Here is a 144,179-nt window from a genome sequence, read left to right on the forward strand (position 1 = left end):
AAATGTGGTTCTATAAAAAAAAGAAAAAAAAATGAGCATTGACTGCAATGAAGTTGGTGGGAAAATAAAACAAAGAGAAAAAAACACCAATTGGAGTTAAAAAAACCTCCCATTGCCTCCAATGCATTTCGTACTAGAAAAACAATTAGAAAGAAACTACAATGAAATTTCTAATTTTCTGCAATTTTTTTTGCTAAAGTGAAACAGGGCAGTTCTCTATCACTATACAACAGTAATCTTGTTTTCCAAGTTCTCTTTCTACTCTTGACAAATAGTTCACTGCACATCTTAATTTTAAAGCAAACTGCCACTTTTCATTTTGTGAATTATCATTCAGTTAAACATTTACATTCCCCTATTCATTTCCATTCCTGTCGGCACGTTGCGGTGCATTGGCTGAAATCCCTGTGCAGACATAAAATCATATGTGCATACATTAACAAAACCAGATGATTCGCTACAGTGATAATTTCTCGCTAACGCCTAATTTATTGAAACAAATTAAAGCGATACAGCCTCCGTGTGACCAAATAGAAAGCCCAGTAAAGTAACCATAGAAGAGCACTCAGACTCATGACTTGCGTGAGCTTATGCTTTATAGGAACGGGCCTCTAAATGATTTATTGGAAACATTCAAATTTACATGCTCATCCATAAAAGTAGTGGATGCAAAAACCATACTTTAAATTATTGATGGATTGAAATACTGAATTGCAGGCGCTGTGCAGCGGTATTACTAATGCTAGGTAAATGAGAAAAAATATTATTCCCCTGCAGATCTGGAGGCTATTTATAAAACGCAGGCCATATTATGTGTGCTTTAAATACTAACAGCATATGTTGGTTGAAAAAGAGATGTAAAAAGTCCTTTGCATTTGCTCTTTTTAGTTAGGAAATAAGGATATCCAGCAGTCTCAGCTAAACTACCTACAGATGGAGCAAACTTTGTTTTGCAATCACATTGTGCATGGCGTAGAATTAATGTGTGTGAATGATGTCTAATAATGATATAGTGGGACATGATAAGCCACTTGAGTCAAATATCTACAGTTGATTGTTTGCTCCAACTGTACTTTTACGGGCATTAACTCATGTGCATCTCTATATAATGGACAGCAAATTCTTTACTAGGTTCCTAAAAACTAGGAATCAATATTATACGTTATTTTGGTTTAGACACATATTTTTCATTTGAAATATTGATGTGTTCTTTACTATGATTGCAGGGCCTAATTCTAGGCCTCACAGGCTTGGAGCTACAAATGGAGGTCTTTGGAGGACTTGCAGAAGCATTTTGCAGGGTACCATAATGCACTGATACACCTCAGCACATTGATTTAAAGATGGGAATAAATTACAGAAGTAAAATAATTACATAACAGTAGTGATGGACTCGCCCATAGGCTTTCTTGCATGAGGCTTCAGGTTCTTAATGATTGACCTATTTTTCCATCTCCATATGCCCAACTGTTAATGCTGCCCTGTATGAAGGGACTAACATCTAAAATAAAAAAAATTAAAGGATAAGTATTAAGATTACCAGAGGTGGTTCTAGAGTAGGGCAGAGGGGGCATTTGCCTTAGGCTTAGTGGTGCCCCTTGGGTTTAAAAAATAGATTAAAAGGACCTGCTTCTGGTTTCTGCCTCTCTTCTCCACTCATCATCTCCTCTCTTTCCTGTAAGACTTCCATCAAGCTTCTGTCTCACTCTAGGATTCATTGCCATATATATATATATATATATATATATATATATATATATATATATATATATATATATATATATATATATATATATATATATATATATATATAGATAGATAGATAGATAGATAGATAGATAGATATATTCAGACCCTTTTCTTCCCTCAAAATCTTCAAATAAGATTAGTTAAAAACCATGGTTTGTTATATTAAAGAGATACTGTCATGGAAAAATTTTTTTTTCCAAATGAACCAGTTAATAGTGCTGTTCCAGCAGAATTCTGCTCTGAAATCCATTTCTCAAAAGAGCAAACAGATTTTTTTATATTTAATTTTAAAATCTGACATGGGGCTAGACATTTTGTCAATTTCCCAGCTGACCCAAGTCATGTGACATGTGCCTGCACTTTAGGAGAGAAATGCTTTCTGGCAGGCTGCTGTTTTTCCTTCTCAATGTAACTGAATGTGTCTCAGTGAGACATGGGTTTTTACTATTCAGTGTTGTTCTTAGATCTACCAGGCAGCTGTTATCTTGTGTTAGGGAGCTGTTATCTGGTTACCTTCCCATTGTTCTTTTGTTTGGCTGCTGGGGGGAAAAAGGGAGGGGGGTGATATCACTCTAACTTGCAGTACAGCAGTAAAGAGTGATTGAAGTTTATCAGAGCACAAGTCACATGACTTGGGGCAGCTGGGAAATTGACAATATGTCTAGCCCCATGTCAGATTTCAAAATTGAATATAAAAAAATCTGTTTGCTCTTTTGAGAAATGGATTTCAGTGCAGAATTATCCTGGAGCAGCACTATTAACTGATTAATCTTGAAAAAAAAATTTTTTCCCATGACAGTATCCCTTTAATGATGATGATGATGTAAGATCTGTTCATGATTAGCTTGATAAAAGGCCACATGGCCTGAAATGCCCTAAGAGTGAAATAAAGGCATTTTAATTTTAAAAATGTGGTGCTGTTCCAACCTGTCTCTAAGTTGATGTAAGAAACATGATATTATATAACAATGCTTAGACATGTTAGCAAATATATTAAGAACATTCATCCTATTCTAATTGTGCTCAATATTTCCCAGCACACTGGAACGTTTTTGGCCGTTAAAATTTTTTTTGGTTTTACACGCATAGGGGGTTAATTACTAAACTCCGAAAGCAAAAATCACGAATTTTTCAGAATTTATTAAACCCCTGAAGATGGAAAAGTCCGAATCTGAAAATCCGGCATCTCAGACCTGTCGAGGTTGCATATAAGTCAATGGGAGAAGTCCCAATGATTTTTTGATGTGCGCTGGGTTTTGGGCAATACCCCGAAGTTTTCAGGGGAAAATTATGAGAAAATCGTGAAAAGTTTGAAAAATTTGTGAAAATCTGATTTTCTCCCGCAAAGCAAATTTTCGGGAAAACGTAATAATAAATAAGCATAAAAAACACGATCGGATTTGATGGGAGTTTCTAGCAGAAAAAAATTAGATAAATTCAGACTTTGATAAATAACCTCCTTAATCTCTGGAATGTTTTTGCCACTGTACCAAAAGTATCACTTCTGGAATTCAACTCTGGTGTTTACAGGCTGTTAGGTCCAATAAGACTCTGGCGTTGTAGCAGACTTTGCTTTGGTGGTACTAAAGACATTGGGAAACGACTAGGATTTAAGTGAAGTCCACTTTTATAAATAAGCCCCATGGTGTGCTCTTAGAGAATTAGGGTTGGTGTGAATTTGTGTGAGGGATCAATTGATTCCTCCATTTCTTACTACTTAGTGGTTTATCTTCTTCTTCATCTTTTACTCTTTTGTTATTTGTTTTATAGTTGACTTCATAGTGGACTCTCTGTTGCACCCCAAACAGCATGGTGCCAGCCATACATTAAGAATCTATGCTTTAAGAGCTTAGAACATCTTTAAAAGAGCTATTTATCTCCGGTTACTTTGGCAGGTGGCTTCTGTGTAATATGCAACTGTTTTTCTGGCTTGTCTTGAATGTAAAATGTTATGGACACCAGGGGAGTGTTGTGGGTTCCATGTAGGTGACTAAGCAGAAAGTTATGCACACCAAGGGGGTTTTTTATCAAAATTGGAAAAGTTCTCACGATTTTCTGAAAACTACTCTGACCAAAACTTCCCCCCCTATTTATAAATTAGGGATGCACCGAGTCCAGGATTTAGTTCGGGATTCGGCTAGAATTCGGCCTTTATCAGCAGGATTTGGCCGAATCCATCTGCCCGGCTGAACCTAATCCTAATTTGCATATGCAAATTGAGGGCGAGGAGGGAAATTGAGTGACTTTTTGTCACAAAACACGGAAGTAAAAATGTGTTCCCCTTCCCACTACAAATTTGCATATGCAAATTAGGATCGGATTCGGTTCGTAATTTGGGCAAATCTTTCACGAAGGATTTGGGGGTTTGGCCAAATCCAAAATAGTGGATTCTGTGTATCCCTATTATCAATACATATTTAAATACATTTTTTGTGCGGGAAAGAATCAATAAAATCAGTTAAAAAAATCTGAATCGTATGAATATTTTGGATTTGTCGCCAAACACTGACTTTTTTGGATTTGATGCCTGAAATCTGCATCTTTTTCTGATTTGACACCAGAAAACCTTTGGATTATTAACAAAACCCAGCGCAGATCAGGATATCAACGGGGCAACTGCCATTGACTTCTACATGAATTCGACAGGTCTCGGTTGGAGTACTTTTTCATTCTGACTTTTAACACCATCACGGTTTAATAAATCCTATGAAAAAATGTGTTGAAAAAATCAGACTTGAATAAATAACTCCCTAAAAGTTGCCACCACCTAAAAAAGGTTTAAGGCCATAGCGTGTAATCTTTCTGGGGGTAGGTGGTTCTTCACAGTCAGGACAGTGAGGTTGTGGAATGCACTGCCGGGTGATGTTGTGATGCTGATTCAGTTAATGACTATAAGAATGGCTTGGATGATTTTTTGGACAGACAGAATATCAAAGGCTATTGTGATACTAAGCTCTATAGTTAGTATAGGTATGGGTATATAGAATTTAATTAAAATTAGAGAGGGGTGTATGTATGGATGCTGGGTTTTCATGTGGAGGGGTTGAACTTGATGGACTTTGTCTTTTTTCAACCCAATTTAACTATGTAACTATGGGTTTCTGAACCTGCAATTGCCCTTACAATGATGCTGTTATACATATGCTAGAGTGCTGTGTTAATGTTTCACTGTTTCTGCCCCCGCAATGTAATTGTGCCTTAACCCTGTGTATTTTCTTATTCAACCAAAGTGCATTATTTATGACTTAACCAACCTAAAGATGTGAACATATTTTTGTCCTAAATATTACCATAAAGTTATTATTTTACCCCAGTCAGCCCATTTTTATTTTTCTCTTAAAACTGCAGTTCTGCGCATTTACTGATTTTAATGATGAAAATATGAGCACTCATGCACATGCACAGATGTTAAGGATATTTGAGCTACAAGAGCCAACATTTGTTGGTTGAGCATCAGACTAGTCTGCCAGCATCTACCTGCCGTATTTTGTTTCAAGAATGTTTTTAGGGTTATTAGTGCTGAAGATGAAAGAAAAGATATTTAGACAGTAATGTATCCTTGTTCACTTAAACAAAAGATTCATCACTGAAACAGCCCCTGGTACTCCTAGCTACTGCATTCTCAGCTCCATGGTCCTACTGACAGAATACAGATTGATCCTTAATGAAGTGAAACTTCTGTAAATATTTCCACATATCAGGATCTAAAACAGAATGATATTACAGGCAGCATTTAATGGAATACTATCATCTCAATGCTGTATCATTATGTGCATGTGTGGGGGAAATGGTCCTACATACAACACATGTGCATAATGAGTGAGCAGGGGCAACTTACATATGTCCCAACATGGTTGTCCACAACAGGAGCTCACGAGAGAGGGGGTTTCTTGAAAAAATATTCCAGAGCACCATTAGTGCTGGAAACAATTTGATGGGTGCTATAAGCGTAAAAGAATTTTACTATAAATACTGTATTTTATATACTGAAGTTACTAGGGAGCTACTAAGGGCATCTTCGGAGGCAAAGATCTTCACTGCTAAAGGTGGTGGTGATTGGCAGAAAACATCAAGACGTAGGAGCGGTCATTTACAAAGACTCTGGGTAGTACAAGAGCGCTATGCTCTCCTGCCTTGTTTTGATTCTTTTTGTGTATTTAAAATATCCTTGCCCTGTTTCTCCTGCCTTTGGCTACATTTTTGTCTAACCCCAGTCTTTACTTAGTCTGATCTGAAAAGTGAGTAGGTTGCCTGTTGGCAGAACTGCAGAAAGTTTTAGGGCCCCAAAAGGGCATTTTTAAGACTGGTGCCAAGAGCCAGCTGTCCACGCAGGTTCTAGTCCTACAGCATTTTTCACTTACATATGCAAACGGGGTCATTTACAGATGCATCATCAATGACAGGTAGTTAAGGGCGAATAAATTCGTCAGGCGCGAATCCGCAGCGAATTACTGAGTTTTGCCGCTGGAGAACAAATTCGCAAAACTGACGCAAAAAAAACTGACGCAGACGTCAAAATTCACAAATTTTTCACATTTCACAAATTTCTAATGACAGGTGCTTTCAATTATAGTCATTGTATTTCAGTATGGGTGCATCTTGTTTTCTGAAGAATGGTACCCACATGCTGACTGACGCTTGGGAACACTGGAGCTACCACAACTCTGGGCCTGGTGGATTACTTCAGGGTTCCTACAGTGGGTCATGACAATAGCCATACCACATCTGTGCCCAACAAATCTTGCAAATGACATTTTGATCCTGTATTCTAGAAGTAACTCAACCTCTGGAAATGCTAGATGCTACAGGCACCTGATATGTGTCACAAGTGCAATTAATTAACTCCTACCCAATGAATCTTTTTAAAGACGAACATCACCATCTTCTTAAAATTTCCTACATAAACTATAAAGTGCTGGGCTTTCAAGTATAGAATACGGACTTAGTTAAAGGGGAAGTAAGGGCTAAAATGGAATAAGGCTAGAAATGCTGTATTTTGTATACTAAACATAAACATGAACTTACTGCACCACAAGCCTAATCAAACAAATAATTTATGCTTTCAAAGTTGGCCACAGGGGGTCACCATCTTGTAACTTTGTTAAACATCTTTGCAAGACCAAGACTGTGCACATGCTCAGTGTGGTCTGGGCTTAGGGATCGTCATAAATTCTCAAAACAGCACAAGTTAAATAATATCTGCCAGAACTCAATACAGCAAGACTGAATAATAATCAGAATATACAGACTGCACTGGGTCCTGTGTTGTCATGAAATCTAATGTGGATTTTATAGTTTTTGAATTGTTTAATACAAACTTTCTCCAACTCTGCAGAACCAGTAGCTGCAGCAAAATAATCCTCCAAATAGAATCCCAGTTGATCTGGCTTCATGATCTTTGTCCCTGCAGCTGGAGTTGGAAACAGTAAAGGGGATGTAAAGGCAATAATAAAATCCAATACAAATCTCTACACAGTTGCCGATTGCGGAAACAAACAAAGCTGCTTGAGTTCTGCATGGCTGGGAAGTAAGGGCTCCCCCTGCTGTTTATAAGTATGATTGTAACTGCAGAGCAGTTAGGGACCGTCTGACAATTCCTATCTGCAGCAGTAAATGAAGGGAGAATTTCCCTGCATACAGTCAGTTTTCTTTTAAAAATTGTACACATTTTTTAATTAAAGTATATTGGAGATAGGTTTCTTTTTCATTAAAGAAAGTAAACATTTTACTTAATTTTTTGCCTTTACATGCCCTTTAATACCATCAGGGGCGTTTAGTTTAATCCTTGCTCCCCTGAGGCGACCTTTTTGATGTCGCCCCACCTCCCACCCGCACCTTACACCCACAATTGCGCTCTCTGCACTAGCAGGGTTGAAATGCACTTTTTTCTGCCTCTGAATTCTGTGTAACATTTACAACATGTTTAATAATACAAAATGTTATCAATGGCACTTTTATGGGGAGTTTTTCTCTAATATTGCATTCTAAATGAATAGTTGCGTATAATAATCGTCTGCCTGGTGTAGCAGTGATTCACTTAAGATAAATAATGGCTTCCAGTAGTTTCCTGTTCAAACTACTCATTGTCAGCTTGTCAGGAGAGAGGTTTTGTTTTGTTAACACTGAACTTCCATCACAGAAATCTAAAGTGCTCCATAATCCCTCTTTAAATTATTCCAATTAGTTTCTGACAATCTTGAGACGCCGTATCTCCTGCTGCCTTCATCTACCTTCATCTATTGAGATGGGTGCACCAAAGCAACGGGAAAGTTCTTAGGTATCAGCATGCTAACGACACATGAATGAAAATATTAGGAATTCAGTTCACCTTCCATTTCAGCAAATACATCTCTCATTGCTGTGCTCATAAACTGACAGTCAAAAAAAAAACACTCCATCTTAGCCTGATCTCATGCTGCATTCAAATGCTAGCGGAGCTTAAGAAATTCACATCACTTTAAACAGGATCAATCAGTAACAGTAAGCGCTAGTCCCATTCTATGGCTCAGGAACCAAAGCAGCTGAAACTGAGATAAACAGCAGTGTGATTAATGTTACTGTTCACAGTCCAAAAGCCTTCTAATATTTTAGCATTCAGAATCAATGAATATTTCCTGTTAGAAATTGGAATTTATATTTGTTTTTCTCTATATATAGGGGCAGATTTATCAAGGGTCGAAGTGGAAATTAGAATTAAATAAATTCGAATTTTGAGCTATTTTTTGTGTACTTCAACTTCAACTAAATTTGAATATAGAAATTTATCATGTACTGTCTCTTTAAAAATTCAACTTTGACCATTCCACCATCTAAAACCTGCCAAATTGCTGTTTTAGCCTATGGGGGACCTCCTAGAACCTATTTGGAGTCAATTGGTGGACTTTGAAAAATCAAAGTTTTTTTTTAGAAAAAACTTTTAATCAAATTCGATCTAATTTGAACGAAAATGGCCCATTCACCGGAAAAAAAAAAAAAGAATAATAAATTTCGGTTGATCTTTTTTTATTCTGATTTTGAAGTTATGGGAGTTCAAAAAAACTCCCATTGCTTCGAAATTCGACCCCTGATAAATCTGCCCCATAATGAGTATGTGCAGTATATGTATAAAGCACTATTAGGATACACAGCACTGTATAGAAAAGTACACAGAGGGAAAACATTCTAATAAATATTATAAAACATTATAGTAAACATTATTATAAAAAATTATAATAAATAAAAATAATAAATACGTATAACTATATACAGAGATTATTCCTTGTCATGCAGTAAAAGACACATTTGGAAAGAATCCTAGAGCTTACAATCTAAGTGCATACCTCCTAACATTTAAAAAATATAAAGATGGACAAAAACATCAGGCTCGCATAGCATAGCAACATTTTTTGACCAAGCCCATTTTATGGCCACACCCCCTAATAACATGGCCATTTTACTATATTTGGCAGGTTATGAAAGTCACTCATTTCTAAAAGATTAAGGGCAATGTTTAATGTGGTATAACTAGTGATGATCAAATTTTTTCACCAGGCATGGATCTGAGGCGAATTTCTGCATTTTGCTATCTGTAAATTTTTTTCGTGAAACTTTTGTAAAAATTCACTGTGAAAAATTTCAACTTAATAAAAAAAAAGTCAGCACGAAAAAATTGTTGCAGAGAATAAAAAGTCACTATAAAAATAAACTCCCATTGACATTAATGCATTTGGAGAGAGAAAAAATTGTCACTTGTGTAAAAAATGTTCACGCCTATTGACGTCACTGCGTTTTGCATTTTTTTTTACCATTTTGTGAACTTTTTGTGCAGTTTCACAAATCAATAGTTACAGTTCACAGTTTTGTTAATGAAACTGAAAATGCCCTTTAAGCTCTGAGTCAAAGTTTCCCCAAGAGACCTACTTATATTAAATAGTTACAGTTGTTTCTTTGCTTATCTTAAATTACAAATGACTAATGACTAAATGTTCTGGGCCAAAAAGCCTCTTATTTTAATTAAATTTCAGAAACGTTTTATCTTTTTCTGGCGTGAGTGCAGGAGATCAAAGAAAAAATCGGGACATTTTAATAAGTAACCCAGGACTGCAGGCTGAGCTGTCAAAATCAGGACTGTCCTGCACAAAATGGGCCAGTTGGGAGGATTGTAACATACGGGCAGAAATAAGAAGGAACAGCGCACAAGGGTTTGGGCATTGGCCCTTAAGTTTCAAGACTAGCCAGGTAGTGCTCCAAAAGGTAGGACCTAAGTTTATTTTTAAAGGGGTTCAGAAAGTGGAAACATTCAAGGATAGAATTCCAGAAGTAATGAGCAGCAAGAATGAAAGGTAAGACAAGAGATAACAGTGGGTGTGAATAGTGCGAAAGACGATGGCTTGAGAGTAGTGTAGACACATGGATTCGCAGTGAAAATGTTTTATTTTCTTCAATGCATCTGGAGGGAGAAAAAGGCTTATTGCCTTTAATGCATTAATTGAGGAATGTAATATGTTTTGTTAGCGCAATAAAACGTTTGCAAACACCTTTGTGACAGTGATGGGCGAATTTCTCCCGTTTCGATTTTCGTGCAAAGTTCGCAAACTGTGAAAAATTCACAAACAAATGGTGAAAATCGAACTTGAAGTTGCTTGTGTCAATTTTGATGCTGGCGCTAAAGTCAATGGGCGTCCGAATAGTGTTGACGTATGGCGATTATGACGGCATCGACTTTTCAGACGCGTGTCCAAAATTTTTTCACCGGCGGCGAAATGCGGAATTTATTCACCCATCACTACTGCAGATGTTAGTGACCATGTTTGCTTCCTTTTTGACAGATTACAGACCACAACGACTTCCTCTCAATGTTTGCAAACAAATGGCTTTTCTGAACATGTGCAGCATATGTAATAAAATTTCGCAATCACAAAGCTTTTTTTTTTTTGCAACAAAATAATTAATGAAACTCCACAGCAGGTGTTAACCTTTGTTTGGCGCTAACACACAGGGGCACATTTACTAAGCTCGAGTGAAGGATTCGAATGAAAAAAAACTTTGAATTACGAAGTATTTTTTTGGGTACTTCGACCATCGAATAGGCTACCACGACCTTCGACTTCGACTTCGATTCGAACGATTCAAACTGAAAATCGTTCGACTATTCGACCATTCGATAGTCGAAGTACTGTCTCTTTAAAAAATACTTTGACTACATACTTTGGCAGTTTAAACCTACCGAGGTACAATGTTAGCCTATGGGGACCTTCCCCAGCACTTTTCTAACCTTTTTTTGATCGTACAAAAATCCTTCGATCGATCGCTTAAAATCGTTCGAATCATTTTTTTTACTTTGATTTTTACTTTGATCGATCGTTTGAAAGATTTGCGCTAAATCCTTCCAATTCGATATTCGAAGGAATTAAATTTGAGGGTCGAATTTGAGGGTTTATTAACCCTTGATATTCGACCCTTGATAAATGTGCCCCACAATGTATTATTCGCCAGCGAAATATTTTAATTTGCGAGCAGCGCTAATCATTTGCAAAAAAGCAATTTTAAATAAGGTTTGCGATTTTAAATTACATTCCCCCTTTAGAGTGAGAAAAAACACCCATTGCTGTGACAAAATTTGTCCATAGACTTTTTTATTTTCTAATATTATTCTACCAAATATAATAATGTAATATAATTGCTAATTAATAATATATTATGTAATTATATCATTGTTAAATATTTAGAATTTTTATAATGAAACAATTGTTAAATACTATGATATATACCTGGGGGATATGAGACCTGGGGCTTTCTGAATTACGGTTCTTTCCAGATAAGCAATCTTTCCGTAATTTAGATTTTCATACCCTAAGGGGTTTATTTACTAAATTCCGAATGCAAAAATCACAAATAATTTGTGATTTTTTTTATAAAATCTGACTTTTAAAAAAATAAAAAAAATTTGGAATTTATTAAACCCAGAGGATGGAAAAGTCAGAATCCGAAAATCTGACATCTCAGACCTGTTGAGGTTGCATATAAGCCAATGGGAGAAGTCCCAATGATTTTTTGTTGTGTTGGGTTTTTGGCAATACCCAAAGTTTTCGGGTAAAAATTCCGAAAAAATCTTGAAAATTGGATGAAAAAATAATGAAAATCTGATTTTTCCCCGAAAGCAAATTTTTGGGAAAATGTAATAATAAATAAGCATAAAAAACCTGAGCAGATTTGATCAGAGTTTGTAGCAGAAAATATTGAGATAAATTCTGACTTTGATAAATAACCCCCTAAGTCTGTTAAAAAATCATGTAAACAGTAAATAAACTGGTTTTAGGATTCATTTTATCTTAGTTTGAATCATGTACAAGCTACTGTTTTATTATTACAGAGAAAAAGAAAATAATTTTTAAAACTGCAAAATATTTGATTAAATATTGGAGATAGTCTTTCTCTAATTTCGGAGCTTTCTGAATAACGAATTTCCTATAAAAGATCCAATACCTGTACTATATATAATTTATTATATTCCCTAATACTGTATATATGAATGTCAAATAAACAATATGCAAAATAAGCAATACATAACTTAATAACATAAAAAAATCGTAATTTTTGTTAAATATAATACTATAATATATTTGCTAATCAATAATACATTATGTAATTGTTAAATATTAACAATTATTAATAATACATAATATTGCTAAATAATATAATATCACAGTATACATTTTAAATAAATAAATAAAAAGATAAATAGATAAACTAATTCAAATGAATAACTAAATAATATTATAGTTGAATATAACAGTTTTTTGCTAAATATAATGTAATGCAATATACTTATATATTATTATATTATTATATTATTATATATAATTATATAGTTCATTATTGAAAGGGATTGTCTAATTTATATACAGGGCAATTTACATTAAACCAAAATATCTGCTTTCTGTAGGTGATGTCATAATGGTGAGTTTATTGTTTGGCATAGTAAATTAAGGTTTGTATCCATTTATTACATATAAAACACATCACAGAGCTGGATTAACTTTTCTCTAAAATGTTAAAGAGAATGCTCAAACTTCCATCAACGATTTGAAATTATAATTATTGTAATTGCATTGAAGCAAAGTTTTCTTATCCTCTCAGATACTGTTGTGATTTGTTCTTTTCTTCTGCAACGTAACATGATGAATTGTTTCAACAGACACAAGTGATTTATTGTTGGTTTAGGGAACTTTAGATCTGCAAGAAATGTATAAAGACTAAAGTGTTTGTTTCCCCAGATACACAGTTTTATTGAAATGGCTTCACGGTGCAGTGAATTAAAATAAAGCTCTTAGACAAAATAATTTGTATTCATTTGGGGTTATGGCATGAGATTCTTTCACCTTCTTGTTGATGAAATTTGTATGTTTTAAACAAAACTAAACATTGTGTCAGCCGCAAATTCATTGCTCAAAGATTTCACTGAGGCATTAACCAAAACAGAGAAAAATCGTAAGCGCTTGGTCTAATCCACACTGTAGCATTGAACAATTGCTACCTTTTATAGTGCTCGGACTACCCTATATTCTGGGGTTGACCAACTGCTACAAACAATATACAGACAAAAGAAGGAAAAAAAGAGAGAAAAAGCAATCCAGATACTGTTCCGATAGAGAAGTGAACGCAACATTACTGTTGTGGAGGAAGAAAAATGTTAAAGAACCTTTAGGGGGTTGTCCAAATTTCTCTCATGTAAAGTCCAACCAAACTAGAATCCACGATTTACCTTTAACATTAACAAACCACGAAAAAATCAGTTTGACAAAAACCTTAAAGTTTTCGGATTGTCACACAAAACCTTGACTTTTCCGATTTGTCGCGTGAGAAACCAGAATTTTTCAGATTTGACACCTGGAAACTCCAAATTATTTGTGAAATCGGTGAAAACCCAGCGCAGATCATAATATCTTCAAATTGCAATTAGGACCTCTGCCATTGACTTCTACAGAGCCTCGAGAGGTTGAAGAAATCCGAGGTTTTTTTCCACTAAAAATTGGAATTTTATGGTAAAGAAACTCAATTTTTTTGGAGTTTTAGGCAATCAGACATAACCCCTAGATTGTAAGAATATTTCTAATTGGGTTTAATGATTTGGCCCTTAATGAAACACCTATTCTTATGTCTAAAAACAAAGTGTAGGATTATATAAAGTAGTGTTGTTCAAGTGCAAAAATATTCTTAAAAATATTTATAAACAAAATATAAATTGATGATGTAGCAAAAGCCACTGAAATTGGTAAAATTTTAATTTTCATTATATGATGATTTATTGCAGTGCAAATTTTTCATCTCCAAAAATGTTCTTACCATTTCTATTTCAGCTTTTACTTTAATAAGACTTCAGCCCCCTGATATTCTATCATCACCTCCTCTTTTATATTAGCTTTAAAATCCCGCCTAACAAACATACATATTCCTCCTACTTTTCTATTGCCTTTGTCACTCAAACAAAGTATAGTTACTGATTTCTAACTGCCCAGTAGTGATGGGCGAATTTATTCACCAGGCATGAATTTGGGGCAAATTTCCATATTTCGCCACCTGCGAATTGTTTCATGAAACTGCTGCACAAATTAACAGGTGAAAAAATTTGCTGCAACAAAAAAGTTGCTTGTGTATAAATTGTACTGTGTCAAATTCATTTTAACACCCATTGACTTTAATGCATTTGAACAAAAAAAGTTGCACATCTAAAAATTGTGCTTGTGTAAAAATTGTTCGTCAAAATAATTTTCATGCCATTGACTTTAATGCATTTTGCGGGTTTTTTTTTTTTTTTTGCTGTTTTGTGACTTTTTCGGAGTTTCATGAATTTTTTGGCGAAATGGGACAGATTCGCCCATCACTACTGTCCAGTCATGCAACTCATTCAGCCATATTTCAGCCACACCAATCACATTATATTTTCCATCCTGCGCCAGCACCTCCAGCTCAATTTTACCAGTCAAACACCTTGCATTTGAAAACATACATGTTATGCTGATACTCATATATGTGGTTCTCCCTGTTCTTAACAGTACCCCCAACCAAATCTCCTCCCCCATTTTACCATTACTATGCCCTCTACCTCATCTAACCTGCCTTCCGCAGAATCCTTTACTGCACCTACCCCCGCGCCAAGTTTAGAATCTCCTCCACCCTCTAGACATCTTCTCCCCAAAGCAGCTGCCTGTAGCTGATTGAGAAATTGGCCTAGTTATCCAGAAACCCAAAGCCCTCCTCCCTACACCAATCTCATTGTCATTGGTACCTATGAGGGTGCTCTGAGAGTCAGCCTGCTCCATGCATGCCAGTTCAGAGCTGTCCTCCCCAGCATCTTCAGCCAAAATGGCAAATCTATTGCTTTGGAGTAGCTGTGGACCAGCTCCCCCTAAACTTCCATCCTCTACTTCCCCTCTTGACTGTCACAAACTTTCTCTCTCATTAGTTTCCACTGGAGTAATTCTCATGGCAATGTTTATATATATCTTGAGTATAGAGGGACTCATTTATCATTATGTACATGAAAGTCAGAATCACTGACATTCTACTATTTGTGTGGTTAATTGGAACAAAAAAGTATAACTTCATAAAAATAGTTTCCCTCAAAAGAACATTTAAAAAAAGAGCTTAAGAGCACAAAGCCCATTAATGCATTCCTTTTTGAATTTCTTGGTTGGTTATACACATTTTGACAAATATTCTTTGATGGCTTTTCAGATACAACTGTATTTTCTCAAGCCATTGGAACAGAGCTGAGTGAAGTGGGGGAGAAGCAGATATTCCATTTGTGTATTTGTGTGCCACTTTTTCCCATTCAACAACTTCCGAGTTGTTGCTCCAATGCCACAATTGTATCCAAATCACTAAAAGGCACAGTGACTTGGTATTTATTACAACATGTTCCACCTATTTGTCACAGAAGACAATTACTGTCACTTCCTTTATAAAACAAATTATGCCGGACTTCCTGTCCACTCCTGTGCCATTTTGCTTGTGCTTCCTACCTCCTGCTAGCCCATATTAAGCTCTAAATGATGGATGATAGAAAGTGTGGCGGGCAGGTGACTGGGGTGGTATTGTTGGTTCATTAAAATGATGCTATACGAGGGGGCCTCTGAAAATGGCGCTGTCCCTCATAGCTTTTTGATCTTTGCCAACCCTCTTCTCTATGTTATAGACCCTGAATGTTGTGCCCTTTGACAGTGGGTAGGATTCAGGGAGTCACGTCTCAGCTGGAACAGCTGGAAGTGTGCAGGTTGGACATCTCTGAAGTATAGACTGAAAACATGTAACTATTGCTATACAACCAAATATGCCTTGTTTACTTGTATATATATCCTCCAAGGAGCTTCTCTGGTGCTATTGTCAAATCCATTATGTACCTAGAACCCCCAAAAAGTTGTCTTTTTGAAGCATTTGTTATCCTTAAATAAAAGAACTCCAAAAAAACTATACAGAGAACAAGAAAAGAAAGAAGTGAGTTAATAAAAGAAAGAAGTGAATTTGTTTCCAGAGCAAGGTGATTACAGCAGCCTCTCTATGTTCCTACGCCGGCTGATAACACTGCATATCAAAAAGACTTTTCAAAATTCAAATAAAGAACCTTCTTAAAGACCTCAGGAATAAATTTGAATAACTTTCTTGTGATTAAATGAATTGAACATCTTAAAAAAGACAGCTTGAAAACTAAACAGGAATTGTACAACGGCTTATTGAACATTAAAAAAGGAATGAAGTCCGTCAGCCACATCATTGTGGTTTATTTTTATAACAATCTTTCATTACTATCACAAACAAGTCTTTATTTGGAAGGGATGTGTTCTAAGAGGGCTTGTTAGTATATATTAGAGTTTATTGCACAAAACCCAGTGATTGCCCATTGGCAACAGTAATAAAGGGTGAACATTTCACCCACATTTTTTTTTATTATTTGTTGTTTTTATATTAATTAGCTTTTTATTCAGCAGTTATCCAGTTTGGTCATTTGGTTGTTAGGGTCCAAATTACTCATCCAACAATGCATTGAATGTAATATGAATAGGAGAGGCCTGAATAGAAAGTTGAGTAATAAAATGTTGCACTAACAATAAGGGGCCAATTCATTAACTTCGAGTGAAGGAATAGAAGAAAAAAAACTTTGAATTTCGAAGTGGTTTTTTGGCTACTTCGACCATCGAATGGGCTACTTCGAACTTCGACTACGACTTCGACTTCGAATTGAAGGATTCAAACTAAAAATCGTTTAGATTCGATAGTCGAAGTACTGTCTCTTTGAGAAAAAACTTCGACCCCCTAATTCGCCACCTAAAAGCTACCGAACCCAATGTTAGCCTATGGGGAAGGTCCCCATAGACTTGGCTAAGTTTTTTTGGTTGAAGGATAATCCTTCGATCGTTGGATTAAAATCCTTCGAATCGTTCGATTCGAAGGATTTAATCGTTCGATCGAACGATTACTCCTTCCATCGTTTGCGCAAAATCCTTCGACTTCGATATTCGAAGTTGAAGGAATTTCATTCCCAGTCGAATATCGAGGGTTAATTAACCCTCAATATTCGACCCTTGATGAATTTGCCCCTTATAAGTGTGTAGCCTTACAAAGAATCTGATTTTAGATGGGGACATTGACTCTCATTTGAATGCTGGAAAGAGTTAGAAGAAGACAAATAATTAAAAAAAACTATAAAAAATAAATAATAAAAACCAATTGAAAATGTGCTTAGAATTTGCCATTCTATAACATACTAAAAGTAAAAGGGGTGAAGCGCCCCTTTAAGATATAGCATACAATGAAACACAAACCTGAGCAGAGCTGACTATTGGCTAAGTATTTAGTTCACCTTAAAGGACCCCATCTTTTCAAGATCACAATAAATGATTGGTCACCCATTTCCCTCCTAGATTACTAGATTTATATTCATAAATACTGCTTATCAAGGTAGTCAAGAAACATCCAATGCTTGCTTTGGTGGCGGCAGCCATCTTTATGGAGTCGACACCATCAGGATGGACAACTTTCACAAGCTGCACATGTGCAACATCCCTTCTCACTCACTCTGCATATAACAGTTTCTCGTGCACTGTCAAAGATCCCGAGCAGCACCAGTGCAAGAGCAGCAGAGCTACTTTACCCATAGAGGTCACTGTGCACTTTGGAGCAGCTGAGACCAAGAAAGAATGGTGCATGCATCTATTTTGGCTCACTGCACACTGCACATGTGTTTGGGCCTGGTCTTGCTGATACAGCATAGTGTAGTGGGTTTTTTTTCTAAGCTCTTTTGTGAAGACTACAGATTTGGATCGAGTAAAGGGCATAGATAGCGAAATAGAAGCACTATTAAGTTGTTAAAATTAAAGTGGTCCCCCAGAAATATTTGTTCACACCACAGGAACCTAGAATATAGGAAATCTGCTTTATAACAAACCTTGTGACGCTCATTTATTTTCTAGATTCTATTTGCTCGTAACGCATCTGGATCTCGAAACACGACCATCTCCCCAGAAGAACATCTTCCATCTTTGACATGTTATGTCTTGAATGTGCTGGCCTTTATTAGTGGGCACTAAAACATCAGAAGCCTAGCCCAGATGGCACAGATTGAATGCTTCCAAAATTAATTGGGGAGTCTTATGGGATAGTGGAACACTGATACACAACACTAGTGCCCACTAGTGCCATAGTCCTAAGTCTAACCAAAATATGGTGGACCAAATTATGAAAATTCCTCTTATCTGGAGAACCACCAGGGGGTTATATGGTGATATGGCAAAAAAGTTGGCAAACGCATTGAAATCAATAGGCGTCAAACTGATTTTTTCAAACCATGCAACTTTTAAAAAATGTGCAACATTTTTTTTCACTACAGAAAACTGTACATATGTATCATTGTTTATATACTACAAAAGAAGGAGGAAAGGCTCATGGATAATAATGATATCCTGGACTGTTGTATAGATGTGATACAGAAATAATGTCATTGTCTTAATCTGAAAGACTCTCAAATGGAAGCATATTACCCATTTCATCTTGATTATATGAATTAATAGGATTTATAAGATTTATAGGAATTAACAAATCTAATGGAAAAAATACCATGTTTTTAACAATATTTAAATGAAATATTTGCAGAGTTAGGCAACTGAAACATGACCAGAACCTGTTATTTTGACCTGCTGTTTAGCTAGAGTTATGTTTAGAGTGAATGCCTATTAATTTTCCTAGATATTGCTGGAAAATCAACCAAAAGGTCAAGCAGAGTGAATGAACACCCAACATTTTTTCCAACCATAGCCAAATAATATCTGTATTTTTGTTTATGCAATTTACATGATTTCTCTTTCTGTCTTTTAAAAATCTACCTTTATGTATTTTTGTAATAACAGAAAGAAAGCAGGTGACAGCCCCGGGATTTTTAAAGTGATTTGATGCTTTGATCCTGTAGCATCACTCCTTTCTTAACAACCAAAATGTTAGTTTTTACTGGTAATTATAGCTGAAAATCATCCATGTGTATAATTCTAGTGTACCTTACTGTCCCACTGTGAATGAACACCACAAAACGTTTCTCTGACCACCTATAAGCTAAGGGTGTTATTTATTAAAGTCCATTTTTTTCTGGTCAGACTTTTTTTTTTAAAAGATAATTTTTTTGTAGAAAACAAAGCCCTTGAAATATTCGAGATTTATTAAACCCTGATGGTGTTAAAAGTCCAAATAATTAAGTACTCCAACTCAGACCTGCCGAGTTCATGTAGAAGTCAATTGCAGATGCCCCGTTGACATTTTGAAGACAATCCAAAGATTTCATGGTTTCAGGCAGATACTAGTTTTGGACGTTTAATCTGAAATAATCTCACAATTCTCATTTTTTCACAATTTTCCCAAAAAGAAATTTTTGTGAAAATTTATTGATAAATAGGGGGCAAAAGTTTGAGTGAATTAGGTGTTTTTAAGAAAATAATGAGAGCATTTTGGTTTTGATACATAGCCTGCTTAATGTTAAAATGAGTGGCACATTACTGCTATCCATTTCTTTGCTAAAACATTCTTTGGGAGATGAAAAATACCTTTTATTCTGAATAACCCGTGTGATTAATTCCCCAACATCCTTTGGTGTAAATGTTGAAATGAGCAAAATGTAACTTTGAATAAACATTACTGACATGGAGTATATATTCCTTAAAAAAAAAACATTTTACTGGAAGTTGCAAAATAAAAGTTATAGTTTATGTTCCCGGATGAGTGGGATAATAAAATTATTTATTTGAATGATTTTATACTACAAGGGTAAATTTATTCCATAGCCATAAGCATAGATGTATGCAAGCTAATTAGGAACCAAAAAGATTTATTTTTTGTTCATGTGCTTTAATTTCTTTTTAAAGTAGACATCATTTACATAGGTACAGATGTAACATTCATCACTGGTCACACTATTGCATCAGTAAATTGTCTCAAGGTTGGAAAGAAATACAAAACGGACACAATAACCAAAATTATAATAATAATAGTAATAAACTTTATGTCTGAAAATGTATTGTAGTGTCAATTAAAGAAGAGAGAGAGCAGTTTTGCAAAAAAAAATGAATATGTGAATTTAAAAAAAAATGCCATATTCAATTTTATTTTTGCATAGAAGTTTTTTTTTTCCACTAGTCTTCATGAAAACTGGAGTTCCAACTTAAGGCCTTTTTACAACATGCAAACTGATTAAAACATGCACAAATAATGTTAATTTCCCCATTGGTGCACTGTAAGGTTTGTGCTCCTAGTGTTGCACCATTAATGTTAGGGGACCTAGATTTTTTTGGATAACTGATCTTTCCATAATTTGAATCTTCATACCATAAGTCTACTAGAAAATCATGTAAACATTAAATAAACCTAATAGGCTGGTTCTGCTTCCAATAAGGATTAATTATATCTTAGTTTGGATCAAGTACAAGCTACTGTTTTATTATAACAGTGAAAAAGGAAATCATTTGGATTCCATACCCGTAGAACATTGCCTGGATTTGGATCTAGAATCCTCTGAATTACCCTCTAGCTGATGCATAATTTAGATGTGCAGACTAGGGAGCATAATGTGCAGGAAAACCCTCTACTCATGGAAGACCTGCCTTGTGGTCTGCCTCGCGCCTGACATTCTACACCTTGCACTGAATTTTAATCTGCCATAAAGTGAATAGTGCAGACATTTCCCTGTATGTAAGATCTAAGTTTATGAACAATAAGGGGTGCAATTTTGGCCCCTTAGTGCTCTTGCACTTTCATCTGGAGCAATAGAGTCCCAGCATTTTAAACCAATGTTCCAGATTTTTTTTTTATAAAGAATCATAAATCAGTCAAATGTCAGGTCAACCAAGGAATCAAGGTTAAGGAACCTTAAAGGAACAGTAACACCAAAAAATGAAAGCGTTTTAAAGGAATGACAATATAATATCTAATATAGTGTTGCCCTGCACTGGTACAACAAGTGCGTTTGCTTCAGAAACTATAATAGTTTATATAAACAAGCTGCTGTGTAGCCATGGAGGCAACCATTCAAAGATGACAAGGGAGAAAAGGCACAGGATTTACAGCAGATAACAGATAAGCTTTGTAGTACACAATGGGATTCTTCAGAACTTATCTGTTTCTACTGTATATCCTGTGCTTGAATGGCTGCCCCCTTGGCTACACAGCTGCTGGTTTACATAAACTATAGTTGTTTTTCTGAAGCAAAAACACCCTTTTTATCAGTGCAGGGCAACAAAACTTTGTACAGTCATTCCTTCAAACCACTTTAATTTTTTGGTGTTACTGTTCCTTTAATTTGGAGGACATAGTGATAATGTAGTTAAGCGTATATCACATAGGGCGCCTTGATTGCCATGAAATGTCACAGTGACAAAAGATAAAGATCTGGCATACAATAGATCACCAACTTGAAAATATCTTGTCTTCTTGGGTTGTGGGCCATGGGGTCTTTCTATAAATTAAAATGAAGACGATGTTAAATGAACACCAAAAAATGAAAATATTGAAAATTTAACTATTGTACTGCACTGTTGGTGTGCATCAGAAACTCTACTATGGTTTATATAAAGAAGCAGATAACAGATAAACTCTTAAATATACAATGGGATTATTCAGAACTTATCTGTTATCTACTGGTGTCTTGTGCTAGAATGGCTGCCCCCATGGCTGCACAACAGCTTGTTTATATAAACTATTGTAGATTCTGAAGCAAACACACTGGTTGTACCAGTGCAGGGCAACACTATATTAGATTTAATTTTTTGGCATTACAGTTCCTTTAAATCCCAAGGAAACTGCCAGTGATCAAACTACCCTGTGTGAGGTTACCTTTCGGCTACTGTACAACAAGGAACAAGAAGGTCCATAGTGAGTTAAGGACCTGCACAGTCACATGACAATGTTTCACTAAAGAAGTGAGAATGAAATCACAGTACTTGTTAAAATATATGCAAAGTGGATCACAAAAGTTAACATGTATTTTTAATCTCATTTAAAAAAATAAATACACATTTGCAGATAGGGTTCATCTCTATGGTTTGATTATGGCTTCTCAGAAAATATCAGTCTTTTTTTTATCAATTTCTTTAGCTCTTTTGATGGCTACTTTCTAAATAAATCCAACATGGAGGCACCTCTGCTTTATAGTGTTGGATCTCTCTATCTATTTATTTGCACAAATAAATCTGAATTATCATTTCCAGACACCAAAATGTCAAATAAGTGCAATCAATGACTGTTTTAATAAAATATAGAAAGATCATACATTTATGCTCTAACATTAATCTAATTTTTATTCTTGAATTTTACCCCTCTTTAATTAAAAAAACAAACAAAAAAAGAATTTCCTGAAGTTAAAAATATAATATTCCTTGGAAAGAAAAAGTTACCTCTATTCATAGTAAAAATACTGATCACTATTTTATTCTGTAAATATACTGTTACCGTAATGTACATTATAGTAAAGAAATTGTTGAAATCTGTATTTATGAATCCTATAAATTAAATTAATCTGAACTGTATTTAGAGACGTTCTTTGTCATTTTATTGTGACTTCCATGCTAATTATAGTAAATATTAAAAATACAATTTTTTTCTACTACTATTATTATCTTGGATTAGGATTTTTTGATAAGGCCGAACAGGAGATAACCTAGAACCAATGACCGTTAACTATAAAGGAATCCACTCCGTTATTAATGGATTGTTTTTTTTATATTTTCAAAGTGAAAATATTTGTTAATGCATTTCTTTATTTATTTCCAGGAATTTTTCAAACTGAAAAATGAGAAATCAATTTTATAGCTGGATAAGAGAACAAGTTTAAAAACAAAACATGTTTATAAGCAAAACAAAATATTTTGGTAAAAAAAGTATTGGACACAATGCTTATTTAGTCCTTTGTGTTTTAAGCAAGAACTCCATCAAAGTCCACCACCGAAGGTAGATTTGTTTTGTTTGTATGGGCTAAACTCTTGAGTACTGTACTTAAACAAACAAAGGGAAGACAATCATAATACCTAAATATGCTAATTGCACAGAATATGTCGGAATGAAAATATGATTTGTTTTTTTTGAACAGCTTGGCCTTGGTGCAGTCTAACTCAGTTGGTTGAACTTAGACTTGGACTTTTGTAAGAATTTAGACCAATGGTTACTGAAAAACGCTGAGTTAAGGAAAATCAAGCTGGCTTAAAAATAAAATGATTTTGATAATATATTTTATATACATAATATACATTTTTTATATTGGAAACTTTTTACAACAAATCAGTGCTGCACATTAACCAGGAATGTCAAATCCACTGCCTGTCTGGTTTTCTGATTTACAACTTTGACCATACTCATAGGCTGCTTATGGGTTCTGGGGTTGTAAGTAGTGATGGGCGAATAAATTCACCTGGCAGGAATTGCGGCGCATTTCCACATTTCACCGCCGGCAAATACATTTGCAAATCTCCTACGAAAATTAGCAGGTGAAAATTCGAATTTTTTCGTGAAAAAGTTTGAATTTCTCGATTTTTTGTCAAATGTTCGAATTGCTAGATTTTCTCATGAAAACGTTCGAATTGCTAGATTTTTTTGTGAAAACATTCGAATTGCTCGATTTTTTTGTGAAAACTTTCAAATTGCTTGATTTTAGTGAAAACGTTCGAATTGCTCAATTTTTCTGTGAAAACGTTTGAATTGCTTGATTTTTTTGTGAGAACGTTCGAATTGCTAGATTTTTTCGTGAAAACATTCGAATTGCACGAAAACGTTTGAATTTCATGATTTTTTCGTGAAAATGTTCTTATTTCACAATGTTTGCGTGAACTTTCTGATTTCACTATTTTTCAAAGTTTCGCGAATTTTGCGGGAAATTCGCAAATTTTCTGCCGAAGCAAAATGGGAGAAATTCGCCCATCACTAGTAAGTCATAGCACTGGGAATGAGCTTGACATACCTGATGTAAATTTACAAACTGCACAATCAACACACATACAAGAAGCATAAATTAAAAGAAGAAGACAAGTTTAAAACATGTTAAATACTGAGAACATTGTACAATAGGTACTTGTGTTAAATACAAAAAAAATAAATAAAAACATGATAGTTTCACATACAAGTTGTACAAACAATAAATTATTCTTTTCTTCAGTGCTGTATTGCATTATATGTCTCAATCATATAATTTCCCCCACAGTATTGTATATTGCTTTCCCTAGTAAAACAAAAGAAAAGGGATGTTTCCACACAGAAGCTTTAACCTCTTTGTTTACATTAATTATCATCTGGGATTAAAGGTTCAGTTTTCACTTTAAAATTAAGGTTTTAGTTGATATGCTGGAATATGTTTAATATTTCTGTCTCAATAAAAATGCCAACAAAGACAAAGTATTAAAATAGATCTGCATGTGTCTTAAAATATGAGTAACTTAATTCTTATGTTTAAGAACCACACGGTTCATTTCCTTGTCATTGTTCAGTGACAGCATTGAGTCAATTTTTTTTAAAAACATTGACACCATCATTGGTAATTGTCCCTAATTCTATTTGATCCCTGTCTCTGCATCTCTGCTACTTTCTCTTGAAATTGCCTGAGAATGACAGCTTTTAAAACTGAGTTCTTTACACATAAAAAAGTGGCTAATTTAATAGTTAAATGCGCTCAGGTAAAAAAAATATTGCCCTGCATTTTATGCTTCGGGAACCCAGATTAAAAACTCATAGGGGCCGATTCACTAAGCTCGAGTGAAGGATTCGAATGAAAAAAATTTGAATTTCGAAGTATTTTTTGGGTACTTCGACCATCGAATTGGTTAAATTCGTTCGAATTCGAACGAAATCGAACGAATCGAACGAAAAATCGTTCGACTATTCGACCATTCGATAGTCGAAGTACTTTCCCTTTAAAAAAAACTTAGACCCCCTACTTCGGCAGATAAAACCTACCGAAGTCAATGTTAGCCTATGGGGAAGGTCCCCATAGGCTTGCTAACCTTTTTTTGATCGAAGGATTTTCCTTCGATCGTTGGATTAAAATCCTTCGAATCGTTCGATCGATCAAACGAACGTTTAGCGCTAAATCCTTCGACTTCGATATTCGAAGTCGAAGGATTTCAATTCGAGGGTCGAATTTCGAAGTATTTTTAACTTCGAAATTCGACCCTTAGTGAATCTGCCCCATAATATAATCTTTTGTTCACCACCATATTACTCTAGTCTAAAGGGCAGATTTATCAAAGGATGAATTTTGACTCTAATAAATTCAAATATACTCACAACTCGAATGGGAGGTTATTTATGAAAAAATGTGATCCGTAAATTCAAATCAAATTAAAATCGAGTTTTCCTCTGAAAAGAAACTCGAATGTCAGGAAGGCAATTTACATCTTCAAAAGGTTCAACAAACCTCTGCCATTGACTTCTAAATTAACTTGACAGGTTTTAGGTGGCGAATAGTTGAATTTGAACTGTTTCCAGGATCGAGGTGTGATAAATCTCACATTCTAATTCGAGTTGGTGGTTTTAAATTCGAATTTGTGAGTATTGACCCAAAAAAAAAAAGGTGAAAATTTTAATTCTAATTTAGCATTTGAACCTTAATACATTTGCCCCTAACAGTAGCTAATATGTGGTGCATTTATTAAAAAAATGGATAATGATTATATAAAAATAATACATTTCTTTTTGTGCATTGATTTGCTTTAGAGTCATCTTTTAAAAGAATGTTAACATCTGAATTTTATACTTCTTTATAGAAATAAATTCACTGATGTATGGAAAAATAATGAAACAGTTATGGTACTATCCATCGTTAAAACTAAAATGAAAAAGCTAATTCTAACTAAATATTCACTTTTTTTCAGATTTTACAAAAATTATTAAATTAAAAAAAATATAGCTTCTGTACCTGTATTTTCTGTAATTATATTTATATAAAGGTTGGGGAAAATAAATGCTTTTATATTATAATAAACCCGGGAAAACATTTCTTGTTAAAGAGATTTTAAGAGCCCTGATTTACATATTTCTTTAGATAAATGAATTCACTCATGTATAAAAAATAACAAAACTGATAACTGATACTTGACTGTCCATCAGTAGAACAAAAATGAAAAAGATAATGCTCATTAAAATATTCACGTTTTCATCTTTTTCCATTTAAAAATAAAATATATCTGTTATCCAAAAATAAAATATATCTGTAATCCCATTTTCTTTCCTTAGAATTATTTCCAAACATTATTTTACTTGGTAAACTAGTTGTGTCATTATAAAAACAAAAGGTTTAATTTTTTTTAAATATCCTTATATTTAAAATAGCAAGTTTTAAAATATTTAAGGATATTAGGTACAAGTTGTTTGAAAGACTATGCTTTAAAAATGACGTATTTTCCTCTGATGACTTTTTGGTGATGCCAGGAAACTTTAGACTGTGCTTGACTGTACTTGGTAAACTGTTAAAATTCTCTCTGTTTGTAGTAAATGTGGCCAAGAATGACCTGTACAACAACTGGTCTAATTTGTTCTTTTACATTTTTTTTACATTATGTGATTTATTTTGAAAATAATCCAAGGCCAAATCAACTAAAAGATTGACTGACTGCTTTCTAAAGTAACAAAATATGATGCAGACTTCTTGGAGCAAAATACTTTTGGAATTCCAATAGTAAAGTTGAAATGATGCTGCATTGATTTATTTACTATCAATAGCATAATTATTGATCTCTTCAGAATACTTCAGTTTGTAGGTTCCAGTCTTGTTATGCCATTTTTCCAGGTGCATTGTGCCACAGCTGCTTTACTCATTCTTTACATCTTCTCTCTAGGGGGGTTATTTATCAAAGTCAGAATTTATCTCAATATTTTCTGAAAAAAACTCAGACAAAATCCGCACGGGTTTTTTGGGCTTATTTATTAATACACTTTTCCGAAAATTTTGTTTGCAGGAAAAAAATCCAAAAGAATCGTGAAAAATCAGATTTTCACGTTTTTTTTGGATCTTTCATCCGATTTTCAAATTTTTTTGGATTTTTCACCCGAAAAACTCAGAATTTAGCCCCTAAAAACTTCAGGGTATTGCCAAAAACCAAGCGCACATCAAAAAATCATTGGGACTTCTCCCATTGACTTATATGCAACCTCGACAGGTCTAAGATGACGGATTTTCAGATTCGGACTTTCCCCATCCTTGGGGTTTAATAAATTCTGAAAAATGTATGATTTTTTTTAAATTCAGACTTTTTAAAAAAAAAATCACAAATTTTTCGTGATTTTTGCGATCGGAGTTTAGTAAATAACCCCCCCTGGGGTTATTTATCAAACTCTAAAATTTTCTCACTTTTGTCTGAAAACTACTCTGAGCAAATCCACACAGATCTCCCCCCCGCTATTTATTTATAGATTTTCATGAATTTTTATTGTGTTGTAAAATCATAAAAAAAAATCTGAATCTGATTGTTTTAGATTTTGTGCTCAAAACCTTAGATTTTTTCGTAAAATCGCCTGAAAGCCTTGATTTTTTCAGAAACCCAGTGCAGCTTCCAATTGTTAACAGGACATTTGCCAATGTCTTATACAAGTTCTCAGCAGGTTTGAGTTGGAGTACTTTCTTCATCGGACAATGAATAAAAAAAATTTCTCCAAAAAAACAGTATTTTCCCCTTTAAAAGTACAACTATAAAAATTTGGAGCTTAATAAATAACCCCCTTCATTTTTTGATAACTGGTCTACTACAATCTGCAAAATATTTTTTTTCTGGAAATAGCTGCTCTCTGTGTGGAAACAGTCTTGGATACATGTGGTTTGCCTTTTAGGGGTACAGAGTATAAAGCAGAAATAGCAGTCACAGTTTGCAACCCATAATTTATACTTATGTGCCTTCAGCCACAGTCAAGGTACTGCAGATCACACTACAGCATTGTCTACTAGAAGAAACACACCGCAAAGCTCCAGAAAGCCACTCATAGTTCACTTTACAATGTAGCCAATTTATAGCCCATTAGGAACTTGGTAAATTAACATTTAAATGGGGTAAAGTAACAAGTGTTCCTATTCTAACCTTATAGTAACCAATCAGCAGATAGGATTTACCAGCCTGCTATTTGAAGCAAACATCTGATTTATTGCGTCTGGTTATTAGACCCAGGGCACCTGTTCCTAGATTACCATCTAGTAATCAAGTTGGTTTTTTTTTAAATCTGATATTTATTTAACTTTTAATATTACTTTCTCTGTTTTCTAGACCTCTAGAAACAATATTTAATATAGTGATTTATAAAGAATGTCAGATGTTTACAGCAATGTCAGATGTTTACTCCAATTACTTTTGGTTTTAAAAAAAAAAAAAACATCTTTCCACAGAAGCAGATGTGTACTTTTAACAAGGATCGTAACATTTTTTTTATCAAGTGCCCTGTAGGGAAGGCATCACATTTTCTAAAATGAAAATCTGCTGTCATAAATGTTTGGGGTGGGGGTGGGGATAAGGAACCCACGAACGAACAGCAACAAAGCTGTTTTCCAGTAAATCTTTCCAGCAGCCCCTGAAAGAAATGGAATGGTCAGAGCAGCTGCAGAAATACTTTGGTCAATCTTGTTCTTAAATCAAGAAGCGAGCGATATAACGTGGCACACAATATGACACACACAGTATTTACAATCACCACAAGTATAACCTACTGCATGCCATCCACAAGTACAAATTAACTGATGTTCCTCAAGGTTTTTTCATTCCAGAGGTAGGTGGCAAAATATGGAGACCGTTCTCCTTGGAATCTCCATTACTATATGTCACGTTCTACCTTTCTTGATTTTGAGGTTGTGTTGCCATTTTATGGTACATTATCACCTTGATGTTTTATTTAGGTAGAGACTCAACAGAAGCCTTGGCCTACATCTGTGTAGATAGAGATGCTGTAGAATTACAGTAAAATCAGAGCAAATGTAAGTCCTTTGGTTAACACTTCTTCAGCAAACACTGTTTAAATGCTGATGGTCTCTGAGATAGTAGGCACCCTTTGGCTAATTTTCCATGCCCATCTTGACACTGGACAGTCCTGGTGTGCCAGCCAGTGTCACATGTTCTGGAACAGGAAAGCCAAGGTCCTGTAACCCACTGTGGCTGGGAAATCTTTGGGACGACATTGTTAATGCTATTTATACTATTTGTATTAGAATCCTGTTTTGAAGGTACATAAAAACTGTAACGTACATCGATAGGTTTGCTTTGATCTGTGGCGAGGATCTGGACTATTAACACTTCTTGAGTTGATGAATGTCCCATGGAATGAAGCATATCTTCTGCATGACTCCAGCCACTGTAGTTCATAACGAAGCCGTTCATTTCGATGATTGTTTCTGATGTAGATATCATATACTTCCCATTGATGATATATTCCCCGGATTTCTTTTTTAATGCCAAATAAGCTGTAAATCTTGTCTGGTCTTTGGCCTTGTACTGTCGAACTTTTATGTGGGTTGCACCTTCCGGAATCTTAACGATATCAGTGTAGCCTTTGCTGTAATAAAAGAATGGATTTTAGTAAAAAGAATAAAATGTTAATAAACAGTATAGACAGCTGGATGCCGGCAGGTTGACAGTACCTGGGTGCAGATAGCCAGAAAATTAATCCTTCTCTCTACTTACTCTCTCACAGTCTCCCTGTCTTTACTCTATCTTGGAGACCTCCCTGTATATTTACAATAAATCCGATTATTGTTACTGACCCTGACAAGTTTACAGATACAGATTTTTCAAAAAGTAAAGATTTGTACCTTCTAGAGATAGTATGGCCTTAAAAAGACTAATTTGAACCTGTTGCCTGGGTATCACATGCTAACAAAGCCTTTGACCACTGTAATTGACACATTCCAGTAACTACTGCCCCAAATGCGTCATCTATTGGCCACACTGGTGTCCCACATACATATCCCATTCCCAGTCTAATACGCTTTGCGTCTCAGCACGGGAAAGACTTTGCTCCCCTTGGTGCTTTGAACGTTGCAGGCCTTCAACAGGTAATGGAATACTGTTAGTGACTGTACTAGTAGTGCTTCTCACTTACCTAATATGTGCCTCCTTATAATTAGTTCCGATAAAAAAGTGGCTACCTACCCGACCCTGATGCACATACCTATTGGTTATACCTTCCCACTCACGCCATGCCTCCGCTTTCTGGATCTCCTTAGTGTTTCCATTGTTTAAATATGTAGAAAGTAATCACGTGCACACCTGGGCCCTTCGGATTAAATTCGGCCTGCTGCACAGACCATAAGGAAGACGGCATTCCCAAATCCAAGTAGCAAGAAATTAGGACTGGCACACAAGGCGATTCAAACAGGGGACAAGCCCTTTGTGTGTTTATTGCATCACAACGTTTCAAGGGCGGTCCCCCTTCGTCAGGTGATACCTGACGAAGGGAGAACGCCCCCGAAACGTTGTGACGCAATTACCGCACAAGGGTCTTGTCCCCTGTTTGAATCAACTTGTGTGCCGGTCCATTGTTTAAATATACACTGCTCCTGCTTTTTCAATTATAAATTTCCTACTCGATAGGGCTTTCGGATCACCGGACTTGGAAACTACTGATAGAAAGTCAGATCAGATTGCGGTTGTAAAACTAAGGAATACTTTGTGTTGTGATACTTTTTTTGTAACAAATTGTAACATCGACGTATTCTTGTATCAACTCTGTCTATGTGTTCACTATGATGTTGATGACTTTGTTTTTGAGTTTGGTTATGGATTTAGACACTGATTCATTGTATTCTGTTCCTCATCAGTGATGTGTAATGACATCACCACATTCCCTTTCCTGCCACTGGTGCTTTAAATGTTTAGTTAGTTTGATTAAGATTAAAACGTTTGTTAGCATGTTCATGGTCCAGCTATGACTTTGGAGTTTTGAGACCAGGACACACATCCACAGTTTTAGTTGTAGAGAAAGTTATTCCTTTAATTCGTTATTTATATTGTGGTTGATGATGGGGCACATCAATGTTTTGATCTACACGAAGCAGTAAAGCTCTACTGAAATATTTTTAAATCTGTATAATCTTTATTTTCCGGCATTCTCTTTCTCTACGTGAATACTGTAGAAATGTTATGTGTTCATCCTTTATAATATAATTTATTGAAATGCTTTTAAATTACAAGGATATATATCTACAACACTGCCTTGCAAATTAAAATGACAGATTTGTATGTACCCAAGCAATAAGTACAAAAGGAATGCTTTTAGTTGTAATCTTTGAATTTACGAGAGGGTCACTTTTTAAATTAAAAAAAATAAAATAAAAAGCTAAAAGAAGCTTGAGGCGTTTTCTTCTAGAATTTGTTTATTTCCCTGAATTCTAGAAACACAATGATAAACATTTAGAACACATGTTGAGAATCCCTTGAAACTGTGCAAATCTCACACAGGGTATTTTTCCTGTGGCAACTAAACCGGAAAGACGGTGATGAAAATGTGGCGTATATCCTGTTATAAAACATGATTGCAAGCAGCGTCAGCATTAAGGTCAAAGGAGAACTGAACCCCCTAATGTGAAAAGCCCCATTCACTACCCTCTATAGTGCCTGCTCCCTGCTTCCTCCCTGCATAGTGAATTAGTGAAAAATGTGTCCCTATTTGTGAATCACATGTATCCTTCCAGAGTAATGCAGCGGAGCTCAAGGGCACCATTTTCTGCATCTTTGTTTTTCTTTTCAGGAAGGGACATCCAACACTGAGCTATTTGGCACATGCGCAGTTGGAGCCAGTACGGTGTTCACACCAACTGCGCATGTACCAGAAAGCTCCATAAATGGTCCAAGGGAAGGAAGAAAAAACCAAAGATGCTGAAGAAGGTGCTCTCTGCTGTGCTACTCTGAACGGATATGCAAGATTCACAGTTAGGGACGCATTTTTCACTAATGCACTTTGCACGGGGGAAGGGAAGCAGGGAGGTGGCATTATGTAGGGAAGTGGATGAGGCTTTTAACTTTATGGGGCAGTTTAGTTCTACTTTAATAGTGCTGTAGGCAAAACAGACCTTTTACTCTAGTCAAAAAAAGTTCACCTATAGAGAATTTGAAATGTAGAGTACAATGTATAAAATATTGAAGTTTTCCAAATGTGCCCTGTGCAAGGCTAAACATGCAAAACACTGGCCATGGTTGTAAGTGAACCAAATGAATGTGTTGCAGTAACATTTGCCAGCAGAAATCAGATGTGGCCTAACTGACTTGACCTTCACCCAACTTTCTTGCCTAAATCTTGGCCTATGATCCCATTGTTACCTGCTAGGACCTTTACCCAACCCATAACATGACACACTAACCATCACCTGCCCTGAAACAGGTGGAGGAAAAAATAACAGCAAAATGCTTTATCAGACCTAAGCCAATCTGCAAGGCTATTAAGACCTTCTTCCTAAACCCATCCATGTTTAACCTATTTCGTTTATACTACAGTTTTCTCCCAAAGCCCCTATTGCAGGCACCCATCATGGTGCAGAACTTGATAATTTTTGAAAAGATACTGGTAGTTGAATCTGCTTTATGAATAGCCCAGAAGTTGACATTCACACACACAAAGTAATTGGTTGCTTGTGATTTATTCTAGACAAAGTCCTGGTAAAATCTTGTTTCACTTTGCTTTCATTAGATACATTCTACTTGACAAATTATTTATAATCTCTGGTCTTGCTCCAGATTTGGAATTCAAAATATTTGCATGTGATTGTTAATGACCCTCTATAACAGTGATCCCCAACCAGTAGCTTGTGAGCAATATGCTGCTCTCCGACCCCTTGGATGTTGCTCCCAGTGGCCTCAAAACAAGAGCTTATTTTTTAATTTCAGGCTTGTAGGCAAGTTTTGGTTGCATAAAAACCAGGTCCACTACCAAACAGAGCCTCAATGTATGTTGACACATCTGAAAATGAAGGGGAATTCACACAACACCTAAAATTTGAATTCTTCAATCCTGTCTGTTGTTCTGCCTGAGTCACAGTGAACAGATGAGATAAAGACTAAGGTCAGACAGTTGCTCAGTCTGACAAAAAGATTGCAGCAGAGTAGACAGGATGAGTGACAAGACCCCAAACTGATGCACATTAGGATTATTGTTCTACTGACATCATAGCAGGCAGCCTTAACTGTAAAAGTCTATAAAAGTCACACTCTATTATTAGATGATTAGGTGGTTGTCAAAGTTGTTTAAAAACTTCTAAAATATTTACTTTTCAAACTCAAACTTCTACCACTAGTTATAGTCAATATTTAACTTGTTCATGCAGAGCACACCATGCGATGAGAATTCTCTATTATCTTCCCCTCATACCCTTTGAAAGAACCATCAGTGATGTGACACTGCGCCATTGTTTGAGTTGCACATTTGAAAGCACAGCACTTCTACGGAAGAGATCCTTTCCTTATTTGTATGGACAGCAGAAGGAACCTGGAAAGAAGTTTCATGGAATATCATATAGGCAAATGAGCCCCAATAAGGGTGAAACTGGTTTGTAGTTGGGATCTGAAGGCTGCTAATAATTCTAGCTACCTGTAATAAAGAGGTCAGCATGCTGTCATTTCAAGGCTCAATTCTCCACCTTATAATTTGCTCCTCCCCTAAGGGTTCACATTGGTCACTTTAGCCCCAGCCCAACCGTTAAATATTCCATCATTGTGCCCCTATCACCGGCTACCCCAAGGAGAGTCCCATCCACCACTCTAACAGTAACCATTAACTGATAATCCCCTTCCCACCCATTGGGGAGGATGGCAGAATATCATTGTGCTTCTGTTTGCATTACATATATTGCACTACATTTTGCATGGGCAATAAAAGGTCTGACATTCAATTTCCCCACTAATTGTGCCATGATACCCATGGCATGTAATAATCTGTCAGTATTGTCTTGTGCAATGTGCAATGTGCAATTCTGAACTCACTAGGAGATTCCACTTCTTGGTGTCATTCTATATATACAGTACACAGGCCTCATCACAGAAGGAGATAGGCTTTCTCAGTGTGGAAGGGAACTGTTGGGTAAAAAGAGGGATGTGAGGGGATTGCAGAGGATTTAGACATCTCAATATGAAACAGACTAGAAGTAAGGGCTATAAGGGATCTTAACAAACAGCTACAACTCTGCCCCCTCCATACACAAACATGTTTTAGCAATTCTCTCTCATCTCCTAGTGTAGATATTCCCAGCAGATACGTGCATGCATTGAACTTCCTCCATGCACCTAAAGTACATTTACTTGGCTTGCAAATTATTGCATCTCCATCAATACAGCCAGAAAGTGTTTTTAGCCATTAAACTGATAATTATTGTCTGTTTCATGCCTTGTACCTCCTAAATGGCCAATTTTTTGTAGTTATCATTTATTGTTTTACGTCGATGTGTAGTCAGTATCTCAAAGTGCTTTCTCAACGTTGTTCTGATATTGAAGGATAAGAAATAGCAGAGCATGCAGTTCTTCTGTATCTGAGATTACATCACCAGATAAATATTGCAGGGCGAAAGGAAACATCTGCTGACCAGAGCAAGCATTTATTACTGAATTAATGGGCTTGATTTACTAGAACTTAAATGACTTGCTTTTATTTAGGGAGGAAAAGACAACTTTGCTGGGATATTGGCAGCATAGGATTATATATATAGGGTTGCCAGACAATTTCCCATCTGTAGTCAATCTTCTCTTTTTCCCCTTATATAAAACCCACATCTTGTTCTGCCCGGGTCCTTCTCTCCAGTTTCATACGTGATTGTGGTTATTAGATAGCTACAGATGATTTACACCAAAACTGTAGGGCTTCCTCCATGGTGAGGCCATGAGCAGTAGCAAAGGGTGCTCAAATATAGGAAGAATGTCCATGTGCTTTTCTAGATACACCTAAAACGTCAGCTTGAAAGTCAGTGAATTTGTAATTTGGGACGAAAATGTATTTAGTATCTTGGATATTTTTTTATAAAAATGACTCCATGCAGGGGCATTTCATGAGCCGTTGCGGGAGCAGGTCAAAGGAGGTTAGCAAGGATAGTGCTGGAGCGCTCTCTGCACTAGTGGAGCTGAATTTACGGGTAAAAACCCTGAAATTCGGCTCTTAAAGTTACAAGAGGTGGCTTTTTTCCATCACTTGTAACTGTCCTCTCTCTTCTGCCTCAGGCACGGTTCTTACCTTGCCTCATAGACAGAGCGGCCCTGATTGCATGTTTGATACACCAGTGCCTTCTGTATATGTAACCTTGTTATGAAAGGACAGGGGTACCTTGACCAGGTTAGACCTCCAAGGGGGGCTTGAGAGAATAAAAATGAGTCTGACAACTATGAGTTTTTAGACAATGCATGATATACTGTATGTCAATTAAACAGGGGGAATCCACTGACTAAATCCCAGGCTACAGAGAACTGAAATACATGGAAAACTGCACAGCCATACAACCTAGTGGTACAAGTATCCACAACACCTTTTGGTTTGGGTTACAATTACCCTTTAAAAGAACTAATATATTTCTCTACTCTACTAAATACAGCATTTATATCTTAATCAGCATGTGGAGAAACTAATAAGTCTTAAAATAAATCACCATTTCTCTATGCTGTCCTTAACCAAAAAAAGGTATCACTTTAAAGAAATATCTTTTTTTTTTTTAATATTGAGTGAATGCTCTGTGACTATTGCTAGTCTCATCAAAGGAGAATGAATGTCTGATAAGAACCCCAGACCCCAAAACACAACCAGGAACTCTCTCTCTCTCCCCTACAGGAACATGTCTGGTTGAAGCCGAACTACATCTTGCTTCAACTTAGCATGCTCCATGTTGGTAATAACAGTAGAGAGAATCCAAGTGGAACCAGGTGGCACTTGTCACACCTCACTGTGCATTTTCCAACAAGGAAAGTCTATAGCTGTTGTATGGTGAGTCCCGATAGTGCAGTTTGGTAGGGAAGGAAGACTGTATAGGGGACTGGTTTTCTTCTTCTTTAAAGGAGAATGAAAGGCTTTGGACACTTGGGGGTGCCAAATGTTAGGCACCACCATTGATTGTATTGACTTACCTGAAACCCCGGGCCGGTGATCCTATCAGCAGAAAACTGAGGTTATTCCGGTGAGCACCATGAAGCGATCCTCTTCCAGCGTCTTCTTTCTTCAAATTTACCGGGGGCAACCGCATGCGCAGTTGAACAAAATAACTCTTTTGTTAAAGTACGGCTTTTTGTTCTACTGCGCATGTGCAGCCACCTTGGTGCAGTTTTCTGCTGTTGGAGCACCGGCCCGGGGTTTCAGGTAAGTCGATACAATCACTTGGGGGTTCCTGACATTTGGCACCCCAAAGTGTCCGAAGCCTTTCCTTCATCTTTAAGTTAAGTTCACTAAAACCCAGTGCAATCTTGATTAAAACAGTGTGTTCTAAATGTGGCATGTGATTAAAAGACAAGATCAAAGTATTCTATGGTCTATCCACAGTAGTATTAAGAGAACTTAATACAGTAAAGTACTGCATATCCTTGGGAGAGAAAAGAAACCAAGCCTCAAAATAAACAATTCTGTATAAATTGTAAGGAAAACCCAAAGTATTTAAGTTTCATTTTCTTTGGGTTGAGTTTTAGTATCACACTCCCAGTTCTGTCAAGTTGAGTCAATTTCAGCAAAAGCTTGCATTTATTTGTTCATAATATATGAACCAAATGTAATAATCCACGGCCATCGATTCCTTTCATTGCTAATCCTGTCATGGTTTATACGAGAGGTCATCTTGGAGAGGAAATATTCCAGGGCTGCTAACCATCTGCATTCTTTGTTTAGATAAGACCTTGAGCTGGAGAACGAGCCTGTGTATTTAAGTTGACTGCAGCATTCACTACACTACACTGCATTCATAACAGCAAAAGGTACACAACATGAAATTCTGTCCCAGCCAGACATAACAAGTGAAGTAAGGGAAGGAGTTAGTGTCTCCAGGGATCGAAACACATTTTCATAAAAACATGCCAAGGGAGCACCCTGTATGTTCTCTGCATAAGGATGGGCAGCGGTGTTGCATAAATAAGACAGATTAAACTTTTTGACGGTTGCAACACAATCTATAAAAGTAATGTGCATTTAAATGATGCCACAGGTAATTCTTGAGAGCATTGTAGGAAGTGATTATGGAAGTCATCAGAAAAGGCTAAAGGATGACAGAAGAGGAGGAGATCATGGCCAAAAAAAAGGCAAGCTGGCAGGGGCACGCTTAGAGGAAATCTTAGAAATCAATTAGGCCCTCGACATTACATTATCACCAGGATTGCAAACTGCTAGAATCATCAATGGCTTTTATCCACTCCAAGAACCTTCTGCAGTGTGAAAGCTCTTTTATACGAGGGTGCATTGTGTCTGTGGATGGAATAACTCAGTGTATGTCTGTTTGATATCCCCTGATGAAGAGTGACATGTGATCATTTGCAGAAAGTAAGGCTGAGTTAACACAAGCCACAATGTGCTACAGAGAAGTGACAGAACCATCATTACCAGAAGACTTCTTAGGCATCTGCATAAAGTTAAAGAACCAAGTCTAAAAAGCTAAACTTAATGTAAACTGTATTTATATTCATTTATCTTGATTTCAGTTACCAGTAGTTTAATTTAAGGCCATCCAGTCTTTCATCAGGTTCATGCTAAACATTATATACACAGAGTAGCCAAAAGCTTCAGCAAAATTCACAATATATGAGTCGCATACTACTGACTTCAAACAGTTCCCCAGGGAGAAAATGATCAAATCAGGTTCATGTGTGGCCACATTGAGCAGAGGCCCACTCAGCTGCAACATATCCACATGAGCAGATCATTAAGCATATAGCCAGCTTTAAAAATATTTTGAGTGTCTCACCTGACTATAACCCCTTAAGCACGACCAAGGACTGACTGTTCCATTGCACCAGCCTATTCTCCCCTTACATAGTGCCAGACCGAAAAACTATTTTTTTTTTTTGTTGAGTCCATGGAAGAGAGGGGAGGGCAGTAGGGCCTTGGTAGTTTCTAGGTCTCTTCTACAGCCACTTGACTGGCAAGATACTTGACAAGCCCTTCTTGGAAAACCTGGTTACTGATTGGTTGCCAATATTATTTGTTTGACAAGGTGCCTCTTTAAATACATTTCAAGCACATTGGTTTTTTTCCACCACAAAACAAACATGCATCATCCTTCATTTGTTACTTCTGTGGCCTCTCCAACTTGGAATGCACACAATCCAACATGGCACCTGCTGCATGCACTTTAACATAAACACTAAAATGTAGCTAATAACAGTGTTCCAACCGGGGATGCAAGCTCACTAATAGATAAGATTCTTTATTTGTCACATGCATAGTTAAACAGGTACAACATGCAGTGAAATGCATCCTGGTCCACTTTTTTGGATGGTGCCAAATTAGGGCAGAGACAGACGAGAAGATTCGGAGAGATTTAGTCGCCCGGCGACAAATCGTCTATTTTCCAGGCGACTAATCTCCCCATACTGCCTCCCTGCCTTCTGAAAACGAAGTGCTCCGAGTGCCATTTTGCTGGCAATTTAGATTCTAGCCAGCGGGAAGGCAGTTCAGTGAGATTAGTTGCCCGAATCTTCTCGTCTGTCTCTGCTCTTAAAACATACTATTAAAATACTATGGGGGTTATTTAATAAACTCCAAATGCAAAATTCCTGAAAAATTTGTGATTTTTTTTTAATAAAATCAGACTTTTAAAAAAAATCTAAAATTTTTTGCAGAATTCATTAAACCCCGAGGATGGAAAAGTCCGAATTAGAAAATCTGGCATCTTAGACCTGTCGAGGTAGCATATAAGTCAATGGGAGAAGACTCGTTGTTTTTTTGATGTGCGCTGGGTTTTGTGCAATACCCCAAAGTTTTCAAGCAAAAAAGCATAAGAAAGCTGAGTTTTTGGGTGAAAAATCTGAAAAAAATAGTGAAAATAGTGAAAATCTGAATTTTCAGGAGAATATAATAATAAATAAGCATAAAAAGCCAGAGTGGAGTTTGTAGCAAAAAATGTTGAGATAACATCGTACTTTGATAAATAACCCCCTACAACTAAGTACAAAAGGATTACCATAAAAATGTATATTAAGTATAGCAGCAGAGCAGATGTAATGCAGGATGAACCATGTTATAATGTTAATTAGCTCACATTAAAGAAACTAAGAATTGTTCTATTAGGACTGCATCACATCAAACCAATAATCTGTATGAATATCGCCCTTATTTGAGATGGGCAATCATATTGAAAAGACGCAGCATGCTGGGCTTACCAATGGCTGGGCTTTGCCAATCCACAAAAGATGGTCATTTTTGGAGGTACAATATATATAGATAAAATATATTATTTGTAAAAAAAATCCATCCATGCTACCGTTTCCTACAAGATTACATAATCTGCGATAATTCAGAATGTACACTTTAAAATGTTTGAATTTTAAAAATCACCAGTTGAATAACTGGATTACATTGCTAGCATTACTCTAAATATGGTTGTTTCTTATTACAGATCTAGCAAACATATGAAGCAGCAGATCTAAATTTGGTGACAGTTACCAGAGACACTTTATAAGGAACCCCCTGATCCAAAACATCCCTCAGTTCAAAGAATGTCTTCAAAGGTTCACTGGGCCCAAGGATCCCTCTTGTCAACATGAAGCAATAATTCAATTAAACATGGACCATCCAGGATAAATAAAAATCCAAGCTATTGCTTTAATTCTGTTATATCCACTAAATAAAGTAATATAGCTGTTATTAATAAAATTGTCAGACTGAATTAAATATAAAAAAAAGGAAAAACATCAACTTTCAGTTCTGGGCCTTCTGCCTATAAATGCATTTATTGTGGAGTGAGCCAAGATAAGGAAAGAAAATTCTATGTGTTATAAAAATATCCTTATAATTATCCAAGTACTGCAGCCCAAGTTCCATCAGACATATTGAAATGATAAATGCAGTGGCATAGTTAGGCTTGCCCATTCCTTCCTTCTTCCCTCTGTGGTGTGCAAGTTGTCCCAGGACCTGATACCCCTAATCAATGACAAGTGTATCACACATACAGGGTCACAAGGTGAAATGATCCAGATCATTTTCAACAAACTAATAACATGCTATGAACAGTGTAGGTAACGCAAGGCAAACCCCACTGAGATAGCTACCTATATATTCTACCACTGTGACCCCATAAATATCATGGACCCCATAAAATGCAATCAAATCAATTTCCTGGTCCAGTCTACTAATGAATTTTAAGAATACAAAAGAAACGTAAATATCAATTTATGTCGGAAATGCATCCAATCTAGCTTTAAAGGGGTGGTTCACGTTCAGAACGTTCAGAATAGCCCCAATCAGAAGGAACATTTTTGTAATCTATCTTTATTATTTTAAATGGATAGTTTTGAAGCTACAGACCATATAAGCTATGGATCGCTGCTGCTAAAAGCCTCTCTTCTCTGCTGTCTGCTGCCTCTCAGCTAGGGATCACCGTCACAGCTCTAGGGATCACGGACACGGCTCTAGGGATCACCGACACGGCTCTAGAGATTACCTTCACAACTCTAGGGATCACCTATACGGCTCTAGGGATTACCTACACTCTAGGGATCGTCGACACAGCTCTAGGGATCACTGACACAGCTCTAGGGATTACATACACGGCTCTAATGATCACTGACACAGCTCTAGGGATCACCGACACGGCTCTAGGGATCACCAACATGACTCTAGGGATCACCGGCACGGCTCGAGCGATTACCTACACAGCTCTAGGGATCACTGACACAGCTCTAGTGATCACAGACACGGCTCTAGGGATCATGGACACAGCTCTATGGATGACTGACATGGCTCTAGGGATGACCAACACAGCTCTAATGATCATCAACACAGCTCTAGGGATCACTGCCACGGCTCTAGAGATTACCTACACGGCTCTAGGGATCACCAACACAGCTCTAGAGATCACCGATACGGCTCTAGGGATCACCGAAAAGGCTCTAGGATCACCAACACAGCTTTCCATTCTGCCCAAACAGGAAGTGGACACTGATCTGCGCATTACTCCCCTCTCCTGCTTCATTTGCATTTCACTTATACTATTGGCTAAATCTTGCCTACCAATCCCATCAAAGATATGCAAATGAAACAGGAGAAGGAAGCATGCGTAGAGCCAGATTAGTTTTTTTTGTTTGTTTGGCTACCTGCCTGCCATCTAGTGATAAGCGATATTTTTTGCCAAATTTCCCCGTGAAAATGATGCCCATAGACTTCATTAGGAGTGCGCCAAAAAAAATTTGCCACCCAAAGATGAATTTTGCCGAATTTGCCCATTTCACCAAAAACACTCTCTCTCTCTGAAACCACTCTCTGTATATACTTCTTGTACGCAGACACATGAGCCTCTTGTTATCTAGGTGTTGGCCTATTAAGGAATTTAATTTATGCATAAGTCACATCAATCTTTCTACTGAAAGACTGTGTTAGTCAGTAGTGATGGGCGAATTTATTCGCCAGGCGCGAATTCGCGGCGAATTTGCGCGATTCGCGCCGAGCGAATAAATTCGCGAAACGCCCGCGAAAATTCGCGCTAAAAATTCGCCGACGTCGAAAATTCGCCGGCCGTTTCGCAAATTTTTCGCCGTTTCGCGAATTTCGCGCGAAATTCGCAAATTTTTCGGCGAAGCGAAACGGCGCAAATTCGCCTATCACTATTAGTCAGTGATACTCAGCATTGCTTTTTAGTACAGAAACTTTATAAAGGTGACTACTACAGAATAACAATGTTAGAGCCTTCACAAAGTCTTCATAATATCCAAAGACTGTTTTTTTAAAGCTGATATTGAGCATGTTCTACTCCTACATATTGCCAGAGCAAATAGAAAGATAAGATCTGATAAACAACAAGGCTTATTTTGATCAGAAAATGTTTTCATCCTTCCACTCCATTTCATTAGGGGGTGAGTTGTAGCAGAACTGTTGATTTCAATCAGTTTATGTTTGTAACAGATGTCAAACACAGTTCACATACCACTGGCTCAAAATTTGTGGTTTTTCTATGGAAACTCTTGTTAAAGATCTGGTTAAACATATGTCAAAGCTTTTTCCTATCTGGATAAAGCTGAATGATCATACTGCTGAGGTTGGGGGGTGCCTACTTGGAAGTTAGGCTGAATATATTACACATTTATATAAAGCAGGGTGCATAGCTACAAGCCTCTGGGGGAGATATGTTGAAAGATGGCAATATATGGTTTGATTTCAGCTCCTTCAGTCCAAGTTGACAGCTTATCTGCCAGTGAATAGGGCACACCGACAGGCCTACCCAACTGAGAATCAACCAGATATCAATCAAATAGGTCTAAAATTTTAGTCAGGGCTATGGCCACAGTGCATCTTTGATTCAGCCCTGTATACCCATCGTTGTGATCCAATTGTTTGGCCCTCAAAGTGGAAATATCCACTTTTTTGGTGACCTTGTCAAATCAGTAGATCTTTCAATGTATGGACAGTAGTGATGGGTGAATTTGTCCCGCTTCGCCACGAAATTCGCCAGTGTCAAAATGGGCGCTGGCGTCATTAGAGTCAATGGGCTTCCGTTAATCGTCTATTCCGTTGCTGGCATCTAAAAAAGTCACCGGTGGCAAAACTCAGAAATTTGCCGCAGATTTGCGTATGGCAAATAAATTCGCCCATCACTAATGGACAGCTTTAGTCATCCAACTGGAGGACCATGGGCTGGAGATATCCAAGAGAAATATATTTCCCCTAAACTGATCTCTTTGATCAACATCATCATTCTACTGTATGATTGTTACAGGTTGGTTGTAACCCTTTATACTTCAAAGCTGGTTATTCACAGAGAAGCAGAGCAGAAAAACTTTGTTGTTTTCTATACAGGTATGGCATCTGTTATCTGACAAGCTGTTATCCAGAAAGCTCAAAATTGGGGGAAGCCATCTACAGTAGAGTCCATTTTAATCAAGTAACGCACATTTTAAAAAATTATTTCCTTTTTTTCTGTAATAATTAAACAGTAGCTTGTACTTGATCTTGATCTCAACTAAGATATAATTAATCCTTATTGGACTCAGAACAATCCTCTTGGGTTTATTGAATACTCAATGATGCTTTAGTAGACTTTGCAATCCAAATAATGGATCCATTATACAGAAAATCACAGGTCCCAAGCATTCTGGATAAAAAGTTCCATACCTGTATATACAAATAGAGAAGGGCTATGCTGGACTTGGCAGAAGAAAATTACCACGTCAGATGTAGATTACTAGTCGTGGATGAAGCTACAGTATTTGTGTAGCAGCAGAGGAAGAATAAAGAGGCAAGAGGCTGGGACATAACTAGAGATATTATACAGCTTTACAATGTTATTGTCACATACGGCTCCCTAAAATCAGAACAAGTGCTAGGCTCCCTGGTCACGGCTCAATCTTCCGCCTGTAGCAGCCGCCTTTGGCCTCGGGAGGAGCCCTCAGCTACTCAGATGCTGCCAGGTCTTAAGAGAGGAACAAAGCAAGTGTTTTGAGCAAGCAAAGGTGCATGTTCGTTTCCAAGGTTTTGGATGGAAGGCAACAGTTCAAGGAGTAGACTAAAAGCATGGTTAGGCAGTCGGTACAGGTAGATTTCAAGCAAGGTCAGACAGGCCGGAGTCGGTACAGGCAGAGTTCAAAGAGTAGTCAGGGAGACAAGTGTCAGAATTGGCAGAGTTCAGAATAGTCAGGCAGGCAAGGATCAAAACCGGAATCAAACAAGACAGAAACCGCACCCAGATACTAACAAGTTAGACCTAACAACGGGCAATGATTATTGGCCCAAAGCCCCTTTAGTTACATTCAAATTTTGAGCCACAGCGTAATGAAATCACATGCCACCGTATTAAACCTGGAAGTGACTGGCCGCGCGCGGTAGAGGAACAGACGCCAAAACGAGGACTAGGGTGGTGGTGCATCCTCACCGTGCCCTAGTCCCCACTGGACCACCAGGGTATGTTACAGTTTTAAGGTTGAACAGTATGTAGTCGGGACTCTAAACTGCAGATTTTTCCCCCATGCTGAGCCCCGGAGGGGGAATTGTGGCCTGATATCAAGCTAAAACATGTTTATTCATTGCCTCCTGTTGCTGCAGCTAAGTGTGTCAACCTTGACAGAAAAACGTACAGTACACATACAACTGCAAGAGGTATTTTTTTCACTGGACCACCAGGGTATGTTACAGTTTTAAGGTTGAACAGTATGTAGTCGGGACTCTAAACTGCAGATTTTTCCAGTGTCACTAGAAAAAAATACCTCTTGCAGTTGTATGTGTACTGTACGTTTTTCTGTCAAGGTTGACACACTTAGCTGCAGCAACAGGAGGCAATGAATAAACATGTTTTAGCTTGATATCAGGCCACAATTCCCCCTCCGGGGCTCAGCATGAAGAATAAGGTTATTACCACTACATTCCCAAGTTTACATTGATATTGATATTGTGTGAGAAGGCACTGATATTTGTTATTTTCAAGAAATGGGGAAGTTGCTCAGCTTCAAATACTGAGAAATTTCCTGGAACAAGAATTCTCAAAGACACATTTTTAAATCAATTTTTCCAATTACTTTTAAATTTGGAACAGCTGGCAACTTTGTTGGTGCTCCAAAGAGCGGACAACATAATGGTGTGGGGGTTATTGTTTAGATTGAACGGTTTTAGGTAGAGAAAGAGCAAGTCTGGTTGATCATGGCTATAGGGAGTGTGAATTAAATTACCAAATTTATACATCTGTAATCCTGGGAAGCATTCCACTATTTTATATAACTGGCAGTTACATATAATCAAGTTAAAGAGGAACAAAAGCCTACTGACTGTCCCCTCCCAAATTGCACCATTGCAATGCCCTTGATAGCAAATTCCCATTATTCCACATCTCATGCTAACCAGGCCCCAATCAATTGTAATTCTCTCTCTTAGGAGAACCAACCCTGTATTTTATTACCCAGTGCTCTAAACGGCCAAAACTGCTATAAGGCACCTATAAAAAAAAAACGAAACATCGTCCATCATACATATCATACTTGAGATCTAGCTGACCTATATTTTTAAACAAATTTTAAAAAGACAATTTCAACCACCACTTTTACAGCAACAGGACACAGGGTGATTTGGGGCATGTCTCCTGCCAAGTTAGTTCCTCTTGTTTTTTCAACTGGGCCCCACATGCCAATGACCTAAAAATATTTTCCCTTTTTATTTGTAAGATATAGAATATTTAGTAGATATAACCAGTAACAGAGTTACTGGTTATATAAGAGTTTTTTTGTCTAAAAATCCCAGTGACATTGGGATGTGTGCAACCATGGATTATTGTGCAGGATTTCAACCAAAGCAAAGCTCTGTAACACCCGAGAACCTTCTATTTTAAGTGATTGGTTTAAAGACCTTAATTGGTTTAAATTGCCTTAATTTAAACTTCCGGTGCTTTTACTAACCCATGCAATGGAAGGCACTTGGCTCTAAATAACATTTTGTCAGGAGTGCCCGATGGTGTTCCCGTCTCCAGCTCCATCTTGGACACGGTGCCCATTACGCACATGGATGTGTGCGCAATGACATCACGTGCTTGGTGCGAAAGTTTGAAAAAAGAGAATGCAGAGGTCACGAGTTCAAGGCCCAATTATAGGAATTGCTGCTTCTATTCCTGGGTGTTCCTAAATTGATTCTTATTGTATTCCTGGACTTTTGCCTAAACCTTTTACCACGATCCTTTGCTGCTTGCCACTTGAACTTTTGCCTATTATCCTGTTTCCACTACTTCCTGATCCCTTTGGTTACCTTGAACTTGGACTTAACCCTAGAGTTTCTTTTTTTTCATGGAGAGGTCCTTGGTCCGGACTTCTCCATGATTGGAGCCGCAAGGCTTTTCTGATAAAAGTTACATTTAAGTTACATTCACTTAAAAATTGTACATCTGTATTAGAGCACTCAATCTTCCATCAAATTTCAGATAAATTTACTGCAAGTGAAGAGCCAAGGGAGTAATGCACAAATCAGATGTTACAAAGGAAAGAAATGCCCTTTTTGGTTTGAAGTGAATATAGGAATTTTAGTAATTAACTTGACTGTTTTTTTGTCAAGCAATTTGAAAATATTGTAGCTATGAAATGATCTGCTCATCACTGAGCATTTTACATTTCCTCAGAAATGTTTCATTTCAATAAAACAATCATTTGAAAATATTTTAGATATGGAATGATCTGTTCACAGCTGCCCTAGCGGTAAATATCTATTTTACAATTCAATAGAAACATTTAAAATGTATTGAAATAAAATAATTTGTAATATTTTTTATTTAAATGAATTATTTGTAATAAAAAAACATAAACTTAAAAGAAAAATGTATCTTTTTTTTTTAAATCAAATATGTGAAACATCTTTGTTCCCGTTAATGATTACAAAAGTGAGGTATTTGTGCCTGATCATGTTTTTTTTCAATTGGCCAATTTGAGTTCAAGCTGGGACATCATTAAATCTGAGCCTTCTATCTGCCTTTGGGGCCTGTAGCTGTACTTTTCTTTCAAGCCAATGTTTATTTGTCTATTTTGCTTCAGGACACAATGAATGTCATAGAGGTGTTTATATGGCTACTTTATGTTATGTTTATTTGGCTACTGTGGATCTTGTTTAAAAGAATCATCATGAGGCAGAGACAAAAGTAATTCTGTATGTGAGGATGACTTTTTAAGTATGCAATGTACCGCTTCAGGATTTATTTTATTTTAATATACAGGTATGGGATCTGTTATACGGAAACCCATTATCCAGAAAGCTCAGAATTACAGAAAGGTCATCTCCCATAGACTCCATTTTATTCAAATAATCCACATTTTTAAAAATGATTCCTTTTTCTCTGTAATAAGAAAACAGTATTTTGTACTTGATCCCAACTAAGATATAATTAATCCTTATTGGAAGCAAAACCAGCCTATTGGGTTTATTTATTGTTTGCTTGATTTTCTAGTAGACTTAAGTAGTGATGGTCGAATTTGTCCATTGTTCGCTTCACCACGAAATTTGCGAATTTTCAGCAAAATTTGCGAAACGGGTGAAAAATTTGCGATAATTCGCCAGTATCAAAATTGTCGCTGGCGAAAATGTTATCTGGAAAACCCCAGGTACCGAGCATTCTGGAGAACAGGTCCCGTACCTGCACCACAATTATATTTTTTATCAATATTGTAATATTTTTCTAAGACCTTCTAAGGTTATAGTCTTTGTTTGTTACATTGCCGCCCAACTATAAATGGACAACACCCTGACCACTCAATTAATAGTCTATCATAAGTAGCAATGGGTGAATAAATTCACCAGGTAGGGATTTGCGGCAAATTTCCTCCTTTCTCGAAACTGCAACGATAATTTGTCGGAGAAAAATCTTTACATTCACATACAGGTATGGGACCCATTATCCAGAACCCTGTTATCCAGAAAGCTCTGAATCAGGGAAAGGTTGTCTCTCATAGACTCAATTTATCCAAATAATCAAAATTTTAAAAAATGATTTCCTTTATGAACTTGATCCAAACAAAGATATAATTAATCTTTATTGGAGGCAAAACCAGCCTATTTGATATATTTAATGTTTAAATGATTTTCTAGTAGGCTTAAGGTATGAAGATCCAAACTACAGAAAGATCTGTTATCTGGAAAGCCCCAGGCATTCTGGATAATATATCCCATACATGTATAATATTGGAGTCCCTTCCTTATTTAGCCCAATAGTTCAGCCAAATCTGATTAGTTGACTAGACACTTGCACCTACTACATATGGAGGATACTTTCTTAAACTTTTTAGGACAAGTTTGGGATTCACATATGGGACCCATCATTTAGCATGTGAGTAATTATGTATATTATTCAATTTGGTCTAGTTTTTAAAAGTTAAACTGCAAAAAGGTTTTTTTTTGAATAATACAAGATTGTTTTTTCTAGAAATCTATCAATTTTTCTTAATCTATCAAATAAATTTAGTAACACAAACCTGCCGAGAACAATTCAAACCAAAGGGCGCAACTTTCTTATCACTCCAGTAACACGAGAATTCTGGAGTTGCCTTTAAAGTCTAGAGGAACCATGTGCAACACACGAGACAAAACCAGAAAAATTGTGTACGTTTTTTGAATTTTGATAAATCTGCACAATTGTATTTTGTAGGTGGAGATTTTCCATGAATCAGAAGGGATCAAGGACGCCAACCAATGTATTTTCAGTCCTGGCCCAGTAGGTTAAGAACCTCTTATCTATACAGACTTCAGTCAATTGTTTAATTAATAGGAACCCTACGGCTTTGTATCCAATAAATATAGAATGAAAATAATAATATACAAAAATCACCTTTTTTTAAAAAAAAAATTGCGCTTAAGATAATACCTTTTAGTTGTGAAGGTGCCCATGACCTTTGTACAGCTGGAATTGTCGCCTCCACAAATACCACATTTATCAAACTGGAGCTTGGAACCTATAATTCCATCACAACCCGTGCGGATGCATTTTCCTCTTACGCACACCGAATTGCTGTAAGGTCTACATTCAGTCCCATCAGTAACCTGCCGTAAATAAAAAAAGGGGAAAAATATGAACTACAAAGGGAAAGGCTATATCTCGTCTTACCAGAATGAAACATAATTGTCCTGGACAGGAACATGCCTCGTAACAGAACAGCCAGCGAAACGACACATTTTCTATAAACAGTACAAGCTATTATTTCTCTACAAAAACAATCATCACTTTTCAGTCTATTTGATTTAAGGTTAAAAGAACAAGTTGTACCATTTACTCGACAGAAATATTGTGGGAGAGAAACAACACATTTTTTGGCCCAAGACATAACCAATTTTATAATCAAGAACTTTGAGAGTACAGATATCTCCTTTAATGCCAATAACAACCTAGACTGTATCTAGAGCCATAGGAACCAATAAAATAGGGCTTCTACTGGGAATATGTCCTGCAAAATTTGGTTTTATTAATTGGGGCCTTAAAGGAGAAGGAAAGGCTTCGTGCACTTGGGGGTGCCAAGTGTTAGATATCCCCAAGTGATTGTGTTGACTTATACCAGTGAGCACCACGGGGCGATCCTCTTATCCACTGTCTACTAAATCAGACAGTAGACCACAAATAAACCTGCTTTGAGAATATTAGTAAATGAAATACTGGGGAAATAATATATCATAAATTACCTTTTGTGAAAAAACAACATAATATCCAGTTCCTTTGGCTTGACAGATAAGCTTACAAACATCTCCGGGCTGAACTCCTGCATACTTTGGCACCCATTCAACAAATGTCTTCATGCCTTTAGCATCAGTTTGGTAACCATTCCTTGCTTCACACTGTTGTTGCCGGAAAGATTTAGCTTAAGGAAATGGAAAAGGTTAAGGTTAATGAGATGTTTTCATGTAAGAAATGGGTAAAGAATGTTTTTGATGTTTTTATTAGTATACAACTTTACTAAGGGTTGGTTTTTTGGATTAGGGAGAAAAGGGCATTAGCGTTGGCACTCAACATTAGTTGGAACTATTGGGGGGGGAAAATATGCATAAAGTAGACCAGAATAGTAATGTAACAGTTGATATCAGGGGAACCCATTGGGCTGCCTTTCATCCCTTGTTAAAGGGCAGTTTCCAGAGCTGGAGTACAAATGCTGGAGATCCACAGATTGGACAGTCTTTCTGCCCAACGGAGTTCACAAATTTCCTAAAATCTATTTATTTTCTAATGCCAAATCAGATGATCCTAAAACTATTAACTGTCAGTTGGTTGCAATGTCAAGAACAAATATTGCATATGTTAGTGCATAACCCCAAAAATGTTGCAGAATTTTAACCTGCACCATGGTGATTTAAGAAAATGGAATTTGAACCTCTTAAAATGCCATGGTGCAGGTTAAAATGTTGCAAATATGCTTTATGCCTGAGCACTGTATATGGCTATACCAGGTAGAAAGTAGAAAGCTATCTAAAAGTCCAACTTCTTTTCTGTATAACACATAAAAGAAATTTAAAAGAAAAACTGAATGATAGATGTGTCTTCACAGCACGGCATTAAGACATACCACACCGTGGGACATTAATCAATACAAAGTTGCTCTTCTGAAGGCACGGCATTTCAGTGCAGAAAATACATTGCTGCATTATTTATCAAAAGGGCTACATGAGACTGATAAATACTGCATGGCTGGGCATTAAAGGGACCTCTCAACTTTACGGAAATGTTTTTTTGACCCCCGAAAAGTTTTTCATGAAATCGCCAGAAAAGCCTGAAATGTTCAGATTATCATACAAAACCCAAAGCAGACAATAATATCTTTAAATTGCAAATAGGACTGCCATTGACCTCTACTGGACCTCAACAGGTTGAAGATGGAGTATTTTCAGATTCTGACTTTTTGCAGCCTCGGGGTATAATAAATCTCGAAAAATTCTAGTTTTTTTTTCCACTAAAATTTGGATTATAGTAAAAAAAAGTTTTTTTTCGAGTTTTTAGCATTCGGACTTTAATAAACCCCCTAAGAATTACTAGCCTTTATTTTATTTAATTATTTGTGGTTTCTGAATGATTTACTTTATGTTCCTCTTACCATTAGATGGGCATGGTGTAACATTGCAAGAACGGTAAATGGCTCTCTTCCCTATGCAATACTTTCCACTGTTTTTAGGGGCAGGATTATTACAGTGGCGATACGCAAACTGGACTCCTCCACCACATGTGCGAGAGCACTGTCCCCATGGTCCCCAGGAGCCCCAATTACCATGGCTGGAAACCTGTAGGGTAGAGAGATTTAAAGTGTGAAAATAAAAAACACAGCTTGGTTAAAATACATATAGTCTAAATGAAAATATATATCATATATATATGTGCTACAAGTGACTTAGGGGCAAATTCACTAAGATTCGTAGTTGCGCCAGGCGTAACTTCGCCGCACTTCGCCGCACTTCGCCGCACTTCGCCAGGCGTAGTTTCGCCAGCGCTTCGCAAATTCACTAAAATCCGAAGTTGCGCTCAGGGGTAGCGTAAGGTTGCGAAGTTGCGCTAGCGTTGATTCGCTAGGCGAAGCGAAGTTACGCTAGCAATGGTTAATTTGCATACGGCGCCAAATTCAAATTTCAATGGAGGAATACATATCAGCACTACAAATGCCTAGAAAACCTTCAAAACATCAAATAAAATTTTTATTTTGCCCTACACATGTGCCCACTGTCTAGGTAAGTTGCCATGAGTCAGGAAATGTAGGGGGGAAGGAGGGGAGCCCCAAAAAAATGTTCGATCTTTTTCAGCCTATCACCCATAATGTAGAAAACACGCCAGCGTTTTTTGGGACTTAGAAAAAATGTTGACTTTTTTTGAAGCAATCCCTATCTACTCTATTGCGCTTCGCCTGGTCTGAGGTGGCGAAGGAAGTCTAGCGTAAAAGGTAGCATTCAGTACACTGCGCTTTAGTGAATTTGCGTAGTTACGTCCGTAGCGATAATTCGCCAGGCGTAAGGGTGCGAAGTAACACTTGCGAATCTACGCCAGCGTTCATTAGTGAATTTGTGCAGTAACGAAAATGCCAAACGCTAGCGAAGTAACGCTAGCGTTCGGCGCTTCGGCGCTTAGTGAATTTGCCCCTAAGGGTAATCCCTTTATTAAGTGAGTGTTCCAAGGATAATAGAAGCAAAAGTGGATAGGAACCAGCAAAGCAGCTGTTTCCAAGCTAAAATTCACCATTAGGTGATCATAGGCCCAGTAGTTGTGATCTCAGAACTTGGACACGGGTTACAGACCCATGTGGTAATGGCTGTACTATATGAGACTATTTGGCCTCTTAGATCCTTCTCATTGAGGAGGATGGATGTTTTTTAGAACCTGGTTTGGTGCAGACCCCAGAAGAATACAAAACAAAATAGTGTCCCTAAAAATAACTTTATTAAAATGGACCCAGCCAGTATTAAACAAGGTTTCCATCAACTGATCCCATTTGAGAGTAGCACACATACTGATATGTTTGGTCTGATTGCTAAACAGACAGACCTGTGAGCAATTTGGCAATGAATAGGAGTCAAGCTGCACAGAGGCCAATTTTGTGAGCCAAATAACCTGATCACAAAGCAAATTGCACAACTAGCACTTCCAGGTCTAACAGAAACCTTTGCAGCTGCCAAAGTAAAGGTCAAGGGTTGACCAGGTTTTTCTATGCTGAGTGCTCAAATTTAATGTCAATCTTTGTGATCTTTGTACAGTTAGAATGATCACCATGTGGTGCCACTCATTATATCCGCCAGGTTGGTAAAAAGTTAATTCTTATGTTTTAATTATGTTTTCACTGCAGGTATCTTAATGGTCATACATACCGAATAATATTTCTTTTTGTTTTTGTCAACACATTTTCCATGGAGGCATATTCTTCCTTTCCCGCATGGTGTTCCCTCTACTGCTGGAAGTTTCTTAGTTAAACACACCATCTGGCCTTGCCGTACAACTGCGCACCATAAACGTGAGCAGACATCCATGCCGGGACATACAGTGTATGTGGGCCCAAAGGCAAGTTTGCACTGACGGATGGCATCATAGCTCTGTCCAGGAAGCTCTTCTGGTCCCAAGATCTGATTTCTAGGTTGATCCAGTAAACAGTTTCCTGAAAAGGCAAATACAGTCATATGAAAAACTTTGGGAACCCCTCGCATGTCTTTCATTTCTGAGTACTGGGGTGTTTTCTGAACAAAGAATTTTAGTGAAGAAGTATTCAGTTGTTTGAAATTTAATCAAATGTGAAAAACTAGCTGTGCAAAAATGTGGGTACCCTTGTAATGTTGCTAATTTAAATGCACGTAAATGCTCTGATTTCTGTCAACACCAAATTGGTTGGATTAGCTTGTTAAGCCTTGAACTTCATAGGCAGGTGTGTCCAATAATGAGAAAAGGTATTTAAGGTGACCAATTGCAAGTTGTGCTTCTGTTTGACTCTCCTCTGAAGAGTGACAGCATGGGATCCTCAAAGCAACTCTCAAAAGATCTGAAAAAAAAGGTTGTTCAGTATCATGGTTTAGGGGAAGGCTACAAAAAGCTATCTCAGAGGTTTAAACTGTCAGTTTCAACTGTAAGGAATGTAATCAGGAAATGGAAGGCCACAGGCACATTTGCTGTAAAACCCAAATCTGGCAGGCCAAGAAAAATACAGGAGTGGCATAAGCGGAGGATTGTGAGAAAGGTTACAGACAACCCAAAGATCACCTCCAAAGACCTGCAAGAACATCTTGCTGCCGATGGTTTATCTGTACATTGTTCTACAATTCAGCACAATTTGCACAAAGAAAATCTGTATGGCAGGGTGATGAGAAAGAAGCCCTTTCTGCACTCACGCCACAAACAGAGTCGCTTGTTGTATACAAATGCTCATTTATTCAAGCCACAGTCATTTTGGAACAAAGTGCTTTGGACTGATGAGACAAAAATTTAGTTATTTGATCGTAACAAAAAGCTCTTTGCATGGCAGAAGAAGAACACCGCATTCCACGAAAAACACCTGCTAATTACTGTCAAATTTGGTGGAGGTTCCATCATGCTGTGGGGCTGTGTGGCAAGTTCAGGGACTGGGGCCCTTTTTAAAGTCGAGGGTCGAATGAATTCAACCCAATATCAACAAATTCTTCAGGATAATGTTCAAACATTAGTCACAAAGTTGAAGTTACGCGTGTGTTGGATATTCCAACAAGACAATGACTCTAAACAAATTGGAAATCTACAAAGGCATTTATGCAGAGGGAGAAGTACAATATTCTGGAATGGCCGTCACAGTCCCCCGACTTCAATATCATCGGAAATCTATGGGATAATTTTAAGCAGGCTGTCCATGCTCGGCAGCCATCAAATTGAACTGAACTGGAGAGATTTTGTATGGACGAATGGTCAAAAATACCCACATCCAGAATCCAGACACTCATCAAAGGCTATAGGAGGCGTCTAGAGGCTGTTACATTTGCAAAAGGAGGCTCAACTAAGTATTGATGTAATATCTCTGTTGGGGTGCCCACATTTCTGCACCTGTCTAATTTTGTTATGATGCATATTGCATTTTTTCTGTTAATCCAATAAACTTTATGTCACTGCTGAAATACCACTGTTTCCATAAGGCATGTTATATATTAAAAGGAAGTTGCTACTTTGAAAGCTCAGCCAATGATAAACAAAACTCCAAAGAATTAAAAGGGGTTCCCAAACTTTTTCATATGACTGTAGATTTATATATATATATATATATATATATATATATATATATATATATATATATATATATATATATATATATATATATATATATATATATATAAACTCTATAGTACTTCCCAAGCCGGGCTGGCACTCCTAGGGAAGGCCCAGAGCAGGTAAAGAGAGGCTGGGGTGTTCTAGAAAAGGTCCTATCAACTTTCTTCCCCCTGATATGCTTCTGATAATTAACATCCTACAGCCCTGACATATTGGGAATATCCCTAGGATTACAGTGCTTTTAGATTAGGAAACTATTGATTTAGAATGACAAAAAGTAAACACCAGTGTGCCTCTGTTCGGTTGCTATGGGCAGCGGCAAACATTGCACGTTACCAAACATCCAAAGAACAAATAATGAGAGTTCTACTTTTGTGGTAGAAGACTATATAAAACTAGCTTTGTAGGTTTCTATAAAACTAAAAGAAATATTTGGGGAATCAGCCTGTGCTAATGCTTTCCATAACTTTGGCTACAGCGGATACTTTTTTTTAATGGGATTTCATTACTGTCAGCAGTCTTAAGCTAAGATGAAAAATAAAAGTACAAATACAGAAGCAACCGCCTCCGTGGAATTCTACAAAGCTGTCGTGGCTCCTAAAGAATTCAGTTTGGCAAAACTCCACTGGGTCTGAAACAGCAAACACTCCTGCCCTTGTGCCCACTCCAGGCTTTGAAAACCAGCCTCTACTTTCAATGCCGGTTGTTTCATGGAAAAAGAATTAAAAAACAAGCATGTAAACCGGAACATTAAAACAGACTGTTGGTAAAACAGAAAAGCCAATTTGAAAAACACACTGGTAATTCCACTAAGTGACCTCATCTACCCTCTGTTAAAGAATTCAGGTCATCTGTTTCTCAGCTTTTGTCAATGAAGTGTTGTTTTCACTAAACCAAGTAGTCCTTTTGGGAACTAAATACTGAAATAAATAGAAGCAATTCTGGCCAAACTTGGCCCTTTGTTGACAAATATAATGTATGGGCAGGACAGGCTGCTCTCCTTATGTAATATATATAAAAAAAATGAGGGGAAACAAAACTGGAATTAATTTACAGCATGATTTTAAAGAAGCCATACTCTAAGGTTGGGAAGGGATTGTGAAGGATACAAATTGCTGCAGTCAAACTGTTTCCCTACAAATCCCAATATTTGTCCAAAGACTTTTGAAGGAGTTATGGATGAACAGCAGATGGAGGGTCTATATGAAGCCTTGTGACTAATGGAGAAGGCCCAACATTAGCCAACTATGGAGCAGCTGGAGTCCTGCATACATCCTTATATAAATAAGATAAGCAGTTTGTGTCAGGAGTGCAGGGATCGCTCTGTCTCTGGTAAAACCAGCAACCGCTAATCGCTTCTTCTCAGAACAAACCCCTCCTTCTTCTGTCACCATGGATGGTCAACAAGAATATGAGGTTGAGAAAGGTTTGGACTTGAGAATCTCCAGAGGTTCTCTACAGTTTCTGATTCATTGGAAAGGTTTCGATCCCGAGGAATGTTCCTGGGTAAAACACACTGTCCACACCCCCCCAAGAATTCTACAAACAATTTCCAAGGAAACCAAGATGTAGTGGTCCAGTGGTACCCCCTGGGGGAGCTGTCAGGTGCACTGATGACATAGCCCTGGGCGCTTATCTTCATTGTGCCATGCACAAACTCGAAACAAAAAAGCACCAGGGTCACGGGTTCAATGCTCGATTATAGAATTTACTATTGGTATCCCTAGGTATTCCTAACTTGATTTCTGGACTTTTGACCTTAACTGAACTTTTGACTTTGATCCTTGCTGCCTGCCTATTGAACCACTCCCTGAATTTTGATTATGATTGCTTACCGCAAACTTGGACTTGACCCTACAGCTTCCTCCTTGGTCCGGACTTCTCCACGCTTGGACCCATTTGGCCCCTGACAGTTTGGTCGAATCCATGAAACCAAATTGGAAAAGGAAGGTTATAGGTCCCAAAATTCATCTTTAAATAAGGTCATGAATGAAGAATACATTCTTCGGAGTTGTTCTGAATTACATTAAGTCCAATATTAGATATACTTAGTTTTATCATATGTCTGAAGAAATGCACCTGAGAGGCTACTTGGATATAAGAAGAACAGTTTGTCTCCTATTTATGGAGGAATGCTAGTGTCTGGTCTGGTCTCTCCAAAAACTTTTATTCCAGGAACAAACTAAATTTAGTATCCATGGAACAGATTATGACAGCAACCTTTTGAGTTAAACCTCCTTCAGCAAGATCTACAGGTACAAGAGGTTACAAGGAAACTAAAGGAATGTAAAGACTTCAAGGGAAACCTCCATAAAGGCAAAAAAATACTAAATTAGGGCCACCAAGAAGCTGCATCTTAACACAGAACAGCAATCTCAATATGATCATTAGGATCATGGCTCTAATACAGAAGTAGAAGATGAAAGCCAAGGAGCAGAGACAAAGGATGAACTCTACATTATTTAGAATATTTAAAGCACTGGTAACTATTAATCTTCACCAGACTATACATCCATAGGGAGCGCTAATACACACCATTGGCATAAATTTTATATACTATAGTATTTTACTTGGAAAGCCCCATAAATCTTAGTAATTTAGACTTTAAAATTAATAAAAAAGTCCAACAGTGGTAGAAAGAGCAACAATGCCTGGTCTAATGGGCAATCCAGTTAATGTAAGAAATGTTCATTGTATATCGGCCAGATCAATTCCTTTCCATTATGATCAGTAGCAGAATAGTAAAAGCCATGTGTAAAAGCTATTTATCTTGGGTCCGGAGAATAGGGATAATGATTGTTTCCCTGTATAACATTTCCTAAACATTCACTGTATTCCTCTTGTGTCCTCAGGCAAACTCGGAGCTGTAATCAGACTCACGGAGCGGCTTTGGCACGGGTCCCCACTAGTACTGCCACAGCCTTAGATTAATGGCATTACTTCTGATAATGAAATATCCTTTGTTTCTTTTTATTGGAGTAATTAGATGCGGCCGCGGAGCTATACCATTTGAGAAGAAAAATGGCCTTATGAGAAAAATTATTGGAATAATTCATTCCCCACCCTAACTTTTTAAAAGTTAAACTTTATTCAGTATGATTTATTGTGGCAAATAGCCCAATTTGGTGCTAAAGTGTTTCTGTTGTAAGGGTCACTATAGCATAATTTTTTATATAGATTTGACTAATGAAACTATTAAGAGCTGAATGTATATTTATTCTTCTTTTACTTTGTTTCTCCCAAGCTTCTATGAAAGGTCTACTGGATCACAGGTTTATTCTTGCCTAAGCAGAGATCGATACTCTCTGGTCAAGTCCTGGGATTTAGATGGTGGCGCAGTCATTTGTGGAGGCAATGGGAGTATTCAGCAGGGAATTACAAGTCATATGAACTGTTGTAATGAAGTGTGATAAGTGCTGATTAAGGTTACTCTACAAGGAAAAACATTTACAACATTCATTCTTCCCTTCCTAGAACGTTCAAGGGGGCAATGACTTGATTCCATAAAAAGATGATTACGGCAAAAATGGCGCTCCTGGTAACTAAGAGCCGAATTTCCGGTTTTCAACCTGGAAATTCGGCTCTTCTAGTGCAGAGAGCATACTAAGCGACGTGGACCGCCCCTGCCCTCTCCAGTGCTGTAAAGGTGAGTGCTGTGGGAAGGGGTGAGGGCAGCAAAAAGAAGACCGCCTCAGGCGGCATAATGGCAAGAATCGCCCCTGCACCTGCAATGTCACTGGCCCACCCTTCTGATGTCATGGCTCCACCCCCTGCCCAGATCATGGGCCACAGAAAGGTGGCAACCCTACTAGGAGGGGGTCTGGGTCGACAGGCCCACCGGATCCACCAGTCTGACCCTGTCACTATATGTTTCTGTTGACTGAAAGCATTATATCAGCTCAATTTACAAGGCTGCCAGCAGTGATTCTATTGTAATAACTGTATTGGCAGCGGTTATTGTGGGTTCTCTAGGATTATAAGATCAACCTGCCCTGGTCTTGGTCCTGCCCTGGTCCTTCCAGTACACAAAACTGTTCTTACTAACTAGCCTGTCTATTTTTCCTAGAGCACTAGCCACAATAATGTCATCATTCAATGAGGACAAGATAGTGGCTTGTAGCTCCTTATTGCATACCCCCTCCATAGAATGGAGCCAATGAGACAGTATCACTCTCGCTGTATATAGTGTATGAAGCAGAAACTCCTATCACTACACTTGGGCCTATGGGTACACATCATCCCGTGCATACAATGTTGGTAGGGTGTAGAAATGTTTGGTTCACCTTTAAGCTAACTTTTAGTATGTTACAGAATGGATAATTCTTAACAACTTTTCAATAGTCCTTTCTTTTTGTAGTTTTTGAAATATTTTTTCTCACTTTTTCCAGCTTTCATATGGGGTCACTGACCCCATCTAAATATGTTCTACAAATTTATTGTTATTGCTACTTTTTATTACATATCTTTCTATTCAGGCCTCTCCTATTCATATCCCAGTCTCTTATTCCAATCAATGCATGGTTGCTAGGGGAATTTGGACCTCAGCAGCCTAATTGCTAAAATTGCAAACTGGAGGGCTGTTGAATAAAAAGCAAAACAACTCAAAAACCACACAAAAAAAAAAAAAAAACGAAAACCAATTGCAATTCATCTTGGTATATAATTCTCGACGTTTTTCTAAAAGTTAATTTAAAGGTAAACAACCCCTTTAACTCCTTACATACACTATCACATAGACATAAGAACATACAAAGAAAAGGTTAATACAAACCTGTATAAAATATACATTTTTCTTTTGGTATTCCTTAGATGACTTTAGAATACCAACCTATAACTGTCATAAACATCTACTCTGTAGAACTGCCACCGTGGGGTTTGCGGCAATCTAATTGGTTAACTCGTATATGAAGGGAATAAAAGAACAGAACAGATGAGAGGAGCCAAATTGACCAAACAAGATGGACCAGTTGGCCTTTTTTTCCATTAAGTTGTTTCTTAACAGAAATAAAAAGGACTTCACTGCCATAATAGCCTGAAGGAATCGATATGGTTAAGTGCAAGAACATTGAAGGAGATTCAGATGGAACACGATCAATTTATCTCACTGCCTGGAAAATCCCTAACTCTTTCCCCTCGCTTGTGCTTTTGTATCCCATTTGCTTAAGGTATCTATAAAGCAGTGGCATCAAGCAATGGCTCTCATTAGTATAAATGTATTTATTTATAGCATTCCAGAAAATGCATCCTGATGATAGAACAAGACAGGGAATACTCAGTCCGTCTCAGATCAAAGGAATCAGACACTGAAGGAAATATAGCAATTTTCTGTGTTTTTCTTATGCTCATAGCCCAACGGACCAGCATCGGCCTGAAAAGTAAATTAAGTCTTAAGTGGGAACTCGAATCACTGATGTGATATGGAATCATAATATATATAGGAATAACTTGAGTGCCTAAGATAAAAGATTTATGCCAACCTGAGTTATTTTATAAGAATGTTAATGGAAAGTTTTACTTCTCATGATTTTGCATTCCCCAAGAGAAATGATGAAATGGAGGAGCCCCCCCCCCATTTTTTACAGATGATTCGTTCACTGTTCATTGCAATTTATGCCCTTGGACCACATCCATATGCTTCCATAAAATACAGATATATCTAGACATATTTACTGGATATGTACAGTTATACATCTGATATTAGATTGCGATATTATTGCATCTGCAGAGCCAAGGGCCAAGGGCCCTCATGGGAGATGAGTATCCAAAGAAAGAATTCCAAAGGCACACAGGATTGATGAAAGCAAGATTGCCTTACGTGTTTAATGCAGAGTGCAACGTTTTCGGGGTGATGACCCTTTGTAAAGCATGCGGAACATATGTGCAGAGGGTGTATATAAAGCGTAACTAGTGATGGGCGAATTTATTCGCCAGTTGCGAATTCACGGCAAATTTGCGCGATTCACCGCCAGCGAATAAATTTGCAAAACGCCTGCAAAAATTCGCCTGAAAAAATTCGCCTGAAAAAATACGCCGGCGCCGTTTTGCGAATTTTTTCGCCGTTTCACTAATTTCACGTGAAATTGGTGAATTTTCCGGCGAAGCGAAACGGCGCAAATTCGCCCATCACTAAGCGTAACCAACAAGTCAATTAAAGTCCATCCACCAATAGTCAAATCCAACGGATGGGCATCCTCAGGGGTTACATAATCAAGTGAGAAATCAGGTGCAAATAAATTAAGAAACATTCCATCCATTAAAACCATGAAAGGTTCATATAAGTAGTTAATGTGGAAATAGTAAATGTGGAAATAGTTGAAATTGATGTAAAAAATTAATAAACATAATCATATTTTCAGCACACTGATTGGAGAACATCAGGCACACTGGCTTCCAAAAGTAGAAGCAGGGAGGGCGTCATATGAAAACAATGCTATTAATAATATTTATAGAGTTAATTTACAACATGGAAGGCAATGTGCAACGGGCAAACAATAGGTGCTATCTGCTGTTTTTCTGTGCACTATATTCCATTCTCTGCACTCAATTCTCTGCACTCCACTACATAGAACTGTGTCCACCTCCATGAATACATTGCTGCCTCTTGTTGGCAGCACTGTATTCATGACCTACAGGCCGAGGCATGTCAGGACTGTAGAGGCTACAACTTGCACAGGCTCCACTTTGCACTGGATTTGTATCCACCATAAAATGCAGACCGCAGCCAGAAATCAAACAGAAGTGGTCTCTGGATGAGATGTAAGGGGCATGTCTTTGCACCTCCTTAGTGATCTTAAACTTTAGTCTGAGGTCTATGTATATTACCCTTTAAACAGAGAAGACGTGAACCCTGACAATGGAGGCAGTGCAAGATGCTGGAATGTGCAGCTCATCAGCAAAACCAGGTCTGCAGGATTGAGTCCCACTGTGATAGTGATAATATATTGCAGAGAATTAGGTTATATTGTCCTTTATCGCTGTATTTTCTCACTTGTACAATAATAATGAACTGTCGGACTAAGCATTACTGTTATACAGAACTGAGTAAAAGAGACAGAGGATTATAAGGCAAAGCATTTTATAAGCAAGCTATTTACAAAACACAGGGAAGTTTTAGTAAGATGTCTGAAGCCGAATCTGCACAGGTGACTTTCAAGTTTAGATTGGCTGCTGGCTACATTTCTCACAAAATAGCTCTAATTGTTACCTACAGGGCAAACCGACCAGGAGATTTTAGCAGCTTCAAAAAACTTTAATTCCTAGTGGCAGTAGGACTGCGAGTCACTGGAAAAAGTAGGTCTCCTTTGATTTAGCAGGGGCTGAACTGCTTCTTGAGTCAAGAGAAATAAGTAACAGAGATGTGCTGGGGTTCAACACATTGTGTCCATTGGTTGTGTTTGTAGAGAGCCAGACTGTAATAAAGGCGCAGTCCTCAATTCCAGGGCTCCAATGTAACAATCAATATAAAGATCATTGGATATGATTAAGAATGCCTGGAACAATTAATGATAGGGTGCCTATTTAAACATAGTATGTAAGGTATGAGGTGCATATAGGGTGCATGGAGACAAGAATAATACTCTTATTGTACTCTCAATGACACCAGAAGAATACAACTTATCCACAATGAATAGACACATTGCTAGTAGAAGCAATCCAAGCTCCTCTCCAACTCTATCTCTTACAGTTCTCCCACCATGCCATCAGCAGCCAAAGGGAATGATCAGAGTCTGATATCAGCAACAGCTGGAGATGCCTTTGGCCCATCCATTTCCCAATCCAATGCTCAGAAATGGGGCATCAACCCACTCCTATAATTCTACCTCTGAATCTAGCTGACATATTTTTTAACCCCTAACTCTCCACTATTCCTAGGGAAGTCCGTGATCAGTAAAATATGCCCTCTAGGATGGAAGTATTCTCCATTGGTACAGGGGAATTTAATCAGTTTGGGTATCCTCGAGTATAAAAGGAGTGTGCTGTCACTTTCTGGGCTTCACCATAGCAGGGAGTGAATCTACCAAGGAGAAGAGGTTGAGCCAAAGATAACCATTCATTAGTGAAACCAGAATAAAATAGGACCACTTGATTGAGGCAGTAAGTGTCAGACTGTCACAGTACACTCCAGGGCTGTAGGGTAGCCAGGGCTAGTGAGAAAGAGGACTTCTGAGCTTGAGCAAAAGGAAATCATTGGGTTAAGATTTGGGTCAAGATTTCCCAGGCACCCTCTGGAGTTGGGACTTCAGTGTAGTACACCATTCCCTTCATGCACCACTGAATATCTTGTATACTATAGCTACACCTGAAATTAATTACATTTTTCGGGACCCATTAACTTCCTTAAAGGGGTTGTTCACCTTTAAATGAACCGTTATATGATGTAGAGAGTGATATTCTGAGACAATTTGCTATTGGTTTTCACTTTTTTATTATTTGTGATTTTCGAGTTATTTAGCTTTTCATTCAGGAGCTCTCCAGTTTGCAATTTCAGCAATCTGGTTGCTAGGGTCCAAATTCCCCTAACAGCCATGCACTGATTTGAATAAGAGACTGGAATATGAATAGGAGAGGGACGGAATAGAAAGATAAGTAATAAAAAGTAGTGATAACAATACATTTGTAGCCTTACAGAGTTATTTGTTTTTATATGGGGTCAGTGACCCCCATTTGAAAGTTGGAAAGAGTCAGAAGATAAAACAATTCAAAAACTATAAAAATAAATAATGAAAACCAATTGAAAAGTTGCTTAGAATTGGCCACTCTATAAAATACTAAAATTTAACTTAAAGGGAACATGTTTTTTCCAAAACACATCAGAAGATAGTGCTGCTCCAGCAGAATTCTGCACTGAAATCCATTTCTCAAAAGAGCAAACAGATTTTTTTATATTCAATTTTGAAATCTGACATGGTACTAGACATTTTGTCAATTTCCCAGCTGCCCCCAGTCATGTGACTTGTGCCCGCACTTTAGGATGGAACTACTTTCTGGCAGGCTGTTATTTCTCCTACTTAATGTAACTGAATCAGTCTCAGTGGGACTTGGCTTTTACTATTAAGTGCTGTTCTTAGATCTACCAGGGAGCTGTTATCTTGTGTTAGGGAGCTGCTATCTTGTTACCTTCTCATTGTTCTGTTGTTAGGCTGCTTGGGGGGGGTGATATCACTCCAACTTGCAGTACAGCAGTAAAGAGTGATTGAAGTCACATGACTGGGGACAGCTGGGAAATTGACAATATGTCTAGCCCCATGTCAGATTTCAAAATTCTGTTTGATCTTTTGAAAAATGGATTTCAGTGCAGAATATTGCTGGAGCAGCACTATTAACTGATGCCCTTTGAAAAAACATGTTTTCCCATGACAGTATCCTTTTAAAGGTCAAGTACCCCTTTAATAGAACTTGTGACACCCCTTCCCAGCACAGTACAGCATCACCATTTACCACTGTATACAGAATGCAGAATCTACAAAGCTTATCTAATGGATGAACAATACAAAGTAGTGTGCAAAAAGCCATCAGAGTTGAACTACATGGTGAACCTCTGACATCACAAGATCTTGGCTTTGGGATTACATCACAAGGTAATTCAGTTGAAATCACAGAGTTTGCCGTGACCATGTGCAAATTCTTGGCAAAGCAGCCACAAATAGTTTTTAAAAAAAAATACAGGCAATTTATTCCTTCTGAATCATCTCTATTCCTAATTAGCCAAGACTGGGAAAATAAATGATTCCCTCATCACTGTATCCAAAGGGCATGACTGGGAATAGGGCCAGGTGGATAAATGACCCCTAGCGTGTGTGTGTTACAGAAACAACAAATAACAGCTATTAAGTCATTATTAGCCTTAAAGTTTATATTTCATGCAATAAAGCATGTCTTTTTTTTTTACCCGGCGGTAATTTCCATGCAGACTTGACAGCTGTCAATGACTGTAACATAAAGGGTGTAATATTTTGAGAGCGGTTTGTATATTTTCCCGTTCTTACCATGGCCGTCGTCCAAGAAGTCAGTGATTGTCGCAGAGGTGCACTTTGACCAAGGCTTTGAAGCATCAATGCTCGTCAGTACGGATGACATAAGGCGTTTATCTTCCAGGGAGCCAAAGTTCTCCTCGCAGAACTTCGAGTCATCATGGGAAAGTCCAAGAAGATGTCCTAGGAATTAAGAAAATGTTGTTGGGATTTATTAGAAGATAATACAATTTTTGCTATCTTTGGAAGCTCAAAGACTAAGAGAAAGTAAGTTGTGTGATAAAAAGAGAAGAGAGTTTCTATGTGATATATAATTCCCAGAAACCATGAATAACCTGTAAAATAAAGTTACTGTGAAGAGAAGCACTTCAGACTTAAATTCTAACTCCAATTTTAGATTTCAGCACAAATTTCTTACACCTACTCCCAACAACACAAGGTGCACCCATGCATGTGAATTTCACAAACATGATCCCTTTGAGCAAATGGTGACCTTCTAATAGAGTCTCTGATGATGGCTCCTGTCAACTGAGCTCAACGATTTTCTAAAATAACACATATGGACTACAGGAATGTGATAGACTATGCAACGACAAGCTCCCACATGCAGAAATCATTCACAGAAATGTTTGTGTCTGGTACAAAAAAACTCAATTTTTTATGGAGAGTCTCTTCATGGGTATATTCTCCTTGTGCAAAAGACCCTACTTTTCTATTATACTGGAATATCTATTTGTTAACAACAATGCTGTGTTTTGTTTTCATTTCTATTCCCACGGGATTGAATTACTAAATTGAATTTATGCAGAACATTAGCTTTATGCTGGGCACAATCAAAAGTGTGTGTTTTACATGACCTGGGGGCCATCTATGGAATTGTACTATTCATTATAACCTTTTAAATTGGACCTGTTACCCAGACACAAAAGCTGTATAATAAAAGTCCTTTCCAAATTAAACATGAAATCCAAATTCTATGTTTTATTAAAGCATTCATAGCTGTTGTAAGCTCATTTAAAATTTTCAACTGTCAATCAAATACTGTCTGCCCCTCCTCAATGCCTTAGGAATAGAGGCGGGGCAGACAATTACTTTCACTTTCCATTCAGCACTTCCTAGATGTCACTGCTCTCCCCACATTCCCCCGTTCTCTTCACTGTTTAATTGTTTAGCCAGGGCATGGGGATGGACATCAGGTCCCCCATTCTGGAGCACAAACAAGATTCTGAGATGATACAAGACTTGCCTTAATAACAGTGTCCACAAAATGGCTCCTGCCTGCTTGTTTTAATTATGAATTCCCAGATTGAAGGAAACAAGATTCAAATAATTTATATAGTGTTATCAAAGTTAATTTTGTTCGACTAATGTGATAAAATAGGATTTTGAATATTTTTTTTGGGTGACGGGTCCCCTTTAACACAAGGTCTATGGGACCAATTTTAGATGTTTTGGATGACCTGGAGGGCCATCTATGGAGTCGTACAATACATTATAACCTTTTAACTCATGCCCAGTGGGGTCAGTTGAACAGGTCTCCAATAATTAGGACAGTGCTATGGATTCCGCAAAGTAAGACAAAAATAAATCTCCATTACCAAGCTCAGCACTTGCAAATATGTAAATTAGCCTTGAAAAGACTTTACCAATTCTGAAAAATTTGCAGATTGTCAAAAAAAAGTCACTTAAATTGAACCATGAGAATTGCACACAGATTTGTCAGTTGATGCAAAGTGTTCTGTGTACTACGGGTTCTCATAAATAAATGATATTGTAACTATGCAAAGCCAATGCCATTCTAAACCTATTTATAGCAAAGAGTCATGAAACAGTTTATAGATCTGAAAGTCCCAAATCAGCACATTTTTCAGTGATTCATTTGCATTTCACATTAATAATATTTTTACAGATTCAATGTTTTTTTTGCTCCTTGTAGTAAATGAACGATTACAGATTTTAAAGTCGGTGGTCTCATTGGGTTCCGTTCTTATAAATCACATTATAAATGGCTCCAGAGAAGACAGAGAGTGATAGAGAGAGTGCTTGCTCTTTTCCAAGCAGTTATACTAGCAGCAAAGAATGCGATGTGGTCAGGGAAAGTCAACAAAACCCAACTGTAGACATGTTGCAGGTGTGCTACTTAGTATTTAATTAAACTGCCTCACAGGACTAATTGGTTCAAGCTTATCCCCCTGGTAATAGTTACGTCATTGCTTCTTGTCACCTTCGAGTTTTTTTTCCATGTGCAGAATGCCAAAATTAACATGGATTTGTTAGAAAACATACGTCAAGTATCGAGTAACAAAGTATGAGATTCTTTAAACATTTTCAGAATGAATTAAGATAAAACAACTTCAGAAATGAGTGAAGGTTCTTAGCACCTATTTCTTTTTTGGAGTGCCTTATATCGGATGGATTATTTTCTTTGTGGTTATCTTTGATTTTAAAACCTCCACAAAATTTCCAACCAACTTCTATTTCACAACCCTCAGCAGCGTTGGTTTGAAACATTTGCTCAAGGCTAGAGATTAGCATTCAGCTAGCCGATTCCCATTTGTTTCTGGTCTAGAACACCACATTCCCTCGTTAGCGGAAGATGGATGTTACAGTTCAGCTGAAGAGTCAAAGATTCAATAGCCTAGTTCAAGGTCTATAGTACCAAGAAGCCTTTTCACAAAGCTCTTTTCCCCGTCTAGTCTCATAGGAACCTAGAAGCACCTTTGCCATTGGGTCCACCTAAACTCATGTTATCTTTAGTTATGGGCGAATTTCTACTGAAACATTCACAGGAAAATCATGTAATCAAAAAAGTTTCACGAAAAAATTGTGAGATTCAGACATTTTCATGGAAAAAATCGTTAAAATCTTGAATTTTCACGACAAAATCGTGAAAATTTGACATTTTCATGAAAAATCGTGAAAATAGGAAATTGACGCCCCTGTGTCCAAGCTGACACTAGCGTTAAAGTCAATGGGCGTCTGAACAGATTTTGACACGAGCGACTTTTCGGACGTGCGTCTAGAAAATTTTGCCAGGGAAAATTTATTTGCCGGCCACAAAACGTGGAAATTTGCCGCAAAATCGTGCCAGCCGAATTCACCCATCACTAGTGGGCCTTCTTAAAACAGACGGTCTTTACATGCCTCATGCTACACACATAGCACTGCCATCATACCGAAAACTCGATTTTAACTCTCACATAAGGCGTTATGGGAGGAGACATGCAAATCACTCATTTAAGTCCCTGTGGCCAACTATGCATCCAGAACTACCGGTTTATAGCACAGATACAGGCTAATAGTTCAAAGCCATAAATCCAAACTCAGGGTCAGACTGGGCCAGCGGGAAACCGGGAAAAAACCCGGTGGGCTCGCAGTTCTTGTGTTCACCCTGCGCGTTTTCCTCCTTTTGCCGCTCGTTGTAAAAACAGTGTCCGCGTAAGCGCGATTACGCTCATGCATACCTCTTCCTGTCATCCAGTCACGCCAAACTGTGCGTGCATGCTTTTGCGCATTCGCACACACCCGGCAGGGGGCAGAACCCCAGTGGGCCCCGTGCCAACAGTCTGACCCTATCCAAACTTGAAGACAGCCTGTTTCGATCTTGTAAGATCTCATCAGTGCAATATATTGGAGCATGTATTGGAGCAAGACTTCTGAGTGGGTAGGACATGGAGAGCAGAGAAGCAGAGAAACCACCGGGTTTGGGTGAGATGGACGGACTGGGACAAAATATTCACCAGTATTGAACCAGTCTTCTCAGTCTTCTCACAAAGCAACAAACACATTGGCCCACTGTGTGGCCCACTTTAAATCTGTTGGCGATGTGTTAGTGAAGGGAGGGAAGGAGAGAAGCTGCCCTAACATTTAGTGATGTTCAAGCATTGTTTTACATGAATTAGCAAACAAAATGCTGATTTTGCATCTAATGAGGGAGAACTTGTTATCTGTTGTAAGTAAGCAACTCCCAGATGAGCAAGCAATTCATCATAAAGTATTAGAGGTGTCAAAACATCATCTACTGTAAGTTTTTTTTAGCTTATTTTGTGTATAGTAAGCAGGACTATTAATTTGGAATGAGTGGATTCTCTACAGCAGGGATGCTAAATTACCCTCCTTTCATATCAACCCTAGCAGGCATTTTAAGAAGCACAATGGCTGAACTGTGACAACACTGCAACCAACAGTGTTATTGCTAATGACCATTGATATCTAAAATTTACAAGACACTCTTGCCAGTGACAACCTCAATACTCATAAACAGCCACACAAGCCATTGTACCACTGAATGTCCACCAATTATCCACACAGTGGACACAAGACTATTCTAAACTTATAGGGGTTATTTACTAACCTCAAATTTATCTGGTTGGTTTATCTCTTTGGGGCAAAAACTGGAATCTTTCGTGGAAAAAAAAAACCTTGAATTTTTCCAGTTAGATTATACCCCAATGCTGCAAAAAGCACAAATCCGAAAATCCGCCATCTAAGACCTGTCGAGGTCCTGTATAAGTCAATGGGAGAGGCACCAATCTCAATTTGAAGACATCATGATTTGCACTGAGTTTAGCCCAAAAACTCGAAAAATGTGGGGGTTTCAGGCAAAAATACCCAAAAATCAAGAGATTCGGGGGAAAATTCTAAAAAAAAATCTAAAGATTCGGGTTTTCGCTCAATTTTATCGGGTTTTTCCCCAAAACAATTAATTTGAGGTTTTTTTATTAATAAATAAGGTCAAATCGAGCATGGGAGTTTGGTTGTGGGTTTTTTAAATAAAATGTGAGATCAATTTGGAGTTAAGTAAATAACCCTCATCGTGTCATTTTAATAATACAACTGATTCTCAGCCAGTAAGTCTGGGGCAGTCCCAACAAATTCTCAATGTCAGCCATCATATATAACTGATCGATTGTAAAGTTTTGTTATCCAAAGATACGCTTTTGCGAGAATAATATTTTTCTCTATTTTCAAGTATGGCAATGTGGTATTATTCTCTGTTCAACATCTCTCGACATTTAATTAAGATTCCATTTAAAATGTTCTTTTGTCCCAGTGTGAACTATATTATCTGAATGCAAGTCTCAGCAGTACAGCATATGTCGCTAAATTAGCATCACTGAACTGAAACAATTAAATTGAATTAAATAAAATGTATGGGACAAAGGGATTTGGCGCATTCCAACTAATCAATTAAGGTGCCGCCAAACTTTCGGAATTAGCTTCTCTTTGCATTCACTCAATGGAAATATTAAGCAAGTGTATGATCATAGTTCCTGCATTTCAAAACTGAGGTAATCCACTGCTTACAAAAGCAACCACCTTCTTACCAGTATCTTCCTTATCATAGTCATTATTTATAAATCTTTTGTATCTGTGGCTCTGTAGGCTACTTTTCCACCTACACCAGTTTCAATGTAAGCTCCAACATGGGTATCCCTGAGTTACAAATAAATAGCAGTGTCACTGGATGGCAGAGGAACATATTCGAACATGGCGATTGGCCCACAAATAGTTGTGTGACCTATTAGTAGTAGATGTCTGAGTTCAATACCTACCCTCTCCTTAAAGGGATCCTGTCATCAGAAAACATGTTTTTTTCCAAACACATCAGTTAATAGTGCTACTCCAGCAGAATTCTGCACTGAAATCCATTTCTCAAAAGAGCAAACAGATTTTTTTTATATTCAATTTTGAAATCTGACATGGGGCTAGACATTTTGTCAATTTCCCAGCTGCCCCCAGTCATGTGACTTGAGACTGCACTTTAGGAGAGAAATGCTTTCTGGCAGGCTGATGTTTTTCCTGCTCAATGTAACTGAATGTGTCTCAGTGGGACATGGGTTTTTACTATTGGGTGTTGTTCTTAGATCTACCAGGCAGCTGTCATCTTGTTTTAGGGAGCTGCTATCTGGTTACCTTCCCATTGTTCTATTGTTAGGGTGCTGGGGGGAAAAGGGGAGGGGGTGATATCACTCCAACTTGCAGTACAGCAGTAAAGAGTGATTGAAGTTTATCAGAGCACAAGTCACATGACTTAGGGCAGCTGGGAAATTGACAAAATGTCTAGCCCAATGTTAGATTTCAAAATTGAATATAAAAAAATCTGTTTGCTCTTTTGAGAAATGGATTTCAGTGCAGAATTCTGTTGGAGTAGCACTATTAACTGATGCGATTTGAAAAAAACATGTTTTCCCATGACAGTATCCCTTTAAGTGGTTTTCCACTACAGCAATAGTTTTTCCACTTTTGTTCTTCTCTATGGTACCCAGGACTTAGGCACATAGTCAGGTTTAAAAGCAAGTTGGATTGAAAGGCGTCCCAGGTTCAGAAAAATGACAATGACAACATGTCATGTGTAGACGGTTCATCACACAGAGCCAGGTTCTGCCATACCTCCTTGACTTCACAAATCCCAAAATATAACTTTGGAGAACCATATCAGCCAAACTGTGATCATTTTATTTGATAAGTTGCACTACATGTTTCGGATCAAGAGATCCTTCCTCAGGTGCTTGTGTTAACAATGAGCATAACCCAAATGACCGATTTATCACCAAAATACAACCAACAAGTGTCTCAGCTCCCATTGTGTGTCCGGTAGGCCTCCAGAGGGCAGTACTTCAGATTCAGAAGTAAGTTTTCAAAAGTAATGTAATGTGTCTGGCCACACAATGGGAGCTGATGGTTGTATTTTGGTAATAAATTGGTAATTTGGGCTATGCACATTGTTAACACAAGCACCTGAGAAAGGATCTATTCATCTGAAACATGTAGTGCAACTTATCATATAAAATGATCACAGTGTGGCTGAAATGGCTCTCCAGAGTGATATTTTGTGACATGTGTAGACATAACAGACTTAGATCTAAGCAAATATAGGTCGACAATGTTGACAAATTGTCAAGTGTTCAGTTCCGACTGTCAACAGGTAAATCCATAAAATGAGCAATGGTTAAGGGCACGCAGCAAATACAGATTTATAGATGGTAATAGAATCAGTTCTACAAAGTGACACCAAACTGTGGTCAGGTGAGTTCCTTGGTATCCTACAGTAACGCTAATTAATTAAAACATTATGGAATTGCCATTTGTCCACAAAATGCTATCTTCTTTGGCTGATTCTATTGGCTGTTGCAGGTTATTAGACCAGGTCTAAAATATTAGCTTTGCAGAACTTTACTAGAGATACTTCAGGAACTCACATACTGTAATGACAAATGTGCACCAGGGAGCAGGAATCTCGGATGCCCCAGCAAGGAAGCTCAAACCACTAAGGTAAACCCATACACAATAATCTGCCATAATCTTGCATTCAGATTCTAAATATCCAGCGGAACATCAGAACTAATAATTATACAAACATCAAAGGACAAGAAGTCTTGTCTTTCCCTGATCTTTCAGAGGAGCCCGCCAGTAACCCCTGCTGAATTGTTTTAGGGTAACCTGTATCAGGATAGAGTACAGCTTTCAAAATAAAGTCTTGTTTCATTTCCCCCTGTCCGTCAGGATAAACTTCTACATAGATCAGCAAAAGACGTAAAAGAAAAAAATAATAATAAACCTCAAACCACTGGAAAAACAGAGCGGAGATAGTGTCTGAGACATTTCCTAACAGTTTGGCTGCACATTCCCCTTTGATTTTCAATTATCAGACGTGTGTTTTTTGACTCCGTCCACCGGCCACAGGCAGTGCTCAAGCCAATCAAAGCCTGTTTGGATGCAAAAGATGACGAAAATTGAGTAGGATTAAAATAGCAAGCCTGATTATTAAATTAAATTGTACCCAACGCTCACAGACGAGGCTTCGTTCCACTGAGACGTTTATTCCTCAAACATGTGGGCAGCAGGTGGAAACTTTATGACCGTTACATGTTATTAAATAGATTCTAGGGAAAGCCAAGAATTTGCTGTAAAATGTTAAACTCGGGCTGTGTACACTTGCTGTTTGTTTCTTGACAAAGCATTTTGCTACTACTGATTGGCTGAAATCTCCACATATCTGACATAGCCACCTGTAAACCATCTTGAGTCTGTTTTTTTGTTTCAGCCCCACATGACGTACTTAGTGAAATTTGGTTCATTATGGGAATTCGATCATGACTGATCACCTAATATGGCTGTGGCCTCACTAGGAATAACATTGTTTTAAACATGTTAAATGAATCGTTAAATAGATTTTTGTCTTCTGCCTTGTAGGCCCCCTGACATCCCCAGCCTCCACCATGAATATAAAAAGCAACGCTGAATTTTTATATAGAAAAGGGATTTTATAATGAAATATTTACCACCCATTTGTATAATTTCAATTACATCTTGACACAAACAATAAATTGAACTGCAATGGCACAAATAAAATCTATCAAAATGTGCGGCATGGCAAAATTTCTGGCATTCCGATTGGCTGTTTGTTTGGTGGCCTCTATATGGACTCATAGCATACTGGAGGCTCTGTTCGGCAGTACATCTGTTTTTTATGCAACCAAAACTTGCCTTCTAGCCAAAAATTTAAAAAATAAGCACCTGCATTGAGGCTACTGGGAGCAACATCCAAGGGGTTGGTGAGCAACATGTTGCTTGTGAGCTACTGGTTGGGGACCACTGCTGTATAGTGTTGAAATCCCCCTCCCCACCTCTTTCTTTTTCTTTAAAGCGGGGGGGGGGGTTGGGATATTGGGGTAAATATTTTCTGGCAGGGGGACCAGCTGTTGTTACACCCCTGGTATTGATTGCAGTGGGAACCTGGAATTGTGTATAATGGCCTGCCAATCTGATATCTATAGAACATACAATATAAGTGGAAATGTAATATGTTTCGTTAGCACAAAAAAACATTCGTAAAGACCATTGCGAATGTTAGCGACCCTGTATGCATCCTTTTTGACCAATTACAGACCTCACTGGCTTCCACACGAAGTTTAAGACCAAATGTATGTAATAAAATTTTGCTTACGAAGCTCCAGAGCAGGTGTAAAGGCTAACCTTTGCTTAGCGATGTAATATTCACCAGCGACTGATTTTACATTGCAAACAGCGCTAAACATTCACAAACACAAGATTTTGGATAACACTTGCGGTTTTTCATTACATTCTCCCTATAGTCACAAAGTACACATTTTGGGAATCAGCAAGGGGGGAAAATTGAATCTGCGGATGTGCTACAGCTCCTCTTTACTCCCTGCTATTTGGATCATTCGTGCCCTTGTTATGAACAATCAGAATAATAGGAAGCCATATGTGTCCCCTTGTACACTGTTCATTAGTGATGGGCGAATTTGCGCCGTTTCGCTTCGCCGAAAAATTCGCGAATTTTGCGAAACTGCGAAAAATTCGCGAAACGGCGCCGGCGTCTCGTTTTTGACGCCGGCGCCCGTTTTTGACGCCGGCGTCTGTTTTTTCGGAAAAAAATTTTGACGCCGGCGAATTTTTTCGGCGAATTTTCGCGGGCGTTTCGCGAATTTATTCGCCTGCCGCGAATCGCGCAAATTCGCCGCGAATTCGCGCCTGGCGAATAAATTCGCCCATCACTACTGTTCATCTGTTTGGCCCATGGGCTGATTAGGCAGAGAGCATAGCCAGCCAGTTCATATATGGATGCCACTCAGTTGGCCATAGCTAGAACCAGTGAGGAGCCCTGGCTATCTGGCAAACACAGAACACTATTGCTATATACATTGTGTGAACTTCTAGTTTAAACGCCCACAGACCAACTGGGTGGGGGATCGTAGCTGTGAAGACTGCCCTAGCTCCAACATGGACTGAATATTCATGAAATAGGTAAATATATAAGATTTTATATTTTAATATATAAGATTGTGTAGTCATTTATAGGAAATGTGCTTACTTAAAAATTAAATAACTGCCAGAGCAGTTCAACAAATAAGTCATATAAGTTTACTTACTTCATTTACTTGGGCCTCCCTATACCATATTTGCTTTCTCTCCATTATGCCTTCAACCTTGTTCCATGGTTGCCCTGCTTGTGCATCTGACAGACTGGAGTTACATTACTACCCAGCCCAGTGTGATAAATGGATGGAAGGACCTGCACCCTAAAAGTGGCCATACACGCACCAATGTAATCGGACAAAAAACATTTTCGTAGACAATATTTGATGAGTGTATGATGGGAGATGAGCCAACCTACAATGGCAGAAGACTTCGATATTGGTTGGTCGGTCCAAACGGAAAATTTTGATTGGATGCCTTTGAAGGCACCCAAACATTGGCCACTGTTTAGTGCTGAATCGTCAGATACAGGTAGAATTCAATTATTGTATATCTTGTTTGTGAAAGTTGTCATTCATCCAGGTCATGATATAACTATAGAAATAATATAGATAACACACTGGCTTTTTTTGACTGTTTGGTAAGAGTCAGAGAGGGTGGTAAGCTGTAAATAGAGGTCTACAGGAAACACAGACCAGTACCTGCTGTTTGACTCCCACCATCCACTAGATCAAAAACTTGTGGTCATTAAAACTCTACATCACAGAGCAGACAAGATCCCCACCAGCGCAAAGGCTAATTTGAAAGGGAGGAAACATCTCAGAGGGACCCTGAAGACATGTGGGTATCCATATTGGGTTTTTGTGAAAACTGGTATAAAAAGAAGCAATAACACCAAGACTACTGGTGATGGTGGAAAACAGGACAGGAGAAAGAACTTGGTCCTCTCATATGTAGCTGGGGTGTTGGAAAAACTTAGAAGAATTTTTAATATACAGCACATCCCTATCTGCTTTAAACCCAGCAACACACTGAGGCAGCAACTAGTTCACCCAACCCCTAAGCACAAGAAGAGTAACATTGTGTATGCAACACAGTGCAGTGGGGAGTGCTCTGGTTTGTATGTGGGGGGAAACCGAACAACATTTACACCTGCGTGTGGCGCAGCACAGAAGAGTCAGCTCCTCTGGTCAGAACAGCCATGTATCTACATCTAAGGGCTATTCCACACGGGGAGATAGCGACGCGTTTGCGGTCGCGGCGACAAAGCGCCGCGACAGTCGCCGCGACCGGCGCAGGCGACAGTTTTGTATGGGCGCCTATGTAAAAACGCCTGTGCTAACCACACGAGGCGATGCGCTTTTCAACAGTCGCCTGAAAAAGCCTGGCGAGGCATTTTCAGGCGACTGTTGAAAAGCGCATCGCCTCGTGTGGTTAGCACAGGCGTTTTTACATAGGCGCCCATACAAAACTGTCGCCTGCGCCGGTCGCGGCGACTGTCGCGGCGCTTTGTCGCCGCGACCGCAAACGCGTCGCTATCTCCCCGTGTGGACTAGCCCTAAAAGAAAAGGGACACACATTTGAAGACTGCCAAGTCCAGATTCTAGACAGGGAGAGTGACTGGTTTAAAAGAGGTGTTAAAGAAGCCATATATGTAACAACTGAAAACCCAAGTCTGATTGGAGGTGGGGGGGGTGCAACATCTATTGTCTGACACATACAATACTGTTTTGGCACCTCTCCCTGGAAGGTTTAATAAAACATCAAAGCTCCAATCTTGCTAATACAATCAACAACTAAAATAATGACATCATTGTGGATTATGATAAACAGATTATGCTGATTGGAGCAACATTCCAGAGGATATAAAGCGAAGCAAGATCCTATGTACAAGTCATTCTGAATTGAGAAAGCCAGTTGGATGACTGGTGAAACGTCTTCAAGAAAAAACACAGCAAGTCCCGTTGTATCAAGTAGAAAAAATAGCGATGGGCTGGCACACACTGGATCACACTCCAGAAATAGATGTAGTAAAAAAGTTAGTTTATTAAGACAAAACCATCACAGCAAAGACCTTACGCGTTTTGTGCCTTAGGGGCACTTAGTCACTATGACTAAGTGCCCCTAAGGCACGAAACGCGCAAGGCCTTTGCTGTTATGGTTTTGTCTTAATAAACTAACTTTTAGTTTTGTCTTAATAAACTAACTTTTTTTGCCTTCCTGAGCTGAAAGATTGGGGCCTGGATCCCCCGTTTGCTTGGGTAAGTTCACCCCAAAATCACTACCCAATGCATAGGCACTGAACATTTTTCAATATAAGTCCAGTTGTATATCATACAATTCATCTCTACACATGTGTGTTGAAACGAACGATATTTCTTAGAAAGATCTTTTCCAGGAAAGATCATAATTATTATGTCTATGGCCACCTTAAGCATGATGGCACATCAGGCAATTTCACTACTGCAGTGCTATCAGGGAGAACCAAAGCTAAAAATGCCATTCTCCATCTGTCATAACTTCCCTTTTATAAGAGTGGCAGATACTGGTGGTGACTCTCTGGCAACAGTTGAATGCTCCTTATACATTCCTGGATGATCCCTATCTTTCTCAGCCAATCCCCCATATGTAATAAAAGGCGCTAAGTTTGCCCAGGGGCAGTAACCCATAGCAACCCATAAGATGTTTGCTGGGCACTACTGAAGGAGCAAGAAAGGAAGAAAGAAATGCTAGTTTTTAGTGTACTGGTAACAATTACATTGGAAGGTGTCAGCATCACTCAGACTTTGATAGTTAATATTCAGGAGAAAGAAATAGGATAACACATTGGTCTACCAATTCAAACCCAGGCAACATCATTGTTTTTTAAAGACCACACTTTGAACGTTAACTTGCCTGTTCCTTGTACAAACTCAGATATTTTGCCTTATTGAGAAGGAAGGCTGTTGCTGCTCTGACGTGCCATTTAGCGTGACCCCCAGGCTTCCTTCAACACAAAAGACGTACATAGTAGGTGCGGTTCAGAGGAAATGTGCTAAGCGGGGATTTGAGTAGCAAACTTGATTAGCATTGATATGACAAGTAGACTTGACACTGGCATTGTAACAAGAGGAACTCTATAGAGGTGCTGAAGTTCACACCTTCTCTCACAAAGGCCAAGGAAACTGGACTTCACACATGATTAAGGAAATGGTAACAAAGAATTCCAACTTTATTAAACCTTTCCCACACTGTGTTCTTATTCTCGGTGCAGGCGGCCTGCCATTCTATTCAATCATAACATGACCTTTTCTCTTTAGCTCTCCATGTGGTGTTAATTTCAGAGTCAATCAAGGCTTTGGTAATGACAACATACTGAAGATATGCTACGTTCTTATGGGTGGGGGCTATTCTTGAATATTATATAATGCATTGCAATTACTGTATATGTGTTTGTGCAGTTGCATGTGTATTGATGCATTGGACAGGACTCCCCTCTTGCATCTAGAATTATGGGGAAAACACTGCATTGAGGGTAAAAAAATCACCAACTTGACAGACGCAAATAGACACTTTGGTCCAAAGGAGGGATCCCAAACCAGTGGCTCCTGAGCAACATGTTCCTCACCAACCCCTTGAATGTTGCTTCTAGTGGACTCAAAACAGGTGCTTATTTTTGAATTCCTGGTTTGGAGACAAGTTTTGGTTGAATATAAACCAGATTTGCTGCCAAACAGAACCTCCTGCCAGCCACCAGTCCATATTGGTGTTACCAAATACACTATTAAAGCCCTTTTATGGCTTCTCCATGCTTCTGTTGCTATTTTTACATTTGAACGTGGCTCATGGGTGAAAAAGGTTGGGGACTCCTGGTCCAAAGTGTCCTCCTGTTAATTCAGGGTACCTGGAAGTACAGATTAGTGCAGTGATGTCATCAATATGGCGACTGTTAAAAGCAGCCAGCTCCTTCATGCCCGGGCAATTGTTTCAGACTGATTGATTCTGTACAGCACATAAACCACTGCACTCCTTCTCACTGAGCTGAGGCTTATTATACATAGCATTAAATGGGAACTATTGCGAAGAAAAAATTAATATAAACTTTGTAAATACAATCAATTAAAAATTCTGCATCATTTCTGAAATGATCAAGCTTATGTTAACTATCCCTCTCTCAGCATCTGTTTCTCTTCATGCTGTCTTCATGCAGCAGTTGGGTGTCAGATATTCATTGACAGTTGTATCCAGGGCCAGATTTGATAGCGCGGTGCCTAAGGCCGCATGGTCCTAGCGCCGGGTGTTCGCATGTGCATGTCCCCCCCTCACCGCCGCATGGTCCTAGCGCCAAACAAGTGTACGCAAATCCACCAACGCTCACACTTTGAGTCCCCAGTGCTCCTTAGGATGCAGCCCCTAAAATGTTGCTGCCCTAGGCCCGGCCTTTGTCGCCTCGCAACAAATCTGGGCCTGGTTAGATCCAATATATCTTATAAGGAGGTCTTCCTTTCCTAACAGATAAATTAGAGCTCACTCAAATAACTGATTCCAGCACAAACAAAATCTAACAAAATAACTGCCTTTTGTGCAAATTCTGCATGTAGAGAGACATGATGTCTGGTGATTTTAATAGAGTGAGCTCTAATACATCTTCTAGGCAAAAGGAGCCCCCCTATAAGATATATTGGATCTAACTGTCAATGATTATCTGACACCCAACTGCTGCATGAAGACAGAATGAAGAGAAACAGATGCTGAGAGAGGAATAGTGAACATAAACTTAATTATTTTCAGAAACGATACAGAATATTTAATTGATTGTATTTAGAAAGTGTCTTATTTCTGTATGCCGAAGCTTTTATTCAATTTTCATTTTTGCTATAGTTCCCTTTTAATTATTGAAGCAAAATAAATACGCTTCTCAAAAGCCTAAAAAAAAGCCCTTACATTTTTCAGATATCTATTATCTCACTAATATCTACCGTGCCCATGAAATCTCTTCCTGACAAAGTCATCTGAAAATGCTGAGACTAGCGAATCTGTCCTTGGAATGCGCAGAGCTCAGCTGCAGAGCCCTGGCAGAGATATGCAATCCTTATTAACACAGAGCTGCAGGCCCCTGTATTGTCTGGGAGAAACATAAGACTGTAAAAAGTCTAAAAGCTTCCTGTTTCGTGTGTAGACAAAAATGGGAGCGATCAATAAGGGATCGTGTTGCACGGCAGCTCTCCTTTCACAATTGCTTTGATAACAGGGCTCCTGGCTGGGCAGAGGCACGCAGAGAGGCAGACCTCTTAAATGGAGAGGTGAAGCAATCCTATGAAGGGTGTTTATATACAACATAACCCACCTAAATTTAGCCCTGAGGAGATACCTGATTTTTAAAGGGGAACTTTGTGTTGTGTGTTATAGATAACCCCATTCTAAGCAGCTTTTTAACTATTTCCCATTGTTATCATTATGTATTTTTTTAGTCCCTTATTTCACCCTGCAACTACAATTGCTGTCTCGTTGTCAGGGTCACTGACCCCACAAATAAAAAAAATGAGTGTTGACTTTTAGAGTTATTTTTATTCTTTATCACTTGTCATTTTAGACTCCCCCCTTCATTTTCTATTCATTTTTCCTTCTCATATCCAAACAGCTGCCACGTTGTTAGATAATGAAGCCCTAGCAACCAGCTATAGGTTGAAATTCCAATCTTGAGAGTTGCAGCAAAAATTATGTAAATGACTTTATAGTCATAAAAAAATTAAAACTGGTTGCAAATTGTCTTGGAGTGCTGTTCTCATTTCAGAAGTGAATTCATTCAGCTATCAAGCTGAACTACTCCTTTAAAGGAGAAGGAAAGGCATTGTACACTTGGGGGTGACAAAAGTTCGGCACCCCAAGTGATTGTATTAACTTACCTGAAACCCCGGGCCGGTGCTCCTATCAGCTCCTATCACTTGGGGTGTCTAACAGTTGGCACCCCAAGTGTACAATGCCTTTCCTTCTCCTTTAAAGAAAAAAGCTTAATCATTTGGGGCTGCTAATTTGTTAGGTACTCTCCTAGGTTAGTGAATATAATCACTGGGGGTACGTAACAGATTGGGAGCATCCTAATGATTAAGCTTTTCCTTGTCCTGTAAAGCACTGAGCTTTAAATGAAGTTAGTGACCAAAACTACCTGCCCCAATTTAGAGCTAGGCTGAAATAGAATACATTCTGCAATACCACTTGGATAAACGATGGAAGGAAGAGCTTATAACGGTGTATAAGGACGCATGCCTGTGATTGGGTGTGTATGGCTGTTTTCAGGGAGCGGAAAACACTGAAGCCCAAGAACTGCAGAAAAGGCTTGGTTTCAAAGATTTAACAACATTTTCCAGTGCGGATATTTTTTGTAATTAAAATACATCTACTTTCCATTGTATGCCAGCCCAACTTCCTTTCTGAGCTGTAGTTAGAGCCTGTGTTTGTGAACACTTGCCAAATCTCTCTCTCTCTCCTTAGCTGTTTTTCCTCCATTTATCCTGCTGAATATTTTACCTCTTCTAAACAAATTTCTGAACGGAAAAGACAGAATTATTATGGATTCCAGTACAGTTTGTGCTGTAGGGGCAGAGAATTTTAAAATGCCTGTATGTACTCAAATAGTCCTTCCCTGGATGGGGGATTATTACAGACCTTCAAACAGGATCAGTGAAAACCTTAATTATGCACCAAAACATGGCAACGGAAAACAAATGACCCACCAGCCCCCATGTCATGGCTTGCAGTAAAATATTTTGGTTGTAGTGGGACCACTTTAGGTACAAAGCAGTCTTTGTTGCAGTCTGTGGGATGTTCATGGGGTTAGTTGGATTAGATGGCAGTTGCATTTACTGCACACTTCCACGTTAAAGATGAAGACCAGCATGTGGGTTACAATGATAACCATGAGCATATCCAGGTTAAAGGATGAAGATCAATATGGCGGCCAGGACAAAGCAATGCTGAGCATATCGAGGTGCCGAGTACAATTTCTTACAGAGCATGCATTAGGGACTGACATCGCAATTAACTGTATTCAGGGGCTAAGGAAGGCTCGCCCAGCTGGGGCGCCATGTGTAGGACATTCCTGTGCATGCATTAAACCCCAATGCCAAAGTACAGTAGGACAGCTAGTAACTAAGTGCTTGACATCCAGGATAACAGAACATCTACAACTTAATTAATTTAATTGAGCAAGCAAGATGTCATCACTCCTGTTGTGCTGGTATGAGGGGACCAAACATGAGATCATAAAGTGGTCTTGTACCTAGGGAAGTCTGAAAATTAAGTCTGCAGGATACTATTTTGTTTCCATTATTCATTGATATATATAAATATTTTTTGACCTCTTAGGATGTTATGTAGTACCATGGACAATGCTGGTCCCAGTCTCATAATCCATGGCAACCAATCAGTGGCTAGTTATTTATGATCCAGGCCAGTTAACATAAAAAATGGGAACATCTGATTGGTTGCTCTGATGGCATGGCCATGTGCTTGGAGGGATTATTTAAAGATATTTTCTACATAGGCTTCTTCGTTTTATACTATAGTATATAAAGTCAGTGCTAACTTCATATATAATACCACCATCCTGTATGTTATATGAAATTTATTGGTGTGGGTTTGGTCAGGCTTATCCAAAAATTCAATCCACCAATGCTGACTTGGGCAAATCCTATTAACACCAAAAACAACATCAAATTGGGCACACTGAGTCCCGCAGGACTGTGGTTGGCTGGTCGCATGTCTGTGCCCCAACCCTGATCCATTGTCTCCCAACTCAGACCCATCCCTAATAGGGATTACTCTACCCATATATAACGTCACTGGCAGGGTGGGCATGGTTTTATAATTAATTTGCATTCGGGGGTGTTTGGGCCCATGAGGGCTGATGTCACTGGAAGATAAGTCCTACGTTTAATGAGACTAAAATAACCTATGCTGAACATGGATATATATCCTGTTTTTCTTTAAAGCCAATAGCCATTACTTCTAGTTCTAGCCTCATCCTGGACCTTTTTGTCTCATCTCTGTGAAAATATAAAGCGATCTAATTAGTTACAGTTTTGAAACATGGGGATTAACCACTTTAGCATTCTTAAATTCCACAACCTATTATTTCCTTTCTATTTTAAGATGTTTGAACTGCTGAACTGAGACTCCAAAGCAGACTATACTTTGATTTGGCAAGCACTTAGAAGCAGTTTTTCGAGTTGGCAGTTTCAGATTTGGTTTCCTTAGCTCTGTTTTTTTCCTGCCAAGAACATGAAATAATATTTTCTTTTTTTTTCCTTTTTTTTGTGTGTTTGTAGTGAAATGATCACTTTCTAATGGATGTTTTTTTTTTTACATGTTCATTAAAGGCTGAGTAATCCAAAAATGGACACAAATATAAGGTATCCTCCAAAGTGAGAGTCAGCTGATCAAAGTAAAATGGAATGTGGGTGGTAAGGAAATAAAAGAGGAAGGGTGTGGAAGTACTGTAATGGGTATAACAGAATTGGGGTTATGTAGGGATAGGCAACTTTAAAGGGATACTGTCATGGGAAAAATTTTTTTTTTCAAAATGCATCAGTTAATAGTGCTCCTCCAGCAGAATTCTGCACTGAAATCCATTTCTCAAAAGAGCAAACAGATTTTTTTTATATTCAATTTTGAAATCTGACATGGGGCTAGACATTTTTTCCATTTCCTAGCTGCCCCTGGTCATGTGACTTGTGCTCTGATAAACTTCAAACACTCTTTACTGCTGTACTGCAAGTTGGAGTGATATCATCCCCCTCCCTTTCCCCCCCAGCAGCCAAACAAAAGAACAATGGGAAGGTAACCAGATAGCAGCTCCCTAACACAAGATAACAGCTGCCTGGTAGATCAAAGAACAGCACTCAATAGTAAAAACCCATGTCCCACTGAGACACATTCAGTTACATTGAGAAGGAAAAACAGCAGCCTGCCAGAAAGCATTTCTCTCATAAAGTGCAGGCACAAGTCACATGACCAGGGGCAGCTGGGACATTGACAAAATGTCTAGCCCCATGTCAGATTTCAAAATTGAATATAAAAAAATCTGTTTGCTCTTTTGAGAAATGGATTTCAGTTCAGAATTCTGCTGGAGCAGCACTATTAACTGATTCATTTTGAAAATTAATTTTTTTCCCATGACAGTATCCCTTTAAGTAGTCCCCATTGTGGCAAAATTTCAACTTTCATCAAGCCTACCAAGAGCTAGAGTGCCATACCATGTTTAAAGTTACAACTATATAGTCCTTTCAGTAAAGCAGCACTTGGATCTTGATGTACAAAAAAATAACTGAGGCCCATGGGGCTGTTAGGCCCCTTAAAACATCAAGACCCTAGTGCTACTGTACTGAATGAACTTTACAGTTGTACCAGAGGCAGCAGAACCATTATGTGACCACCCCCTCCACTGCTGCTTAGATCAGCCTATGAGATTTACAGTTCTGAAGCAGACAGGACAGGGTGGTTTTATAACCCTATATAGGAAAAGGTACTCAAGTCTTGTTGGATTACAACTCCCTGACCCTTAACAGCATTCACATGTCACATTTGGATGCTATGAGCTGTACTGAACAAGCTGAACCATTTATGGCCCGTGTCGGACTGGGACACCAGGGGCCCACCAAGAAACTTAGACCAGGGGCCAACTCTCAATGCTATTATTCTTCCTCTCCTCATTCAACCTCTATTCTCTTAGTCTCTTTTCTTTACATACCATAATCTATTATTCCATTTATTTCGCCTATTTGTTCTCATAAAAATAGGGAATGGCCCTGAAAAAGGCCAAATGTTTAGCAGCATGAGGTTCCACTGACACCTGGGCCCACCAAGAGTTCTCCTGGTATCCTGGTGGGCCAGTCCAACACTGTATGGCTCCACTTATGGTATCTGTCCATTTGGCTTATGGGACGATCTGTACTAAACAGTATAAATTGATCCGAGCATGGCCACCTTGAGGCTAGAGGCCCAAGAAAAATCCCTCTTTTCCTGTCATGAAAATGCTTTAAAAAAAGAAAATATAGGTGTATTTTTACAATATCATAAAGTATAGTAGATGAAAACTTTACTCCATTTCTAGTAACCCACGGCAACTCAATGTTTGCCTCCAAACAGCAGATTTGTACACACTCCCTGCTGATTGGCTGCTATGAGTTATGAAACCTGGAGAAAACTTTCCACCTGGTATTTATATAACCTTCTTGCTCTGAAAAATAAAGTGCTTAATTTTTTCATATGTTCGCTCAATTTTTGATTTTGAAAATTCTAAATAACCCCCAGATGGGAGCACAGGGCTATAGAGATGCCATATTTAATGCTTTGCCGAGGGCCCTAAATATTGTTTCAGAAAAGCATAATCCTCCTGCAAACAGACGAAACAAGCGTAAAGCTGGAATTCATTGAAGAGTATTTGGGTTTGTCGAATGCAGCTGTTTAAAGTGTTTGATTTGGCCAAAGAACAGAAAAAAGCACCACATACCAATTTCGTGAGCGACAGTGAAAGCTGCGTGGAGGCCGTCATCTTCAATTACTGCACAGCTGCGCTCCGGTGAGCATATGGTTCCAACGTCTGCCATTCCCAAGGTATCACATGAATGGTGCCCACATAAATCCTGTCCAAGAAGGAAAAATAAGTCATGCAAATCATATTTTACACTAACAGTGAGCAACAACATGTTGTCAGCCACTTAAACCCTTGGCTCACGACTGTCGATGGAAGTCTGGCAATGGTATAGAATGTTACAAATATCACCTGACACATTAACCCCGCTGTGCCAACTACAGTGCATGAAAGGGAATCCCAATGGCTAATGGTCCCAACACTTATATTGATGTGTATTGAGTTATGGCTCATTGATGAGATCTTAAATATGTTCTGAAAACCAACTTCCAGCTTTTGAATTAAAGGACCACCTGTGTGATTTAAAGGGACATTAACAAGTAACTCTCTGGTATATGACTGATCAGCTCTGCAGACTAAAAGAACTGATACTATACAAGGGGACGTATTATCAGAGTTATCGGAACAGGACATTAAGAGGAGATGTGGCTTCTCATCATATCCTCATCTCCTGATGCATCATGCACTCATCAACATATCCCATCATCTGCCATCCAATATGATCTCAATATGATTGGTTAGAATGAAATCCTACTTGGCAAATATGCCCAGAAGGTCAGGCAGAATGTTCAAAATCAAATTGCCTGACCAAACCTCAACATGTTTGAGGAACTTAAGCATTGTATACTGGCAATATGCTTAAACCCTCCATCTGGTCAGGTACCCTCCTTCAAAACAGTTGGGAATCTGGTGGAAAACCCTAATCTCTAGACACTTTGGCAGACCACAGGTACCCTGAGGAAGTCAGGAAGGCTGTGGGTCACAGAAGAAATTAAAACACACTTCCAGCCTAGTGTGGTGTCACTTTCAGTCTAGCATGACATCAGATACAGATATGGCAGGGACAGGTTGGCTCTGTGAGATAAGCTATTCAGGTGGGCTTGGATAGGGGGTAACATTCAGAACAGGGGTCAGTGGGTCAGGGGTTCAGGTCGCAAGTCAGGTTCAGTATTGGTGGTCTGCTAAGACAGACCACTCAGGACTGTACCACAAACTTCATTATTACCTCCTATTGTGTTTAAATCCCTTTGCAAAAAGCCAGATGAGAGGGTGGTATGTCATCGATGGAGTGTTACCAGATTAAAAGGGAAATTAAATGGCAAGAACAACTACTAGGTGTCCTCATTGGCTGTACAGAGAGATATAAATCTATGCTCTGATATCACAAAACACAGACATGACCTGCACTCATAAACAAAATGCGGGTTCTGGGATGATTAGCTGTCTAGGATAGACCTCAAGCGTCACATTCTATTTACACAATACTTTAATAAACCCAATTGCGTGTTGCTTATTTGGAACTGTAAAGCACAGTGTCGCTGAACTGTCGGAGGAATCATTAACATGCAATCATTTCTCTGTTCACAAGTCGGCAGTTGTTATCCTTAACAAAACTGTGTTTGCTAGCAGTAAGTAAATTAAATTAGATTTTAACCCCTGGGGGACACGCGTGGCCTGTTTACTAGAATACAGGAATGTGAATTCAAAGTTGTTGAGGTGGAGGGGGAAGCGGACTAGAAGTCGCACATGGGGTACATTAGCTTTTCTTGTAACACAATTAAAGGAACAATGTCCCACAAATAAAGTGCACAATTGAAAGACTTTGACTTGAAAGACTTTGTGGTAACAGTAGGAGAAACAGGAGGCCAGGGAATTAGTATAAAGGCAAATGGTTTCTTTCATCCAAGTTGGCATTAACGAAAGCCATATTATAGCCTTGCATGTTTCCAGTGTTCTATATGGGGCTTTAAAATAGGCAGCTGCCTACTAATAGTGGTGTTAGGATATACAGTAGAACCCCCCTTTTACATCCCCTGATTTTAAGTTTTCCCTCATTTTACATTGTTTTTTTGTGGTCCCACCTACATATTGTGCATTATACATTTCCCTGATTTTACATTTTCCTGGATTTTACACCATTTTTTTCTGGTCCCCTAAAAGACGTAAAATGGGGGTTCTACTGTACTGCTTATTTCCTAGATATAAGAGATAAGAATTTCTTTAACCACCATGTGCTGTTACTACAATGTACATAGAGTATAAGGAGATGTGGCCAAGCAGGGAGAGCAGCAGACTGGAGGGAAAGAAGAGTGACAGGGTAAGGGGAAGGAAGTTAGAATGAAAGAGAGGAGAGTGGGGATAGCGGCAGAGGGGAGCTAGCAAGCGCTAGGGGTGGGCAGAAGACCCTTTAACAGGTACTTACGCAGCACCCTCCTATTGTTGCACCCTAGGCAGGTTTACTTTTCTGCCTACTCTTAATTCTGGCTCTGATATCCAACCATCTGGCTATGTTTAGCCAGTATAATGTCTTTTTCATAAAAATGTCCTGTAATCATTGGATCACAAATGTCCCAGTGTCCTTTCTCAGCTGCTGGATAGGGCATCAGAAGGTGGATAAGAGGCAGTTCCCCCTAATTTTGGTTCAGATCCACTTATTTAGATCCTAAACCCATACCTCCCCAAATATGAAGAAGGCTGTGAATGACACCCAACAAGATGTCTTGTAAAATAACACCAGAATTTACCCCAGAAACCTCTGGAGTATCCATCGGCAGGCTGGATTTTTTTATGTGTTTATTTTTTTTAGCAGTTCTTTAATTTACCTTATAGCCACCCAAGGGTCACTCCATAAAGTTGCCAACCTAGACTTGGGTCCTCTGGTGCCTATATGGTACTACCCTTCCTTACCTATGTGAAATGGAGATCTTGGTTAACTACAGATAATACTTGATGTATAAATTTGCCCTTTCCATCCCCCAAATCGTTTTTTGTGTCTTTGGGTAAGCCCATTATACAGGAGCTTTAATTGCATTCTACTCCTCCTGCAGTTGCTCTGAATAACCAGGGGTGTTGGAAAATGAAAGAACTTTTTAGCAAGAAATACAATCTCATGGAGTCTGGGAATGTTTTGCCTGACCCCAGTATTCCCTAATTCCATAGAAAGATACTGTGACAGATTCAGCATTGTAAGAAAACTCAAAAGAGGTCTAGGGGGATATCTAGAAAAAACATTTGGAGATACGAAATCAACTGAATCTGATCCATTGTCTTCTTCAAGCCTGACATATCACTGTTAGAATTTCATGTCACTCCCGTATCCCCAAGCAAGTTCCAACATCACAAAGGCAGACTTGTCACCTTTCCAAAGAGATGTAAGAATGTGGACTGACAAAAGGAGAGCTGTTGTTGTATAATACAAGATACTGTTGAAACAATCTGTCAACAATCTGCTGTTCAAATCTGTTCAGGGGAAAAAAATCTGTACACATATGTGTGTGTGTGTGTCAGTAGCAGACTTTCTTTTTCAAATATGTGTTAATGTATTAACTTGCATACAAAGAAATGGCCAAGGTTTTAGGCTTTTTCTCCAAAATTAACCCACACTCCCCAAACCACTTGTTCCTACTCAATTTCAGTTTTCCTTAAAACATCAAAAAAAAAAAAAGACAAAACGGACAAAGAATGTGCTTCCAAGTTATTTCTTATTCAAATGGAAAGAACGTTTCCAGCCTGAGTCCATGGCACAAACATTGGGATTTTACAGGTTTTTGGAACTAACTTGTTTTGTCTGCAGGGAATCTCTGAGTGCTCCAAATATACGGAATTATACTATATCCTGGAGAGGTTTGAGGGTAAAAGCTTCTTGTGGCTAAAGGGTACCCTATTTAAAGTTTATTTCTTGGGGATTTTGCATGTTTGTGAGGGTACACACATCTGTTTGTTGGTATCCCAGGGGTGCACAAGCAGCTGGCCATATCCCTGCATTTTGTGGGTTTATCTTCTCAGTGCATCTGTCAGATAGTAAATTATACTCTCCATAGCCAACTGACTAACCTGTGAGCCAGTGTATGACCAACCTCCAATTGTTGGTGAAAATAGCCCCACCAACCTGGCATACATGACTTTGACATACGGGCAGTTTAAGGTTAAAGCCAAATATGCAGATCTTTCCCCAAAATGCCCACCTTCTGATATCTGGATAATCCAATCCAATGTGATTCAATCGGATCACAACGATGGGGATACAGGCTGTTGGTACAAGGACCAATGAGCCCGAGATTTTTAAATCTGTCGAAATAATATCTGGCCAAATTTTGCCCAGATATTGGTCGGGTAAGTCCACTGAAGTGCTATATACATGAGCAGAAAAGCTGCCAACTAGTACTGAAGAAGTGGAATCGGCCGTGTATGGATGGTTGCCTTAAGGGTATTGATTCAAGGATTTTGCCACCTGCTCAATTTCTAGCTCAGTTCCTAGGAGTCTAATGTGATTATTCTAATTGAGGATTAGAATAATCACATTGACCCGGGAATAGCCATGGGCAAGGTCAATGGCAATCGCCAATGCCCATCTCTGAGTGATAAGGACCTGATCAGAGACTGCACTGGCAGGGTCAGAGCAATTAGTATAAAGGGATATATTCTACCACTTTGTCACCCACATGTGAGTGAGAAACCACACCAGCTGGGAAATGGAACTGTGTGTTGTGAAGGACTCTGCTCCAAATTATATTATACTACATTCTTTTGTGAGCCATTTTGGCATGAAGCCTGTCAATGTGCAGCATTGTGTTGTACTTTTGGGCACCATATGTTTTTTGTCTTATTTGTGGGTTCTGTACTTAGTTGTTTTTGTAGCTACTGAACTGGTCTCAGTTGTGTTTGTGGTCTTTTGGTTGCATTCTATTGTATTATCTCCTCCTGCAGGTGATGATGATGATGACGATGTTGTTGATAATGAAGAAGAAGAAGAAGATTAAACTGCAGAGTTGCTTCTATAAACTGTTCCTAACATGTTTCAGTTCAGGCAGAACTTGCATTTTACAGAGAAGCAAATGTAATTCCACACCATGGAACTTGACATGATTGCTATGGCCATGCACAATGGCAATAGATACAACCTTCCAAGCACCATAGACATTCTTTGTGGGGTTAGGGGTAGTTCCCAGACCTTGGGCACAGAGCTGGTAAGGCAAAATCTAGGACTACAATTGAGAGTGCTTTCAAACAACTTGTTCACTTTGGAACATCAAAAGTGTTGGAACTTGTGATAGGAACAACTAACCTACACAGCCTCATAGCCTAGCAGGAACCTTCTCCAATATGGAGCTTCAAATGAAAAGTTTCAAGTTGACTGTTGCTGTACATATTTATCCTCTCTTCAGCCAAAGGAACAACATGCAGATCCAGCTTCTATAAATAACCATATAGAGAAGAATTCACATCAGAATTATTTAGCAAACTCTTCTCATGCTGCTGACAGCTAAATGTGCCTTCATGTTCTAGGGCCTATGTGACCTCAGTAGAAAGGGAAAATGAAGATTCGGCAGCAAAACACAGTAGTTGTCCTGTCTGAAAGGAGTTCTGTGGGAAAGCTGATAGGAGTGAAATACAGGAGTAAATAATGACAGTATCTGGGGCCAAGCATAACATGGAAACGTACAAGGGATTTAGCTGTCTAGAGATAAAAGAGGAAATTATCTGTTCTTTCTACAGGTTATGCTGACATTCCATCAACTTCCTTTGTTTCTTAACATATGCACTTTCACGGTGAAATAAACTGAAATAATAGAGGGAAATCAGTGGCAAAATCCCCCTCCTGTAAAGAATTGCCCATATAATGATCATTGACATAAGGATTTTCCATGAGACAAGGGTGACCACCATCTGGGTAAGCTGCCTGCAAAAGTGCATTTAACTTAAATAGATGAATGTTCTAATTTCAGTAAGATGAGGTGGGGAGACTCTTGAAAGCTCTTCAGTAAAAATTAAAATACTGCCCCTGCCCAGCTTTCCATGCCCCCCATAAAGGTAAATCTGGACACATACTATAAGATCCGCTTGTGTGCCAGGGTTGCCAACATACTGGACAACTGATCAATTGGGATGACCTGATTTTTTGGTGCCCCAGGCCAACTAAGGGATCATAAATGGGTTTGTATGGAGATCTGTTAGGAGAGGATGCCAGTGTGGTCTTTGCTGGATGAGATTTTCCAACCTACCCAGTTTTCAACCAGATATCGGTTAGTCAGGCAGCTAGAAGGGCCACATACACAGGCCATTAAGCTGCTGACATGGTTTGGAGGGACTGGTTCAGCGGCTTATAGGCCCATGAATTAGGCCTCTTGATCATTCTTACAGGAGGGGGTCTAGAGAGATAGGCAGTGGGGCAGACTAGGGCATCTGTGCTGCTCAGATGGCAAAATATCCCTGATTGCCCCTGGTCAAGCAGCCCATGGCAAAATAATGTAGGTCACGTGATAAATGCCACAGGGTTCACTTCAGATCTGATAGCAAATACCAATCAATCAGTTACCTGATTCCAAAGAGATGACTGTTAAATATTACCATCTGACTGACTGCTTTGGGCTATAAGAGCTGGACACTGGCACACAAAGGCTAGTAACAGCAGGGTTATACCCTTGCGTGTTTATTCTGCAAACGTGCAGAATAAACAAACAAAGGGGTCTGACCCCGAAACTTTGCACGTTTGCAGAATAAACACGCAAGGGTATAACCCTGCTGTTACTAGCCTTTGTGTGCCAGTGTCTTCTTGGACAATTTGCTGAGGGGGGTGCCGATCCCTCCAACACCGTGCACCAGGCGCCGAATTGCTGAAGGCCAGGGTTGTGCGAGCGGGCTACACTACATTGCTATAAGAGCTGGAGCAAACTCTGTTCTGTTAATACATTACCTCCAAAGTACTCTAGAACATTCCCAGCAGGTATAAATGACACACTGTGCCAAAGTTATTGAAAGAGGAAGCATAACCGAGATGGATTGGTACCGCCCCTGCTAGAGTCCCTGGTACTTAGGATCAAATCCAAGTGTCTGACCCTGAACATGTAAGTAATTAGAGGCAACAGACTAATTGTAAAAGTTCTTACAGTTGGGCATATCAGGGCATTCTGAGGGCAGTTTAAAGAGGAGAGGCAGAGAGACCCTGTAACTTCTTCATATGCCATATTGGGGGGAGGTTTGATTTTCCCAGTATTTTCTAGACCACTGGCTTAAAGGAACAGTTCAGTGTACAAATAAAAACTAGGGATGCACCGAATCCAGGATTCGGTTCGGGATTCGGCCAGGATTCGGCCTTTTTCAGCAGGATTCGGATTCGGCCGAATCCTTCTGCCTGGCCGAACCGAATCCGAATCCTAATTTGCATATGCAAATTAGGGGTGGGAGGGAAATTGCGTGACTTTTTGTCAGAAAACAAGGAAGTAAAAAATGTTTTCCCCTTCCCACCCCTAATTTGCATATGCAAATTAGGGTTTGGATTCGGTTCGGTATTCAGCCGAATCTTTCGTGAAGGATTCAGGGGTTCGGCCGAATCCAAAAAAGTGGATTCGGTGCATCCCTAATAAAAACAGGGTAAATAGATAGGCTGTGCAAAATCAAAAATGTTTCTAATATAGTTAGTTAGCCAAAAATGTAATGTATAAAGTCTGGAGTGACTGGATGTCTAACATAACAGAACAGAACACTACGTCCTGCTTTTCAGCTCTCTAACTCCGAGTTTCCCAAGGGGAACCCATGGGACATAACTAGGGTTGCCACCTTTTCCCGGTGGAGCGGGTCGTGATGTGGAGGGGCGGAATGTAACACAGAGGAGCAGGTCATGATGTCAAGGGGTGGGGCTATGATGCGGCGATCGCCAATTGGTCGATCGCCATGTCAATCATGGGGAATTTTTGAAATGGGCAGCCCTTCAAAATACCGGGCTGTCCGGGTCAAAACCAGACAGGTGGCAACCCTAGACATAACTGTTCAGTGAGTTTGCAACTGATCCTCAGCATTCAGCTCAGATTCAAAAGCAACAGTTATGACCCATGTGGCCCCCCCTCAAGTCTCTGATTGGTTACTGCCTGGTAGCCAATCAGTGGAAACCAAGAGAGCTGCAAAGCAGGAAGAAGTGTTCTGGCTATTATGTTAGACATCCAGTCACTCCAGTCTTTATACATTACATTTTTGGTTAAATAACTAGATTTAAAACATTTTTTATTTTGCACAGCCTATCTATTTACCCAGTTTTTATTTTTATACTGAACAATTACTTTAATGTTCACTAAGAATTCTGGGCATCCATAGGTTTTTGTACAGTATTTCTCAAAAGTATTGCTCTGCATTCTGTTTTTCTCTTTTAAACCTTACACCCCAGTGCAAGTCTAAGACATCATATGAGCCGGTGAACAGTGAGGGACACATCTCGTTGGCAATAACATATCAGGTCACCCCAGGTAGCGCTGCCGGAGAGATTTCATATATTTATGCCAAAGTTTTACATTGTCATGTGCTCGCTTTATGCATACTTTTCCCTGCACCTGAGAGCTACTGACTGCTTGTGAAATGTTCTCGTTTGACAGCTAAAATGCAAATATTATTCTGCTAGCACACAGGCACGAAGTTCAAAGTAGCCCATGCTAGTAAACAGAAATGGAAAATGTACCTCACGCGTTTCGCCTGCTTGGAGGATAAATACACTGTTAGGATGTGCAAAAATCCAGCCTGGCAGGAGGCTGAGCCAATCACACCTAGACATGCTTGTTTGGAGTTTAGTTTAGAAATGAGTAAACTGCAGTCATCCAGATATTCACGAAACAAAAACTTTTAGCCCCCACCCCAACAGATTCTCGTTTAATAACAACTGCAAGACTGTATCTGGCACTGGGGATTGCAAACATTTATAGTAATATTTGTAACTGGGGATGCGCCCCTTTTAATTATTCCATTTAACCTGCCCCTGAAGCCCTCTGGTGCTGAGAGTTGTAGTTCAGTTAGATGAAGGTTATAGTCAGAGTTGGACTGGATCCTAGGGGGCCCACCAGCGCTGTAAAACAAGGGCCCTCCTGGCAGTCCCAGGGGACCCCCTCCTACCCTTAAAACTGTTGGCGCTGGCACGCTCATGCGTGAATATGCGGCTCGCATACACAGAAGAAGTTCCTTGCCAATGGAGACAATGCCAGCCAATGGAGCAAGTCTGGGCCGGCGGGGCCCATGAGGGCCGGGGCCCTCCGGTTTTTTTCCCGGTGTCCCACCTGCCCAGTCCAACCCTGATTATAGCCCTCTAAAGGAATTCAGCATTAGGCTAAATAGATCAATAGTGTAACTGGGGACACATATAACATACAAGTGTTGCAGGCATTAATTTTAATCAGCAGTAGGGTTGCCACCTTTCTGTTTGGCCAACTCCGGGCAGAGGGCGAGGCGGGGCAGTTGAGGTCGGGGCAGGTGACCTAGGGGGTGGATCAGGTTATGTAAGAGGCGGGTAAGAAGAATTTCACCGGCACACAGGAATTGTAGTAGCAGGGCAAGCCCTTGCAATTTTATTATGCAGTAGTGCAACGTTTCGGGGTCACGCCCCTTTGTCAAGCATATGTAAGAGGCGGGGCCATTTTCATAGGGGTGGGGCATGAGAGAGACATGTGACATGATTTACATCAATGTCCTGTCTGGATTTGGAAATGCGGACAGACAGTTTTCACCCTAACAGCCCTTCATAAAACCAGGCTGTCCTGGTAAAAACCAGACAGGTGGCAACCCTGATCAGCAGCATAGCTAGGAATTACTGGGCTCCACAGGAAAATCATTTTAAGATATAAAATAAGATCTTTTTTGTAAATGATGGTGCTGGTCTGATCAACTGCACCCACAGCATTTTTTGGCACTGTCATAACACACTGCAGCCCCCAAGTTTTTTTATGAGAGGCCCAGCACCACCCCCTGCCCCAAACTCCATTAAGACTTTATCATCAGCAAACCCCCAGGCCTTTTGTCTCCAGACATCTGCAAATGATATCATCCAGGGAGTGACGTCACAATCACTTCTCTTGAGACTGTGACACTCCGGAAGGGGCAGCTGGATATGCCATGATGATGTTCCCTGGTTTAGGCCTGATAGATTCAATCTTTAGGCCCCTCTGCAGGCACAGTGTCTGCTCCTTCTACATGTGAGATACAACGTGCAGAGTTTGGTGGTTGAGCAATGTGCCATGGGTACAGGTACAGCTGATTAGAATAGCCTCTATTAACTCATGCCTGGTGGAACGCATTAAATCCCAAAGCACAGGAGTGCAAGGGTCAACGCCTGTATGTACGGGCCCTTAGATGTGCCTGCTTTTAGGTGGTAATGAGGACGGTGGCAGTTTCCTAGCAACAAGCTTCACACATCCAAAAAAGTTGGCCCAATCCCGTTACTTTTTGTTTCAGATTCAATAAAAACAAACGTGCTGAGGTCATTTCTACTCCCAATTGCTTTGCCATTCAGGCTGGGGCTCCATTGTTAGTGGGGTTAACTGAGGCAAATCATTACTAACATAAATATCACTTTACCGAGGTGCATACAGGATTACAGGGCACCGGCAGCAGAAATCCTGATTTTAAATTCCAGACACGTTGCCTCATTGTTTTTAACCTCTTTTTTTCTTTAGGAAAAAGAAAAAGGTGGTGTTGGGGGGGGGACCTTGGCCGGGGCCTTTAAGGCATATGCTTCTCGTTACCGTATGTAGGTTATTGCCTGTCTATTTATAGCCCAGCCACAATGAATGTTGTGTACATTGCACTATAAAATTACACAAGTAGTTTATTTAAGGAACTGATTGTGTTCAGATGCTTTCTCTGATGTTACTGGCACAGAGAGGTTCGGCACAGGGAGGGAAGGGACAAACCCATAATATATATATATATATATATATATATATATATATATATATATATATATATATATATATATATATATATATATATATATATATATATATATATATGAGACAAATTACAGCTGCTGCTGAACTACAACTCCAGCCGTCTGGGACCTTGGTAAAGCTGGCAACATACGGAATTAATTGTCAGGGAGACTTTACCAATGGGCATTGAGCTATAAAGAATTGCCCACATGCAAAGCGTTTAAATGGACGCAAAACGGGCCACACTATTCACTTGTACCTATGCACACTCCTTAGAATATGCACCCATTCAGCCTGCTGGGATGAAACTGACTCAAGTCTAAATCAAAGTGCCCAATGGAAACAAATGTACCCTGGAATTAAAGGAACAGTAACACTAAGGGGCAAATTCACTAAGCGCCGAAGCGCCGAACGCTAGCGTCAATTCGCTAGCGTTGGGCATTTTCGTTACTTCGCAAATTCACTAATGAACGCTGGCGTAGATTCGCTAGTGTTACTTCGCACCCTTACGCCTGGTGAATTTTCGCTACGGACGTAACTACGCAAATTCACTAACTCGCGCATTGTACTGAACGCTACCTTTTACGCTAGACTTCCTTCGCCACCTCAGACCAGGCGAAGCGCAATAGAGTAAATAGGGATTGCTTCAAAAAAAGTCAACATTTTTTCTAAGTCCCAAAAAACGCTGGCGTGTTTTCTACATTATGGGTGATAGGCTGAAAAAGATCTAAATTTTTTTTGGGGCTCCCCTACTTCCCCCCTACATTTCCTGACTCATGGCAACTTACCTATATAGTGGGCACATGTGTAGGGCAAAATAAAATTTTTATTTGATTATTTGAAGGTTTTCTAGGCATTTGTAGTGCCAGTGTCGGACTGGGGGTCCTGGGCCCACTGGGACTGTTACCTCGGGGGCCCCCACACAGTGTCAGACTGGGACATAAGGGGCCCACCCAAAGACCTTAGACCAGGGGCCCACTCTCAGTACTATTATTCTTCCTCTACTCACTCAACCTCTATTCTCTTAGTCTCTTTTCTTTACATATTATAATCTATTAATCCATCTATTTATCCTCTTTGTTCTCACAGAAATTGGTAATGGCCATGAAATAGGCCAAATGTTAAGTAGCAGGAGGGCCCACTGACACCTTGGCCCACCGGGAGTTTTCCTGGTATCCCGGTGGGCCAGTCCGACACTGTGTAGTGCTGATACGTATTCCTCCATTGAAATTTGAATTTGGCGCCGTATGCAAATGAACCATCGCTAGCGAAACTTCGCTTCTCTTGGCGAATCAACGCTAGCGCAACTTCGCAAACTTACGCTACCCCTGTGCGCAACTTCGGATTTTAGTGAATTTGCGGAGCTCTGGTGAAAATACGCCTGGCGAAGTTGCGCCTGGCGCAACTTCGAATCTTAGTGAATTTGCCCCAATGTGTTTTAAACTAATGCAAATATCATGTAGTGTTGTCCTGCACTGGTAAAACTGATGTGTTTGCTCCAGAAACACTACTATAGTTCATATAAACAAGCTGCTGTGTCAAGGGAATATGAATTTGAATAAAACAGTTTCCCCTTTCCCTGAATTAAAGGGGGCCTGGATTTAGCTTTGAGACGAGTGGTTGGATTGGGGTACACTGAATGCACAAGGGAAAAGAAAGCGAAACAGCGCCACTCCCCAAAGAATGTCCGGCAATCAAATGCATTGCGTGCCATCTGGGAGAGCCGTTTCCACTTGCCATTGCAGAGATATTTTTTTCCCCCTTAAGCCTCAGTTGTTGAAATGCCTTTATAATCCCCGAGACTGGCATGTAACTTATGACTTGAGAAAAACATAGGAAGAGAGAGAGAGAGAACAAATTCAATTCATCTGAAGCTACAGAGGCTGCCAAGTCCCCTGTGCTTGCCAGGAGCAGGTTTATTTCTCTTAAAGGACATTTCTGGCTGTGTTTATTGCGGTGATTTTTGAAGGCATGTGCGGGCAGGTGGGTTCCCCCTTGTGCTGGCTGTGGTGCATTCTAGCACCTTTTAAGGAGTGGTGAGTGTCAGAGGAACAAAAAACAAAGAGGGATGAATGCAGGTATAATGACTTCTGCAGCACAACTTGCACTGACAGTGTCGGACTGGGGTGCCAGGGGCCTTCCAAAACCTTAGTCCATGGGCCCATTCTCCAAACTATTTCTCCTCTTCCTCACCTCACTCAACCTCTATTCTTCAAGTGTCTTTTCTTTCTATTCTATTTTTTATTATTCTATCTATTTAGTCCGACTGTTCCCATACAGAAGTAGGTATTAACCATGAAATAGGCCAAATACTTAGAAGCAGACGGGCCCACTGACACTTGGGCCCACTGGGAGTTTTCCTGGTATCCTTGTGGGCCAGTCCGACACTGTAACAGAACCAGGGGGATACCAGCATCCTAATGGGGCATTTAAAGGAGAACTAAAACTTAAAAATGAATATAGCTAAAAGTGCCATATTTTATAGACTGAACTTATTGCACGAGGCTAAAGTTTCAGCTTGTCAATGGCAGCAATGATCCAGGACTTCAAACTTGTCACAGGGGGTCGCCATCTTGGAAAGTGTCTGTGACACTCACATGCTCAGTGGGCTCTGAGCAGCTGTTGAGAAGCTAAGCTTAGGGCTCGTCACTAATTATCCAGCAGAAAATGAGGTTCCCCTGTAATATAAGCTGATGCTACAGGGCTGATTATTAAATTCTGATGCTAATTGCACTGGTTTCTGTGCTGCCATGTAGTAATTATCTGTATTAATTACTAATCAGCCTTATATTGTGACATTTCTATTCTATGTGTACTGTATATTGTGAGTGGGTCCCTAAGCTCAGTAAGTGACAGCAGCACAGAGCATGTGCAGTGAATCAGCAGAAAAGAAGATGGGGAGCTACTGGGGCATCTTTGGAGACACAGATCTTTACTGCTAAAGGGCTGTGGTTGCCTTGGGCTGGTACAAAAACCCAAAACATAATGTACAACATTCTAGCTACTTATTTAATTAAGCTTTAGTTCTCCTTTAAAAGTGATAGCTGTGCCAAGCATAAGGCCAGACTGAGGGTGGTAAGTGATCTGCATGGCCATCTATAGGGCTAAGGAAAGGGCCCATGAATGGAAACAAGGACCAGAAGTTAACGTAATGTGCCTTTAGTTATAAGCGAATCTGTCCCGTTTTGTTTCACCAAAAATTTTGGGAAACTCCGAAAAAATGTGCGAAATTGGAAAAAAAATTGCGAAACGCATTGAAGTCAAAAGGCGTCAAAATAATTTTGAGGCGAGACAATTTTGACACGAGCAACTGTTTTTATATACGCGCGACTCTTTTGTCCACATGCATTAAAGTCAATGGGCGTCTGAATAGTTTTGACGTGTGTCCATTTTGACAAGCAAAAAAATTTTTGGACGCAGCAAATGTTTCCATGGCAAATTTTCGTAGCAGTTGCGCAAAAACATTTGTAGTACAAATTCGCCGCAAAGCCATGCCTGACGAATAGACTAGTGGTCATTGGCTAGCTTTAACTGAACTAGGACTACCCCCCAATGGGCTTGTTGAAGTGGCAGCACCACGAGGAATGATGTCTGGATCAGATCTGCCCCGGGACCTGTAAAGTATTGGTTTTATTTCTGAATGTGGACCTGGAGCAAGCTTTGGAGTGTTACAGAACCAACCATAGCAGTTTCCTTACAAATAGCAGAGCATTAAATGCAACCTACTGATTGGCTGCTATGAGTTATGTTAGTTACTATTATATTATCCTTATATAAATCAACATCTGTTTAAATCTGACACTCCCTGAGTTACAGGTGGAAGGGGTTTTCAGTTGCCAGATTTGGCCAGGACCCTTAATGAATTTGGGGTGGCTCAAGGTAAGTATTTCTTGTGGTTTCTTTCTGCATCTCTCCAATTTAGCACTAAAATCTCTGTGGTTGCTATAGGTAGTGATGGGCGAATTTGCGCGATGTGCCGCGGGCGAATAAATTCGCAAAACGGGTGTGAAAGTTTGCCGGTGAAAAAAACGGACGCTGGCGTCAAAAACGGATGCCGGCGTCAAAAACGAGATGCCAGCGCCGTTTTGCAAATTTTTGATGGAAATTTGCAAATTTTTCAGCGAAGCGAAACAACGCAAATTCATCCATCACTAGCTATAGGCACTTACCCTACCAACAATATACTAGCAGGGGAGATTATAAAACAGGTGTATTCTTTATTCCGGATCAACCAATCAAAACATTGCTGCAACTGACCAATTGGAACTATTCTGGAGTAATATTACTCCTGTTCTGGGAATTCCCAGTGTAGCAAGTGAAAGCCTGGAAGTTGAATACAGACTCTTACGGACGGGCGTTTTGTCCTGCTTTTCCCTGGGGTGAATCTCTCTCCTGCATCTAGGAGAAGGTCCTGCACTGTACTTTCTGGTTTCTAAGGTTACTGACCCTAGCAACCAGGCACATTTTTAAATTCCAATTGCCATCCATGCACAGCTGCATCATGTTATGATGTACTATTTCAGGTTAACTTCCCCTTTTACACTAACAGTTGGGATAACAGGATTCCTATAATCCTTAGTTAGTCTCCGTAGGTCAGGATTCCCATTAACGCTCTTTCCACCCACCGCAGTATCCCTGTAGTACCAACGCCTTTCCTTTAGGCTCAGGGCGCTATAAAATACATTGCAGCCATCCAAGGGAAAAAAAAAAAAGTCCAGTCAGCTGAGCAAAGTCTCCGGGGCCTCATTTCAGCTGTCAGCTGCAAAACTGACATTTGCAGTCACCCCCACTCCCCCCCCTGCCCAAACTGCGTAATTGGTTTATAAAATGTTCAGTGTGGCCCCAGGCAAAATTGGAGCAGAAAACCGAACTGTTTTCAACTATTTCCCATCAAGCCCGGGCTCTGTTTGGTCTAAATGGAAAAAAAAAGTGTTCTGTGGATTAATTAATGAAATACAGCCATGCAGTATACAGTTGATATAATGGCATGGTGGACTGCTATACTTGCTATGATACTACAACCTTCAGAATTCAGCTGTGCAACATGTGTTCCTCCAGTTGTTGTTAAACTACAACTCCCAGCATACCACCAAGCTCAAAAGATTGTCAGGGTTACCGAGAGCCGTCCTTACAGAAGATCTGGATTCCAACTGAACTGGATTCCAAACAGCCACCTGTGTTTCCAGCCTTCGCTGCTGCTGATATTTTGTTTGGCTTTCCAGGTAGTGTTGAACTTCAACTCCCGGATGAATACTGTCGGTGATTGCTGGGATTTACAGATCAAGGACATCTGGAGGCTGCAGGTTGCCCTAGACTTGTACAGTTGACTCCTTGCCATTTGATTGCACAGGAAACTAACACCCTGCATGACTCACTATGGTCAAAATATCCAGAAACAAATATGTAACAACGGAGAAAGAAGGAACCCAAAATTGTGCAGCAAGTTTAAATATTGTAAAGGCACCCAGTGCTGAAAGTGTTCACTTAAGTGTACTTCCCCTTTAAATTCTCCGTTAATAGTAGTGATACATGCAGTCAGTAGTGATGGGTGAACTTATTTGGCAGGCGCAAATTTGCGGTGAATTTCCATATTTCGCCACCGGCGAATAAATTTGTGAATTTGCTGTGAAAATTCGCCGGCGTAAACATTTTTTTTGACGCCGCGACAATTAAGTGGTTAAATAGTGGATTCGGTGCATCCCTAACAGAAATATCACAGGTTGTTTGCGCTTATGGAGGTACCCTGCCGGCGTGTATGTTCCCCCTCGTGGCTTCCCCTGAGATCAGGTGTGACCTCACTTCCTGCCTGACGCGTTTCGCCTACCAATGGGCTTCCTCAGAAGCATGATTAACTGTGGTGCAGACTGCAGCGGTTATTGGGCAGCCATGTAGTTTTGATCTAAATCATTTATTATCCATACAGCCTGCTGAATCCATATGTATCTGCTTTTTTTGGGGGGAGGTGGGGGGAAGTAGTAACTCCGATTATGTTAATCAGCACAGGTATGCTACTGGCTATCAGGGCCGGAACTAGGGGTAGGCAGAGTAGGCACATGCTTAGGGCGCAAAGGTGGAGGGGCGCCAGGCACGTACTTACTCCCACCCCTAGTCCGGTCCCTTCTCTGCCGACCGCCCACTGTCCTATGCATGCGTCAATTTGCGCATGCGCAGAAGCGTTTTTCACGCATGCACAGAATTGTTTTTTCATGCAGAGGCGTCTTTTCGCGCATGCGGAGAAGCGTATTTCCGCGCATGCGTAGAAGCGTATTTCCGCGCGTGTCAACACTAATTGGATGCCTGTTGACTTTAACGCCATCTTCAGCTTGGACGCGGGCGTCGATTTCTGATCTTCAAGGTTTTTCGTGAAAATTTCTTGATTTATTTGTGAAAATGTCAGATTTTCAAGATTTTTCGTGAAAATTTTAGAATTTAACAATTTTTTTTCTGTGAAACTTTCCAATTTCACGGTTTTCCCGCAAAGTTTTCACCGTTTCGTGAATTTTGCTGGAAATTTGTTGGCAAAACAGGAGATCGCTCGCGTCAACATCGGCGTGTATACACTATTCAGACGCCCATTGACTTTAATGCCAGCGTCATCTTGGACGCGGGCGTCAATTTCCGATTTTCACGATTTATTCGTGAAAATGTACAATTTTCATTATTTATTCGTGAAACTTTCCTATTTCATGATTTTCCCGCAAATTTTTGGAATTTTGCGGGCAATTTGTGAATTCTTCCGCGAAGCGAAACGGGAGATCGATCGCGTTGAAATCGTTGTGTGTCAACACTATTAGGATGCCCATTGACTTTAAAACTTTCTGATTTCACGATTTTCCAGCAAATTTTTCACCATTTCGCAAATTTTGCGGGAAATTCGTTAATTTTTTGGTGAAGTGAAATGGGAAAAATTCACTCCTCACTACTTGGAAGCCCAAACCACTGGAATGTTGAACAAAGTCATCAAAGCTGTTTCTCTGATGGGTCAAAACAACAACTCCCAGCATGCTGTGCAAGCCAAGGGAGGAGCTGATGTTTCCAACAGCTGGAGGGGCGTGTGACACTAGGGCTGCGAGGGTTTGGGATGGAAGGAGAATCCATATGGAAATTAGGGTTTGTCTGGGGAAATGTGCACTGTTCACCCCAGCACTAAACACGCAAACACACAAACACGCACATGTTTTCCTATTATATAAGCCAAAGGCCGACACGTATTTCTTTGAAGGATAGATGGGAAAAGGAGATAATATGACAAGAATGCTCAGACACACAAGAGAGGAGGCTCCAGCCCAGGGCCCTTGATGTTTGAGGATTGTACTTGTTTATTCCGATTCCCCCTAATGTCAAGGAATTGCTGAGGTGTGTGCAGAACACATGTTCTCTCTCTCTCTCTCGGAGCTCAAAGGGAATGACTGTGCATGGGAAGCGGCGCTGTGCTGCCAACACTAATTGGCTATGGGGATGGGGTAGGGGGGAGCAAGAAGTGCACCTGTTTCAGCCCTAGGAAGCTTGCCAGCAATACAGAAAACTCTCATGGAACAGCCACCTCACCCCCCTTCCTTAAAGGAAATCACCATCCTGTATCTAGATGTGAGCTGCAGACTGCACTGATTATTGAACAGCCATGCACTGAATTGGCATGCTGATTTCACATATACCCACTGAACAGACTAAGGCAGTGATTTATACATAAGACATCAAGAAATCCATCAGAGGGTTAAAGTTTCAGACGTAACTTGAAACTGGCTCACATGTAACTTGAAACTCGCTAAAAATGAAACATCATTGTTTTCTATTGAGTCAACCACACAGGTACACATGATAGATTGTCCCCACACTTCTTCCATTGTTGCTTAATTTAGACCTTTCTGGCTATTGGAGAGCGTTTTATATTTTCTGATGACAGACTATGCCACACAGCTGACTTGTAACAGGCAAAAAAACCTACATCATTGTTTTCTATGGCATAAACCACATGAGCTACGCATGGTAGAATGTCAGCCTACTACTTCTGCACAAATTGCTGCTTAAAAACCTATCCTGTTTGTCTATTAGAGGTTTTTCCTGACGGGCTATTCCACCCAAGGGGCTGTTCGCTAGCTATTTGTAGCAATCTAAAAAGTGTGTGCCATTGTTTTCTATGGAATAAGCCACACAGGCACATAGTTGATGTTCACCCTTCTGCTAACTACATGTAGCATCTGTGCAATGCACTAGAGTCAAGCCTGAAACATGTCGTGTGGATGCAAAATAAAAATTTCAATTGACAGGTATTCTGCTTTCAGTGTGTGATTCCCAAACTCATAAATACACTGTTAATATAAGCAGGAGGCCAGGAACCACCACTATCTACTACTAAAGTACAGCTATTGTGTGCAATACTGTTGTAGAGTCAAGTTCATGTCATTGGTGATAGTGTATTTTATTTGAAAAAAAAAAAAAAATTACCTTGGGTTTAACACTCTAAGGAGGTAAAAGGTAAAAGTAAAATAGAAGAACAACCCATCCCCTTATAGATAAATAGATATTTGTTCTAGTACCTACCTCCCTGGTGAAGAGAATGGCCGCATCATAGTGCTGATCGTGCTCATCATCCAGTTGGTTGTGCTGATGTTGCCACTTGCAGAAGTTCTTCAGGGTGGTGGCCGCGTTCTTGTTCACCTCCGGCCCCTTGTCCTTGTCTGTCAACATCACCACCTTGACCACAGCCAAGCGGATATGGTTTTCAATGCTGGGATGATTGTACAGGCGAGAAGCAATAGAAGCCAAAGTCAACAGGTAGTGGTGGAGGTCCTTCCCGTACTTCTTGGCCATGGACTCGTCGGCCACCAGCAGGAGCTCCACCTGTCTGGACTTGGATATGGACCTCCTCTGGCGTTTCTTTAGGGTGGTCGTCTGGAAAAACGTTTCTTTGAGGTTGGGGTCAGCAGGAACCGAGGTCTGGTTGGCTTTCTGAGGGTTCTCCTGGGTTTGCTGGTGTTTGTGGGGGTGCCCATGCTTGTGAAGCCTTTTCTTTAAGCCGTGGGTCTCACAACTGGCCCTGGTGGGCACAGTCTCAAAGCTAAAGTGATCCTTGATGAAGGCATGGAGCACCCTCTCAGAACCATCACTGTAGACATGTCCTTCACCTGCTGAGCCTTTGATCAGGGGCTTGATGGTGTAGTGGGCATGTTTGACTGCAAAGTAGCCATCCAAGCCCCCACATAGGTTGAAGACAGCCAGAGACTGGGGGTTGGAGTCCACTGTCCCCCTGTAGAAGCAGTGGCTCTGGAAACGGTGCTGAGGATGGAGGCGTCCCAGGTACCTGGTGCTGAAGTGGGGAGACAGCAGCAACTCATCCCTCTCCAAGTCCAGCAGAAACTTCTTTCCATCCGCGTACAAAATGTAGCCCATCTTGCCCCCGCCGGCGTAAATCTGGTCGATATTCTGCACGATGCCGCTGCGCCTCTGGTGTTCGCCCTGGTGATGTTTATAATGGGCAGGTGGATCGGACCGGCCGTTGGAGTCGGCAGTTTTGTTAGAAAGCTCAGCGGCGGCAGCGGCAAAGTGCAACTTACCAGCCAGAAACAGCAGCAGGAGGCTCTGGAGCAGCACCATTGTTCACTTACACAGAGAGCGAGGAAAAAATATATATATATATAAACAAATGGTCTGGGATAAATCAGCCACAGGAATAAAAACGTCAAGAGAAGCAGGAACCGGTCAAAACTTTGCAGCAGCAGCAGATTGTCGCTGCCTTCCCCAGCCTGGATACACAATAGGCTGGAAACTCCCAGCTCTTGTTACAACGTATCACAAGGATGCAAACTGTCAGCTGTATCTCAGCAAACTGCCAGCTACGCTGTATCTCTGCAAACTGCCAGCTCTTCGGACATTGGAGCCCTGCTAACTGTCAGCTCTTCGACACAAGGGATCTCTAGCAGTCGCACTGTTAATATTTAATCAACCGCCTTTGCTCAAGGACTTTCCCGGACTGGATGCAGTTCTTGCGCCTTTGTGGCTGGTCCAAGGGGGAGGAAGACGCAGAACAGAGACGCGCGTCTGAGCGCAATAACCGGCTGGAGTAGTCCGAGCGCTTTGCCTCTTTTTTTGTTGTTGTTGTTGTTGTAGTTGTGTCTCCCCCTTCTCCTCCAGCCCAGGGTGGATACGAACATGAAGAGAAGAGAGAAGTGAAGATGAGAGGAGGTGGAACAATAAATTTATACTGGAATGCCATTTTCAATGAGTCGTCACTGCAGGCTGCCTCTTAAAGGGAGAGATTTTTTTTTGGAGCAGCCCTCCCACTCCAATAATAATCCCAAGCGCAGGGAGAGTGTTATGTGTTTGCAGCTCTTTCCATCCTCGCCAGGATCCTATTTCCCAACTTGTCGCTGACCTGACTCGATGCGTCTTTGTTGCATCATTTTAGTGTCTTGTCCTGGAAATGGAGTTGGAGGGTGTTGTAATGGCTTGGGCAGGAGGGACACCAGGGGAAGGATATGTGCAAGTGCTGGATATAAACAGAGCTGAGTATTCCAGTAAGGTTGCTGCTATTAATTCTGTGGGGCTCTTAAAAAACCCCAATGATGCTGAACCTGCTCCATCCTGTTACAACTCCCAGCATTACTTGCTCCACACCTTGCAAGGGGATGTGCAGAGAGGTTTAGTTTAACAGCACTTTGAAGGTTGCAGGTTGGACACCCCCTGGTGTTAAAGGAGAACTAAAGTCTAACTAAAGAAGTAGCTAGAAATGTTGTACATTATGTTTTGTGCTTCTGTACCAGCCCAAGGCAACCACAGCCCTTTAGCAGTAAATATCTGTGTCTCCAAAGATGCCCCAGTAGCTCCCCATCTTCTTTTCTGCTGATTTACTGCACATGCTCTGTGCTGCTGTCACTTACTGAGCTTAGGGACCCACTCACAATATACAGTACACATAGAATAGAAATGTCACAATATAAGGCTGATTAGTAATTAATACAGATAATTACTACATGGCAGCACAGAAACCAGTGCAATTAGCATCAGAATTTAATAATCAGCAAACCTGTAGCATCAGCTTATATTACAGCCAGGGAAGCTCATTTTCTGCTGGATAATTAGTGACAAGCCCTAAGCTTAGCTTCTCAACAGCCAATCAGAGCCCACTGAGCATGTGAGTGTCACAGACACTTTCCAAGATGGTGACCCCCTGTGACAAGTTTGAAGTCCTGGATCATTGCTGCTATTGACAAGCTGAAACTTTAGGCTGGTGCAATAAGTTTACTATATTATGGCATTTTAAGCTATATTAATTTGTAGGGTTTAGTTCTCCATTAAGGTGTTGGTATGAGGGAACCTAGCAGTTATAATTCACTTTATATATCTATATATAGATGGACTGGCGCAGACCCTCTTTCAGTGCAGACCCCACATTCACATCCAGTTCGATGCAAGAGGAATAGTGGATGCAAAGCTCAGTAATGCTTAAATCAGCCAGTGATGATTTAGGAATAAGCACATTAGGCCACATGCCCAGTGGCTCATGTCAGAAAAGGGAGGCAGAATTGTGTTTAATTACAGTAGACATCTCCTTGATGCCAGGGCCAGATTTACATAGTGGACACCCCAAGGCCTCCTGTTATTTATCCCCCCATCCCTTCCCCTTTATACATGCAAATTATCGGACCAATGGGGATTGGAGCACGGGAAGTTTAAAAAACTATTGTATCTCCTACACAACCCCAGTGTTTCTGAACCATGTTGATGTGGTTGGACAATATGCCGCCCCTAAAACCCTGCCATCCTAGGTCCGGGCCTTGGTGATTTTTCCACAAATCCGGGCCTGCTTGATGCTGAACTACAACTGCCACTATTGAGAGTTGCACTGCAACAGCATCTCAGATGGACACGGGTTAAATATGTTCCGAATGTCCATGTGTGTTACAAGCACAAGGGTAAAAGCCAGTGTAGCATTGCTTAAACTGAACTGAAATCTATAGAAGAGCGAGGGGCATGTGTGGACTTGGCTTTATTTTGAGATTAGTTGGAATTTTTTAGGGAACCGATACTGACAATTTGCCACAGGCAAGAAATGTGCCATTCCTCCTGTCTGCAAAATTTGACTTTAGAAAAGGGTGTTCCCCCACTCATCTAATCATATACTGTATATACTGTATATATATAGACATCCACTTATAGTCACAATGGAAGTAGGCTTGCCTTTAATCCACTATGGATTTAGATATTAGCACCTATTTGTCCCACCCCAGGCCCTCATCAAAGTCACAGTAGATAAGTTTAATTCCTGTCCTTTCTGCTGTCACTATGGTTGTTATATAAAACCCTTAAACTGCCAGCCACCATATAATAATGCTATAGTTACATACACAGTCTTGAGCTGGCAGCCACTGTATTACACAGTAATGCCATGTTTATATGCACAGCAGCCACTATATAATAAGGAGATTACACTTGCAAGCAGTATGTAGTAATGTTGTACTCGGTACTCAATACTGCCCATCCTATGCCCTTGTTTGCCCTCCCAGCTTTAGTACCATGGCACAGTCAAATACCCAAATTTACACTTATATTTTTTTATGTGCAGCTTTACCCTGGCAGCCAGCTCAGTAATATGCAATAATGTATATCCTAGATATTTGAAGTAGCTCAGGGCCTAAACCATAATAATATGCCATAATATTATGCCAAAAAGGTGAGAACCCGGTAGGCCCTGGTCCTCGTGGGCTGTTGCTGACCCAGACCCGCTCTCCGTTGCCTCCTAACCTGTGGCTGCTGCCCCCTTACTGTCGCCCCAGGGGGCTCCTGCTGTAGGGTAAGATGCAGTTAGAGCAGGGGGCCGGGGGGAGGTGTGGTAGCCCCTGAAGAGGAAGCCCAGGTGGGCCCTGGACCCCCCAGTCTGATGCTGTCTTCAAATTTCCATACCTCCACTATCTTCTCCTCTTACTTTTGTCCTTTGTTTTTGACTACTTTACTCTGTTGTTTTTGACTACTTTACTCTGTTGTTTTTGACTACTTTACTCTATCATCTTCCTCCTGCACCATACACCTATTTTACAATTTATGTCATAGCTTTCCTCTGAATTACTCATGTATAGCTGTGAGCCCCAGAGGTGAAAACATGTTCTGGAGGAGCACTGGGGCTCATTTCTAAACACTTGGCAACAGGGCCGCCATTAAAAATTCTGTGGCTTCGGGGCATTTCGCAGCTCTAGGACTTCGGGTCTTTTTGGTGGCTTCGGCTCCATTCGGGTCTTCGCCAATTCCGTTATTTTCATGGCTTCGGCTCCGTTTGCGGCTTCGGGTCTTTGGATGCTCAGACCTTCTGCTCTCCAGGACTTTGTCGGTTCGGCACTGTCAAGTGGGGCCCAGCTAATTTGAAAAGTGCAGCACAGCCAGGCCCCCTTTAGGCCCGGGCCCAGTACAAATGTACCCCCTGTGCACCCCTGATTATTTACTGATCATAATACTTATAATGTGACATTAATATTATATGTATAGAGTATATTGTGAGTGGGTCCCTAAACTCAGTAAGTGACAGCAGCACAGAGCATGTGCAGAAAAGAAGATGGGGAGCTACTGGGGCATCTTTGGAGACACAGATCTTTACTGCTAAAGGGCTGTGGTTGCCTTGAGCTGGTACAGAAGCACAAAACATCATGTACAACATTTCTAGCCTACTCTTTAGTTAGGCCTTAGTTCTCCTTTAAAGCAGAAAATGAAGATTGGCAAATTTCCTGTCCGTTCTCCAAAAATATTTCAATTAACCTAGAAATTACCTAGCGCATCCTGAGAGGCAGTTGCACTACAATTCTCATGACCGCCCCCTTCCCAACAGGCAACAGTGGGAGTTGTAGTTGTGCATCATGGGGAACTGCAACTCCTTTGATTCTCTGGTGATAATGGGAGTTGTAGTTGCAAGTGAGGCTTCCCACATCCATAGTTTCAGGCAGATTGAGAGCTGATCCTGAGAATATACCTACTGTGCCTAATTATAAATAGGGTCCTGCTCAGCACCTTATGTCATGCACTACTTCCATAAATCTTATTCAATGTGTCATCTAATTGTCTTTTCTTGATTGGAGCGGCTGTCTTAGAAAGAGTCAGTGCTTTCTGGCAGTCGGTGTCACTGCCAATCTGACATGTTATTAATGCAGCTGAACAAACGCACGCCGACCATTTGATTCGGAGATCTTTCATCTTTAAGGTCTGATTATATAACCTTACAGCAGGTCACAGAAAATAATAAACAGATATTACGGAAAAGTGCTGTAAGAGGCTACGCCGGGAAGCAAATCGGTGGAGGTTTCCGCTAGTTTGCAGATGTGGTTTTTGTAACCCATGGAGTGCTAGAAAAACCTTCTCTGCTCCATTGCTTTCCTAACTTTCTCTACAGCATCAGGGTTTTTATACAGGTAAGTCCTCTTAGACAGAATGTTCAGGATTTCCAGATAAGGAGTCTTTCCCAAACTTTGATCCCCATACCTTAATTCTACTAAAAAGAAAATTAAACATTACTCAATGGTATTGTTTTGCCACCAGTAAGGGTTAATTATAGATTAGTTAAAATGAAGGGCAAGGTACTGTTTTATTACAGAGAAAATGGAAATAATTTACTGTATAACAAATAGAATTATGTAGCCTATGGGAGATGGCCTTCCAGTAATTCATAAAGCGTTTCTGGATAACTGATCCCACACCTGTGTTATTATTAGTGTTCATAAAAGCGCCAACATATTCTGTAGTGCTGTACAATAGAAAGAGTTATACATTGTCTACAGATTACATACAATTACTGACTGATACAAGAGGTAAAGAAGGTCCTGCTCAACAAAGCTGTCTGACTAAGAGAAGATTATGCAACACAGGGGGGCTCATTTATCAACACTGGGCAAATTTGCCCATGGGCAGTTACCTATAGCAACCAATCAGTGATTAGCTTTTTAAAGTCAGCTGCAAGTAGAACAATGAAAGCAGCAATCTGATTGGTTGCTATGGGTTACTGCCCAGTGTTGATAAATGAGCCTCAATTGTGTGGGGTTGGGCAGAGTCAATAGTAGGGATGCATCGAATCCAGGGATTTTTCAGCAGGATTCGGATTCAGCCTAACTGAAATCTGAATCCTAATTTGCGTATGCAAATTAGGGGCAGGGAGGGGAATCGCGTGACTTTTTGTCACAAAACAAGGAAGTAAAAAATGTTTTCCCCTTCCACCCATAATTTGCATATGCAAATTAGGATTCGGTTTGGTATTTGGCCTAATCTTTCGCGAAGGATTCGGGGCACTTTTTCGCTTTTTATTCAGCCGCTCTCCAGTTTGCAGTTTCAGAAATCTGGTTGCTAGGGTCCAAATTACCCTAGCAACCATGCACTGATTTAAATAGGAGACTGGAATAGGAGAGGGTCTGAATACAAAGATGAGTTATAAAAAGGAGGGGCCAATTGAAAAGTTGCTTAGAATTAGCCATTCTAAAACATACTAAAAGTTGACTTAAAGGTGAACCACCCCTTTAACATAAAGAGCTATACTGGGCATTGGCGTAATTACAGAGGGAGCAGACCCCACGGCTGCAGGCTGCTACCTTTATAGAGGGGCCACAGGAGGGCAAAATCCAAAAACACCATTTGTTTGTGTTGTAGCATGTTATTTACATTATTGTACAAACTCTCAGCGATTGCACTCAAAATCCGGTTACAGCAGGAATTTGGAAATTTAGGAATATAAATAAACATAGAACCACTTACCCCCACCCAAATATGTCCTAACTCATATTCCCAGAATGCTTTGCTTTTTCAGTCTCTCCCACCTGCCATGACTGATCCCGTGACCTGGGATCAAACAGCTTTCCTATTCAATTTTCTTTATTTATCAACATCTTGCTTGTTAGAAAAGGCTCAGGTTAAAGGGGAACAGTAACTGCTCTCGCATGAAAGAATTTAGGACAAAATGAAGAACAAAGAAATCTTGGCTCATGGCTGAAAAGGGGTGGTTCACCTTCAGGTTAACTTTTATTATCTTAGAGAATGGGCTAATTTGAGCAACTTTTCAATTGGTCTTATTTTAATAAATAATTTTTGAATGATTTGCGTTCGTTCCTCTTTTTACTTTTTCCTGCTTTTAAATGAACAGGGTCGCAGAACCCGGCCAGCAGCCAAAATAGCTGTGGCTCTGCAAGACTAAAATATTATTGTTATTGTTACACATTATTACTTAGCTTTATTTTTAGGTCCTCCTCCATACATCGCCCATATCTCTTTCAAACCACTGCCTGGTTGTTACGAAGATTGGACCCTAGCAACCAGATAGCTGCTATAATTCCAAACTGGAAGGCTACTGAACACAAAGTGAAATAACTGTAAATATTAAAAGAAAATGGAGAACAATTGCAGATTGTCTCAGAATATCATTCTCTAGATACTAAAACTTAATGTAAAGTTGAAAATTCCCTATCTTTTGCTGCTAATTTGGTTTTACTGGCTGGCCACAAAATTCCTTGGTACCTTCCACAGCCCTTCTTTTTATCATATTTTTTTATTGCTATTTTATGGCAATAAAATAGCAGAGGGTCTGGTCTAGGTATGTTATCTAGTGTTACCATGAACTATTCTAGCATAGCGTGTCCCTCTGTCCTAAAAAAGACAAATCAACAAGGAAATGTTAGGGTTTAGTTACCCTTTAACTTATCTGCCCATCATTATTTCCTCCCACACCCAAAGGTACCCATAGCCTTTTATTTTAATATCTTCCCATATCGGAAAGTATTGCAACACTAAATAGCACAAAAGACCTCCAGCTGCCAAGGAAACGGAATATTAGGTGGACTCGTAGATCTCATGATATGTGACGCTGTGGGTGACCCTAAAATCTAATTTTATTAAGAGATTATCAACTCTATAATTTCATTAACTGGGTAATAGTTCAAGGTTGATGTAAAGTTTGCTTTGAGACGTTTGTACATGTTTCATTTTGTTGAAGCTTTTGTGTTAATAATGTTATGGTCTTCAGATAACAATCCCAAACCCAAACTAGAAGGTCTGCGCTGCAAATATCTTCTCAACCTAATGTATATTTATAATATATAACAATTCTTATAGTAATTGTATTACAACATCTAATTTCCACCTATTTGGGAACTGCTATGGGGATCAATATAATGTTAACTGTCATCCATAGAGAATTCTGCAGGATGGTGTTGGAAGCTGTAGTCAAAGCACAACTATTACTATTACTATTACTACTCTAGGAACTGGGCTAGGAAATGAACCAGATCTATTCTTCTCTGGGATTGTTGCCTTGTATAATGTGCTGAGAAATTGCTTTCAATGACTTTATCAAGGTTATTATTGAATAATGAGCCATGATGAATAATGATGAATTCTGACAAGCTCAAAGCAAAAAACCTTTTTATGAATAAAAATCCCTGTGCAGTGTGGGACGTGGGTCATTTCCTGTCTACTCATGATGGTAATATTTCTACAGATTAATCATCTAGAGGAAGCCTTCCAAGCAATGACCAGTGATGGAGTGTTCCCCACAACCTTCAGAGAGGCAACCACAAGAGACATGGTGAGGATTGTGCCTCCACCAGAGAAGATCTATGCACAGTGGTATGCTCTTGCCAAAATAATATCTGCATTGCTCATGGTCAGCAGGAGCAAAGTAGCTTGGCACAGAATTAAGAAGTACCATATTGGCAACTACTGAGATCCAAGTGGTTGAAGAAGAAGTGTGTCAAGACATATTGAGTGTCAGTCTTTATATCAGGTGAGAATTATGGCATTTTTAAAGGAGAAGGAAAGGCTTAAATTAAGTAAGCTTTATCAGAAAGGTCTATATAAATACACCTTCTATAAACCTTCAAAGTAATGCTGCTCTGAGTCCTCTGTCAAAAGAAACACCACATATCTTTCCTTCTATTGTGTACTCATGGGCTTCTGTATCAGACTTACTGTTTTCAGCATAAACCTCCAGGGCTAGGGCTTGAGCATGCTCAGTTTGCTCCTCTCTCCCTCCCTCCTCCCCTCCCTGTAAGCTGAGTCCAGAGTTATGAGTAAACAGGGAGAGACTCAGAAAAGAAGTGATGTCACACCAAGCTAACATGGCAGCTGCTATTCTAAACAAAGAGAGAGCTTCTAGAGCTGTTTACATAGGTATGGTAAAGCATTCTGCAGAATAAATATAGTCTTATAGCTTGCACTATTGTGGCTAATCTATTGGCAATAAACTGCTTCTGTATCTTTCCTTCTCCTTTAAATAGCCCCAAAATGTGACAAACATTCAAACATTTGCACTCCCCATGAGACATTTTAGAAAACCGTCAACAAGCACAAGTTGCTACAAGCCTATGGGGGGTGTTGTTTTTTAGGGAAGGGATGCACCAAATTCAACTTTGAAATAAAAAAAAGTCGGAAGTCCGAATACCAAACCAAATCCGAATCTAAATGCACATATGCAAATCAGGGGTGGAAAAGGTGAAAGAGAACTGCACTTGGTTTTCTGTTTGTGAGATGCAAAATCACTTGATTTTAAAGATTTGAATTCGGTGAATTTCTGTGCATCCCTAGTTTTTTGGCTTACTTAAAACACATTATTTAAATAACCCTGGATGACATTGCCTGTAGCTTGTGCCAATAGTCAGTGGATGTCCCCAAACCTGACCAAGGAACCTGTCATTAGGCTTCAATGGGAAAGAGGATTGACAGACAATACACCTGGAAGGTCATGAGCCATAAGTATAAGGGTTGGGGCACACGGGCAGATTTGGGGAGATTACTCACCAGGCGACAAATATCCTCTTCGTCGGGGCGACTAATCTCCCCAATCTGCCTTCCCCTGCTTCCCGTTTCCTCGTAAGGCAATTACGGGCGACTTCGGAAAACGAAGCACTCTAAATGCCTGCCCCCAGGCAATTTTCATTTTAGCCGGCGGAAAGCAGAAGAGGAGATTTGTCGTCTGGCGACTAATCTCCCTGAATCTGCCCGTGTGCCCCGACCCTTATTTGCATCCAGTGTTATGTGCTACAACAACTAGTTATTCTTAGGACTCATTTAGTGGGCAGGCAGTAAAGTACAATACACATTCGCAAAGCTCCATGTCTTTTGTCTACAATGCACCAAATTTTGTCAGTCACATAACTGTAAAGGGACACCCATGGGCATGGTGGCTAAAACCTGTGGCCACAGCTCACAATTCCCATTGAGAAGCACCAGAGGCTGGCCAAGCCTTTTGGGCATCTTAGGCAACCCAACCGGGCAACCTGCCTCCCCCTGTGTGCATGCTTCTGCGCTATGATGTCGCATACGCACCTAGGGGGGGGAGCAAGTGAGAAGTCTGCGGTTACATTCAGGGAGAGCAGCAACAGGAGCAAGAGAGCCTGGACATAAGTATTGGATTTCACAAGGGAGTGTAGTAGCAGTGCAATTGGACTGGCAAGGGTGCTACGTTTTTTGGGCCTATAGTATTGGCTTCTTTGTATTTTGGATATTAGTAACTCTCAGGGTCAACCAGAGGTGTGTGCCAGTGTCCTAGGATCCCAGTCTTTCCCCACAGGGGGCATCCTGGCCATTTTGCCACAAAAGGCTGCCTTCCTTTTGCCGCCCCCTTCCTCACAGCACTCACTTTTCCATAGCCGGAGGGGGTTGGGGGGTCCACATCGCTAGTGCAGAGAGCACAATTGTGTTCTCTGCACTGGAAGAGCTGAATTTCCAGGTTGAAAAATGGAAATTTTCTTAAAGTATTTTTCAACTCGCCCCTGTCCCCACATCGACCTAAAGAAGGTTGCCCTGTGCCAGCAGCTAAACTTCAATGAGCGTGACTTTAAATGGAAGACTGTGCCAGCAGAGCTGATAGTATTACACTGAAGAAAAATAAGTGAAATGTTCAAAGGCTGCCCTAATGGAACAGAACTATAAGTTCTTCATGACTTTAGAAACGGCAAAGTTCACTCCAGCAGATGTGAAGGGGAAAATCAATGCAGGTTACAGGCGGTGGGATTACTGGCGATTATATTTCACACACGGGCTAATGAAACGAACGCCATAAACTTCAGCGTGTTGAGAAGACACTTATGTTTTGTGCTACGTTTGTGTCTGATTTCTTGCTTTATATGTGGAGCATAATAATAACCTTCTCTGAGTTGATATCACCTCATAGGAATAACAAACGTTTTCACTGTTACAGGGAAAATACATCAGGGAGGGTTTCAAAGATAAGCTCGTGGCTATAGGTCAGGAAGTTTGAGGAGCGCCTAGTTTATAAAATATAGTTACAACTGCGCCTCCTCCCATTTGCCCTCAGTTGAATAAAGTGTATGCATTTAATGCTGTACTCATGATGGAAATGCAGGTCTTTGGGTAATAAGGAGTTGACAGTGGGGCAGGGTGCAAAGTGCAAAAAAGCATGAAAGCTGTTTTCTTCCACTTCCTTCCCTATCAAGAGCAAATACGTTTTCCTTTCTCTCTCTCACGGGAAATATATTGTTATTGGCTGAATTGCTGCAATGTAGCTTTTAAATCCTGTTACTATTGCTCACTGTTGCTAGTATAGCTTGAAAGGAAAGAACATGTAGCCTCATTTATCCGTCTCATGGGTACAAGCAAGCCCGGACTGGCAATCTGTGGGTTCTGGCAAATGCCAGAGGGGCTGCTATAAGTTGCCATAGAAAGTCAGTATTTAGTGGGCTGGTGGGGGCTGTTTGGGCCTCTGTGTGGGCTGTTTTAGCCTCTGTGTACCTGAAATGCCAGGATTTTAATTTTCAGTCCAGACCTGGGTACAAGTGCTGGAACCCTTAGGGGCACAAAATTGGGGCCTGGCAGTTTTGAGGGCTGGCAGTGAATGCTGCTCTCTGCACTTTGCACAAATGCTGTAAGCATAGCTGCTGGGCACTAGTGATGGGCGAATAAACTCCCTAGAAATCTCCATGCTTCGCTGCAGGCTAATAAATTCCCGGCATCCAAAAATTTTGGACTCGGGTCTGAAAAGTCGCTCGCGTCAAAATTGCCACGCGTCTACACTATTTGGACGCCCGTTGACTTTTCGGACACACATCCAAAATTGACGCAGCGTAAATTTTAGAGTTTCACAAATTTTTCGCAGTTTGCCGAATTTCGTGGGATATTCGTGAATTTTTCATGAATTACCGCGCACAGCTCTTTTGTTAATGCCTGCCACAGTAGGCAGTAGTACAGAACTGTCCTGCACCGTGCAGCAGCTGGTACTCCCTAGGAAGCACATCTGATGCAAAAGCTAAGGGGCATTCCAAGAGGCACAGGGCATTCTAGAGGGCACCCCCTGGTATGGCACCCACCACCTGCCCCTCTGAATGTAACACTGCCAAAGACATCAAGTACTGCATTTGGAACAAGGTGCTGCATTTCTGTCCCATATTTCATCTAGTTTAACCTTCACAAACACCTTTTTTGTGGCTTTAAAAGGAGAAATAAAGCCTTAAGATGAATCTAGTAAAAAAAATGCTGTATTTTATATATTGAACTTACTGTACCAGGATAGAGCTTCAGCAGCCCTATAACAGTAATATTATATGCCTTCAAAGTTCTTAACAATAGCTCACCATCTTAGAACTTGTTAAGACAACATATTTTAGTGTCAGTGACACTGCACATGCTCAGTGTACTTTTGGCTGCTGTTGAGAAGCTAAGATTAAAAGTGGCCATACACTATAAGATCCACTTGTTTGGCGAGGTCACCAAATGAGTTGATCTTTTCCCGATATACCCACCAAAAGCAGGGTGATATTGGGCTAATACGATCGTTTGGCCCTTGGGTCATACATTTGGATTACAATGATGGGAAATAGGTGCTGACGGGACGAGGCCTGCATCAACTAGCCAAACGGTCCTGAAAATCAAACCTGCCCAATTCATGTCTGGACGATATTTGGTTAGGGAGGCCCATTGGAAGGCTGCTTTGGCTTAAATCTGCCAGTGTATGGCCACCTTAAGCATCATCAGAAATCATCAAGCAGAAAACGAGATTCTTCTGTCATAGAAGCTGATGATACAGGGCTAAATAATACATTCTGATGCAGAATACATTCTGTATGCTGCCTTGCTGTAATAGAAATCAAAATTATTAATTACTGTAGTTAGCCTTGTATCATTTTTATATTATATAAATATATTGCATGTTTTGGGAATCTACAAAAAAATATGGATCTTCAGAGACACAGATCTTCACTACTAAAGGGCCGTGGTTGCCTTGGGGTTGGTAGAAAATAATATACAGCATTTTTAGTCTGCACCTTTCTTAAGCTTAAGTTTCCCTTTAATACTCCTGATCTTCTTTTAATTTCCCAACGATAGCAATATCTTTTTGTACCCAGAATACACTCAACTCTGCTTTCAAAAGGAATATATCTGGTGCTGTTTATAATGTGCTAACTACTTCTTAAGAGTTATTTGTATGATTTACACTATATATTAGGTCTAAATCAATCCTAATGTTTAATGAAGCAAAATCACCAATCATTTACATGAATCAATTTCTTCTGTTTATACCACTGCCGCCCAAAAGGCCATGGCTGAATGAGATAGAAAATAGCAGAGGAATGAAATGTTAGCAGTGTAACCAAATCTACATTAATCTTCCCATATATAATTGAATCCTTTTAGGACTACCCAACATTGTTTAAACAAGTTAAATGGGCATATACAAAAAGGAGATGGAGTAGGTGATGATAGTATCCCTTAATTGTGTCTGTAGACAACCACATCTGGTAGACGGTTCCATCATCTCGCTGCCCTCTCTGAGGAAATCTCCTGTACATTGTTGAAAAGGAAATCTCATTATCATTATGGAATGGGCTAGTCTCTGGTTCTCTGCAATGGATCTGATATGCAGAATTCCACATTTAGCTTGAATATGTTTGTATATAGTTATCACATCCTCTTGTGAGTACTCCCCACTAATCACATTGAGGGTTTCGGCTGGCTGCTTATTTATGTTCCAAGATGTATGACCTCCTGGTCATTAATGTTGCTCCACACCTGTCTACTGGCCTTGGTAGAGGAGCAGATAGTTTATTTCACTTCCAACACTGGGCAAATTTCACATTCTGGAAAATTCCTCATTACAGTAAGTTCTCAATAAAACTGCAAAGAGGTGCCGAAGAACAACATTCTTCAAACAATTCTTCAAATATATATTTCCTGCATCACAGGAAAGGGAGGGAGGAAAGGCGTGAAGGGTTCTCTACAAGGTTTTCCAGTCATCTGAAGTGATGGTTCAACTTGTTTGCTTAATAAACTGTAGTTTATGTTGGTATATAGTTATTACATCCCCTTCTGAGAACCCCCAATCACACTGAGGGTTTCAGCTGGCTGTTTATTTATGTTCCAAGATGTATGACCTTCTGATCATTAATGTTGCGCCACACCTGCCTACTGGCCTTGCTAGAGGAGCAGAGAGTTTATTTCACTTCCAACACTGGGCACATTTCTCATTCCAAGCACAAAGAGGTGCTGAAGAGCAACATTCTTCAAACAATTCATCAAATTCCAAGTGTACGTTCCCTTTATCACAGGAAAGGGAGGGAGGCAGGAAAGTGTGAAGGGCTCTCTACAAGGTTTATCAGTCATCTGAAGTGATGGTTGAACTTGTTTCCATAGTAAACTAAGTATTCAGCTTAATGTTCGATTTAGGTGGCTAACAAAGGAAACCAAGACCAAAATCAACCTTATCAAAAATACCAAAGACAAATGAATAAGAAACATTAGGGTTTGTGTAGTAACATTAACAAAATGTTTTGCAGGTTCACTATCCCAACTTGACAGTTAGCTGTTTGTGGTGGACTTATCTAATAGACTTAGAACTTAGAAAGTACGTACAGTGTCATTAAGGCCAGCGTCATTACATCAATCGTCATTACAGCCAACGTCATTAAGTCCAGAAACATTACGTACGTCCAGCTTCAATACCTTTGGCACCAAAACCTCGCTTTAAATAGACACTCAAGGATTTCTTTAGTGCTTGGTTATAATCCTAGCTGTGTGAACTTCTTGTGATTTTTGATCTGCTTGACCTGGGCCTGTCTGACCACTCTGCTTGAACTCCACCTTAACCAACCTCGGCCTGCCTGACCACTCTGCTTGAACTCTGCCTAAACCGACCTCGGCCTGTCCAACCACTCTGCTTGAACTCCACCTGAACTGACCTCGGCCTGTCTGCTTGAACTCCACCTGAACTGACCTTGGCCTGTCTACTCACTTTGCTTGAATGCTGCCTGCCCCAAACCTTGGCTTGTTTTGGTTACACTCTTCTGCTTCCCCTCACTTTACTCAGCTCTGTTCCACTTCCAGGTGCTGCTGTGCTTGTGGTGTGGCGCATGAGACGCTTCTCCTACCAGATAATCGTTACATTAAGTATCTACTCAGTTATTGTTCTACAATAGTTGTTTAAATCTTCGCAACAGTCCATAATTATTCACTAATGTATTCACAGGGTCTGGGTCTGTGAGACACATGGGTAGAAGGAAGTTATCCCAATGGAAATGTTGGCATGCTTTTTGTGAAATGGGACATAGTTTCAGGTGTTATTCCCCTAGTGCATAAAATATAGTGTCTTTGTACTCCACATATAGAAAGGGGTGGATGGACTTGGTGTTAAGGTAAGGGAAGCTAAAGTAAAAAGCATAGGAGAGACACCTAGACACTCGTGATAACTAGGGAGGAGAGGTCCCTTAAATAAAGTGTATGCTGCTCTGACTTGTAGTAAGATAGCTTGTAGAGGGAGGAAAGCGCAAAGGGTTCTCTACAAGGTTTTCCAGTCATCTGAAGTGATGGTTGAACTTGTTTCCTTAGTAAACTAAGTAGTCATCTTAAAGGGATATTGTCATGGGAAAACATGTTTTTTTCAAAACGCATCCGTTAATAGTGCTACTCCTGCAGACTGAAATCCAATTCTCAAAAGAGCAAACAGGTTTTTTTATATTCAATTTTGAAATCTGACATGGGGCTAGACATATTTTCAGTTTCCCAGCTGCCCCAGTCATGTGACTTGTGCCTGCACTATAGGCAGGCTGTTATTTCTCCTGCTTAATGTAACTGAATCAGTCTCAATGGGACGTGGCTTTTACTATTGAGTGTTGTTTTAAGATCTACCAGGCAGCTGTTATCTTGTGTTAGGAAGCTGCTATCTGGTTACCTTCCCATAGTTCTTTTGTTAGGCTGCTGGGGGGGGGGTTGATATCACTCCAACTTGCAGTACAGCAGTAAAGAGTGACTGAAGTTTATCAGAGCACAAGTCACATGATTGGGGGCAGCTGGGAAACTGACAATATGTCGTTTTTGACGCCGGCTCTCATTTTTTGATGGCCGTGCCTGTTTTTGACGCCGGCGTCCATTTTGGCGAAATTTTTTTTTGACGCCGGCGAATTTTCGGGTGAATTTTCGCGGGCGTTTCGCGAATTCGTGCCTGGCGAATAAATTCGCCCATCACTAGAAGGGAGTTATCCCAATCCAGATGTTGGCATGCTTTTTGTGAAATGGGACGCAGTGGACCTGTAGTGCATAATATGTAGCAGTGTTATGCTAAGCGTCTTTGGCTTTCACTTAAGCAAAAGGGTGGATGGACCTGGGTCTAAGATAAGGGAAGCTAAAGTGAAGAGCATAAAAACAACATCTTAGTGGAAGATAGGGAGGAAAGATTCCACGAATAAGGAGTAGCCTGCTCTTGTCAGAAGCTACTGCTGAAACACTGCTGAAACACTGTTTTGCAGTTGAGTATTTTTAAGCCTGTTTTAGTGTGGCAGCAGGTGGGACTGCAAATGCGCAGCCTACTAGAGAGTTTCTCAGTTCAAAAGTGCAAAGTACAATGTGAAAAGAAAAGAATTCAGGAATAGCATAAATAGTAATGTTGGGAAAACATATTCAGCTTTGCATTCAGGATTAAAATAAAGTCCAATGCCCACAGCCAGAACATTTCACAAATACATGCCTTTTGCAATGCCCCCTGCTAGCGCCACTGTGCCACGTGCAAAGCCTAAAGAATTCTTTGTCCATTCCCCTAATGACTAATGCCCTGTATTGCCAGTGGTTCATCTGTTTCACAATCTGCCGGGGGGTGGATGCTAATATGATAGATACATTATGCGCAGCTCTGCTGATAATAATGCTGCAAATAGGTCATTAGCCTGACATTTCGGCACACATGATGGGATTTGCATTATCACACTGGGAGAGTTATGACGTGTCAGCATAATGATGCACTTCACTTCGCTCTAATTGAAAAATAACATTAACGTATATATGTGTTGAGGAGACTATTCCATTTCTCTTGATTTGATCTGTGCCTATAATGGGAATGGATGAAAGAATTTCAATATTATTGCTTTTTAAGTCCACAAGCGAAGGGATGTGCATACAGCAAGGGGGCACCTACTAGTGATGAGCAAATGTGTCCCGTTTTGTTTGCCAAAAAAACCCCACAAAACACAATGAAGACAATGGGCATTTTTTCACTACGCAATGACCACTCCAAGCTCCTTCTCCACGTTATATTCCCTCAATGCAGCTCCTACATGTACAGAAGGGATTCTCCCTTTAGACTATGAATTCTTATGAGCAGGACCCTCCAGTCCTATAGTTATACTAGAGTCCTTGTTTGCTGCACTGGCCAATTGCTGCCCATATAAATAAATAATGTGGTTGATGTGAGATCTGCTCTGCTGAAGGATCATCAGGAAAAGAAGAAATGTTATCCACATGATCCGTCATTTCAATTATAAATCATTAGTGGAATGATAATTGAATGAAAGGTTCAGCATTTCTCTGAAAATGTACAAGAGGAGGTAGAATGGCATTCAGTGTCAGGGTCCTGCAATCAGCCTGAAGGCAAAAGGTCAATGAGAACACGATGTATAGAAAGGAAAGAACAGGCAGCAACAATGCCATTTCATGTGTATAATGTGGGCTGGGGATTTATCTGTACACAATAATTGTTTTAAAGGGGAGCTGTTATTGGTATTAACAAACAGACAACATCTCATTATTGTTTTGTTTTTTTTTGGAAATTTCGACTTTTGATTTAATTATGTTATCATTAGTTCTCAGTATTTGAGATATCAATAGTTTATTAGTGTGCTTTCTCAACTTAACATTCTTTTCCTACTGCAAATAACAGAGCCATGCAATGTGCATAATTATCCCACCCCAGGCAGTTGCAGTTGGTCGGGAAGCTATCCCAAATAAAAGAAGTTCCTTTACTTCTCATTAAGTAAACATCTCTCTAGAAAAGGTAGAAAAATTCAGAAATGGATAGATACCTCTTAATTTGACCTCACTTGCTATAGTACAGGCATGGGTCCTGTTATCCAGAATGCTTGGGAACTGCTGCTTTCCGAAAAATGGATCTTTCCATAATTTGGATCTTCATGCCTCTTCATGTCTACTAGAAAATCATGTAAACATTAAATAAACCAAATGGGCTGTTTCTGCATTCAATAAGGATTAAATAATTATATCTGAGTTGGGATCAAGTATAAGGAACTGTTTTGTTATTACAGAAAAAAAAAATATATATTTTTTAAAAATATGGATTATTTAGATAAAATGGAGTGTATGGGAGATGGTCTTTTTGTAATTAGAACTTTCTGGATAACAGATCCCATACCTGTATGTGCACTTTATACACTAACCCTAATAGATCTTATAAACTAACTCTAAGGGGCAGATTTATCAAGGGTCGAATTTCGCAGGACAAAAAACTTCGAAATTCGACCATCGAATTAAAAAAGTTCGAATTCGAATATCGAATTCGAATTTTTTTAAAAAAAATTTGGCAATCCTGCGGTCGAACGATTATGAACGATTTTAGCGACCGATCGAAGGATTTTCCTTCGACCTCTAAAGACTTTGAAAATGGTTGTAGAAGGTCCCCATAGGCTAACATAGCACTTCGGCAGGTTTCATTTGGCGAAGTATTGAAGTCGAACTTTTTTTAAAGAGACAGTACTTTGATTATCGAATGGTCATATATTCAAATGATTTTTACTTTGAATCGAAGTCGAAGTAAATTCAAAGTCATAGTATCTTATTCAATGGCTGAAGTATCCAAAAAATTACTTTGAATTTCGAATTTTTTTACTTCGAAAATTCCCTCGAATTCACTTCGACCCTTTGTAAACCTGCCCCTAATACTAGGCCAAAAGTGCAGGTGGATACCCACCAGATACCTTGATATAGCTTGTACAATAGACACACATAAATAACTAGTGATGGGCGAATTTGTCCCGTTTTGCCAAAAAATATCCAGCGTTCACGAAAAATTCACGAAATGCAGTTTTGACTCTGGCATTGAAGTCAATGGGCATCTGAATAATGTTGACGCGCTATGGTTTTGACTCAAGCGACTTTAACAAAAATTTTGGACGCTGGCGAATTTTTGTGGCAGTTTCGCAAATGTATTCGCCTGCGGCAAAACGCGGAAATTCGCAGTGGATTTGTGTCTGGTGGTAGAATGACTGATACAAAATTCCCATGTATTGTTTTTTGAGATCAACACATTTTGTTGCTATAATTCTAACACTTCCTGTATATCCAGTATATATATATATCTGTATTAAATCCGTGTATTATGTGCGGGCCAGACACTGCACATGAATATTTGCGGGAGCCACATAAACACACAATATACGTGCACCATATGATCACAGTGTGCCCTGGGCTGCTGCCCATTTTATTCAGTAGCTCATCTCGAAACTATGTGAACCATCTGAAGCAAAATGAAACCATTCATTCTCTGTGGAATAAACGTTCTAAGACTGGTCTGAAACACAAATATTTTGGGACAGATTCCACCATCTCATTTGTCTGGTAACACCCTACCCTTTAGGAAGCATGGCATTAATCTAAAAGTGACAGAATATAGAAGGGCCATATCAAATCCTGCCCAACTTTTAGGGGTAGATTTATGAAGGGTCGAATTTAGAGTTCATGGGAGTTTGTAAAAACAAATTCCTAGTTGGATTTCACTAAAATAAACTAGAAAATCTAGATTTTCAAAATTCAAAATTCGAATTAAAAATAAGAATTTTCACTTCGACCCTTGATAAATCTGCCCCCAACTGTAAAGCTAATTTACAAAAAGTAAAAGCTAATTCCACAAAAAGTAGGTGGTTGCCTAACTTGCACTAACTTGTCTTAATTTAATTTGCTGGTCTCTGGTTACATAGTCACATAGTTAATTTGGGTTGAGGAAAGTTCATAAGATTCAACCCCTCCAAATAAAACCCAGTGCACATACACACACTGACCATTCCATGCACTCACAAACTATATATACCCATATATATATTTATTATAGAGTTAGTATCACAATAGTCTTTGATATTATGCCTGTCCAAGAAATCATCCAAGCCATTCTTATAGTCATTCTTATAGTCATTAACAGAATCAGTATCACAACATCACCCGGCAGTGCATTCCACAACCTCAGTGGCCTCTCTCAAACTCCTGTATATCCTTCTTCTGGACTGAAGCCCAAAACTGCACTACATACTCCAGATGATGACTTACCAGGGACCCTTCAACCCTTGAGTTTATGACACTGCCTGGAATTAGTCAACTTGTTATCTATAAAAACCCCTAGATCCTTCTCATTTAAGGAAACTCCTAACACACTGTCATTTAGTGTATAACTTGCATTTATATTATTTTTGCCAAAGTGCATAACCTTATTACTATATTAAACCTCATTTTCCAGTTTGCTGCCCAGTGTTCCAATTTAGTCAAATCACTCTGCAAAGTCAGGTTGGATTTTGAGAAATGGCTCCCCAAGGACACATGGTCCTAGTGCTGGCCACTTCTTGCATGCGCGCACACTGCCCCCCCCAGGCCGCCGCCTGGTTCTAGAGCCGAGCCCTTAAAGCGCTCTCTCAAGCTTTGAGTCCCCAGTGCTTCTTAGGGATATGGCTGGGCGGCATGCTGCCCCTAAAAATTTGCCGCCCTAGGCCCGGGCCTTTGTGGCTTTGCATGGAACCTATAGTTCTGCACAATTTAGTATCATTAGCAAAAACAGAAATAGTACTGTCAATGCCACCTTCAGGTGGACGAGCAAAGGGGCATGATGGTAAAGCAAAGTCTTTTGGGCAGAAGGTCACAGTACAAGGCGTAGGCAGAAAGCGTAGTCAATCAGGCCAGGTCGGGGCAGGCAGAGTACAAGCGGAGTCAGACAGGCAGGGGTCAAACCAGGAGATCGATCAGAAGAGTCGGTTACCAGGCAGGGCCAGGATTTCAGAAGTCAGAATCGTCAAAAACAGGCAGGGGTCACAATGTAATCAGACTGACTTTACCAACAAGTGGAATCTATTTAACACATTGGAAATATCAGAAGCCCATGCAATGACACACACCAGGCCAAAACTGCTCATATTACTGGCATTATTTGACTTTTTATGGGCAATTACCAGTATCTGACTTCCCTAACCATGCATACCCCACTCCAAAACCAAATCTCATGTAGATTTTTAGACTTAAGGTGGCCATAGACTCAAAGATCCGCTCGTTTGGCGACATCGCCAAACGAGCGGATCTTTCCCCGATATGCCACTAACTGCATGGCTATATTGGGGGTAATTCGAACGTTCGGCCGTATGGCCGAACGATCGAATTACGATGCGCCAAGGGGCTCCGACGGGTCGGTCGGGTAAAAATCCAACCTTCCCGATCGATATCGTAGCCAGATATCGATTGGGAAGACCCGTCGGAAGCCCCCATACACGGGCAGATAAGCTGTCAAATCGGTCCAAACGACCGATATCGGCAGCTTTATCTGCCCGTGTATGGCCACCTTTACGGTAGAATGTAAGAAAAGTCAGAGTAAAAATGTGCAACAAGAGTCACTTTGCCCTTATTCAATATAACTGTAGCTAACACAGTAGAAAGAGGAAGAGCATTTCATAGCGGTTGTAATCAAAATCATTAATTAAAAATAAAACATTGTGGATTTAAAAACATCACCTGTAAGCAGATTGTGAATTTGAATTTTGATGGATTAATATTCACTTGAGAGACATGCTTTGCTGCCAGTCATTCACTGGTATTCACGAAAGCTTCAGAAATACAATTATTTAAAGTGTTTATTGGCTGTACTCCTACACTTGCAAGGGAAGATAAGGACAATTTTTGAACACTTTTAGTCTCTGGAAAAACACGCCCAGCTGCCCATAGAGAATAATGAGACCTAATTATATGCAGCCCTGTCACTTTCCTTGACTTGCTCAATAGTCAATAAACACAAAAAGCCCACGTGGGGGCGTAATCTTGCCGGCGATTAGAGTGACTTGAAGGTGTTTATTAAATACATTTTTTTATAAATGGGGTCACCGAAGGTGCTATGCTGTTAGGTGAACAACAGACTCAAGTGATTGGACATTGTGGAATGTTCTGGTTATGAATACATACCTGGCTTCTGCAAATGACCCTAAACATCAGCAGAGCTGACGCTTTATTATAAAAGTGCACAATGGACAAAAGAGCTTACCTTGGTGAACTCAGTGTGTTAGAATGATTAGCATCTACTCATATCTCAGATTCATTTATTCCTATTCTAAGTGAGGCAGTTGTACCAATCTAAACATCTGGCGTGTTTCCGGCCATAAAACATGCTTCATTAGAGGCAATAATACTATGTTAATTTAGATAACTGTTTTACTGCTGCTGCCAAGCAGTTCCACCGACACAGATTGGGTATTGTACCCTTGTAAGAGATATTTGAAATTGGCATCTCCTGCTGTTTAGGTGTATGTAATGTTTGTTTGACCTTCCCTGCTGTTCATGGCACATGAGGTACATTCTCCACTGGTTTTTTAGCTGGTAGAAAGGCACTCATTTGGGCTAATGGAATCCGTCTCTCACCACTGGTTCCATTAATGCAAATGATTGCCTACGCAACCACTTTGGAAATATGCCTCATGAGCAAGTTCCTGAGCGTGTGCTCTCACCCCTATGGTCTTAAGTAGACATGGCACTGCAAAAAAAAAAGAATAAAACATCACACTCCTAAAAACACAGTTGCAGTATTAACCTAAGTCCTTTGCAAACTGTCAGTTTCCCTTTTGCTTTGATTCTGAGTTATACATAGGTACAAGTGTTTCTGGTTGGAGTAAATAGTTAAGAAGCTGAATTACTTATTTCACCAGTTACTCTGAGCGGCTGACTGTACTGAACAGCAGCTGTTTTCTTTTAAGCTCTGACTTGCTCTGATAGGTGTCATTCCTTCACACGTGAAACTGTTCTTCGCTGTAATGGTAGCGTTCAAAATAGTGAGAGATGTGATTGAGCCCTGGGAGCTGTAATTACTGTCTGTCCTGAAGCAGGTTGCAGGAACAGTGATCAAGTGCTAGTCTGCTCTATTTTATGATTTATAAATATCAGTGGGCCGACTTGTACGGATTTGGTAAGTCACTTCCCGGCTACCAATGGCACTTCTCCATGTATAAATGGTGATGGTGTTGATGGGATACCACATGGTCACTTGTTACATAGATTATAGATTAAGAGAGGATGACCTAAGTATTTTTCTAGTAATGGATATTTAAATGCCTGGCACTATATTATTCCAGTTTAATTTGTTTTTTTTTTTTTTAGAATATCAATTCATAAGCACCTCCTAATTGCAATACTAATTGCACCTCCTAAATGAATTTTGGTCATTTTTAACTTTATTTATTTGGGCTCAATCCTGAATTGTTTATGAATTGAAGGTTATTAATTGGGTAACACCTATTGGATAGATGCACTAATTGGCACTTTATATTTATATTTAATATTCATGAATTGGCTGTAAATTCATTGGTTGAGTAATTAATTGATCAGGCACACATTGCACTTTAATTTAAGATACTCACTTGTTCTAATTCAAGGGATTTAATCGATTGCTAGACATTAATTGAAACGTTACAGACGGACACTTTCCTATTTTTAATATAATTCTGAGCTTCTGACGGTTGTCAGCCCTTGATTGTAACTACTGAGATCTTGAACTACTGAGATTTTGGTAGGGATTGAAGAGTTCTCCTCTTCTTTTTTATTTTTTTGATGAACTATGTATGTCACCTTAGATCAACTTTCAACCCATGGATGACCAGAGATCCATCCAGATGCAGCATACTGGGAAAATCACAGATTCTGTAGATAAATTGAAGGTTTGTGTCTAATCGTCCATGTATGACCTACGCATGGAGGTACCTAATCACTCATATATGTCTCCTTTAATCATTATTTTGCCTTTTCATAGCCCCTCCGCACTGTTGAATCAAATGTGTCTGTTAGTTTTAGATTGTTCATTTTCCATTGAGGAACTTGGCATGTTATGCCTCTTATAGAAAGTTCTCTTAATTCCACAGCCCAAAGTTGGTGAAACCTGTAGACAGTATTAAAGGTCAAATCATTCATTTGTGGCTTTCTTACTACAATTTAATTAAACGGAAACAGAGCCTAATTACCCTTTTATGCAAATTCCTTAAATATTTCAGGTTTTCGGTAACAGCCATGTGCGTAATTAGATTTTTTACTGCATTACCATCCTACTACCGTGATTATTGGTGCCGTAGTTAACTGACCTTTGCTTTATTGTTTTGTTAATAAAACTGATGCACGAATAGATATTTATAGCATTTCCCCCCCTAAGAATGTAGATTTTGTTTAAACCTGAAAGAGTTTAGAATAAGCTGAGAGCTGAATTCTTTCTGTTGGCCCATTGTTAGGAAAGCGAAGGCAAAATGAGAATGTGCGTGCTACAATGCATACAATACATAATAAAGATTCTTGTTCATAACATATCCATACATTACCATTCCAAAGTTTTCTGTCAGAATACTTTGTTTATTCAGGTGAAGAAGCGACCATTAACATATGTTCAAAATTGTTCAAGTGTTATTTTGAATCAAGTAATGACTTGTTAAGAACTCATCTTGTCCAAAAAAATCACGATGGTTTGAGTTTGAAGAGTTGGCTTTCCACCTGCAAATTTCCATTAGGTGTTAATAAAGGAATACCCCTCATTTGTTAAGTCCATTTCACTCAACATGCTAAATATTTGGTCTTCTAAGTTCACCCTCCCAAGACTCTCTGATAGTAAAGAGCATATGGACTGTGTTTCATTTATTTGGAAAGGTGTCTTGGGGTATTTCTTTTAAAATCAAATGCTTTTTGTTATCTTCCTAGAGACTACATCAGAGAAGGCTTTTGTTTTTTAGAAGGACAGGAGAATCTCATTTGAATTAGATCATATCATGCTATGCTTTCCTTGTTCTTTTTGTCATCTTTTCAGAAGCTTCAACAAAGCAGAACCTCATTTCAAGTAGGTCACTTAGAAGATATTCCATGCTATGGGATCTTCTCTATCCTATCTTCTACTGTATATATTTATTGATCCATTAGTTTGACCTGCATATTCTTCTCTCCAGAGGTCTTTTGGCTATTTTTAAAGTCATAACTTTACTTTCCCATATATGGATATATTTCAATTGTTACACACCTTTATGTGCATCCATGCTTGTGTGCATGGTGTTGTTACTCAGTTGTGTCAAGAGGCTTTTTTTGGGTTCCAGAACTTTTCCTTTATTTGGTTGCCAACAGAAAGTCATCTGTAATTAGTTATACATGTAGCTCCTAATCCAGAACATCGTGCTGCTGCTGAATCTCTTGTTATAGATCTTGCCTGTTTCTAGATCTTCCTGTCACCTGTCTTGACCATTTCCTGTTGTTGACTCTGCTTGAACTCCATGTAGACTATCCTCGGCCTGTTTCTGTCACCCATTTCCCTTTTTGCATCAAGAATTAAGGTCTTAAGTCCCAAAAACTGTGATCATAAACCTGATTGGCTTAATAAAAGTGGGTGGTACTGATATGTGCTATTATTAAATGCATGTTGAGTGACTTTTACTACTTACTACTAATGTAAAAGTGAAGTTTCTTAGAGAGTGACTATGAGAGCTTAATGTCTGTTGCTCTCAAAACTTTAAACCATGTTAATCTAGGGAAACATAATCCACGTGTGAAGAATGCTTGAGGTTCTTTTCCAGAAGGGTTGGATTTGGAACCTAAGAATGGAATAATTCCAAAGGAAAAAATGTATAATGGTTAGGCAAAGGAATGCCATATGGTTAATGTGATCTAATTCAGCATAATGCTACTGGGTAATTGGTAGTTGTCCCATTTCATTTGTAATAATACCAGTTTCACAGACCAGAGTTGCATAAGAGATGCAAGACCTAAGGAAATGTACAAATGTTTATCAAGGATGAGAAAGTCATAGCGATCCAGCTGTTCTTGAGAATGGCATTTAGAGTTCCAGTAGGTGGAGATGGCCAAGAATCACGATGGTGTTTAGGTTACGCTGAAAACAAATACATCCCTAGAAGTCACTGTAGGGTAAATGAGGTGCATTTAAATGTCCTGGTGACTTGTATTCATGAAGGTAGAACAAGTAATAGTAAAATACAGACATTCTGTAACTACAGGTAGAACATTGATTTGATTTCATCTGGATTCAGTGTCCAGGATGAATGGGGTCAGTTTCTGCTCAGTATTGGATTATTATTATTACTCGGAATGAAGATTATGTTATAAGGGTAATGTGTATTAGCTAGTAAACTATATTCCAGATAGGTAGTGTTTTCAAGCAAGTAATATCCCACATGAGGGGTCTAACAGGGCTCAGCACCACAATAACTAACTTGGGCAACTGACATTAGGCTTATACTATGGTTATAAACACAGTATATTGTTCCCATATTGTATTTGACTTTTCCTATTGAAATGACCAGTAGGTGAATAATGAGTAAAATAAACCTGTGTCTAATAAATAAGGATTTTAATAAATTATAATGTGTAGTTTTTTATGTTACAGAAATAAGAATGTTAAGGGTTTTTTTGTAACTCTTTTGTAATTTTATTAAGTAAGAAATGACAGATTAAGACTGCCTTTGTTAAAGACATTTAGGGTTCACCACCCGTTTTTTTAATCATTCACAGCAACTATTGGTTTGTTATGTTGGGGTTGGCATAGGGATTTATCCCCAGATAATTTAAATTTTAATATAACGTTGCATGTCACAGCATTATTATATATTATATATGCAGCCTTCTAGTTGAATATCTCAATGTTATAACTGAGTTTAATGAACAAAAGTGTGCACTAACATAACTATTCTGCATACAACAGTTTATCGCATGCCTGTCCCCTTCAATTTTTACTTCTACATCCACAATCATCATGAGAAAAAATATAATTAGTGTAATTCTATTTTGGTCTCCAGATGTCACCTTGCTGGTCTCTCCAGTTACATTAAAGGCCCTCACATATGTTGAAGGCTTGTGCAAAATCTCCAGTGTGCTGCATACCACACAGGTCACCTTCTATCTTAACAGTTTATAACAATGTATTTAAGACCATTGGGCAAATACAGAAGTCACAGTTCATCTAATTAAAGTATATATAGCTACACGTTACTCTATGCAGCTCCGGGCTATTGTACCACTCAATTCTTCTCTACACTCTAAAGTCTAAATATGTTGTTCTCTAAGATAAAGTATTACTCATTGGGGTACTAACCCCACTCACACTCCTAGGTAAAGGTTTTTGTCTGCTTACTAAATAGCATCTCTATATTGTGCTTTCAGAGCACCTGAAGATAGTATTAAACACAGGTCACTGGCCAATTACTCATTACCACTGTCTCCTGCCCTGACTCAGGCTCCTCTGGGACCTATTGCTTAAGAACTCACACATTACTTGGGTTGTCTTCTATATGAGCATTTGGACCTACATCCTCTCTTCTTTCGACATTCCAAGAGAGATAAAACTAGAGCTTACACTTCACCCACTACACTAGGCTCTTCTTCTACATAAGGATGTGGACCTACATGCTCTTTTTTCCAATTGAGGGTTTAAACCTATATCCTCTATTCTTCTATCCTAAATGCCTATCTATCTAGAACTCCAGATTTAGGCTCTAAGATAAAAGAACAAGAGTTCCCACTATAATGGACCTACATCCTCTCTTTTTTCCTATTAAAGTTCCAAGATAAAGAAAAAGATCTCACACTTCACTAGGGCCTAGATAAAAAAATAGGGCTCCCACTATACTGGAGGCTTCTTCTACATCTGGGTTGGACCAACAACTCTTTTTTTCCTCTTGAGGTTCCATGACAAGGAAAACAACTTCTCTTGTATACCAAGACATCACTTTTGAGGGTGGCTGTTATAGCTACTCCAATATATTCTACCTCAGTGAAACATCATGCTGACAAATAGGTTCCACCCCATACTTTATGGAGAATTAATGTCAGAAAAAAATAATTGTTGATCATAAACGTAAAAATAATGTTTCACCTGATTCTGCATATGGTTTAAAGGCCCATATATTGAATTTATTATCCTCATGAAAAGTCTGCTTTTTTATCCTCTTATGGAAACTATAAAATTCTTCTAAAAATCACCTAGTGAGAAGGTGCACATACTATTAAATAGGTCAGTTTACATTAACTTAGCTCCCTCTCCAAGGGCTTTTGATGTAGTCTTTGCACATGATAAATGTAATGCAGTCTGAAAGGACAAAGATCTAAACTCACTGCATTGGCTTTCTTCAATGTGTATGTTAACCCTTCTTTCAATCCCATATATAAACTAGAAGATTAATTAGCCAAATCACCTGCAGCTAATGTATTATAACAATGTAGTTAAAAAGTACTGTTTGTTTTATATGATGAAATGACTTACAATATCTCAAACTAATGTATTTTCTTATTGTGTCTGGTTTTAAAGTATATATGTAATTATGGAGAAACCTAGGAATTTCCTGAGTACGTATACTCCTGTTCCAACATAATTAATCAGACAGGGATGTCAAACACATTTTAACAGACAAAAAATACTGAACATATAAATAATGGTGGTTTTAAGGCAAGTAACTGGTGACCCCTCTTAAAGAAGGGCTTACATTTTTTTAATGATAGGTTTTCTTGAATTTCCCAGATAATGTACAAATACTATGTTGTAATTAAAAACAAATATCAAAAACCAGAAAGGTAAGATGAGACATTTTCATACAGAAGAGAAAGGTTTGCCATGATTAACTTGGGTTGGGTTGCCACCTTTCCCCTACGCTAACCCTGGGCGGGTCCATGATGTTGCGGGTTGGGGGTTGAATTCTGATGACTTGCAGGGTGGTTACATTGTGGGGGTGGGCCAGTGATGTCAGCGGCAGGGCTATGACAATTGGTCAATCACTGCCTCAATCTCAGGGAATCCTGCCTGGTTTTCCTGTGGTGGGGGTCCCCTGAAACAGAGCCCTTGGCCCCCAGTCCAATACACGTCTCCCACCGACCGCCTCTCCTCAATACAACACTTATCAGTCAGCCTGAAATTTCTTTATTTGACCCATTAGCCTCAGTGGATTAGACTAGATGTAGAATGGTGTAAAATAACGTATTTTCTGGAATGAGTTCAGATGAGGAGACCCTGCGTTGGGCAGAAATGCAATGGGTGAATTGAACAGGTGGATTGGTGGCCTAAATACACAGTTATCAAGACAGACCAATGCAGGTCCATAAATAAGGGCTTATTTTGCAACATAGGTTTACAGGTATTTCGATCTATGCCCATACAATAAAGGTATGGGATTCGTTATCCAGAAAGCTCCGAATTACAGAAAGGGCGTCTCCCATAGACTCCATTATAATGAAATAAGCCAAATTTTAAAAAATGATTTTCTTTTTCTCTAATAATAAAATAGTATCTTGTAGTTGATCCAAACTAAGATATAATTAATCCTTAATGGAAGCAAAACCAGCATATTGGGTTTATTTAATGTTTACATGATTTTCTAGTAGACTTAAGTTATGAAGATCCAAATTACGGAAAGATCCGTAATTATTTTAGGAAACCCAACTTACCGCAACTGTCACTCATGAGTAATATGGTAAGGAATCTCCGTGGCTGGAGACAAGAACCACAATGCAAAGAAATGCAATTTGACAGTTGCAACTGATATTAACTATGAGGGAACAATAGTGAATTAGAAATCTGGGGATCTCCAAATGTTATCATCATAATATCCATTGGCACTCCAACATTTTGCCTGAATTTGCTTACATATCTTCTGGGTTTGTGCCAGATGCCCTTGTGGCACAGACAGTCCTTGACTATTTGCGGTGCCATGTATACAAGTGATGTGTCATATCATCAAGAAACATATGGCACATCATGCCAAGAATGTTTCTTCTGTATGCAGCCATCATTTAGCATCTCATTGACCCGCACCCAGGTTCTTTCCATATGGAATGCACCCAAAGGTCATACACCACTGAGTACTGTATGTTCAGAAGTTCAAAATCTAAAATTCCCCTGATTTTTATCCTACTAAGCAATGTTCCTTCCCAGAATTCCAAGATAAAGAGCCAATACATAGAGCAAATTGGCTTGTGCAGGAAGGGAAGGCATGTGGGTGGGTCATGAGAATTCACCCACACAGATTTAAATTAAATACACATTGCAATAAATACGTGCCTTGGAGTTATCCATGTAGACATTCCAGATGTAAGCGTTAGTCATCTCCTGAGCCGATGTCTAGCAGTTACAGACAACTATTGCTACCAGCTAATCTTGGTGCTTCCTATTGGCATCCATGGGAAATGACCTTCAGCGATCCTGTGTTTAAAAGTGCTAGGTGTGCCAGAAGCCCTAAAATCTTCCTAAACTCAAACATCCAAAAGCAGCCTCATTTCAATCTGCGGTATTTTCAACTTAAAAAAAAAAAAAGAAAGAAATCCGAGCCAAACAACATTCTTTATTTTCCCAGACTAAATAAGGTGCAATTTAAAACATAATTACAATTTCAATTTAAGCGACTCTTTCATTTCAATAAGTGATAATTACCTATAAGAAGTTTTTATTTTTAGCTCACGCCATTGGAATGTGACGGGTAAAAAGGATGTCTGAGCATCTCTAAATAGAAAATGGGTCCTGATATCAATCATTTATCTGCTTGAGATCTCGTTTTTCATTATAAGCCCGGCTTAAGGAAGCAGCGTCCGTGCATCCAAGGATCCGAGCTGTCTACACACTCATTTAACAGCAAAGTGATGAGCTCTTGAAGAGACCACTTTGGCTCATGGCATGGGGAGCGGAACAGCTGTCACCCCTTTCAACATCCCAATAACTGGATTTGGATATGCCATTCCTATTTAAATCAACAGGGGTGGGCAAGAGACGATATCTGCCATGTGTGGTGCCATGTGAGCCATTTTTCTTTTGATTAAGGCAAAACTGTTGCTCTCTTTTTGCATTTAATCGGACATACAATAAAAAGATATACTGTATATTATAGTGGTAATGGGGGAATGTTGACTAAAACAGTTATGGTAACTATAATCTAAAATTGTCAACAATAATGATCGGGACCTGGGATCTTCCGGATAACGGTAATTTGGATCTTCATGCCTTAAGTCTACTAGAAAATCATTTAAACATTAAATAAACCCAGTAGGCTGGTTTTGCTTCCAATTAGGATTAATTATATCTTAGTTGGGATCAAGTACAAGATACAGGTATGGGACAAGTTATCCAGAATGCTCGGGACCTGGGATCCTCCAGATAACGGATCTTAATTTGGATCTTCATGCCTTAAAGGGATACTGTCAAAGGAAAACATGTTTTTTTCAAAAGGCATCAGTTAATAGTGCTACTCCAGCAGAATTCTGCACTGAAATCCATTTCTCAAAAGAGCAAACAGATTTTTTTATATTCAATTTTGAAATCTGACATGGGGCTAGACATTTTGTCAATTTCCCAGCTGCCCCCAGTCATGTGACTTGTGCCTGCACTTTAGGAGAGAAATGCTTTCTGGCAGGCTGCTGTTTTTCCTTCTCAATGTAACTGAATGTGTCTCAGTGAGACATGGGTTTTTACTATTGAGTCTTGTTCTTAGATTTACCAGGCAGCTGTTATCTTGTGTTAGGGAGCTGCTATCTGGTTACCTTCCCATTGTTCTTTTGTTTGGCTCCTGGGGAGGAAAAGGGAGGGGGTGATATCACTCCAACTTGCAGTACAGCAGTAAAGAGTGACTGAAATTTATCAGAGCACAAGTCACATGACTTGGGGCAGCTGGGAAATTTTTATCACATTTGCCTTCTTCGGGGGTGCCCGGGGCCCACAGGGGCTGCTGTCTCAAGGGTCCCCATCCCTTCCACAAAGCCCCTTCCAGACCCCCACCACAGAAGCGATCCCTCTTCAGTACTCCCAATGCATGGTTGCTATGGTAATTTAGATCCTAGCATTGGCAATTGCAGACTGGAGAGCTGATGAATAAAAAGCTAAATTACTCAAAAACCACAAGTAGTAATTAAAACCAATTCACTCTCTGAATCCTAATAAAGGTTGAATAAAACAACCCTATATCTTTTTTCTGCATGAAGATACATTGGGGCAAATTTACTAAAGGGTGAAGTGACTAACATCATTTGGAACTTTGCCGATTTACTAACGGTCACCGGCGTAACTTCGTTAGCAGAGGAGATAGACTCTAGCGGTACTTTGTGGCCTAACGCCTGCCGAATTTGCGCTCAGGCGAATGGACGTAACTACGCAAATTCACTAAGATGCGGATTTTACTGAACGTGACATCTTGCGCCAGACTTGCCATCGCCACCTCAGACCAGGCAAAGTGCAATAGTGTAGATAGGAGTTCCTAAAAAATAGTTAAAATTTTTCCCAAAAAACGCTGGCGTTTTTTTACTATTTAAAGGATGATAGACTGAAAAAGATTGTAAATTTTTATTTGGGGTACCCTTCTTCCCCCCTACATTTGCTAACATATGGCACCTAAACTATACAGTGGGCACATGTGTAGGGCAATATAACAACTTTATATAATTTTATTAAGGTTCCCTGGCCTTGTGTAGTGTAATGTAGTATTTGCTGCAGCCTATACGGCCATTGTACTTTAACTGCCCGCTGTATGCTAATTAGCCAACGCTAGCGTAACTTCGAACTGCTGAGCGTAATTTCGCCAGCGTTCGGTACCCTGTGCACAATTTCGGATGTTCGTGAATTAGCGTTGTCCAGGCGAATTTACACCTGGCGAAGTTGCGATGTGCGCGAAACCTTTTCTGGCGAATTTTTGCCGGTTAGTGAATTTGCCCCTATCTGTATTATATATTAGGCAATGCTTTTTCTAATTACACCATGGGGCTGATTTATGAGAGGTGGAAGAGGAAACTTGTAGGTTTCCTTAAGGACTCCTGGTCCTTGTGTCTAAGCTGGTGTTCCTTAAAAGCTTGATCATTATGAAAAAACCCGTAGGTCCACATTTATCAATATTCAGCAAATAAGTTGCAACATAGTTTTGGAACAGTTGTAATCATTCCATGATTGTTGACATATCATCCCCTTGAAGTCCATCTGTTCAGATGCTTTTGCAGCACACTGTGGTTACAGGCATGGCTCCAACAGGATGATTACGCCAAACACAGATGGACGAAGAATGGACAACTTGCTCTGTGTCTTGGGCAGGCATCCCTAATTTTGTAATGATATATTTCATTTGTGTACTTTTTAAAAAAATTTTAACAATATGATAATATATTTTCATGAAAATTGTATTTATTTATTTGCATTTCAGCCCTGTACACTTTTTCTGCAGCTTCCGAGGAAAAGAAAGATCAGATGCTGCCTCTCTTATTCGGCACAAGTTCATTTCTCAGGTTTCAAAAGTTTGCATTTTGCTTAAAGGGAAATACTACCTAGAATAGTTGCCATAGTAAAGCATATCTTGTTACATTAACAGATAGTAGCGTTACCACCTCCTCCCTTGACTTTGGATTTAAAAGGAAACTGCCTTGCCTACAGCCATGTATTTCTTCAAATGCGGTGGCATGATTAGCATTAATTGTGCTTGTCTCTAAATGAGAGAATGTCTCCTGTTCCTTGTGTCCTTGCTGTGAATGCATATGTGTTGTGGGAGCACCCAGCAACTGAAGGAGCCCCTTCTTTTTGCAGCAGAATTAATAGAACCAGGTGATTTCCATCAGTGGCGCACTTGATATATGTTAGGGATCTATGACTTTTGTAGAATTGTCATATTGAGGTGAGTAACAGAACACCAGCTATTTATGAAGGGTATATAATTCATTGTAGGCAGAAATGCATGCCATGTCTACAGTCTGATGGACAGCTCAATTAACATTGATTCTGGTCTTATGAATAGTAAAGACCTGGGGCAAATCATATTATCTTTAAATGGATGAAACAAAGATCCTTGGATTTCGACAAAAAATTCCCTTCAATTCAGACGTCAGCTTACTGATTCCTTGAATCATATTGAGGTTGTAATTTTTCATAACTTCCAAATTGGTGTAATTTACACACACAAAATCAATTCATGTTTAATAATGGTACCTTATCATTTATTAATGGTAAAGACGTCACAGTCACCCTAAAAGGAGTTTCTATGTTATTTTCTAATGGGGATCAGTTGCTTTTCTACTCCCATGCTCAGAGATACCTTTGATATCACCAAAAAAATTGGTATGATTCATGAGTTTTGATCCAGGTTGTTCCTCCTAGATATGTTAGCTCCCCAATCTTTTTTACCCACGAACTACAAAGGTGTTGGGGAGACACAAAAGCATGAGCATAGAAGTTCCCAACTAGGCATTATTGCTAGTTATTGAGTAGCCCCATATGGACTACCAGCTTGTATGAGGCTCTGTTTAGAGTAAGCATGTGTCAGTATAAATCCAAATCTTGCATCCAAGCCAGGAATTTAAAAATGGGCACCTGCTTTGTGGCCACTGTGAACAACACCAAAGAGGGTGGTGAGCAACATGTTGCTGGTGAGCCATTAGTATAGGATCACTGAGTTAGACGAAATTCAGACCACTTCAGTTCCTAAAACTAGTAGGAAGGGCACTCTAAGACATTGTGAAAATAAGAAAGCATTCAGTCTAGAGGACCATATTCAAATAAAATTATAAAGAACAATTTCAGCATATTAAAAATTTATTGTAAGATGCACATCAACTAAATGAAAAGCAGTGTTCTACTTGAAAGGGTACAAACCATGAATAAAGGATAAATACTTTCCTGGTTATATAAATATAGAACATTTTTAGCAGGTTTTCCCTTAATAATTGATACGTCAATATTAGAAGTGATACATTTTCCTTTCTGTCCCTACAATCCAAAGAGCTTCTGCCACATGGATCATGTGTACACACAACCCTGATTCCCATAAGGAAAAAGAGATGGATAACAGTCCCACATCTGTGCATCATTTTTTTCCCCGGCATTCTCCAGCTGTACAGCGATGCGCTGATTTTAACCAGACTTATTTTCCTCTCTTTAATCAATTACACGTGTGGCTTTCTGAATATTGAATTCCCAGTATCTGCTGAAAACATGGGATAATGGAAAAAAATGTGAACTTTGGGCTATAAAGTACTCTAGGTTACAGCTGTGGGGAAAGGATGGATTCTGCTCATTGTAGGGTCATTGTTATTATTCAAAGAATCGTGTGGTTGGCTGGGTTTAGCAAGGACTCTTTTTGCTGCAGTGATTATTAGATGTTTTTAATGAATGCCCTCCTTGGGGGTTCACGATACAGAAAACATTGGGATATCAGTTATTGAGCCATAGGCAAGAATATCTGGGACAGCATCTACATTTTCACCAGCAAATCTCATCATAGCTGTCCTTCAAGCTGGGGGTTCAAGTGTTTTTAGCAAACTTTCTCCAAAATCTCATCCAACCGATCTTCAGACTTTGCCACCACTCCCCTTCCACTGCTCTAGGTCCAATAGTTTGAGAACCACAACTTTATTGAGTCTAAAAGATGAGCTTTTTTATTATCTCATTGGGCTAGCTTTGGATGTACTTTGGGTCCCATAGCCATAGAGACTATGACTTGACTGAACTGCCGTTACAAAAAAAGTTCAATATTATTTGTAAGTCTGGTAGCTTGAGCTAAGTAATCTGTGCTGGTAAGTTATTTACCAGGGGTTATTATAAATATGCAAATACATTCTCAACAACAATATAACAACATACACCATCTTCTAAATCTGGGATCTCCAACCTTTTTTACCCTGAGCCCCATTAAAATGTAAAAAGAGTTGGGGAGCAACACAAGTATGAAATAGTCCCTGAGGGTGCCAAGTAAGGACTGCGATTGGCTATTTGGTGGTCCCTATGTGGACTGGCAGCCTACAGGATGCTCTACATGGTGTTACACCTAGTTAGTATGCAATTAAAACTTGCCTAAAAACCTGGAATGCAAAAATAATTACCTGTTTTGAAGCCTCTGGGAGCATCATTCAAAGGGTTGGTGAGCAACATGTTGCACGTGAGCCACTGGTTATGTTACAAGGAACATTATTGCACACTCATAATATTTTACTAGTGATAAGCAAATCTTTTCAACATGTATGTTACAGCATGGTAGGAGAATTTCTGCCAGTGATAACTTTTGCGAAACAACGCCAAAAATTCTCCACTTGGCCAGTTTCACTGTAGACAATGAAGTTGTACGATGGACAAAAAAGCTGAGCATCATATTATCCTTCCCTTTCCTTCCACATTAACCAGTGGCATTTGAGCACCCAGATATTATCAATCGGTGGTTGGATTTATAAGTTGTGCCTGTGTTAGTAAGACCAATAATATATTAACTAATATAGTTAAGTGTAGTAGTTGATACCATTACAAGTTGACCAGAGTTAATGTTAAAAAACATGTTTTTAAGAAACTGGCACCATTGGAGCTATATTTTAAATTAAAAAGGCAATTGTAGCCTAGTAGATAGATAGATAAGTCCTCTAACAATGTTGGGTACATGTGTAGCAGTATGCTGAGTGAAACATGCATGTAATTTTGCCTTACCATTGACTCCAATTCAAAAAAATTTTGACACAGACAGGTTGGTGAATTTTTACACAATGCAAAAAATGGTAGCTTTGCTCAACACAGTCAAACAGGCTTAAAAGTAAGGAAAACATTTTTTATTGGTAGCCCAAAATTAGAAACCAGGTGCCATGAAAAATCACCCACAGACTCTAACAACAAAAAAGCCTATAGACTTTAATTGTTTTGCAAATTCTTTTGCTATTTCGCAAATTTTCCTGTAGTTTTGCGAAATGTTACAGCAAAGAGAAATGGAGCCTTTCTTCTAGGGCAGCAACATCTGTCCGTGTCTTTGTATTTTGTCCAAAAGGAGTGAACAAGGTGACAACTTCGAGCCCCAACTGGTGACAGTTCCTGGACATTGTAGTTCAGCTAGAGATAATGTGCTCATGTTTGCCTATCACTGTCTCTACCACTCCTTTGCCCCATGCACTTCCAGTGTTGGACTGGGACACCAGGGGCCCAACAAAAAATCTTAGACCAGGGGCCCATTCTCAGTATTATTATTCTTCCTCTCCACTCTTAACCTCCATCTTCATAGTCTCTTTTCTTTACATACTATAATTTATTATCCCATCTATTTAGCCTCTTTGTTCTCATAGAAATAGGGAATGGCCATGAAATGTTAAGCAGCATGAGGTTCCACTGACACTGCACACTTCTCCAAGTTGGCACCATCACAAGACTTTTATTTTTAAGCAGGAAAGCTCTTAAAGGACCTTCTCATGGATGTAACTGAAGTGAGTGGGCTCAGGGCCCTACTTATTTACATCGGCTCACCGAAATCACTATATAAAATGAAGGGAGGGGTGTGCATGTGTAACATCACACTTCTGCAAAGGACGGGATGATAATGACAGCATGTGTAGGGTGGGAGACCAAGGGACACGCTGAGCTTTGGCTTTCCTCCATCTGTGCTTCCTGAGCCCATGAGAACAAAAATCTGCTTTTGTGAAATATTTACTGACTTATTAAAGGCAAAGAGGCACAAAAAGAGGATTTTCAATCCCTCTGTTAATGAGAACTTGTAATGAGGCAAGAATATTATAGTGACCCCCACTATCTCAAATGCCAGTCTCTGGTGGGACTGTATCTCACTGATATTTGTTGATATTATTTACTGTATCTATAGGAAGGGGCGAATTTATTCACCAGGCGCAAATTAGCCTCTGCTGAATAAATTAGCAAAATTGCCGCGAAAATTCAATGTCGACACAGGAAATGCGCAAATTTTGCGGCAAATTTGTCCATCACTATTTATCTAGGTTCAGAGCTGCATCTGATGCAAAACACACAGGCCCATATGCCACTGTTTGGGAATATTCAGGGACCTGTTGGTAAACTCTAAAAGGAAAATACAACTGAATTCTCAACTTTTTAATTGAATATCATTAGTCTTATATTAAAGCGTAACAGCTCTTTTCACAAAGAACTGACCAGGCTGTTGATATAGCCATATAAAAGTGAAAACTATACTTACACTGCATAATGTCAATGATATCCCATTCAGTGCCCCTGAAAATGCCTAGAAAATAGTGAAACACGTAGGGCGGGCGGCTTAGGTGGATGGTGGGTGATTAGCTCACACTCATTCCCCGCGTAGACAGGCAGGTAATTGCTGGGAAAAAATTGGAATGGAGGGAAAATGGTTTATACCTTTAGTGCTAACTGTTTGAGGAGCTGCAATTATCACTCAGCGAGCTGCAATCAAGCAGCGAGTGTTTAATAATACCAACGATCCACCTTAAGCTCAGAGTTTTTTATATGTGTTATTTTTAGGAACACGGACACTGCTTTTAAGTGGGTAGAGTAGTGTGTCGTTGTTGGCAGTGTGTTTTTTTATCATAATTACTATTAAAACTTAAGTTTTATTAATGAAAAATTCTGTATCTGAGCTGGTTAGCTGGAAGTCCAGAAGTAATGCAAGTTCTGTTTGTATTTATCCCTGATTGACTTCAGTTGTTGCTTGAAAGCTCTAATTTGCAAATACACATAAAAAGTGTTTAAAATTGAATGTGACACTAGTGCATTATATTTTTAGTAAACTCCAATTCAAACCAGCTGCTAGGCCTATCCTCCTGTGACAATAAGCCTTGCTGAATGTTTGACCCAGTACTTGCTTTATTTCTTAATAAATGTACAGTAGCTCTTCCTTCAACACAAATTTTCCTTTCACAACAAGACTGTGTTTAGGGGTGCCAATCGTGTGTCTGCTTAGGGCCCTGGGCACAATGGAGAATTCACAATGCAGAAATTATAGGTAGATAAGAAAATCATTAACTAATGATATATTCACTGCTCTGGTAGCATACCTATTTTTCAAAACTTGAAATAGCAACCTCTAGGAAGGAGAGATGGTGCCTATAGTGGCAGTGGGATAATAGTGTCTGGGAAGGGAGTGTGGCTCTGGGATAGCAGGTATAGTAGTGAAAAATGGTGCCTATAGTAACAGTGGATAATAGTCTCTGGGAAGGGAGTGTGACTGTGGGATAGCAGGTATAGTAGGGAGAGATGGTGTCTATAGTAACAGTGGATAATAGTCTCTGGGAAGGGAGTGTGACTGTGGGATAGCAGGTATAGTAGGGAGAGATGGTGCCTATAGTAACAGTGGATAATACTCTCTGGGAAGGCAGTGTGACTGTGGGATAGCAGGTATAGTAGGGAGAGATGGTGCCTATAGTAACAGTGGGATAATAGTCTCTGGGAAGGGAGTGTG

The 144,179-nt window shown here is 39.5% G+C and overlaps 1 protein-coding gene across 1 annotated transcript; it reads right to left on the minus strand.

The window, feature by feature from the left end:
• Positions 1-27,507: 27,507 nt before the first annotated feature.
• Positions 27,508-106,185, minus strand: adamts5.S (ADAM metallopeptidase with thrombospondin type 1 motif 5 S homeolog). The gene is made up of 8 exons (XM_018248864.2): positions 104,113-106,185; positions 84,749-84,881; positions 64,549-64,716; positions 52,651-52,934; positions 50,898-51,081; positions 49,498-49,673; positions 48,689-48,864; positions 27,508-29,772 (listed from the first exon to the last, which is right to left on the minus strand). Exons 1-8 carry the CDS (start codon positions 105,163-105,165, stop codon positions 29,211-29,213), a joined length of 2,736 nt encoding a protein of 911 aa, XP_018104353.1. The 5' UTR covers positions 105,166-106,185; the 3' UTR covers positions 27,508-29,210.
• Positions 106,186-144,179: the final 37,994 nt, after the last annotated feature.

The sequence above is a fragment of the Xenopus laevis genome, chromosome 2S (genome assembly GCF_017654675.1).
Source record: "Xenopus laevis strain J_2021 chromosome 2S, Xenopus_laevis_v10.1, whole genome shotgun sequence".
Taxonomy (NCBI): Eukaryota; Metazoa; Chordata; class Amphibia; order Anura; family Pipidae; genus Xenopus; species Xenopus laevis.

What these genes read in the sequence shown, in the direction of transcription:
- adamts5.S (XM_018248864.2), bottom strand. Translation starts at nt 105,165, where the DNA reads ATGGTGCTGCTCCAGAGCCTCCTGCTGCTGTTTCTGGCTGGTAAGTTG. An exon ending in CTTCTTGGACGACGGCCATG is followed by an intron (nt 52,935 to 64,548) that starts GTAAGAACGGGA and finishes TTGCCTTTTCAG; the next exon opens with GAAACTGTTTACTGGATCAA. An exon ending in TACACCATGCCCATCTAATG is followed by an intron (nt 49,674 to 50,897) that starts GTAAGAGGAACA and finishes CATTTCCTTAAG; the next exon opens with CTAAATCTTTCCGGCAACAA.